Below are 144,179 nucleotides of genomic sequence, written 5' to 3'. Positions count from 1 at the left end.
TCTTCGCCTTAGCTTTTACCTTTCTGTCCTGGGGTGACTGTGATGTTGAATTGTATCCCCATTCGTCTGCCTAGCCCAGAAATAGGTTTTGTAGCCTAAAAACTTCATCTGAGAGTAAAAGTGAGTAGAGAAGAAGCACCAAGTCTGTTATCAGAGACTGTACTTGCTCCCCCCACCCCGCATTCCGGGATGGGGTTTTGACTACAATACAGACAGACAAGGAGGGAGAGATCACCTTTGCTTTCCAGCTAGCCGAAGAAGAGAAGTCTTCGTGGACTGTTTTCTTCCCCTTTTCTTGGAACTGTTCAAATCTACTCTGGACTGGAGACTCAGGGGAGCACTGGGAGTTTGCACCCATGGACTACCAGGGGCCTAGCCTGGGCAATGGCATTTTCCAGTGCCAGAAGGACTCATAACAGAGTGAACACCCACAGGTTAGAGACCCTCTGAATTTGTCATCTCTTCAGAGCTGCGAGAAGTTTTGTAATTTGGTATTGTTCATTCTTGTGCTAGGTAGTGCTTTGCCTGTTAAATAAACAGTTTTTTTCCACTTATTTCAGAGAAATCTCTTCCTGAACTGGTGGGGGGAAAGAGCCACGTGGGCTTGTTTCCTGGAAAAGGCCCCATTAGAAGTTTTCTCCTAAATTTACCCTAAACCATGACAAATACATTAAATTGGCACCCAATGTGAGGCTTGAAAGAGTGGAAAAACCCTGTACTAATTGTATTTAAATAGCAATCACTCTGTATTGAGATAAGATAAAGCAGTCCCTAACCATGCTGTTTGAATTAATAATGTCTTTTAAGGTGCAAGCCTTCATGTGTTTCTAGTCCTTAAGCTTTTTTTAAGTTTTAATACCTTTATAGTCCTTCAGTTTATTTTCTTATCCAAAAATAGCTCCACTATTGTCCCTAACACATAGTTTTTACAGTAGAAGAGCACGGATTAGAATAACTATTGGGCTAGGCCTAGTGACAATGATTTGCAAAAAATTTATAAAAAACATGGTAGTCTGTTCCAAGTATAAAGAGTTCATGGTTGCAGTTATACACCCAGTTTGTTAGAAAAAGAGCAAGGGATGAGGCTTTTCAGCCTTTCCTTTCCTTCTTCTCCTCTGAATATATTACATCACTATTAGAGAATGTTCAATTCCCCCTGAATGTTAATGACACCATCTTTTTGGCATTTAATCTGGCAAGTTTCCTCTATACAGTCTGCAGCTTCTCCAGAATGAGGGCTGAGATTTCTAAACAAACTGGTGAGACCCTTGAACCAAGTGTAGAAAATCCTGAGTGGTGTGGAGAATGAGAATATATAGGCCGAATTCTGAAGGAATTTTCTGACCTTATAGCTTGGGTTTTTCCACGTGAACAAATTCAGAACCCAGCTGAGGTGGGGAAATACCTGAAAGAGAAGTGTCATGATGACTCCAAAGAGAAAAAGATCATTGCAGTAAGCTAGGCCCTAGTGTTGCCATTTGGTTCAATAAACTGTATTATTAAGATAGTAACAAACGTTAATAGTTAGCATTAGTTGACATTAGTAGTAGTTATGCTAAGGCTTGGTAGGCCACATGTGACCTGCAGATGAACTATATAGCAGATATTGCAATGTAAGCAGTGTAACTAGGAGATAATCTAGGAATGTACCTTTTGGCAAAACTTAAATGTCAGAGAGATAATCGTACCAGGTAGTGAAAGAGAAGTAAGAAATTGTGATGATGAAGAAATCGTGTAGAAAACATATAAAAACCCTGTGATTTTTCTGTGAAACGGGGCTCTGTCTTTGGACGCTAGTCCACAGGCTCCCGGGCCCTCAATAAAGCACCGCATAAACGACTTCGGTTGTTTGTGTTTTCTTCGGATCGGGCAACAGTTTTCTGGCGACCGCGGCAGGACTCCGAAGGTGCCTGGGGCGGTTCGCGTTCTGATCCACTCCACGCCGGCACCGAGTGATTCTCGGGGAGTCATCGGTTCGTGCCCGACCCCCGCACCTGACGGACGACTGCAAAAGGTAAGCCCAAAGGTGCTTTATTTTTTTTTCTGGTTTGGGTGCCTGCTCATAAGACGAGGCGGCGATCTTCGCAGGGTTGGGCTAAGACGTCTGGTTGGTCTGGGAAGCCTAGGCACCGGCTGTCAGACGCGGCGAAAGCTGCGCAGGTCCAGCACTTGCCCCTCGCGGCGTCAAGAAGTGGCAAGTCGGTTTGGTCTGGTATTTATCTGGTATTTAGTCCTTTTTGTTTGTTGTATGTAGTTTGCTTAATTCTGGATTGTGGTTTTGTATATTGCTGCTTATTGGATTAATATAATCGTTAGTTGAATTTGTTGCTGCTAAAAATGAAACTACCTCAGAATTGAAGTGATTGTTGTGTAAGTGCGTGGTATGATTGATTTTGTTGGACTGTTAATATTGATTGTGGTTTTTATTGTTTTATATATTGCTGCATATTGGTTGTTGCTATTGGTTACCGAGTTTTTGTACGGCTGTAAGGTTCAAAATGCCATTCAAGACACTTAAGTTTATGGTTCAGTCTAATAAAGGTATCCCAGAAAATACCCCGCTGGGATGTTTACTGAAGAGGTGGAAAAGTGAAAGGTTTTTCCAGGAGATGAGTAAGGATAAAATGATTGACTATTGTAATCATTGGTGGCCCGAATATAAGCGAGAAGGGCCGTCATGGCCAGAGAATGGTACTGTGGATTTTGACACCATAAATTCGTTAATGCGCTATCTGGAGGAAAATGAAAAATGGGATGAAATACAGTATTTAGACTTGTTTCATTTACTGCGCCGTAAAAAGGAATGGCAGACTGAGTGTGGAATAATGGTATTGGAGATGAAAGAATCTAAGTGCGGGGGTTGTAAAGAAGGATCTAAATGTGTTCAGTGCTTAGCCTTAACCTCTTGACCAGAGGAGGATTTGTCTTTTATGGTGTCACCCGGTGCGCTTCCTGCTTCACCCCCCCTCCTGCTGTCTCAACCCCTCCTGCTGTCTCACCTCTTCCCTCTGTCTCACCCCATTCCTCTTTGTATCCACCGTTACCAGAAACCAGCACTGAGGATGAGGATGAGGATGAGGATGAGGATGAGGATGAGGATGAGGATGAGGAGGAAGAGGTGGCAAATTTAACGGTAGTACCGGGGAATGTTAAGAAAGTTGTTATCCGACCTAAAACCCCTTCCCCTGTTTCTCCCCAGAATCGGTGAAATACTCCGCTCGCGGCACGAACTAGACAGGGACGTAAAAATTACGGGGAATCCCAGCTTATTGCCCCTTTAAGGGAAGCTATGGGACCCCAAGGAGAGAAAGTGCTTGTGAAAGTGCCTTTCTCCCCAGGAGATCTGGTGATTTGGAAGCAGTCAGCAGGCTGTTACCGTGAGATTCCGGAGAGGGTGGCCCGGGTGGTCAAAATGATAATTAAAACCCAGAATCCAGATTGGAATGACATGCAGGTTTTGCTAGATACTTTGATGGATTCCACCGAAAAGGAGATGGTGTTACGGGCAATGAAAGAGCGTGCTCGAGAGGTGATTAGGCTGCGTTGTACAGTAGAAACAGTAAATTACTTAGTTCCGAGCGATGATCCGGGGTGGGATCCAAACAGGGTCGGAGGAATGGAATCTATCAAGGTGTACCAGGAGTTGTTAGTAGAAGGAATCAGGACTGGGATGCCTAAGACGCTAAATTGGTCAAAACTGTATTCTGTCAGGCAGGATAAGAATGAATCTCCCTCGGCGTTTTTAGAAAGACTTAAAGAAACTGCTAGACGCTTCACTGATTTGGAGATCGACAGTGAAGCAGGAAAATTGCAGCTTGCTTTAATCTTTTTGGGTCAGACACAGGAAGATATCCGCAAAAAACTGCAGAAATTAGAAGGACAAGATACTCGGGATCTGGATAAAATGCTAGAGGTGGCTTGGAAAGTTTATAATAACAGGGAAAAAGAAACGGCCAAGAAACAGCAGGCGAACATACTAGCTATAATGCAGCAAGCCAGTGAAAGGGGGGGAGGCAGGGTGGTTTTGGGCGCGGTTGTGGTTCTGGACGTGGCAGGGCAGGATTCCAGAATGTTAAATTTGGAGGACGGGGGATGGCCCCTCCTAGTCCCCAGCAAGGAGAGATTGCTCCCAATCAATGCGCGTTTTGTCGTCAGATAGGACACTGGAAGAATGAGTGCCCAGTGAAAGCTGGATTGGGAGGAATGCCAGTGAATGGACCAACAGGTTACCCCGTGAATCCAGTAAGTGGCGCCCAAGCATTTGTATTGGGAAATTATCAGAATCAAAGCTGACTAGAACAGGACTTGAGGGTCAGGATTGATATTGATGGGAAAGAACAAGAGTTTATCGTGGATACAGGGGCAACGCATTCAGTTTTAAACAAAAGGTTAAGACCTATCAGCGATACTACCATACAGGTAGTGGGGGCAACGGGACAATTAGAAGAAAGACCCTTTTTGCAGCCATTAAATTTGAGATTTGGAGGAAAAGAATTAGATCATCAGTTTTTGTACATGCCTAATTGCCCCAAGCCATTGCTTGGCAGAGATTTGTTGTCATCATTAAATGTCAGAATCATATTCGAGAATGAGAGGGTGAAATTAGAGGTTCCGGGAGAAGAAATTGCTAAATTGTTTGTAATAAAAGAAATTGATCCCTCTCCTATTCCTATTGAAGTAGATCAAGCTGTAGTACCTTGGGTATGGGAGACTGGGAATCCAGGAAAATCAAAAGCTGCTCAGCCGGTGGTAGTAGAATTAAAAGAAGGAGCTCAGCCAGTGAGAATAAAACAATACCCAATCAAGTTAGAAGCTAAACAGGGTGTCGCTCCTTTGATAACTCAGTTTTTAGCACAAGGAATTTTGCAGGAATGTGAATCAGACTTTAACACTCCTATTTTTCCAGTTAGAAAACCCAATGGTAAGTATCGGCTAGTGCAGGATTTGAGGGCAATTAATAACATTACTAAAGACATTCACCCAGTGGTTGCCAATCCGTATACTTTATTAACATCTGTGTCAGAAACATTTAAATGGTTCTCTGTTATTGATTTGAAAGATGCTTTCTTCTGCATCCCTCTGGCATTGGAAAGCAGGAAATATTTTGCCTTTGAATGGGAGAGTCCTGATACTGGAAGAAAGAGACAGCTCACCTGGTCTCGACTGCCGCAAGGATTCAAAAACAGCCCTACAATATTTGGAAATCAACTGGCAAAGGAATTGGAAGAATGGAAGACTGCTGAGGTAAGAGAGTTACCTTCCTCTTATGTCATTCTCCAGTATGTGGATGATATCTTTTTAGCGACAGCAGAAAAAGGAAGGTGTCTGAAATTGACTATTGCTCTGTTGAATATGCTGGGCCAAGCTGGCTACCGAGTGTCAAAAGAAAAAGCACAGCTAATAAAAGAAAGTGTAATATATTTGGGATGTGAAATCACCCAAGGCCAGAGACAGTTGGGAGTCAATCGAGTGGAAGCTATTTGTGCTATTCCCCTTCCCAGGAACCATCAAGAACTAAGGTCCTTTCTGAGAATGGTAGGGTGGTGCAGGCTGTGGATTCTGAATTTTGGACTTCTAGCTAAACCATTATATGAAGCTTTGAAAGAACCGCAGTTGAGCTGGAATCGACAGAGGGAAAAGGCCTTTGAAGACTTGAAACAGGCATTGAAAGAAGCTCTGGCATTAGGCCTTCCAGATTTAAACAAGGACTTTCAGTTGTATGTGAATGAGAGACAGAAATTGGCACTGGGAGTGCTAGCTCAGAGACTTGGTTCATGGAAACGCCCGGTAGGGTATTTCTCGAAGCAACTAGATACAGTAAGTGCTGGTTGGCCGTCATGCTTGCGGGCAGTTACGGCCACAGTGATCCTCATCCAGGAAGCCAGGAAATTGACTTTGGGAAGGAAAATAGAGGTATTTGTGCCTCACATGGTACTGGCAGTCTTGGAACAAAAGGGGGGTCACTGGCTTTCATCCAGCAGAATGCTGCAATACCAAGCAATTCTGAGAGAACAGGATGATGTAGATCTAAAAATGACTAATCATGTTAACCCAGCAGAATTTCTCCGCAGTGAGCAGGAAGAAGGAGAATTAGCACATGACTGCATGGAGGTGATTGAACAAGCGTATGCCAGCCGAATGGATTTGAAAGATGTTCCAATGGAAGATACGGATTGGGAACTGTTCACCGACGGGTCCAGCTTTGTAGAAAACGGTACCAGCTATGCGGGATATGCAGTGGTAACAGTTACCACTGTAGTGGAAGCAAAGGCCTTGGCTCCTGGAACGTCAGCCCAGCGAGCTGAGATCATTAGACTCACTAAAGCCCTAATGTTAAGTTCCGGAAAGAAAGTGAATATATGGACTGATTCTAAATATGCTTTTGGGGTTGTGCACATTCATGGCGCCTTGTGGAAAGGACGAGGGTTATTGAACTCTCAAGGAATTACTATCAAATATAGAACTCAAATTCTAGCCTTGCTAGATGCAGTACACCAACCTGAAAAGGTTGCAATAATGCATGTGAGAGGTCACCAGAAGGAGGAAGGAAAAATATATCGAGGAAACAAATTAGCTGATGTCACAGCACGAGAAGCGGCCAGAGAAGTGTGGACCCAAATGGCCCTGATACCCACTAAGGTGAGTCCTGTAACTCCACATTTAATTCAGGAACCGAAGTATTCCCCGGATGATGAAAAACTAGCATCGCTGCTGAAAGCGCAAAAGAATGCAACTGGATGGTATGTAACAATCATGGGACAGGTTGTAGTTCCCACCCGAATTATGAAAGCCATCTTAGAGACGGAACATAATAAATGCCATTGGGGAGCAGAGGCATTGGTAAAATTTCTAAAAAGAGAAGTAATTTCTAACCAGATGTTAACATTGGCAAAACGGGTGAATGCCATGTGTCCAACTTGTTTGAAGAATAACCCAATAGTTAGGAAACAGATTCAGTTAGAGAAATTACAAGTGGGACCAGAACCAGGAGATTACTGGCAAGTAGATTTTTCAGAATTACCGAAAGCACAGAACTTTAAGTATCTTTTAGTGTATGTATGCACTTTTTCAGGATGACCTGAGGCCTTTCCTTGTCGCACCAATCAGGCAAAGGAAGTGGTCAAAACACTGTTGAAGGAAATTATTCCAAGATTTGGGGTACCGTTAGGACTGTCATCAGATAGAGGCCCACACTTTACAGCAGGAATAGTACAAGAGGTGGCCAGGATGTTAGACATATCTTGGGACTTACACACCCCTTGGCGACCTCAATCGAGTGGTCAGGTGGAGCGGATGAATCAAACAATTAAAGGATTTAAAGACATGAATTTGCAATTACAAGCCACATCCCGAATGACTTTACAGAACAGGATGGCACTAGATATGCTATTGTTAAAAGAGCATGGTGTGTGTCAATATCTAAAAACGAAAATTGACCATTGCTGCATCCATATTCCAAATGTGACCATTGAAGTAGAAAAAGATATTTCTCAATTGGAAACGATTTAATCCAAAACAAGAGAAATTGAAAAAGAAGCACAACATAATTGGATCGGAGCTATATTTGAGTCCTTAGGACTTCAGGTTTCTGGATGGGTTTCGTCAATAGTACAGTACATTCTGTTATTTGCAGTTTTTTTATTAATCATTTGGTTAGCCTATAAGTGTGTTCTAGGAGTCATCGAAAAAGAAACAAGATGCACCAGAAGAGTGATAAAAGCCTTGGCAAGAACCAATGAGATACGCCTCAATGAAAGACGCCGACCTCCTCCGAAGTATGAAGATGTCATTGGGCAAGATAATCCAGCATTTGAAAGAACCAACGATAACTAAGAGTTGAGCATTCTTGCAGAAGATTGAAGAATGCTCAAAAGGGGGGAATTGTTGCCATTTGGTTCAATAAACTGTATTATTAAGATAGTAACAAACGTTAATAGTTAGCATTAGTTGACATTAGTAGTAGTTATGCTAAGGCTTGGTAGGCCACATGTGACCTGCAGATGAACTATATAGCAGATATTGCAATGTAAGCAGTGTAACTAGGAGATAATCTAGGAATGTACCTTTTGGCAAAACTTAAATGTCAGAGAGATAATCGTACCAGGTAGTGAAAGAGAAGTAAGAAATTGTGATGATGAAGAAATCGTGTAGAAAACATATAAAAACCCTGTGATTTTTCTGTGAAACGGGGCTCTGTCTTTGGACGCTAGTCCACAGGCTCCCGGGCCCTCAATAAAGCACCGCATAAACGACTTCGGTTGTTTGTGTTTTCTTCGGATCGGGCAACACTAGCATATGCTTATCGTACACTGCTAGATATTGTAAGGCAGCAAACAAGAGAAAGGAGACAAGGAGATAAATCAACAACAACCCCAGTCACTCAGGCTGCAGCCAACACCTCAGTTACGAAGACGGTAGCTAAACCAAACAGCAAGCCTCAACCAATGGCTGTTGCTACTAGCATGAGAAGAGGAAAGTGCACAAGCAAAACTGATCAACCAGTGGATGATGATGACGATGCAAAAAAAAGACCCTCAACACCTCCTAACATAAAATCAAGAATCAAAGCAACTAGCACAAGATCAGAAGCTAATATTGAGTCCTTTTCCCTGAAAGACCTTCATGGCCTAAAAAAGGACTACACTCGATGACCTAATGAATCTATAATTAGTTAGTCTGTCTTTAAGATGCTGCAAACGAGGCCACAATTCTAGATGGCACTAAAGCAAGGCATTTAAGATCCCTGTCACATGATCCAGCTATCAACCAGGGGATGATGAGGGGGGCTAACCCTCACAGTCTCTGGGCATGGGTCCTGGGAAGTATAACACAAAGATATCTGTGTGTAGACAATCTCTACATGCAGCAAATGCAGTAGAAAACCATTGAACAAAAGATCCAACACTTGAGAAAAATAGCAGTGGCAAAGATTGTCTTTTCAAATGACATACCAACTAAGAACCCAGACTTGGTACCATGTACATCCGTGATGTGGCAAAAACTTGTACGACTAGGGCCACAAGAATATGCTTCTGCTTTAGCAATGATGAAGCGAGATGACAGAGATGAGACCGTGCTGGATATGGCAAAGAAGCTCCGAGCATATGCAGATGCCGTGTATGGCCCCACACATGCAAGAATCGCAGCTGTGGAAACACGTCTGCAGAAATTAGAAGAGAAGATAGAGGAGAATCACAGAAAACTCAGGGAGGAGATTAAAGAAGACCTCCTCCAAATCTCAGCAATACACATCAGAAGTTCCGGTACTAAACGCAGACATCCCGCAGATAGAGAGAGAAAGTACACCCCACAAGCTGAGCTGTGGTTGTTTCTGCATGACTGTGGAGGAAACATGAGGAGATGGGATGGAAAATCTACTGCTGCTCTGGCAAAATGGGTGCGTGAATTGAAAGAAGGCAAAAGTCAAAAAAGAAGTTCCACCAAAAAAGAAGCAGCTCCAGTTGCCTGTAGCTGAACTACCAAGTATAATGATAATAATGACTTCAGATCCCCTTAAAAGAACCTCCAAAACATATACCCAAAGAAAGAAAGATAACCAAGCTTAAAGGAGCCCTGCCTCTTGCCAAGTAGAGGCTGGAGAAAACCGTGTCTTTTGGACTCTGTGGATTTGTTAGCCTAGCACTTCTAAACCACAAGAATATAAAGCTTTAGTCAATACTGGTGCGCAGTGCACATTAATCCCATTGAAACATGGGGGCAGAATCTGTTTCTATCGCTAGCGTGACAGGGAGATCACAAGATTTTACCTCAGTGGAAGCAAATGTGAGCCTAACTAGAAGTGAGTAGAAAAAACACCCTATTGTGACTGGTCAAGAAGCTCCATGCATTTTGGACATAGACTTCCTCCAAAGTGGGTATTTCAAAGACCCAAAAAGACTCAAGTGGGCATTTGGGATAGCAGCTGTAGTGACAGAGGGTGCCCAACAACTGAACACCTTGCCTAGACTATCTGAGAATCCATCTACAGTAAAACACTTAAAAAAAGAAAAGCAACAAGTACCAATTGCCACTTCAACAGTGCACCGCCAACAGTATAGAACAACTCGAGATGCTGTGATCCCCATCCATAAAATTATCCGAAACCTAGAGAACCAAAAAGTAGTCAGCAAAACCCACTCACCCTTCAACAGTCCCATTTAGCCTGTACGTAAATCTGAAAGAAAACAAAGATTAACTGTAGACTATCGTGCATTGAATGAAGTGACTCCACCACTGAGCACTGCCGTGCCAGACATATTAGAGCTCCAGTACATGCTAGAGTCCAAGACAGCAAAGTAGTACGCCACTATTGACATTGCCAATGCATTTTTCGCCTTTCCTCTAGCAGCAGAATGCAAGCCTCAGTTTACCTTCACGTGGAGGGGCGTGCAGTACACCTAGAACCGACTGCCCCAGAGGTAGAAGCACAGCCCCACCATCTGCCATAAACTGATCCAAGCTGCACTAGAAAAGAGTGAGGCTCTGGAATATCTACGATATATTGATGACATCATTGTGTGTAGGAACACAGTGGCAGAAGTGTTTGAGAAAAGAGAGAAAATCATCCAAATCCTCCTAAAAGTTAGTTTTCCCATCAAGAAGAGCAAAGTTGAGACCAACTCACGAAATCCAGTTCCTGAGAGTAAAGTAACAAAATAAACAGCATCAGATTCCTACTGATGTCATCAACAAGATCACAGCAATGTCTCCACCAACTAATAAAAAAGAAACACAAGCTTTCTTAAGTGCCATAAGCTTTTGAAAAATGCATATTCCTGAGTACAGTCAGATAGTGAGCCCTCTTTACCTGGTCACCAGGAAAAAGAATAATTTCCTGTGGGTGTGGAGGAGCCCACCGAGCCCGAGATCCTGGCTCTCCCCTGGAGACAAGATACTTCTCTGTAAGAGACACAATGTATCTCTCCCAGGGATCTTTGAGTTAGATATGTTAAACTGTTGTGCCCCATTGGTGTTCCCCCCTGCTGTCCCACCCCGATACATGTATCTCGGGCTCCCCCCCACCCCTCTCCTCCCCTATAAATATCCTGGGTTTTCCCCTGTTCGGGAGATTAGCTGTTGCTGGCTCCCTTCACCAAAGCTCTGCCTGAATAAAGGTTTGTGCTTAGTGGAACGCTGGACCAGCTTTCTCGTCCCTGCTTCCCGTGTCGCCTGCCTGCCGCCGCTGAGCCGAGCTGAAATCACTTGCCTGCCCGAAGTCGCTCACACGCGCTTCGGCCCAGCCCTTTTCAGGGCTGCTTCTCTAGAGAAGTCGCGGCGCTCCGGGCTTTCCGTCGCCGCGGCAACTGGCGCCGATCACGGGGCATTCAAAGGAGCCCTGAAGAAGCGTCCGCCTGCAGTTTTAGCTGCGAGGCGCGCCGCCATTTGAGCCGCCGCCCCTCAAGGAAGCTTGCTTGCATTTTAGCAAGAGGCTATCCAAGAGACTGCATCCAGGACCCTCGCTGACCATCTGGGGCAAGGAGAAAAGCCCCTGAGGACCGGCCGCCCAGGTGACCACCCACCCAGCAGCTTTTTTTTTTGCCTGCCTGCATCTGCCGAAGAGAAATTGTAAGTCGATCCCGTGAAGGGTTTTTTCGGGCTTTTTTCTTTTTCTTTGCTGTTTTACTGCTGGGCGGGGAGTGAAAAAGGATGGGGAACCAGTCCTCCGCATGGAGGCCGACCCCACCTGAGAGGGACTTTTATATCCAAGTTGTAAGCACCCTAAAAGCAGGAAATTTTAAGTTTTCTAAAGGGGATTTAAAGAGATTTATTCATTGGGTTTTTAAACATTTTAAGATTAATTCGGATTCTGCTAAATCGGGAATTTTTTGGGATAATGTGGGAAGAAAGTTATATACAGTTCAAGCTAAGGGAGATTTTTCTGTTGCAAAACTTTTTCCTGTGTTTCAAAATATTATTTTCTCATTGGAAAAAGAGGCAAAAAAAGAAGGAGTTTTGGGTCCCCAGTTGAACCCCCCAACCCCGTCAACCTCTCCAAGTGTCCCTAAAACCTTTTCCCTATCTGAGTGCCAGTCGGCGGGTGGACATTGCCCCCGGGCACAGGGCTGCTGCCGTCTCCCTGACACCCCCCACCGTCTCTCCACCCTTACCAGGGTGGCAATGGCCATTCCGCTCTGGGTCTTTCCTCTAACCTCTCTCCCATGCCCTCACACCCGGTTGTATCCCCCCCAGTTCCTAGCGTTAGCATAGATGGGGCCGGCAGTGTGGCCAGCCCCGCCATTTTGTCCCACTCCCACCCCGGTTTTCCTGCCCTCGATGCCCAAAATGGCCACTTTCCCCCCCTCTACCTCCTTCTCTTCCTGCCGTGCCTTGTTCCTCCTCCCCCCCCACTGCATCGTTGGGTGTAACCGTGTCGGGCCCCGCCCCATCCATCGGGAAACCCCTCCCTGTTGCGGACCCCGTCCTGCCCCTTCGTGCCAGGGCCCCACCCCCGGCGGCATGCCTGCTCCAGGGTCCCAGTGTCCCGGAGGTCGGGACGGCTCCGGCCGGAGCGGGGCCATCTCGGCTTCCCCACTCGGCCACAAAAGGGCCAGCTCTAGGCACCCGAGCCGGCCACGCGCTGCCACCAAGCGCCCCCTATCTCCACTAGGAGATGAGAGCAATGCATCTTCTTATTCAGATTCTGAGTATGAAGACCACTGGGCTGAGGTGCAGAGGGAAGCCACACGAGCGGGGAACTCAGCTCTGTCCCGAAAAATACTTGCCTTTCCTGTAATAATGAGGAGAGACAGGGCAGGGGCACAAGTTGCCGCATGGGAATCCCTCCACTATAGGGAACTGCAGGAACTTTGTAAAGCTGCCGAGGAACATGGCAGGGGTTCATATTTTTTTAAACACTTGCTGGAAGCCTCCTTCTCTGCCTACGTCATGGTCCCGCATGATATCAAAAATATTATGAACTGCCTTCTTTCCCCAGCAGAGTACACGTTATGGGAGAGGCAGTGGAAAAAACATTTAAAGCAATTGGCAGATGTTTATGCTAAAGATGCTAACAGACCTAATTTTACTTTAGAGCAATTAGCAGGAGAAGATTTCCAAAAGCCCTGAGATCAGGCCCGGGATCTGCCTGAAGCAGCCTTACAGGATATAGCTAATGCTGCTAAGATATCTCTTTTCACCACCCCTGATGATAAAGTGCCAACGCAGTGCTTCACCAATATTAAGCAAGGGACAAGTGAGTCTTTTATTAAGTATATTGATAAGTTAAAAGTGGCCATTGAAAAGCAGATAGAGAGCCCTCAGGCGCAAAAGTAATTATTAGTAAAAATAGCAATGGCCAATGCTAATTTGGAGCGCAAAGCAGTTTTGCGAGCCCTCCCACTGGACCCCGAACCAACCATAGATCAGATGGTTGAAGCCTGCACCAAGCACTCCTCTGCCTCAAGTGAGAATACAGTGGCACTTGCAGTGGCTAAAGGAGTGGCAGCGGGGATATCTGGAGCTTATGCTGCAGACCCCAATAGAAATTGTTGTTTTAATTGTGGCGAGCCTGGACATTTTTTCAAAGACTGTCCAGAGAGACATTCTATACAACTGCCAGCCCGCCAACGGTTACCCAGACAAAACTGGCGTTCGGGAAACTTCAGGCAGAGCACAGAACGGCCCCGTGCTTCGACATCAAATCAAATGCCGCACCGCTCCACCCCTCCTGCCAAACTCACCATCCTGCCTCCACGGGGACCATGATATCAAGCCCAGCAGGTGGAGCACTTCGGATGGGAACCCAACATCAATTGGTAACTAGACTCGCTTTACATATGAAGGGTGACTGTATTTACAAAATCCCCACAGGGAAACGTGGACCACCAGGCGGTCCCTCCAACATCTTAATACTTGGGGATCCAACCAACTCTCCAGGACAAATTCATACTGTTCCTGAGGTTCAGACTATATACCCTGGAGATGAAATTTCCATCTCTCTGACCTGCATAGACCCTCCTTATTATTTAAAGGAACAGACTCCCTTGGCACAGGCCTTTTTACTTCCTAGTGACTGCCCAGATCAGGTTCCCCTCAACCCCAGTGCTATGTGGACTCAGGTTGTGGGCTCCTGTAAACCCATCATGGACTGCAGCCTATTTTGTTATGGGGAAAGGATTCAGCGCCCAGGAATGCTAGACACCCGAGCAGATGTTACCATCATCGCCCGCTCCGAGTGGCCAGTCAATTGGGAATTACAACCTGTGACAAGCATGATTTCAGGAATTGGAGGGATGACAGCTTCCATGAGGAGCAACTGGAATATTGTCATCAAAGGACCTGAGGGAAAAATGGCAACCATCAGGCCGTTTGTGGTGAGAGTACGAATCACCCTCTGGGGACGGGATCTCCTGTCCCAATGGGGGGCTTCTCTGCGGATTCCCAGCAGGGATTTTTAGTGGGGGTCACTGAGAAGCGAGCCACGCCTACCATCCCCCAACTCACCTGGAAACAGCACCATCCAGTGTGGGTTGATCAGTGGCCCCTATCTGAGACCAAACTGCGCGCACTGGAAGCCCTCGTGGAAGAGCAGCTTGCCAAGGGCCACATCACTGAGTCCAATAGCCCTTGGAACTCCCCTGTCTTTGTCCTATGCAAACCAGGCAAGGACAGGTGGAGACTCCTTCATGACCTCCGGAAGATCAACGATGTCATTGAAGACATGGGATCCCTTCAGCCTGGCATGCCCTCCCCTTCAATGCTCCCTTGGGATTGGAAGCTGGCCGTCATTGACATAAAGGACTGTTTTTTCAACATACCCCTCCATCCTCGAGACACCCCCAGATTTGCATTCTCGGTTCCCTCTCCAAACAGACAAGCACCTTTAAAAAGATACCATTGGCTAGTCCTTCCCCAAGGGATGAAAAATTCTCCTACCATCTGCCAATGGTACGTGGCCCACATTCTGTCACCTGTGAGGACCCTGTTCCCAGATGCTGTCATCCTCCACTACATGGATGACATCCTGGTTTGTGCTGCTGACGACGACTGTCTGCACCGGACTTTACAAAAAACTATCCAGACAATTGAGGACGCTGGATTTGAGATACGTGAAGACAAGATCCAGCACACCTGCCCTTGGACCTACCTAGGACTCCAGATCCCTGAGCGGACCATCGTGCCCCAGCAGCTGACCATCAGAGACGACCCCAAGACCCTGTGGGACTTACATCAGCTCTGCGGATCCATCAACTGGATACGCCCTCTGCTTGGGGTAACAACGGAAGTCCTTGCGCCCCTCTTCAACCTGCTCCGTGGCAGTGAGGCCCTCGATTCACCATGCTCCCTCACTCCGGAAGCCCGGGGATCCATCACCAAGGTCCAGGAGGCCCTGTCTTCATGGCAAGCCCACCGGTATGAGCCCAGCCTGCCCTTCCAACTGGTTATCCTGGGTAAGGCCCCGCGCTTACACGCGCTCATTTTTCAATGGGACACGGCATTGAAGGATCCACTCCTTATCATCGAGTGGATCTTTACACATAACCAGTCCACTAAGACTATTACCACTCCGCAGGAAATCATGGCTGAACTCATTAAAAGAGCTAGAGTCCGTCTCCGCACTCTTGCAGCCTGTGAGTTCACATGCATCTTCCTCCCATTGGCAACTGGAAGTTTGGAGCCTTTGCTCCAAACCAGTGAGAGCCTTCAGTTCGCTCTCGATAGCTATTCAGGCCAAATTTCTATACACCCACCTGGCCACAGACTTTTCAAAACTACATTTAATTTGGTCCCCAAATCATTACAGAGCAAAACACCGCTCAAGGCTCTGACGGTTTTCACAGATGGCTCGGGGAAATCCCACAAGTCAGTCATGACTTGGAAGGACCCCAGGACACAGAAATGGGAGTCTGATGTCCAAGTGGTCGAGGGATCACCACAGATTGCTGAATTAGCAGCCGTTGTCAGAGCTTTTGAGAAATTCCAAGAACCTTTCAGTCTGGTGACTGATTCGGTTTATGTGGCTGGAATAGCTATGAGAGCAGAACATGCATTTCTAAAAGAGGTCTCTAACCCAAATTTATACAAATTGCTTTCTGAATTAGTATATCTTATCTCTCACAGAAAGCAACCTTACTATGTCATGCATGTGAGGGCGCACACAGACCTCCCAGGTGCCATTGCCGAAGGAAACAGGAGGGCAGACGCCTTAGCCATGCCTGCTGAGGCAGCCAATGTCCCTGACATTTTCGCACAAGCGAAATTGTCCCACCAGTTCTTCCACCAAAATGTGCCTGCACTGATGAGAATGTTCAGACTACCCAGAGACCAGGCTAGAGCAATAGTTGCTACCTGTCCCAATTGTCAATCTTTCCAAATACCAGTCGTTAACTCCAGGGTTAACCCCCGAGGACTTAACAGCTGCCAGATATGGCAAACCGATGTCACTCACGTCCCGTCCTTCGGGAGAGTTAAATATGTACATGTCTCCGTCGACACCTTCTCTGGTGCAGTGTTTGCCTCAGCCCATGCAGGAGAAAATGCCAAGCACACCATCCGACATTTTCTCCTTGCTTTTGCTACCCTGGGAGTCCCAGAACAAATTAAAACAGACAATGGACCTGCTTACACCTCTCACAAATTAAGAGACTTTTTCAATGAGTGGGGGGTGAAACACACCACGGACATTCCTCATTCCCCTACAGGGCAATCAATAGTAGAGAGGACCCACCAAAACCTGAAAAGAGTCCTTGATTGTTACCGCTGAAGATCAATAGATCACGCGGACACAGGTCGAGGTGTGGTAAAGAAAGAGCAAAGTTTATTTTTCCTCCCAGGATTTATAGGCTTCTTACCATGGCCAGGGATTGGATGGTCAGGATAACACTTTCTCACTGCACTGGCCATGAGAAATGCCCATCACAAGACGTGTAACAGAAAGAATGTATACATATCTATGTTTACAGTTACTGTCCTGGGAAAGTCCTTAGAAAACTATGTTAGCAAGCTCAGAAGCTGAGTTTTCAGGGCGACATCTCACCCTTTTTAGTTTAACAAAAAGAAATGAAAAACAAGAAAAATGAACAAAGAAACTAGCAACATTATAAACAATCAAAAAATAAATAGTAGAAAAATACAATACTCCATACAATCAGAAGGCTGTAATTTCAGGGTGATATCTCACCCTTTCGTTATTACAAAAAAAACCCAAAAAAACAAACAAAAAAACCAGAAAAACAACAGAACTGAAAATAAATTACACAGTTGTCCAACATCAACACCTGCTTGTGGATGGGCCATCGGGGTGAGCACGCACGTCATCTACATCCGAGTCCTCATCCGTTGGCCCACCCATCCCATCACTTCCAATTTGGTCACGGCCTCCAGCCCGCTCGCCGGTCGAATGCTGCCTGTGCGGTTGCAGGTCAGGACGAACACACTTTGCAGGTACCCAGCATACCCCAGTATCTGTGGATACACAAGCATACCCTCGCCCCGAAGCAATGAGGTCATAGGGACCCTCCCACTGTTTTGTGACTAGATTCCTCACTCTAACCTTTGCCCGAGGCTGAGGCGTCTCATCCGAAGCCCGCAAAGAAAGGTGATGATTCAACATGACCGGGTTACTGGAGTTCTGCGGCACCGTGAGGTGGTTGAGGGTATATAAAGCTTTCCCCAACCGACTGTGTGGGGTCTCGCCCTGCATTCCCCGTTTCTGCTTCTGCAGAACTCGCTTCAGTGTACTGTGAGCGCGTTCTACGATAGTCTGACCTGTCGGAGAATGAGGGATACCAAACTTGTGTGACACACCCCACAACTGCAGGAACTGCCGCACCTTCTGAGAGGCGTAAGCAGGACCGTTATCAGTGTTCACAGAAGAAGGCACGCCCAAAACAGCAAAGGCATGCTTCCAGTGGGCAATGACATCGCAGGCTTTTTCTCCTGCGTGAGCAGAAGCCCACATGGCAGAGGAGAAAGTGTCCACACTGACGTGCACATACCGAAGCCGGCCGAACTCGGCAACCTGAGTGACATCTGTCTGCCAAAGCTCCAAGGCCCGAAGGCCCCTGGGGTTTACCCCTGCCGGCAAAGGTGCAGCAAGCGCATGACAATCGTCACAAGACTCAACGATGTCATGGGCCTCAGCTGACGTCAGCTGAAACTGTTTCTGCAAAGTATGTGCATTCTGATGGAAGAATCCATGCGACGCTTTGGCCTGGCTGAGCGTATCAGGCTGAGGTGCAACCCACGCTGGGTTAGCCAATTTGTCAGCCCTCGCATTACCTTCTGCAATAAACCCTGGCAAATTGGTGTGACTCCGCACATGCAGAACGTAATATGGATGTACCCGGGCTTGAATGGCACTCCACAGGGCCTTCAGTAAATGAAACAAGGCAGGATTGCTGACCTCCTTCAAGACTGAATGGCCCAACCGCTGGGCTATACCGGCCACATAGGCGGAATCCGTGACCAAATTGAAAGGTTCCTGGGTGTCCTGGGGTGACTTTATGATACTGGTATCCCCAATCGTCTGGTTTATGTTATATATTAAGTTCTGCACCTTTAAGACTGGCTTTGAGAGCAAGAGAGGGAGAAGAAGAAGCGCGCAGTTTGTGTTAAGGAAAAACATCACTCCCACACATCCCGCTCCTGGACTGTGGTGTCTGCAGCACGGACAGACAGCGGGACAGAGCTTCTCTCTGGATTTTAGTTAGTTTTAGCTAGCTGAGGCATAGGAGTTCCCTGGACCTTTGTTTGTTTTTTTCCCAATTTTCTTGGATCTGTGCAAGCCTGCTCTGGACTGAACACCCAGCTAAACCCCGGGAGCTCACGCCTGTGGCCCACCGGGGCCTGGGCCTCGGCACTTTCCAGCGCCGGAGGGACTGATAAGAACCTGAGCGAGCCGAGCTACACCACATGAAAAGGACTTTTCTTCCTAGACTTGCCATCCCATCGAACAGCAAGAGGTTTTATTATTTAATATTACTCAATTTCTGTTAAATAAACAGCTTTTTCCACTTCTCTCTAAGGAATTTTTTTCTTTTCCCAGACCAGTTAGTGGGGAGGGGCATTTCCCTGGGAAAATCCCCATTTGGAGTTTTCCTTCCTAATTTACCCTAAACTAAGACACTGGGAAAACTTCTGAAATGCCATGACGGCAGCCCGTAATTCCACCAATTGGGCTGACCCAGTCTCACGACTCTCCAAGACTTGCCACTCAGATCCTTCCTTCCAGGTAGCAATGGCCTTTCCAGTCCTCCCTGAACCATCAGTAAAGACAGTGCGGCCTTGCACAGGCTCCTGACTATGTCTGGGCCGCAAAGAAAGTTTCATGAAGTTTGCCACTTGCAGCAATTTATGACTGGGCAGATGATAAGTGATCTGCCCAGAAAAATTCTCTAGAGCACTTTGCATGGAAATACTGTTTGCAAAGCTCCAGTCGAAGTCCTCCCGCGGTACCGGGAGTACAGTCTTTGCGGGATCTGCACCCATCAATTGTAAACACCGTTGTCGGCATTTAATTATCAAACGAGCTATCAGCTCAAACATCCCCGTTGCCGTCTTCTGCGGCTGATGGGGCAGGAAAATCCATTCTAGGACATGCAAGGGATCAGACCACTCATCATTCCACTGGCCAATGATACCCGTAGGATGCAAATCTGGAGTAACAATGAACACAGCGACATCAATGGAAGGGTCAATGCGATGAACCTGACGAGCGGAAACCGCTCGCTGAACCTCCTCCAGCACCTGCTGCGCCTCTGGGGTCAGTGTCCGAAGTGACTTTAAATCAGAGTCCCCCTTTAATAGACCAAACAAGGGGGATAATTGCGCCATGGTCAGTCCCAAGTAGGGACGCAACCAAGTAACGACACCCACCAATTTCTGAACATCATTCAGTGTCTTCACTGAATGCACAAATTGCACCTCCTGGTGTTGGACTGTTCGTTCCAAAATTTTCACCCCCAAGTACTTCCAAGGAGGTTGTTGCTGAACCTTTTCCGGAGCCACTTGCAGCCCATGAGAATGCAAAGCAGTCAGCAGCTGAGGCCGTATCCTCAGCAGCTCATCCTGGGTGAGCGCAGCCACCAAGATGTCATCCATATAATGATAAATATGAGCATCAGGAAACTGCTCGCGAACTCCAGACAGGGCTTGAGCCACATACCATTGGCAAATGGCCGGTGAATTTCTCATGCCTTGCAGCAGAACCCTCCATTGATATCTCTGTGCAGGCTCAGCATTATTGATAGCTGGCACCGAGAAAGCAAATTTTGATCTGTCATCGGGATGCAAAGGAATTGTAAAGAAACAATCCTTCAGATCCACAATGAGAACAGGCCAATCAGCAGGAAGCATGGTGGGCGATGGCATTCCAACCTGCAATGCCCCCATGCTTTCCATCACGGCATTAACCTTCCGGAGGTCTTGCAATAACCTCCATTTCCCAGACTTCTTCTTGATGCAGAAAACAGGAGTGTTCCAGGGACTGGTTGAAGGCTCCAGATGACCCTGGTCCAACTGCTCCTGCACCAATTCATGGAGGGCGACTAACTTATCATGAGAGAGGGGCCACTGATTTTCCCAAACGGGTTTGTTCACCAACCAATGTATGGGAGGCGTAGGACAATCTGCACCCTCCAACACAGTGGCCCCCATCAAAAATCCATCCCCATACGCACCCCCCATGCAGCCAGAACATACCTCCCCCAGAGTGTCAACTGGGAGTCTTTCGTGACATATGGCCAAACCATGGCTGTGTCCCCTTCGGGGTTCGTGACGAACACAGGTCTTCGGCTCACATAACATTGCACGGCTCCTGCCAACCCCACAACTGATGTCTGCACCGGGTCCAAGGGCCATCCCGAGGGCCAGTCGGCAGACCCGATGATCGTGACATCTGCGCCCGTGTCAAGAAGCCCACGAAGACTGACTTCTGACGGCGTCTCACCAGGGTTGGACAGGATGCAGAGCCGCTCAGGACGATCCTTGGCCACCAGAACTGCAGTCCAGTGAACCTGAGGTGGCCCCGTGGATCCGAAGCCACCAGTTCCCCGCTGCCGACCTTCCGCTCTGCGAACACAAGACTTAAAGGGCACAAGTTGAGCAAGTCTGGTTCCCGCAGGAATAGTAACGGGGGGGTGAGTGTGGAAACCATGGCGTAAATCCGCCCTGTGAAGTCCGAATCAATGATTCCCAGGTGCACAATGATGCCCTGAGCAGTGGCACTAGATCTCCCCACAAGGAGAGCACTCATGCCTCCACCCACTGGGCCCGAGGCATCCAAAGGAACCTTGTACATCCTACAAGAGTCCAAGACAACCGTGTCTGCCATGCAGACATCAAGGCCTGCAGAGCCGGAGGTGCTGGCTACAAGCTGGCTGAGCAGACCTCCATTGGCTCCGGAGTGTGAAGAGAGACTTGTGTCTGAGCGCGTCTCCCCGTTGCGCTCAGCTTCTCGTTTCCCGAGCCCAACAGAGACTTACCATTGACATGGACCGTCGCCCTGCACACATCCGCCCCATGATTGGCCCTACCACATCGGGCGCAGTAATACAGAGGAGCCGAGGCTCCCTGCGCCTTCTTTTTCTGCTTCTTGCTGGCCTGAGCAGTCCCCCGTTGCTGCTGCCCACCCAGCGGCTTCACCCAAGGTGGCCGCTGCGCAGCAGCCACATTAGGGGCCTCTCCAGCATCGACACCGGCCTCTACACAGGCTCTCGCCATCTGTGGCAGCGAAGGATCACCAGGGATTGCACTAATGACCCTCCGACATGCGGCATTACAATTAGTCTTTGCGAGAGTCTTAACCATCACCTGCCTCACCATACTATCCTGCACCTGCCGCTCTACAGAAGCAGTCAGCCGATTTGCAAAACGCAGAAAAGACTCGCCATCTCGCTGGACAACAGTCGCAAAAGGCTCCTTGGGGGCGGCCAGTTCCAAGGTCCGCACCAACGCCGCCATGCCGGTCTCCTTACACTGCTCAAGCACAAGAGGGTCAAGGTTGACCTGCCTATTAACATCAGCAAAGACATCCTTACCCAACAGAGCATCAGAGCCGATCACCCGCTTGGGATCTCTCTGACCCAAGGCAGCATTCTGCAGTACCACTTGACAAGCTATCTCAGCCCATACCCCCTCAAAAATGCCATACTCCACTGGCTGAAAGACAGCACGGGCTATATTCCGAATGTCATAAGGTACCAGCACACCCCCCACAATGCCTCGAAGAGCCTGCATAACCTCATTCGATCCAAAGCCGTGCTTTTCAGCCGTCTCGCGGAGATCTGTCAAAGCCTTCCAGGATAACGGCTGATGAGTCCTCTGAGCCCCATCCTGAAGCACAGGAAATGCCTGACACCCCCCCGGAGGAGCGGCCTCACTTGCCGCTTCCCGTCTCGGAGAGTGTCCTGAGACAGGACCAGGCACCGGGCTGGAAGACCCCACCACAGCATCCGGCTCCACAGCCGCCGTAGCACCAGTGGAGTCCGAGGATCCATCCTCACCGTCTAGGGGGCCGCCCTCAACCTCATCAACCTTAGCCCTCACAGCGCCCCAAAAGACCTTCGGATGCCTCGGCTGCACGGTCATCTGGCAGGAAGGCAAGGTCCACCGGGAAGCCGAAGAAGCCTTAGCAGCCCGGGATCCCTTCCCCTTGGAGGCCACCGGCTTTGTCCCCGCGGCATCACCACCCGAACCAATGGTAAACAGTGCGGGACCCCGGTCCGCCCGGGCCGCCGGAGGCGACGGGGGGGGGGGCTGCCTCGAGCTGTAGGCTCAGGTGATGGTGGAGAACGAGAGGCGGGGCGAGGTGAAGCTGGCGCAGCGGGCCCTCCTCCCGCGAGGCGGGGGGGGAACGCGGCGCCGGCCTGGGCACAGCCCACGGGGACCCGGCACCGTCCCGCTCCGCCACCAGGGGCCGTCCCGGGCTCGCAGGAGGAGAAACCCCCACCCCGGAGCTGGCAGCTAGCTCGGCGTCTGCACAACGTGCCGCACCCGGCCTTACGTTGCACAAATCCGACACGGGAGGGACAACACTCGGCAGCGCTCCCAGCAACATCCCGTCGGGAGCGCAAAAGCCAGGAGCCGGAACCGGCCAGCTCCCTGTCAGAGCGGTGTGCGCATGCGCGGCCCCAGAGCCCGGGCCTGCCCCATCCCCCACAGGGGGATACGACACAGCCCAGCCACAGCGGGGACAGGGAACCGTCCCTGACATCGCCCCCACGGGCGGCGCCGCCCCCTGCTCAGGCGGCCCCCCATCGGCTTGTGCCGGGAAAGTACAGCAAGGAGGCGACCCCACCCCAGCCTGACGCCGCCGGGGCGCCGGACGCGGCGGAGTTACGTCCCCCCGTTCCGCGGTGCCGCCGACAGCCCGCTGGCCGGAATCCAACCCCGCCCCAGACCGACGCCGCCGGGGCACTGGTCGAGACGGGGCCTCATCCACCTGCCCCGCATCACCGGGGGAGAGGGAGAGCTCTGCCTCGCTCCCACAACTGGAATCAGAGTCACCGCTCTCATCCAGATCAGACAGAGCAGCCACAGAACTCGCAGAAGAGGGCGAGCGACTATGCAAAACGCGGACGCACTGCCGCCAAACCCTCAGCAGCCGGACCAGCCGGGGCTCATAATCGAGCAGCAGAGCCTCGAGCAGGGAATCGCCTAAAGCGTCCCAAGCTGACTACGAAAACATGGCCTCAACCACAGGGAAAAAACCCTCATCTTTGCCATACTCACACAACCGTTGAAACTCAGCATTCGAAACGTCAATCCCTCTCTGATCCAACACCGCATACCATATCTCCATAACTAGGTCCCCTGTAGGAGAGAGCCCAAAAAGAGCCATAGCCACAGGCTAAACAATACCCTGTAACACACGTGCAAGACACGTCGGGGTCACCAGATGTTACCGCTGAAGATCAATAGATCACGTGGACACAGGTTGAGGTGTGGTAAAGAAAGAGCAAAATTTATTTTTCATCCCAGGATTTATAGGCTTCTTACCATGGCCAGGGATTGGATGGTCAGGATAACACTTTCTCACTGCACTGGCCATGAGAAATGCCCATCACAAGACGTGTAACAGAAAGAATGTATACATATCTATGTTTACAGTTACTGTCCTGGGAAAGTCCTTAGAAAACTATGTTAGCAAGCTCAGAAGCTGAGTTTTCAGGGCGACACTTGATCACCAGCGGGGAGGGACAGAGATCATTCCTCCCATTGAGAGGCTCTGTAAGGCTCTATATGTCATGAACTTTCTAAATTGCTCGCCTACAGAGCCTGATCCCCCTGTAATTCGGCACCTCTCTGATTCAACTCATGCCAAACTCACGGAGAAGCCGCCAGTGCTGATCAAGGATCCTGAATCACAACGGACATCAGGACCTTTCCCATTGATTACCTGGGGGAGAGGATATGCGTGTGTGTCCACACCATCAGGACCTAAGTGGCTCCCAGGGAAAAATGTAAAACCTTATTTAGGCCCTACAAACCCTGCACCAGACTCAGAACTTTCAAAGTCTCCTGAGACTCACACAGGTCCTGAAAAACAGCAGCCCACTGCAGCCTGGAAATGGAGACGTCGTCGGAGTCCACTGAACCGACCTGCCACCAGACCAACAACCAGACAGAGGCCAAACCGTCCTGCTACCAGGGCCGCAACGAGACGACTGCCAACGTCACGCCTGACACCGTGACAGTACACAGGTCTTCTTAACTCCCTCCCCCTTCCCCTTCTTGCCCTCGTTGCCTAGCCCAAATTGCCAGTTTACACCAAAATGCACTTCTGTGCTGCTGCTGGTGTCAGGTCATGTGTCCCCAATACACAGAATAACCTTGCTTATAATTGTTTGTTTTTTTTTTTTTTTTTAAAGAGGGGGAAGACGGGAGAGAAAAGGAAAAAAGAAAATAGCCCCCCCCCCCCCTCCAAAAATCAGAGCTAATCTTTTATGTCCTGTTATAGAAAATGGAGAGCAAAACCATCCTTGAGTTCCTGATGTTCCTGATTATCTGGATGCTCCTGAAAACATCAGCTGTGGATGCCTGGCTAGTAGCACAGCCCCAGGAGAACGTGTGGATCACCCTCGCAAAGACGCTCCAACAAGACCACATGTGCTTGTCCATGGGCAGCGCCACCAACCCTCTGTTATCCTGCCTGGTAGGGATTCCTTTAAAGCCCCATGAATATCCTTTCACAGGGAAAGAACCCAACCCGGTAGACATTTGGGATGAGTGGACAAAGATCTTGCCCCATGCACCAGAGGAACCCCAGGAATTGGAGCTTTTGGGATCCTCCAAAGCTACCTATTGCATAAATTTTAATTATCACCCAGTAGCCAATACATGGCCTGCCTCAAAATACCAAAGGGCAATTAAATCAAGGAAAAATGTGATTCCCAACAGTAAAATTTACAATCAGTCCAAATGGTGCAATTACACCAGCAGCACACGATCCGCCTCCTCTCACTATCCCAGAGTGCTGCCCCGGGGAGTGTTCTTAATCTGTGGGGATAGAGTGTGGGCAGGAATCCCTTCCCGACTCCGGAGAGGTCCTTGCACGCTTGGACAGCTTACCATCCTCACTCCAAATTCAACTCTAATACATGATTGGCTGAAAAAGAATGAATTGGCCCTCCAAAAGAAAGATCTCACCCAATTAGATGAAAATTGCGATAGCCAAATTAAAGATCGGTCCTACACGAAGAGGGTGGTGATGTCGGCATTTTTGCCGTGGGCGGCTGCTGCTAAAGTCCTTGGTGAGCCTTCTCACCTGGAGTGTTGGCTTGGTAAGCAGGCCAACCGGACCTCCTCTGTCCTGAGTGACCTCCTGACAGATGAAGAGACTGTTAGGCATGCCACGCTACAAAACCGAGCTGCCATAGACTTCCTACTCCTAGCCCATGGACACGGCTGCGAGGAATCGGACAGTTTGTGCTGCTTTAACCTCTCCAGCCCCAGTGAAAGCATCCACGCCCGCATCCAGAGACTCCAACATGCAGTCCAAGAACTCCAGACTGAAAAAGACCCCCAGTGGCTTGAAGACCTTTTTGTGAGCTGGGGACTCAAGAGATGGGTTGCCTCCCTCTTCAAAAACATTTTTTCGGTTTTCCTAATTGTTATTATCTTCCTAAGTATGTTTTCATGTTTTAAGAAGCTATTAGCTAACTCTCTAGGGGATGCCTTTTTAATAAGTAAAGAAGGGGGAGTTGTGGGTGCAGAGGAGCCTGCCGAGCCTGAGATCCTGGCTCTCCCCTGGAGACAAGATACTTCTCTGTAAGAGAGAGACAATGTATCGCTCTCAGGGATCTTTGAGTTAGATATGTTAAACTGTTGTGCCCCATTGGTGTTCCCCCCTGCTGTCCCACCCCGATACATGTATCTCGGGCTCCCCCCTGCCCCTCTCCTCCCCTATAAATATCCTGGGTTTTCCCCTGTTTGGGAGATTAGCTGTTGCTGGCTCCCTTTGCCAAAGCTCTGCCTGAATAAAGGTTTGTGCTTAGTGGAACGCTGGACCAGCTTTCTCGTCCCTGCTTCCCGTGTCGCCTGCCTGCCGCCGCTGAGCCGAGCTGAAATCACTCGCCTGCCCGAAGTCACTCACACGCGCTTCAGCCCAGCCCTTTTCAGGGCTGCTTCTCTAGAGAAGTCGCGGCGCTCCGGCCTTTCTGTTGCCGCGGCAATTTCCAATAAGGCCCTAAGCAGCAACAAGCCTTTGCCCAGATCAAACAAGAGATCATTCATGTGGTAGCCCTTGGCCCAGTCAGGATAGGACCAAATGTAAAGAACGTGCTCTACTCTGCTGCTAAAAGCCATAGTCTGTCCTGGAGCCTTTGGAAAAAAGTGCCTAGTGAAACTCAAAGCCAACCATTAAGATTTTAGAATCAAAACTACAGAGAGTTTGAAGCCATCTGCACCCCAACAGAAAAAGAAATTTTAGCAGCCTATGAAAAAGTCCAAACCACCTCAGAAGTAGTGTAAAAGCACAACTCTTCCTGGCACTCCAACTACTGGTGCTAAAATAGATGTTCAAAAGAAAAGTTCCCTCCACCCGCCATGCCACCAGTGCCACATGGATCAAGTAGATTGCTCTTATCACACACCGCACCTGTACTGATAAACTGAATCACCCTAAAATTTTAAAAATAATTACAAATTGACCTGAAAGTGAAAATTTTAGTCTCACAGATGAAGAACAAGTGACATGGACTGAAGAAGCTCCACAATATAACCAACTGCCAGCAGAGGAAACACGATACGCTCTTTTCGCTGATAGTTCCTGTTGCATTGTAGGGATGAACTGGAAGTAGAAAGCAGCCGTATAAAGCCACACATGACAAGTCGCAGAGGCCACTGAAAAAGAAAGTGAATCAAGCCAACTTGCAGAACTCAAAGCTGTTCAACTAGCTTTAGATATTTCTAAAAGAGAGAGGTAGCCAATGCTCTGTGGGGATGGCTGGAGAAGTGAAAAGAGGCTAATTGGCAGCGCAGAAGAAAAACAATTTGAGCTGCTAAAGAATGAAAAGATATTGCTACCAAGGTAAAGAGACTCCTGGTGAAAGTCCTCCACGTAAATGCCCATGTCCCCAAGAATAAAGTTAATGAAGAACACCAAAATAATAAGCAAGTACATCAAGCTGCAAAGATAAAAGTATCAAAAATAATTTTAGATTGAGAACATAAAGGAAAGTTGTTCCTATCTTGATAAGCTCATGATGCCTCAAGCCATCAAGGCAGAGATGCCACCTATAAGCGGGCAGGGGACCGAGAAGTAAATCTAACCATAGGCAGGGTTTCTCAAGTTATCCATGACTGTGAGACATGTGCTGCAATCAAACAAGCCAAGATTAAGCCCCTCTAGTACAGTGGGAAATAGTCCAAATATGGGGAGGCCTGGCAGATTGACTACATCACACTGCCTCAAACCCGCCAAGGCAAGCACTACGTGCTCACAGTAGAAGCCACCATGGGATAGTTAGAAACCTACACTCTGTCTCATGCTACAGCCCATAACACCATCCTGGGACTTGAAAAGCAAGTCCTTTAGAAACATAGTACCCCTAAAAAGATTGAGTCTGACAAAAAGACTCATTTCAAGAACAACCTAATAAACACCTGGGCTAGGGAACATGGCACTGAGTAAGTGTACCATATCCCCTACCATGCACCAGCTACAAGTAAAGTAGAGAAGTACAATAGACTGTTAAAAACCACCTTAAAAGCACTGGGTGGGGGATCTTTTAAAAACTAAGAGTAACATCTAGCAAAAGCCACCTAGTTAGTCAACACCAAAAGTTCCACCAACCGAGCAAGTCCTACCCAGTCTAAGTCTTTACATGTAGTAGATAAAAACAAAGTCCCAGTAGTACATGCCAGACATCTGTTAAAGAAAACATTTTGGGTCAGTTCTGCCTCGACTACAAACAAACCCATTAGTGAAGCAGTCTTTGCTCAAGAACCAGGTTGCACATAGTAGATAATGCAGAGAGAGAGAACAACACAATACGGACCTCAAAAAGATCTAATCATTAAGTGAAAAGTTACCATTGTCTGTACATTAAACCACTCAAACATGAAATAAAAAGAAATGTGTGTTTGTTGGGGTCAGAGATGCAAGATATATACCTTTATCTGTGATGCCTAACTCTGACACCCAAGAAAGCACTGAATTTCAAATAACACCATGGAGACAACTGTTAAAGGTAAGTAGAGAAAGTGAAAATGTAAATGTGTAAATTAGAGAGTTTTCTTAAGTCACTGGGTGTCGCCCTGAAAACTCAGCTTCTGAGCTTGCTAACATAGTTTTCTAAGGACTTTCCCAGGACAGTAACTGTAAACATAGATATGTGTACATTCTTTCTGTTACACGTCTTGTGATGGGCATTTCTCATGGCCAGTGCAGTGAGAAAGTGTTATCCTGACCATCCAATCCCTGGCCATGGTAGGAAGCCTATAAATCCTGGGAGGAAAAATAAACTGCTCTTTCTTTCCACCACACCTCGACCTGTGTCCGCGTGATCTATTCATCTTCAGCGGTAACATCTGGTGACCTCGCCGTGTCTTGCACGTGTGTTACAGGGTACTGTCTAGCCTGTGGCTATGGATGGTTTTGGGCTTTCTCTTACGGAGGGCCTGGTTATGGAGATATGGCATGCATTGTCTGATCAAAGAGGGATTGATGTTTCGTATGCTGACTTTCAGCGATTGTGTGAGTATGGCAGAATAGAGGGGTTTTTCCCTGTGGTTGAAGCAATTTTTTCGCAGTCAGCTTGGGACGCTTTAGGCGATTCCCTGATCGAGTCTCTGCTGGTCGGTTATGAGCCCCGGCTGCTCCGGCTGCTCGGGGTCTGGCGAAGGTGCGGTGGTGTTCTGAGGTTGGGTCCCGAGGTCGGCTCCCCTGGGATCGCCGGGGCCCCCGGCGGGTTGATCGTGTTGGAGTCTGGAATACAGAGTGTGTGCCCTTGTTTCTGATACTTAGTTATAAGATCTAGAAAAACACTGAATTTCGTATAACATGAAATTCATGAGCATGTTTTCATGATGATACATGAAATCAAATGTTAAAGTTAGATAGAAAAAGCTAAAAGTGTAAGTGTATAGGTAGAAAGTTTTTTTTAATCACTGGGTGAAAAAGTTAGTTTAGAGAACAGGAGACAAGATGGAGGATTTAGGGTGTTGTCCCTTGTCCCTTCTTCTTTCTTCTTCATGTTCTTTTCCTAGAGGTTTTTGGGTAATAGTAAGTGATTGGATAGAAAATGCTGCAGTGCATCACAGAGGTGATGGGTCATTGGGTCATTAAGAAAAATAATATACGTGTCTACTGTTAATTGGGTAAAAATAGGTATAAAGATAAAAGAACTGCATAGTTCGAGGCCATTTTGTGCATCAAACACGAAGTGAGCCACAAGGCCTTGTTTGTACCATCAGAAGAAAGAAATGTGCTGTGAAAAACGAGGTTCACATAATTTTTATAGAATTTAAAAGTTTAATGAAAAACAATTAGGAGAGAAAAATAAAGTAAAGTATACAGATACGGCCGGGTGTCTCTGCATTCAGCTAAGAGAGCACACCTTACTAACAAAGGATTGTCCCTTAAAAACAGAACCCTACTACATATCCATAAATTCTCATACATATTCATACATTCTTCTTAGGATCTTTGGTGTTCTTCTGTTTAGTTTTCTCTTGCCCCCTTCCCAATAGATCAGTCTTCTTGGCGCCATTGAGATTTACATTCTCTGATACCAGGAACACAATAAATTCCTTCCCCAGAGCTCTGGTCACTGCTGTCTTCATCTGGATAAGATAGTTTACAAATGCAGGAGTTCTCTAGCTATTTTTTTCCTCAGTCTTTGGGTTATACAAACAAAGACAGTTTTTATTTTAATACTATGCCATAACCTAACATATATGTATTATACTACTATTTCTAAATTTCATCAATAACAGAAATAAAGAAAACTATATTAATACAACAAAATTTCTCATTCTTATACACATAACATTCATCTTAATATTTGCGAAAAGCCAATAACATAAAATGTATCTATAACATGTGCCAAATAGCAAAGATTAACCTTGTAACCAGCCTGGAGAGACCTGTTAAGTTTTGTAAGGATCCTTCAATAAACACAAGAAACAAGATTCTAACGAGCTCGGGAGTTTTCTTCGAATCATAAGGACTGAGATAAGTGGAACTCCCCATGAGGGAGGATCCCAGAGGAATTCAGCCCAAAGGAGGCTGAGAGACTAAGGAAAAGTTATATCCACAGAGAATTCAGCCCAAAGGAGGCAAAGAAAAAGATATTACAGATCGGGGCCGCCTCGGCCGGCCCCCTGGCAGTGTAGGCCCGGGGCGGGGTTGGATCCCTGCCAGCAGGCTGTCAGGGGCGCCGCGGACCCAGGGGGTGTAGCCCTGCCTCGGCCGGCGCCCCGGCGGTGGAAGCCCGGGGCGGGGTCGCCTCCCCCGTGTGCCCTCCCGGCACAGACCGGTGGGGGGGTGCTTGAACGGGGGGCGGCGCCGGCCCTGGGGGATACCTCAGGGTCGGTGCCGTGTCCCTGCTGCGGCTGGGCCGTGCCTTGCCCCGCGGTGGGGGACGGGCAGGGCCCGGGCTCCGCGCCGGTGGCCGTGCACGCTTTTCCAGCGGAGGAGCGGCCGGCACCGCTTCTTGGACCTTTCGCTCCTGGAGAAATGCTGTTAGGGGCGGTTCTGAGCGCTGCCCCCCCCCGCGCCGGGAGCGGGCTGTGCTGAACTGCCTCCAACCCCCCCCGCCTCGGGTTCCCAGGCATCGCCCGAGCCTGCGGCTGGAGCCGGCCCTCCCCCGTCGCCTCCTGTGGCTGTGGCAGACCAAGGTCCTGAGCTGTTTACCACTGGCTCCGGTGGTGCTGCCGCGGGGGCGAAGCTGGTGGCCTTGACGGGCCAGAGGTCCCAGGCTGCTGGAGCCTCTTTGGCTGGCCTGTGGACCTTGTCCTCTTGTAAAATGACTGTGCAGCTGAGCGTATCAGGCATTCCATGTGCTTCCAAATGCTTTGGTCCGGTGGGTGAGGCCATGAGGGCTCTTCTTGTGGCGTGGTTGAATATCACTCCTCAGGGCACCATTGTTCACCTAGAGGACGTTGATTTGGAATTCCTGGGGTGCATTTCTGCCATGGGTTCCACACTCCTGCCTCCTGTTCCCATCCCTGCGGGACCTGGATTTGCTCACGTTGTGCCTTTTGAGTTTTATGTTTGCAGAGCTGAGAACCAGCTGCGGGGAGATGGTGGCTTCGGGTTCCCTGGACCTCCCTGGGTTCATGGACTGCTGTTCTGACAGCCAGGGATCATCCTGAACGGGTCTGCACCCGGTCCATCCTTGGTGAGATGCTGTCAGAGACTAGCTTCCGTGGGTTTTGACACTGGCATGGACATCGCAATTGTCAGGTTTGCTGATGCACCCGGTCCATCCTTGGTGACTCAATGCTGACACATTCTTTGCAAAGAAGAACTTGAGACTGACTCTTTGTTTAGCATTTTCTGTTGTCTTCTCTCATGATAGACTAGTCATCCTCCGTGACTTGATGCAAGAACAGTTGGATCACAGTGATCTGGAGTTTCAACCAGTCCCTGGGACATTCCTGTTTTCTGTATCAAGAAGTCTGGGAAATGGGGGTTGCTATAATTTTCTGTATCAAGAAGAAGTCTGGGAAATGTAGGTTACTACAATACCTCCAAAAAGTTACTGCTATGATGGAAAGCATGGGGATGTTGCAGGCTAGCATGCCTTCATCTGCCATGCTTCCTGCTGATTGGCTAGTCCTCATTGTGGATCTGAAGGATTGTTCTTTGCGATTCCTTTGCATCCCAATGACAGACCGAAATTTGCCTTTCTGGTGCCAGCTATCATTAATGCTGAGCCCACACAGAGATATCAATGGAGATTTTGCCATAAGGCTTGTGAAAATTTGCCGGCATTTGCCGATGATATGGGGCTCTAGCCCTCTCTGGAGTTTGCGAGCAGTTTCCTGCTGCTCGTCTCTACAACCTCCCTGAAATTATTTGAGGGTCAAAATGATTTTGGGACAAAAAGTCCTGCATTTGGAGGTGCAATTATTTTATATTTTTTTGCATTCAGTGCAGACACTACATGAATGATGTCCAAATATTAATGGACTTTCACATGGTTGTGTCCCTATATGGGACTGACCACGACAGAACTGTCTCCCTTGTTTGGTCTCTTAAAGGAGGACTCTGATTTTAAAGTCACCTCTGACACTAACCCTAGAGGCACAGTAGATGCTGGAGGAGGTTCTGCGAGCAGTTTCTGCTCCTCAAGTTATTACATTAATCTTTCCATTGATGTCGCTGGTTTTTTTTTAGGTTTTTTTTGGAGAGTCATGAGGCTGGATCAGCCCAATTGATAGAATTACAGACTGCTGTCGTAGCATTTCATAAGTTTTCCCAGGCACCTTTCAATTTGGCCATGGATTCTTCCTCGGTGACCAAATTGAGAGCCATCCATAAGCAGGTGTTGATGTTGGACATTTGTTTAATTTATTTTTTGGGGTTTCTGTTGTTTTTCTGGTTTTTTGTTTGTTCGTTTTTTTTTGTAATAACGAAAGGGTGAGATATCACCCTGAAATTATAGCCTTCTGATTGTATGGAGTATTGTATTTTTCTATTATTTATTTTTTTGATTGTTTATAATGTTGCTAGTTTCTTTGTTCATTTTTCTTTTTTCTTTTCTTTTTGTTAAACCAAAAAGGGTGAGATGTCGCCCTGAAAACTCAGCTTCTGAGCTTGCTAACATAGTTTTCTAAGGACTTTCACAGGACAGTAACTATAAACATAGATATGTATACATTCTTTCTGTTACACGTCTTGTGATGGGCATCTCTCATGGCCAGTGCAGTGAGAAAGTGTTATCCTGACCATCCAATCCCTGGCCATGGTAGGAAGCCTATAAATCCTGGGAGGAAAAATAAACTCTGCTCTTTCTTTCCACCACACCTCGACCTGTGTCCGCGTGATCTATTGATCTTCAGCGGTAACAACTGGGTGAGATAGTTTAAGCTAGTTTAGAAATTAAGAGGCAAGATGGAGGAATTAGGGTGTTGTCTCTTTTCCTTCTTTTTCCTTCTTCATCTTCTTCTAGAGGTTTTTGGGTAGTAATAAGTGATTGGATAGAGAATGCTGCAGTGCAGCACACAGGTCACTAAGGTCATTGGGTCACTAAGAAAAATAATTCACTTGGCATTTGTTAATTGGTTGAATAGACATATAAAATACCTTGAAGAAGTTCTTTGTTAGACATTTTGCACCTTTCAATCTTAGTGCACATAGCTCCTTGTACCCTGTATACATGTAATGTAGATAAAAGAAGAATAAACAACCAAGTCCGAACAGGAGAAAACTGCCTCTCTCTCATCAATCTCAGTCCAAGGGGGAAAAAGAAACCAACCACAACTGTCCCATCAGGACAAGTGTTGAAAGTATGAGCAAGTGAAAGATGAAGTTGTGAGTGAGTAAAATGAGAGAGTGAAGAATCCTGCAGCTCTGCAGCCTGGGGCCTGGATTCAGTGTCTTGGCGTGAGACGTGACAGGGGCATGATAGATATTGCTTACACTTTTTTGGGTGGAACAGGGGGGAAGTTTTTACTTGAATATGTATGTGTGTGCAGAGTTAAAACACGTTAATTTTGGCAGCAAGTTGATGATATGGAGATAAAGGGTGGAATATCCTGGGGTGACTGTGATGATAAATTTTATCCCCATTCATCTGCCTGATAGTAAAAGGTCTTAAAATCTTAGAAAATTCGGGGACTTAGAAAGAAAGTTAGGTTTGCCAAGCCCGGGTAAAAGTAGGCCCTGGGAAATGTTAGGCCCTGTGCTTGCTAAAGATCATATGAAACTGTACCTGTGTAGTCAGTATATGATAAATGATACAGTTGTTAGATATGATTAGATACAATTATTGTTTAAAGAACATGAGGAACAATGTTAGGGGGCTAGGGGGGATCACGAGAAATCCATGCTTGGGTAAAAACAATGCATACAATAGAACAATGTATGTTTAATAATTAATAAGTAAGTTGTATAATAATAGAGTATAAACCATGTTCAGTTCAAAACCAAGATGGGTCAGATTTGGGTATGTGTACCCCTGACACCCAGAGCTCTTCAATAAAGCACCTTCATATAATCATTCTGTGATTATGTGTGTTCCTGAACGCTAACATTTTGGTGACCCCAGATGGGACCTTGTGAGTGCTGCTGAGTGAACTCGCGACCCGATCATGCTCCAGCTGGCACCGAGGGATTCTCGGGGAGCCCATCCGGCTCCGACCGTCTCCGCTGCTCACAACGTCCCCGGGAGAGAAAGGTAAGGTGCTTTAATTGGTTTGGGTGCCTGCCAGTTAGACGTGGCGAAAGCTGCGTGTGGTTGGGCTAAAGGAATTCCTGTCGGTATTGCCTAGGCACCGTCCATCAGACGACTGTGAAAGCATCACAGGTTCGGCATTTGTGGTGTATTGTAGTTGTAACATGGAGAAGGGTTTTGGGCTGCAATGCTCCCATACCGGCTACTTCTCCTTTGGGGTGCTTTATTAGCACATTGGAAACAAGGTAACTTTGGGGAAGAATTACATAAGACTAAGCTAATTTCGGTGAGATCTCCCACAGAAAAAGACCCCAGCGACCCCATCTCTTCTCTTGGTAGCTATAACCTCCTCTTCTCTCTCTTTACTTTGTTTTCTTTATCTCTCCCTCTCTCTCTTCCTCTCCTCTATCGCATAACCCTTGTTGTCACTAAAATAAAGGTACATTATTGTTGTTGTAATTTAAACTGAAATCCCTTGTGTCCTTTTTGCACTCTGAGATCAAACGACTCCCACTCGTGTTAGCAAATCATGACATTTAAATTGGCGTCAGAGACAGGATTTCTGAAGACAGAAGGGGCTGCAGGTTTCTTGTGCAGTCTGTATTAGGGGAAAGACGTCTCACTCCAGCCGCACCTAGCCTGACACTCCCAAAAGAGTGAGCGGTGTCTAGAAAGCAAGGGGGGCGACTCGGATTTCCCACAAACTGCACACGCCGAGGTGAAAAGCACCCCACACTCACTTAAGAGCTCTGTCTGCAGAATTTCACAAAAGATCTCTTAGTGCAAAAGGGCGGGACTGTTTTTGTTGATGTGTGTATGAATTTTGACTGCTTGGTGTAGCAAAGAGGCAACCAGGATTTTAAACTGAAGGAGTGCCTCCCAAGCAGATTTGGTCTTTTTACCCATACAGGGAAGCAAAAAGTTATGTGTGTGTGTGTGTATAATTTAAGTTTATACCTCCCTGTAGTGGTTTTTCCCTTTGTAAAAAAATGACTGAAAACGGCAGTGCAGAAGTTAAAGCTGCATTTTATGCATGTTATGATCTGTTAACAAAACACAATGCCAGACCTTCTCCAGGAGGGGAAAAGTTGGTGCTTAATAATTGGTTTAATTTGGAAAATGTGATTGATAGAGTATGTTCTTTACAACATGAAACAAAATTTAAACTGGGCAAAAATAAAACTGTACTCTGCTCAGTTTTGGGAGCTTGTCTTACAGCAGCTATAGAAACTCACTTTAAGCGAAGAAGTGAGGAAAGAACTATAATAGACTCCCTCCAAAACCTAGTTGAAATTTTGCAAAAACAATTAAATGAAGAAAGGAGTAAGATCAATCTGTTGTGAGCAGCCCTCCATGATAAAAATTTAAAAAATGCTGACTCGCTAAAAGAAACAGAAGAGCGGGAAATCCCTCTCATTAATCAAATTTACCCTCAAAAGGAGCTAACTTGGATAAAAATTGTGGGGAACACTGCTGTCCTAGTTTGAAACCTCTAATTAAAACAGAATATGATTATATCAATGTTAAGGATCCTGATCCACATATAACCACTAAAAAAAAAAAAAAAAAAGAAAAAGGGAGTACAGGCGTCTCCATCACGAGTCAGAGACAGAATACATATTCCGAGTATCTCTCACTGGAGGTGATCAAATTCGATTGAGAGAACAGGAAGCCACTGGGGACATGGAGTCTTCTTAACAGCAGGAGACAGACATAACCCATGGTCCCTAACTCAGCACGCAGCTTATTGGGCAGAGGGGTTTAATCCCTTGGAAAGGGGGTCTCCATTGCTATAGTGAGTACCCCTGACCAGCTACTAGAAAATATTCACAATGCTGTCTGCTTGCAAATGATACACAAAATAAAATTAATTGCTGGTTATGAATCACCAATGTTACCTGTGAAAACTGAAATTATGACCCCTTTAATTCAAGGCCTTCAAGAATCACTTAAACCTACAGCAATTTTCCTCCAAAAAAAAACATAGCAGCTACAACCTCTGTGGGTAAACTAGATAGATTTCTTGAGAACTCGACTGATCGACCTGGTTCCACTGATCCTGGGTTTACTCCCTTCACCACCCCCTCTCAGCCAACAGGTTCACAACTGCGGTCTCCTGCTAGAAACCATAAAATTTAGACATGGAGCAAAGTTGCAAAAGAGCTAATTAATTACAGTAGCAATTATGGACCTGTAAAAATCCCAGAAGAAAAGTCAGAGAAAGCAAAGGGTGTTAGATACATTGGTTCTCTTAACAAAAACCCAGAAAAGGGAAAACAAATCTCTAACCGCCAGTATGGGTGGTCACTAGAGATAAAGAAAGGGGTGCCCAGGAATGTATTGGATGGCTTATCACTTAAAAGTTGAGTAAAGTAGTTTCTCATTGGCACTGTCCCAAGATCATTGTATCGAATGCCCCATTGTATAACCCAGCACACCTCCATAGGCTCTAGGCTGTGAGCCAAAGCAGTCTCCTTCTCAGCTTCTGGGAGTAGAGCCCAAACAACTTTAGAATCAGGGAAACTGGTAACTCTGCCTCTCATGGGTGAGCAGAGAGGCAGAGGTTGGTTGTATTTAAAATGCTCACTAGAAATAACAAAACTGGAGACGTACTGATCACAGCAACAGTGGGTCCCAAACATGCGCCTATTACTTCTGTAGTTAACACTAGAGCCCAAATTTCTGTGTTGACCAATACAGACTAGTACAGGATTTGAGAGCAATAAATGGAATAATTAAAGATATTTACCCAGCGGTAGCTAATCCTCACACATTGTTAACATCCGTAAAAGAGAAATATAAATGGTTTACTGTAACTGATTTAAAAGATGCCTTTTTCTGCATACCCCTTGACAAAGAAAGTAGAAAACCGTTTGCCTTTGAATGGGAAAATCCAGAAAATGGAAGGAAAACTCAGCTCACCTGGACATGACTTCCACAAGGATACAAGAACAGTCCAACCCTATTTGGAAGCCAGCTGGCGAAGGAGCTGAGAATGGGCAAGTACCGAGAGAGCAATACCTGCTGTTACAGTATGTTGATGATATACTGACAACTACAGAAGAGAAAACAACCTGCATAAAGGTAACAACTAAAATTTTAAATCATCTGGGAATGAGTGGATATAAGGTGTCTAAAGAGAAGGCACAAATTGCCTGACAAACTGTGATTTACCTGAGATGTGAAATCTCACAAGGGCAACGAAAGCTGGGTACTAATCGTATTCAAGCTATTTGTGCTATTTCAGAACCCCAGAACCTACATGAACTGCAAGATTTCCTTAGGATGACAGAGTGGTGCCACCTGTAGATCATAGACTATGGACTAAAACCCCTGTATGAAGCCCAGAAGACGCAGCCATTTACCTGGAGCAAACCACAGAAGGAGGCCTTCCTCAAACTAAAGGAGGCATTGGCAATGGCTGTGGCGTTAGGATTACCTGCTTTATCTGAAGATTTTCATCTGTTTGTGCATGAAACACTACACCTAGCACTGGGAGTACTGACCCAACCTTTGTGAAGCTGGAAAAGGCTGGTAGGCTGCTTTTCCAAACAACTTGACAACGTGAGTGCCGGGTGGCCTTCATGCCTGTGGGCAGTTGCAGCCACTGTGATGCTGATACAAGAAGCTAGGAAACTCACGATGAGTAGACACATAAATGTCTACATGCCACATATGGTAACCACTGTTTTAGAACAAAAGGGGGGATATTGGCTATCTCAAAGCAAGATGATAAAATTCCAGGTAATCCTGATTGAGCAGGATGATGTCACACTAAAGACAACTAACCTCTTGAACCTAGCTTTGCTCCTAGGTACCACAATTGAAAAAGGCCCATTAGAGCATGACTGTGTAGAAGTAATAGAGTACAGCTATTCAGGAAGAGAAGGCCTGAAAGACATCCCACTAGAGCAACCAGAGTGAGAGCTATTCACAGATGGAAGCAGCTTCGTGGAGAACGGGACCAGATACACTGGATATGTGGTAACAACAGTCAATACAATAGTGGAGGCAAAAACCTTATCACCGAATACATCTGCCCAGAGGGCAGAACTGGTTGCCTTAACCAGAACACTGGAATTGAGTAAAGGGAAAAGGGCAAACATATGGACTGACTCAAAGTATGCTTTTGGAGTAGTGCATGCACATGGAGCGCTGTAGAAAGAAAGAAGACTACTGTATTCTCAAGGTACACACATTAAACATCAAGATGCAGTCCTGCAATTAATAAAAGCAGTACAAAACCTGAAAAAGTAGCAATTATACACTGTAAAACACACCAATCAAGAAACTCCAAAATTTGCAAGGGAAATCGAAAAGCAGACTGGACAGCCCGACAGATTGCTTGAGAAGTGGAAACAACAATGGCATTGATACCTTTAAAAGTTAATGTATCTCAATTTAATTTGCCTCCAAAACCAAAATATTCAGCAGAAGATGAAAAATTGGGACATTTGCTAAATGCACAAAAGAATTCAGAAGAGTGTATGTAAGTGCACAAAGACAAATAGTGTTAACCCCCTTGATAATGAGAAAAGTTCTACAAATTAAACATAACAAATGTCATTGGGGTGCAGAGTCATTGGTGAAATTGATGAAACAAAAATTAATCTCGGTATGGATGCTAACAGTGGCAAAATCAGTAATGTCAAAATGTGAGATATGCTTAAAAAACAACTCAGTAGCTTGACACAGGCATAGCTAGGAAAGATTAGGATAGGAATAGAATCAGGATGGCACTTGGCAAGAACCCTCTAGTAGAGTGAAATTTGGGTGGGCCCTAGAGTCTTTGCTTGGTCCTATAGCAAACTATCAGAATAGAGAAATGTTGTACAAACTTACAGGTCAGGTAGATAAATTAGGAAGAGTCACCAAGGAAAGATTTAAAGAACTAAACGTACAATTACAATTTGCTACTCCTGAAAGAGCATGGAGTGTGTGGGTTTTTAAAGGGATGTATTAACCATAGCTGTACCCATATCCCAAATGTAACTGCAGATGTAGAATATGACATCAATCAGTTGCAACAAATAGAGCATAGAGCACAGGAAGAGCAAAAGGATTTGACTATAAGCTGGTAAGGCAAAATCTTCAAAGGGTTAGGGTGGAATGTGAGTTCATGGATTAAATCTATCATTGAGAGTGTGATAATCTTACTAATTATATTCCTAGCAATTTGGTTAGTTTACAGCATCTTAAAAGGAGAAATACAGAAGAAAATGTCCTGGAACCAAAAAATAAAGGCACTGATGCGAGATCCACACCCACCATCTTCTGGTTATCCAGTTCATGACAACATCCAGGACATTTACATCAATCAAGGATTCGAAGAACATCAAGTATAAACTCAGAAACAAAGGACTGTATCAACTGAAAACATTTGCACTTATAGTGAAGTGAAAATGCTTTCAAAGGGGGGAATGATAGTAAAAGTTCTTAAAATCATAGAAAATTCAGGCACTTAGGAAGAAAGTTAGGTTTGCCAAGCCCTGGGAAAAGTAGGCCCTGGGAAATGTTAGGCCTTGTGCTTGCTAAGATCATGTGAAACTCCACCTGTGTAGTCAGTATATGATAAATGATACAATTGTTAGATGTGATTATATATAATCATTGTTTAAAGAATCATGAGAAACTATGTTAGGGGGCTAGGGGGGATCACGAGAAATCCATGCTTGGGTAAAATCAATGTATACAATAGAACAATGTAAGTTTAATAATTAATATGTAAGTTGTATAATAATAGAGTATAAAACATGTTCAGTTCAAAACCAAGATGGGTCAGATTTGGGTATGTGTACCCCTGACACCCAGCGCTCTTCAATAAAGCACATTTATATAAGCATTTGTGATTATGTGTGTTCCTGAACGCTAACACGCCTAGCCCAGAAATAAGTTTTGTATTGAAAAACCACTCAGGCTATACACTGAGTCTTCACAGAAGTAAAGTGAATGTCATCTATTTCTATCTTTAGCACACTTTTATAGGGTCAGACAGGGTTCGCGGGGCTTAACAAGCTACTATTGGTTAATACATATTGTTTTACATTCTTTTCCTAATACACAATGCCATTGTTTTTCTTTATTCTCGCTGCTCCAGGAGAGTTTCAAGGACACTGCCTTTAATATTGTCGCCTGGATTAAAAGCTGGCTTGTTCAGACAGGCTTTTACTAAAATATCATGCTCTTGTTCTGCTAAAATGTTTTACTACAATTCCCCCTTTCTCTTTTTGCACAATCCAGGCTTTTGACGTGATTCGTTCTATACTTCTATGGATACAGGATAACATACAGCTTAAAACAACTATCCCTATTAATACCATAAGTAAAATTCATCCCCCTTCCAGCACAAGAGACCTCAACCATCCAGTAATGCCCCAGTTAGCTAACCAACTTCTAATGGGGTCACTATCTTCTTTCTGGGCATGTAACCCATTCTGTAGCTGTTTTACTTGTTTGTGGATTGAAACTGAATGATCAGTAAGGTTCAAACAGCACGTACCTTCAAACTTCTCACAACCATGTCCTTGTGCCAAGACCAAGAAATCAATTGCAGCTCGATTTTGCAATACAGCATGACGTACACTACTTACGTCAGCTCAAAGTCCACTTAACATTGTTGATGACAAATTCAGTTCCTTCCTGGTCCAACAAGCTAGCCTTTTTAGAGTTGACAAGCCTTTAGCAGCAGCTGCTCTGGGGGTAAAAAGGGAGGCCAGCCATATTATACCATGACCCCAAAAGTCTGGGTCTCTAACATCATCACATTGTAATTCATTCAGGCTTCGCTTTGACCATTTGTTGTTTTTTATTTTACTGGCTATACTTAGCAATTGGTGTAAATTTGGATGGAACAAAGTAAGTTTTCCAAGGCAACAGGGTCCTCCATGTGGGCTAGCAGGAATCCCATTCCATGCTCTATCTCCACAGATTAAGAATATTGCATTAGGTAATCACCTTGGTAATCATCCTGTGAGATTGCACCGTGAATAAAAGGCTTTAATTTCATTGTTAATAATGAGATCAACTATAGGGTTAACTGTAGCCCAGTGTTGCATCATTTCATTCAAGTGGCTTTTTTTCAGGAGCTCAAACATTATCCATCCACCTGAGGCATTGATGGAGCCTAACAAGTCCAATTCATCTGGGGGCCCTATGGTAACATTGATAACTTTGGTAATTTTCACTTGCCAGCAGGCTTCAAGTTGTCTTAATGTGAAGCCAACAGTGCGATTGCACTCTTGTAACATTGCCAATTGATTCAGTCGAGTCTCATTACTAACTAAACCTTTAAATGCTTGAGGATCCCATTCAGGGACTCCTACGAGACAGGTGTGAAAAGGATCTCCAGGTGTGGCTAGGCTTAGACACATTGATTTTTGGCCTGTCAAGTGTTGCAGAGAGACCCATATGTTCTGTCATTTTTGGATGTTAGTTAGCAGAGAGTTGGTCAGGACTATACGCAACACAATTACTATGGGCAGTTTGTTCCACACAAATGACACCATACCTTCAGAATCACAGCTAATCAGGCTTTCATAATTTGTTGAATAAATTCCTTTAAGGTTTAAAGTTAAATGAACTTTCAAATATGCTCACCTTAACTCTCGAAGGGGGAATACTTACACCTTATACTAATATTTTCTCTAAAATTGTCAATAACCTACAAATAACAATTATCACACAAGCTAAAAATTTTTATCTTAAACTAATCTCTACTTTTAACACACGTGCCCTGGTATTCATGCAATCTAAGTGTGAAAGCAATTTGCTTAAACGGTAAAAATACAGTTACAATTTTGCTTTTATATGCAGTCAGCTGGAGTCTCTATACTCTTTTAGATCTTCTACAAAATTTTTCTCGCAGACTATGATTTAACGCGATTCAGTCTTGGAACATCCGCTGCTCCTCTGACGTCAGCTGGCAGCCGATCAGTGACTGACTGAGGGCATCGATGTTCGAATTGTTCTTCACATCCCTCTAAATCTTGAAACAGATAATAACTGAAAAAAATTGGTAGAGACAAAACATCATGATAACAACATAAAATTTCTGTTGGCAAACTGTCTGTGTAGTTTTCAGACACAACTGTGTCCTGGCAGCTCCACTTCTGATCTTGTTTGGAGTACTAAGTCTGTATGGTGACTTCTCCGTTTACTGGGTCTCATGTTTTCAGAGGCAGTCAGTCTGGTAAGATGAACAGGTGACCTTTTTGAATCTGTCAACAAAACACAGGCACTTCTCCCCTTGAAGTTAATGAATCTTTTTGACTTAGCTGTGGTACACTTAATGGCAAATTTAGATTATATAATCTTTCTAAATTTTTGATGTAAATATTATTTGGGTCCAAATTTCTAATGCACATATTACACTAATCAAATGCTTTTAGGGCATCAATTTCCCCCGTTTTTAAAAATGAGATGTACTTCAGTCATGCACATCAATATCAACACAAAACCATATACACAATGAATAAAAAACCTATAGCAGTTAATAATCAATCAAATCATGAACATTATTAATAACATATGTGATATAGAATTACTATTAACTACTAAAACACTGCACTAGCATCCCATAGTCTGCAAACAAACAACATCAGTGAAGGATTGGATAACCACCTCCGAAAATGATTCTCCAAGCCCACTTCAAAATTGATCCAGCTGTCATATTAATAGGATCAAATTGCCAAGTCAAAAAGTGACTCAAATACTGATTTGGTACAGAAGACATCTATATCTGTTGGCAAACATTCTGTCCCGGTAAAGTCAAGGCTTGGCCAGGGCCTTAGGCTTTAATCTGGAAAGATTTCTCTTAAGTCATTTTCCAAACAAGGTTCTTAATAATAGCAGCTATGAGATGCTTAAAGCACAGCAAACTGTTGAAATGCATCTGTATAAAGCAAATGATCAGAAGTCCTAGGTAGCAGACCAATTAAACCATTCAGCAGTTGGTTTAATCTAAAGCCTCTCTCGTGGCAGCTGATTTTTAGCAACGATATATTTTCTTGGAATTCTGGAAGCACTAAAAAATAATAAAGCTACACTGGATTAGGCAAAAGCAAGCCTTTTTAAACAAGGACAAGACTGAAAAAAAAGAAAACTCTGTTTAGGACCAGCTATATAACTTGTTTACCAACATGCTTCTGTAGTTAGAAAACAAAAAGATCTCAAATGACACGTGTCTAAAAGATAGTTACACAAAAATATGTTAAAATATATGAAAAGCCGGCTGCAAATACAACAATGACAGTTTAGATAATGCTCATCATAAAATGCATAAATTCACATTATACAATGAATATGTCAGCAGTAAGTGTCTGAAAAAATCAAAATAATATTTTTAGAACATTTATGTCATAATGACCAAAAGTAAAAAAAAAGGTAAAAAACTTCTACATTTCCTAGTAAATAGCAGTAACTCTTCTTTTGTGTTACCTATAGAAAAGAAAAAATGCAGAGATTGCAGCAAACAATAGGACTCCCAATGAAATCAAGGGTGTCACAGACTGCATTCACCTCTATAAGCAGGTGATCATCAGTGTTCTATCACAGCTGTTTCATTCGTAGTCATCTTCATCTCTCTAGAAAAATAATTATACTTTGCAGTTTAAACAAGTGTCTCCAATAAAACATGAAACAATTTAAATTAAACAATATTTAAACCTGGTAAAAATTAATTATAACAAAAGGAAATAACAAAACCTTAAAATCAAAGTTATAAAACTTAACATATAAACATTCAAACTTAAACATAATGAAACTTAACTTTGCTCAATTCTATTAACACTTGATCTATATCAAATAAAAGCATAACTTAATCTTACTCAATTATTATAATAAGGCAACTGAAGGTTTGATATATACCTTTTGGACATAATATAACAGTAACATGGATTCACTATAAAAATTATAAAATGTAACAAATACATCACAATTTTATGTCATTTGGCTTTAAAAATAACTCACAATAATTGCAAATGTTATTAAAATTACTTATTCATAACAGAAATTTGCCTAGTATATGCTTAAATTCATGAGGATTTTAAAGTGCAGTTTTACTAGAGAAAAACCACAACACAGGATTTGGCAAGTTGCCATTCAACTTTTGTAGCACTTTTCAAAAACATCAAGTCTAAGTTTTAATTAAAATCCAAAGTCCAAATTGGTATATTGTCATGGTTTTAAACCAGTAACTAAAAAAATTACTTATTTCTTTTTGTGAGATATGGATTAGAACAAGAGTAAAACAGGCATAAAACTTAAAAGGAATAAAGAAAGTTTATTAACAAACTACAATAATAAGAACACCAGAATAAACTTCCAGAAAACCCCTTTTTATCCTCTACTACTCACTATTCCTTTGTTTACATGACAACAGAGACAAAAACTTTGGAACTTTGATGGTTAAAACAGTCTTAATTCCTGCTACAGTCTTTTCACCAGTCTTTGTAGAGAAACAGAAGTCTCTTTCTGTTAATTTATGGAGTTTTTCACAAGAAAACTATTTTTGTTATAGTTTTCTATTGCCCTGATGTCAGCTGCCCAGAACTGCTGTTATCAGAGCTCACTCCTCCCATTTCACATCACTCTGAGGTGTGTATGGGCCATGAGTCTGGGGATGGAATTTTAAGGATGAGTTATTCAAAGGCAAAAGTCTTTTTCATCTGTCTCTGTGAGCTTCACTAGAAAACAGGTTTTCTCACTGCCCCCCAAGGCTTCAAATTTTCGCTTCATTGTTTCTAACACTTCACTGTATCACAATTACCTTACTTTTTACTCAAAATTTACACTTTGAACACTCTATTCCTCCCTATATACTATCATGAATTAAAGGAGTTTTTTTCAAGACTTTATTGTCCATTTCCATAGCTTCAACAGAAAGGTATTTCAGCTCACAAACGCATCTTCTTATTCTCTACTTTTTCTGAAACTTAATTCTTTTCTTTACTGTCTCTGATAGTTTTATAAAGTCTCTTTACATGTTGATCACTCTCTTTTTCTCTTTCTGGATAAAAAGATTAATCTGCAAGTCTCATCTGGAAAATGAAAAGTTTAAAATCTTGCCCAGGCATTGTAGATGGCTCTGTGACCTCTGCCGGTGCAGAAGCTGGAGCTGTCTTCGATAGAAGATTCCTCATAGCTGTTCTGGAAAGTGTAGTCGCCGCTTTAGCTCACTGCAGGTCCAGAACTTTTTCTCTTTCTTTACTCGGCAGCCCCCGGTGAACTCTGTCACTGCAGCCGAGCCAGGAACTGGCCCGGCCCAGCCAGAGCTCAGGGCAAGCTCCGCAGGCCCCATCTCCCGGCCGGGAGACGCGGCAGGCTCAGCCCAGCCCCCGCCCGGCCGCATAGCCGGGCGGAGAACGGGAGGCCAGCCGGAGGCCTGCTACCTTTCACAACCAGGAAACAAAGAGAACTAAAGTGCCTTGACTTTACATCTTAAGGTAAGGTTCACAAGTTGATCTCCCTTTTCAATGGTTAAAACGGCTGTCAATTCCCAGTAATGACCAATAATTGGTCAGGAGAAAAGACTCCCATCAGTCTCCAGCAACTTCAACTTCCTTAGCTCTCAAAACCACCTTAAAGGTAAAGTCACCCCATGACATGTATATATGCTCTTATACATGTTTTTTATAGCAAAAGAACTCACATTGAAATTACCTTATTAAAATTGTGGAAAAAAAAAGAAAATGGGTAATATATGCTTAACTTTGTCTTGTACAGTAAAGTTCTCCTAGCTAATTATTTTTAAACCATTAATATCTTTTGTAGATAACATTAATTGGAAGGTTGTTTTACTAGCAACTGTAAATCATTCAGTATTTTAACATTAAGTTTTAAAACTAATTATTGCAAGGTAACTTTTACATCTGTTAATATTCATTTTAAACATTTTTTAAAATGGGGTTTTTTGAATTTTTTAAAGAATCACAATAATTTCTCTAGTAAAACTAAAAAACTGCAATTGCATCAACTCATAATTACTTAAAACACAAAATTAACTCTAAAAGGGTATATAAAAACATTTTAAGAAACCAATGAATCATGACTTTTTAACAAACTGGGTACTATTCCATTGCCATTTCTTAGAGAGGGAGCAGGGGGGTGAGCTGCCCCCTCTGATGCTGCTCTGCTGCTGTTATCTCTAGAAGGTTTGAGTGAAGTCTTCATCATCCCCCACATACTCTCGCAGAGGGGAAAAATGGAGAGCAAAAAAAACCTTACAAAGTTAACTTTAACAAATGCAGTTCTTTTTCTCAATATTTCTCTCGTTGTTCGCAGATACAAAAACAGACGATGTTATACGAAAAGCCTCAGGGCCAGCTGGTAGCAGCGGTGACCATTGCAGTTTATCAACCTTTAATTACAGTAATGAATTTCGAACTAGATATCATATAGTTAGGGATTGTTTGGCTATTTTGTCTCCCTTTGAAGCTGTCTGAGCCACCTGTTTCTGCTCAACTGTTTCTGTAATTGCAGATACTTGTCCCATGTGGCCTTGGAGCTTTTTCTGTGGTGCCTGTGCCCTGGGGGTGCCTTTGTTCTCTGCGCACACTTTAGTGCTCCCCCATGCTCCCCTGGTTTGGGTGGAAACCGATCTAAATCTGGTTTCTCTTCTTCCAGGGTAGGAGAGCTGGAACTTGAATACGACTGTGGTGTTGAAAGTGTCTCCAAAGTTGGAACAGATGGTTCAGGACCTCTCATATTCTGCCAGTGCTGAACAGATTCTGTTCGTTGTTTCAGCGTTTGCTGCAGAGCTGCTTTCTCTTGATGACGCTGAGCTCCACTTGTACTTAATGACTGCTCAATATGAGCTTGTATTTGTTGCACAAGTTTCTCTATTTGTTGTTGCCACTCTAGTAGACCTTTTTTAGATGCATCATTACAATTTACTGGTTCTTCTCCTGCCGGTGGTTGCCCATCTTCTGAATGCATCGACACGTCATCATCTGGGGGGAGAGGGACGTTCTGCGGCTTTCCCCAGTGAACAGTAGATGGTGGCTGGCAATCTGAGGCTCTTATTTCTGCTGACATTCGGGGCTCCACCTGGCTGGGGCTGGCGTCATCTCCGTCCGGAGACATTGTCATTTCTACATCCGCATTAGGTGGAGTAACTTCCGGCTTGGGCTCCACTGGCACAGTCCCGCCCACCCCAGCACACTCCTGTGATTGTAAAAGTTACAAGACCGAGCGACATAGCTTCCCAGTGATCCCCTTCTCCGGCCAAACGTGCCCAACTCCAAAGAAAGCACCCAGATGGCTGTTTGGCGTGGCAGGAGGTAACTGCGTCACATCCCTCTTGGGACTGAGAGATAGAGTCTTTGCTTTTCCTCATGATAGCTTTTTCCCACAACTGATCTCCTATATCTTTCCATTCTTCTGCTGCAAAAAGCAGAGGCGGGACCTGGAGGCACCCGTGCCTATTGTCTCTAGCCCATAAAACGAGCTTTTCAAGGTGCTTATCCTTGACTGCCTCTCTTCGTTTAACGATAATGTTTAGAAGCAGAATCCATGCTGCTGCAAATTCATCCATGCTAGCAGCCCTGAGGGCAGGGGGAGGGGAGTGACCCCGCCTCCTGGGTGCCGACGCCCACTGGCCTTCCATCTTCACCCCAGATCCTCTGCCCCGGTTTTCCCCAGGTAGGCTCGCTTCCACGTCCCACTGCATGCAAACCCGCCACCCGGTGCCGGCCTGCTTCCATATCTTCCCACATGCGGATCTGTTGCCTAGCAAGGCAGACACCCTGGTTCAGGAACAGCACGGCAGCCACACTCAGGCCACTCGGTCCATTTGCACACAGGCCTCAATGTGATGGATGGCAGAAAATGGCGTTTATTGCTGAAGAATTTGACATTTTATAACCTAGGTCTACAGTGTTACTCCCATCTGCTTTCATCACAGCTAGGTGCTATTGGCTAATTACAGAAGTCATTACCATACACTAAAGAGGACGGGGGTTACTATCTTTCCGTTACATCCCGATATCTTCCGAGCCACCAGGCCCTAGCTTCTACACGGATCCACTGAATTCCCTCTGCCCGCAAAGGGTCCCTGTTTGGGTGCCAGGTATTGAAAAATCTCTCAGACTATTCACTGAGTCTTCATAGAAATATAGCGAACGTAGTCTATTTCTATCTTTAGCACACTTTTATAGGGCCTGACAGGGTTTGCGGGGCTTAACAAGCTACTATTGGTTAATACATATTGTTTTACATTCTTTTCCTAATACACAATGCCATTGATTTTCTTTATTCTCGCTGTTCCAGGACAGTTTCAAGGACACTGCCTTTAATATTGTCACCTGGATTGAAACCTGGGTTGTGCAGACAGGCTTTTACTAAAATATCATGCCCTTGTTCTGCTAAAATATTCTCTACAGTTTTGTAGCCTTAAAATTTCATCTGAGAATAAAAGTGAGTAGAGAAGAAGCACCAAGTCTGTTATCAGAGACTGTACTTGCTTCCCCCCCCCCCCCCCCCCGCCCCATTCCAGTTTTGACTACAATACAGACAGACAAGGAGGGAGAGATCACCTTTGCTTTCCAGCTAGCCGAAGAAGAGAAGTCTTCGTGGACTGTTTTCTTCCCCTTTTCTTAGAACTATTCAAATCTACTCTGGACTGGAGACTCAGGGGAGCACTGGGAGTTTGCACCCATGGACTACCAGGGGCCTAGCCTGGGCAATGGCATTTTCCAGTGCCAGAAGGATTGATAACAGAGTGAACACCCACAGGTTAGAGACCCTCTGAATTTGTCATCTCTTCAGAGCTGCGAGAAATTTTGTAATTTGGTATTGCTCATTCTTGTGCTAGGTAGTGCTTTGCCTGTTAAATAAACAGTTTTTTTCCACTTATTTCAGAGAAATCTCTTCCTGAACTGGTGGGGGGAAAGAGCCACGTGGGCTTGTTTCCTGGAAAAGGCCCCATTAGAAGTTTTCTCCCAAATTTACCCTAAACTAAGACACTTTTCCTCATCCCTTCTTACATATACTTGCTGTATTTTTCTAACCAATTCCCCCAGAGGCTTATTCTGCTGCTCTTGATATTTTTGTACTCCTTTCCTTATATCAGGCCAAGTCTTAGTAACAAACTGAACCTTCAGCTATGTGTCAAAGGCTTTCCCTTCAGCCCTTCAGGAGCCATCCCCTCATGCTTCCGCAAGGTATCCCTAATCCTCTCTAACCAATGAGAGGGGCTTTCATGTTTCTACTGTTCTAACAACATAGCCTTAGCTATGTTGTTATTTCGGGGAACCACAGATTTGATTGCCCTAATCAAATAAGCACAATAATTGCAGAGGCGAGCCAAACTGGCTGGGCTATTTGGGTCCCACTGGGGTTCAGCCTGGGGGATGGCATCATCTACAGTAGGTGCATTAGGTCCAGCACCCCCCCCCGCCCCCCACTTGTGGATGTTCATCTTCCCACAGCTGCCGAGCTTTCTGCAAAATCATTCATTTCTTTCATGACCCAGACAAAATCCCCAAAAGAAAATTCCAATCCTTCCATGTATAACCTGCATTTCCCAAATATTCCTCTATCATTTCCCCCACCCCTATGGGATCATCCAAATATGGAGGCAATGCTTTTTTCAACCCTCTTATATCCTGGGTAGTAAGTGGTACAATTACAAACCCAAACCCTCCCCCTTGACCTCCCAAAGGAACTTGGTGGAGTGGTATTTGGTGCACCCCTGTGTCTTGGGTCCAGGGGGCTTCTGATGCCCTAAACTGAGTTCCTCTTCTAGTTCTAGAGGGTGATACGATATGCTGCTCCCCTCCCCCTACACCATTATTCTCAGGTGGGGCCATAGGAACAGCATTTTGCTGATCCCTTTGCTCCGGAAGTTGAGGACACCGGGGACCTGCAGCTGACCCTGGGTCAGCTGGCAACACTGGAGGACAAGATGAGGGAAGGTGTTGAAAAACATCACAATCCTCACCATTTTCCTCTTCTCCTTTTTTCTTAACACATAGATTTCTCCTGATGTTTTTTAAACCATATCAATCCACATTCCCTTTCAATCCATCCTTTCCAATTCTCCTCTAAATACCTCCACAAAATTCAACACAAATGAATTCCATCTGTTCCATAAGGTGGCCATATAAGTCCATTTGGCAACTTATACTCTGGCCACACAAAATAACAATATTTTACCATCATCTCCATAGTTACCTCTGGGTGAATACATAATCTGTCCCAAGATCTCAGCATTCTCCCCAAGGGACTGTCAGGGGTACTGTGGGATCGTCATCCCTTTTGCCGGGGCCCCTTCCCAGCTTTACCTTTGCAACCCTCCATGGGTGCCCTGTTTTACCTGTGCTACTTTCCAAGGGTGCCCTCTCAGATTTACCTGTGCTACCCCCCATGGATGCCCTCCCAGGTTTGCTCCCCAGAGATCCCATTTCAATCACCGGTGAGATTTTCAGTGGTTCTTCCCTGCAGAGTCTTCACGGATCCCTCTGCTCTGCCACTCGTCTCTCTCCTGGATAGTCTCGGGAACCAAATCGATTGCTTAGTGCCGGCCGCCGCCAGGGGGAGCTGATCACTGAAAACAACCTTCACTTGCTGCCCACCACCCCAGACAGTGGAAATATCCCGGACAGAGCTCCCAAATTGTCGGGGAAATTAATCCAAAACCACCAGAGTTTTATGTCCAAAAAGGAGACTGACGAGTCCTTTTACTTCATTCAAATAAAGGGAGAGGCCATGGGGCATTCCCCTGGGGTCTCTCGATTTTTGGAGGGCACAACCTCCTTTTTATCCTAATTTCCTGGCTGCATGTCCCTCTCTCTTTCCCCATTGTCTGAGGTACTTGAGAGGTACAGACTTTCCAGAATGCCTGATAACTAAGATTCCCCTCTAATGTATAACCCTCCCTCTTAATTTTTAATTCTTATAGAATTTATGGCTTTTCCCCATTGTCTCTCTCATCTTTCAATATCCAGTTTCATTTACCAGCAAACATACAGTTTGTTTGTAAAGACAAATATCTTTTTCCGTTCATCAATCAGTGAAATCCATCCCATTGTTTCTTTTATCTCTCAGTGATAGTTTCATCTATCAGCAGACGCACAGCTTGTTTCTAAAGACAAATCCGTCATTCCTCTCAGTGTAATTCAGCAACCAATATTATACAACTTAAAATTATAGACTGATCTCACCCAAAAATCAAATACTCTTGAGGTACACGTGTTTCCCCATTCCCTTTCTATCCCCAGCTTCAGAACCCCAGTGGCCATCCTCAAGTCTCCCTGGGTACTTTTTGCCAGAAGCTCCATGAAGGCCCATTCTCCCCAGATGCAATGTAGAGCACATTTTTCACATCTTGTCCTGTCCTGACTGGCCCAAGGGTTATTGCATGATCAATCTCCTGTTTAATTCGTTCAAAAGCTTGCTGTTGGTCAGGACCACACTTGAAATCATTCTTCTTCCATGTAACATAAAGAGGGTTTACACTGACTGTAATCTGGAATATGCATCCTACAAAATCCCACAGCCCCTTAGGAAGTCCTGTGTTTCCTTCTTGCTGGTTGGTGGGGACATATCAGCTCTCTTGTTGACCATGTCCTTTGAAATCTGATGATGTCTATCTTGCCACTTTACACCTAAAAACTAAATTCCCTGGGCAGGTCCTTTCATCTTACTTTCCTTTATGGCAAAACCAGCCTTCAGGAAGGTCTGGATTATCTTCTTCCCTTTCTCAGGATCTTCCTCTGCTGTGTTGCCCCATACAATGATGTCATCAATGTATTGCAAGTGTTCTGGAGCCTCAGCCTTTTTCCAGTTCAGTCTAGATCAGTCCATGGCAAATAGTGGGGCTGTGTTTCCACACCTGGGGCAGTCGGTTCCAGGTGTATTGCACACCCCTTCAGGTGAAAGCAAACTGAGGCCTGCACTCTGCTGCCAGAGGAATGGAGAAAAATGCATTAGCACTGTCAGTGGTGGCACCACTTTGCTGCCTTGGACTCCAGTTCAGACTGAAGTTGCAGCATGTCCAGCACAGCAGCACTCAGTGATGGTGTGACTTTGTTCAGGCCATGATAGTCTACTGTTAGTCTCTGCTCTCCATTAGACTTAATGCACTGGCCATATAGGACTGTTGAAGGGTGAGTGAGTCTTGCTGACCACTTCCTGTCTCTCCAGTTCATGAATCATTTTATGGATGGCGGTCATGGAGTCTGAGTTGGTGCGGTATTGCTGACAATGCACTGGTGTGGTAGCAATCGGTACCTGTTGTTCTTTGACCCTCAGCAGTCCCACAACAAAAGGATCCTCTGAGAGACCAGGCAAGGTATTCAGTAGTTTAAAGTCCTCTGCCTCCACAGCAGCTATCCCAAAAGCCCACCCCTTTTAGAACCTTGAAATACCCTCTTCTGAGGTAATCTATGCCAGGATACATGGCTCCTCTGGGCCAGTCATGATGGAGTGTCTTTGCCATTTGTTCCCAGGCAAACTCACTTGAGCTTCAAGTAAAGTCAGGTGTTGTGATCCCCCTGTAACCCAAGAAATTGAGGTGGATTCTGCCCCTACATAGCTCGATGGTATCAGGGTACATTGTGCGCCGGTGTCAACTAAAGCCTTATACTCTTGTGGGTCTGATGTGCCAGGCCATTGTATCCACACAGTCCAATAGATCAGATTGCCCCTTTCCTCCACCTAGCTGGAGTCAGGGGCCCTCTAGTTCTGGTCATAGTACTCATTGCTCACTTCTTGTAAATATGACCTGGAGGTGCCTTCAAGAAGATAGGAAGTAACATCAGCCCTCCTATTCTGAGGACTTGCCCACTGGAAACTGAAGCAGCATTTATCCTTGAAGAATTTTGTTCAGTGATTGTTCTTCCTCTCAACTCATGTACCTGTGCTGCCAGGGCAGAGGTGGGGTTTCCATTCCACTTCCTCATGTCCTCTCCATGGCCATGCAGGTAAAACCACTGGTTACCTCGTGGTGTGGACCTTCTCTCACAAGCAGGGAGAACTTGCTTCCAATAGCAGAGACTCTGGTCTATATTGGTGGGGGCATGGGACATTTCCTCCTTAACTTGCTCGAATCTTTTGAGTGTCTACAGTCTTGGACACTCTTTCCACAGCCGAGGCACAGGTCAGTAGGGAGGAAAAAGGATGATCTTCATATTGCCTGAGTTGGGGAGTCACCTGAAGCACTATTTTCTTTCTTTCATTGGAGAAGAAATCCAAGACCAAATCAGTTTGCTTTAGTGAGGGATAAAGAAGTAGGGCACTCAGAACAGGAGGAAGAGGCAGGACCAGAGATAGTCATTCAATCCATATCCCTGTGTGAACTGTGAGATATGTGAGAAGATTTCAACCACCAGTCAAGTGAGCTGGGATATTGTGACCCAAAATATGAAACTAGATGGTGGTGAAGCCAAGCAACTCAGATCCCTGTCCCAGGATGTGGACATCGACAAGGGGATTGGTAAGAGGACAGAAACTCTCAGCTTCTGGAGGGGACTCCTGTCAAGCAAAAGGAAAAGGTATTCTTTCAAGGATGTGTGCTTAAGCAGGTAGAATGCCATAGAGAAAGGTATCCAGTACCTGAAAGAATTAGCTATCTTGGAAGCAATCTCTAAACATTCAAATAATGAGCAGTCTCCTGTAGACCCAGATGAAATCTGGCACTCACAATCCATGTGGCAGAAGTTTGTGTGGAGCGCACCATCGTCTTCTTACTTCCAAAAGTAACGTATTTTAACTCTGCACACACATACGTATTCACGTAAAAACTTCCCCCCTGTTCCACCCAAAAAAGTGTAAGCAATATCTATCATGCCCCTGTCACGTCTCACGCCAAGACACTGAATCCAGGCCTCAGGCTGCAGAGCTGCAGGATTCTTCACTCTCTCATTTTACTCACTCACAACTTCATCTTTCACTTGCTCATACTTTCAACACTTGTCCTGATGGGACAGTTGTGGTTGGTTTCTTTTTCCCCCTTGGACTGAGATTGATGAGAGAGGCAGTTTTCTCCTGTTCAGACTTGGTTGTTTATTCTTCTTTTATCTACATTACATGTATGCAGGGTACAAGGAACTATGTGCACTAAGATAGAAAGGTGCAAAATGTCTAACAAAGAACTTCAAGGTATTTTATATGCCTATTCAACCAATTAACAAATGCCAAGTGAATTATTTTTCTTAGTGACCCAATGACCTTAGTGACCTGTGTGCTGCACTGCAGCATTCTCTATCCAATCACTTATTACTACCCAAAAACCTCTAGAAGAAGATGAAGAAGGAAAAAGAAGGAAAAGAGACAACACCCTAATTCCTCCATCTTGCCTCTTAATTTCTAAACTAGCTTAAACTATCTCACCCAGTGACTTAAGAAAACTCTCTAATTTACACATTTACATTTTCACTTTCTTTACTTACCTTTAACAGTTGTCTCCATGCTGTTATTTGAAATTCAGTGCTTTCTTGGGTGTCAGAGTTAGACATCACAGATAAAGGTATATATCTTGCATCTCTGACCCCAACAGTTCACCAATCTGATGTCACCCCATTCACTATAAGCCTTTGTGCCTGACTCATGAGCCAGTTGCTCACCCATCACAAGACGTAGTTATCCAGCTGCATGCTGGATATTTTGTCCAGAAGGATCCTGGGAAAGACAGTATCAAAAGCTTTACTGAAATCCAAAAAGACTACATCAAATGGTTTCCCTTGATCAACTAGGTGGGTTGCTTTGTCATAAGAGATAATTAAGTTTGACAAGCAGAACTTTCCTCTCATGAAGCCATGCTGGCTGTAACCAATGACTGTATTGTTCTTCAGATGTTTTTCAGTAACTCCCAGAATAATATTCTCTATAATTTTACTAGGCAGTGAAGACTGACAGGCATGTATTTACCAGGGTAATCTCTTTTTCCCTCTTTGAAGATTTGAACAACATTTGCCAGCTTCCTTTCAATTGGGATCTCTCCAGATGCCCAAGACCATTGAAAAATCATTGAAAGGGGTCTCATAATAATATCAGCCAGCTCTTTTATGTTCCTTGGATGAATCCCATCAAGTCCCATAGACTTACAGTGATCAGGCTGGGGCAGAAAATCCCGCACAAGTTCAGGTTTGGCTGGGAATTTATCATGGTTCTCCAGCTCAGGGCTTTGGAGGTTTCAGAGCCCATCATTGGTGTTGAAAACAAGCAAAAAAAAACATTACATGTGTCTCATTTGTCTCTGTCCCTGTTTGTGAGGTGACCATTTCAACTCCAATTGATCTTTGGCTGCATGAATTTTATCTCTAGAGTGGTGAGCAGCATCTCTGTAGTCCTGTTCTGTCTGACCTTGCTTTCATTTGGCATACACTTTCTTTTTTTGCCTTAGCTCCAAAAGAAGATCCCTGCTCAGCCAAGCTGGACTTCTGCCTCATCTGCTTGACTTCCAGCATTTGGGAATTGCCTGCCTCTGTGCTCTTAGGAGGTGGCTCCTTAAAAGTGACCAGCACTGATGGACCCCAGCATCTTCAAAAGCTTTTTCTCAAGAAACCTTACTCAAGAGCAGCCTGAAGTTAGCTCTCCTCATGGCCAGGGTAGAAGTTCTGATGGCACTTTTCTGTTTAATGCATTTAGAAAAATTGTATGACCCGAGAATGTACCTCTGAAATGTAGAATGTTAGCTTCTCCTCCTTATCTTTTCCTCCCCAGCTCTCCCTATTGGATGTAAGACCCTAACCCTCCCTCTTCCCCCTGCCTTCAAAAAGAGGCGCTTATCTATACTCTTCCTCTTTCTCCACGGGACCCCAGGAATAAAGCTGAACTTCCATCTCAGCAAGGGAAAGAGCCTCATTTTTAGCCCTCTGGTCCATGCTACATAATATCTTCCCTGCTTCCCAGGCTGCAGCTGGGCGGACAGCGGCAATAGGGAAGCAGGGGACATATATATAAAGTAGAACTTTTCCTCCCATCACCAGAGATTTTAAACTTGATTACTTCATGGTCTCTGTGACTAAGACGGTCACTAATTGACACTTCACCCACAAGACCCTCTCTGTTAACAAGCAACAAACCAAAGATCTCTGCAGTGTGGTGACCAGTCATAGGAGCCAAAGGAATAGGATGAAGCTGTGTCAGGGGAGGTTTAGGTTGGATATCAGGAACAAGTTTTTCACCCAGGGGCTGGTTGGGCACTAGAACAGGGTCACCAGGGAAGTAGTCACAGCACCAAGCCTGTCTGAGTTCAAGAGGTGTTTGGACACTGCTCTCTGGCACAGGGTGTGATTCTTGGGAATGGTCCTGTGTAGGGCCAGGAGTTGGACTCAGTCATCCTGATGGGTCCCTTCTAACTCAGCATATTCTATGATTCTATGAAATGTATATTTATGTCATCTACCTGGACTTGTGCAAAGCATTTGACACTCTCCCACATGACATCCTGGTCTCTAAACTGAAGAGACATGGATTTGATAGGTGGACAACTGTCTCAGTTTTGGAGACAAATTTCAGGAGGAAATGCCCTGGAATGAGTGTTTCCTCTAGAGGGAAAAGGCTTCAATAACTCCCTTTTCTGCCAATGAGAGAAATGGATATCAGGAGATGGAAGCGGAAAAAAAAAGGTAAAACTGTTTATTAACAAAGCAAGATACCCACAAAGCACAGGAAAAGAACAAAAAAAATGAACCTTACACCCCACCCCCACCTCACTGTGTGGCCGAGAAGCAAAGATGGAGGCTGCCCTTCTTTGTCTCCGGGAAGGGAGGAGAGAAGACTTCATGCAGCAGTTGGGAACCTGTTGAATTTCTGGCGTGGGTCTTCTTCTCGCAGCAAGTTGGTGGAGTTTCACGTCCCTTCTTTTACTGGCTTGGTCTTTCTGGGGTTCGGACCAGCCGGAGCTACCTCACAGGCTCCCTGGGCTGGAGAGAAAAAACCAAAAAAAACCTGCCGAAAAGATTTGTCAGTGAAAAGCCTCCAGGCCGGGAGAAGGAAAAAACAAAAAAAAACCCCAGAAGCTTCTTGCCTAAGTTGGCAAAAATTAATCCAACAAAGGCAACGAAATAACAATCTATGTAGCTGTGGACCATGCTGGAGAGAGAGAGCTTGAACAGGGCCGGCGTATGACCCCAAGGTTCCGTGCCCCACCCCCTGAGTCCATCTTAAAGCCATAGCAGCTGTTTTCTGGGAAGAAAGCAGAAAGGCAATAAAGCATCATCATAAAATCACCCCAAAACAACAGTTCAGTGGATAAGGAATTGGCTGGATGGCCACACTCAAAGACTTGTGGTCAATGGCTCAGTGTCCAAGTGGAAACCAATGACAAGTGGCGTTCCTCAGGGGTTGGTATTGAGATTATCACTGTTTAACATCTTTGTAGGTCACATGGACAGTGGGATTGAGTGAACCCTCATCAACTTTGCCAACAACTGTTGATAATATTTTATATATTAGTAAAGGCCTGTCTGCACAAACCAGCCTTTGAAATAAGTTGTGATATTAAAGGCTAAAGTCATTGAAACTTTCCTGCAGAAGAGAAAGTAAAGCAAAACAATATCCTTGTATAGAGGAGAAAAAATGTAAACCTGTGTGTATTAGCCAATAGTAACTTGCTTAGCCCGCAGACCCTATAAAACCCTATATGTGTGCTAAAGATAGAAATAAACGGCGTTCACGTTTACTTCTGTGAAGGGTCATGAATAGCTGGCGGTCTCAATATCTGGCACTTTTCGAACAGGACCCTGTGGGCAGAGGGGCTTCGGCAGGTCCACGCACTGTGGGATGAGGCCTTGGACCAAGGTTGGTGGAGTGGATCTGAGTGCAGATAGATGCTACCTCGGATCAGTACCGGATAGGCGACCCACAGAAAAAGGAGGCAGGTCGCTGGGGGAGTCCAAGGCGGAGGAGTAAGTGAGGGGTCGCGCCCCTCCCCCCGCCGTGGCCGCATGAAAAATAGATGTGGAGTCTGCGGCAACTAAAAAACTGCTTCTTAGCATTATCGTTAAACGAAGTGAAGCAGTCAGGGAAAAGGACCGGGAAAAGCTCATTATATGGGCTAAAAATCATGGGCATTTAGCAGTGCCCCCACTGCTTTTTGCAGTTAAGAAATGGACGGATATAAAGGCTCTGATGTGGGAAACGGCAATCACGGAAAAGAGCAAGGACACTCTGTCTCTCGGTCCAACTTGGCAGATTGCAATTAATACCTTAAAAAACAGAAAAGCGAGATATGCTGAGGCTGTGAGCCCTTTAATTCTACCTGCGTCACAGCAGCAGACGCCTTTACCTCCCACGGTTGGGCGAGCATTTCTATCTATGCTGCCCATGGAAAGAGGGAGGGAGAGTCAGAGAGAAGAAAATAATGAGAAAGAAATTCCACAGCAAACGCTGAAACAACAAACAGAGTCTGTTCAGCTATGGCAGGATGTGATGCATCCTGAACTATTTGCTTCACTTTTGGAGACGCTTTTAACACTACAATCTTATTTAAGTTCCAACTTTACTACCCTGGAAGAAGAAAAGCCAGATTGGTTTCCACCTGAACCAGGGGGACATGGGGGAGCACTGAGGTATGCGCAGAGAACGAAGGCAGCCCCAGGGCTGAGGCAGTGCAGAAAAAGTTCCAAGGCCACTCTGAACAATTACAGAAACAGCTGAGCAGAAACAGGTGGCTCAGACAGCTTCAAAGAGAGACAAAATAGCCAAAAAAATATGGTATCTAGTTCGAAATTCATCACTGTAATTAAAAGTTGATAAGCTGCAATGGTCACCTTTGTTAGCACCTGGCCCTGAGAGACTTTTCGTGTAACATAGCCTGCTTTTGTAAAATCGTGCCCTTTTTCCTCTATCGGCGAACAAGAGAGATTGATAGAAAGAACTGCATTTGTTAAAGTTAACTTTGTGAGGTTTTTTTTCTTTCTCTCCATTTTTCCCCTCTGTGAGAGTATGTGTGGGATGTGAAGAAAGATAACAGCAGCAGAGAGCAGCATCAGAGGGGGCAGTCTACCCCCCTGCTCCCTCTCTAAGAAAAAGCACCGAGATAGTACCCAGTTTGTTAAAAAATCATGATTCTGTGGTTTTTTAAAATGTTTTTATATACCCTTTTAGAGTTGATTTTGTGTTTTAAGTAATTATGAGTTGATGCAGTTGCAGTTTTTAGAGTTTTACTAGAGAAATTATTGTGATTCTTTGAAAGTGTAAAAAGCCCCTTTTCAAAAAAAGGTGTTTAAGGTGAATATTAACAGAAGTTACCTTGCAATAATCAGTTTTAAAACCTAAGGTTAAAACATGGTATAATTTACAGCTACTAAAAAAACAACCTTCCAATTAATGTTATCTACAAAAGAGATTTGTGGTTTAAAAAATAATTAGATAAGAGAACTTTGCTGTACAAGACAAAGTTAAGTTAAAGCATATATTATCTATTTGCTTGTTTTCTCCACAATTTGAATAAGGTAATTTCAATGTGAGTCCTTTTGTTATATAAAACACATTTAACTGCATATATACCAATTTGGATTTTGGATTTTAGTTTAAGAATTAGACTTAATGTTTCTGAAAAGTGCTACAAAAGCTGAATGGAAACTTGCCAAATCCTGTGTTGTTGTGGTTTTTCTCTAGAAAAACTGCACTTTAAAATCCTAACCAATTTAAGCATATACTAGGCAAATTCCTGTTATGAATAAGTATTTTTAGTAACATTTGCAGTTATTGTGAGTTATTCTCAAAGCTACATGACATAGAATTGTGATGTGTTTATTACATTTTTATAATCTTTATAGTGAATCCATATTATTGTTACATTGTGTTTAAAAGGTATATATCAAACTTTTAGTTGCCTTTTTGTAGTAACAGAATAAGATTAAGTTATGTTTTTATTTAATATAGATTGTGTTATTATTCTTAATAGAATTAAGAATAGTCAAGTTTTATTATGTTTAGGCTTGAATGTTTTTAAGTTAAGTTTTATAACTTGGATATTCTTTTAAGGTTAAGTTTTCTTATTTCCTTTTGTCATAAATAATTTTTATTAGGTGTCGTGGTTTTGAACCAGTAACTAAAAAATTACTTATTTCTTGCTGTGAGATATGGACTAGAACAAGAGCAAAACAGGCTCAAAACTTAAAAGGAATAAAGACAGTTTATTAACAAACTACAAGAACAAGAACACCAGAACAAACTTCCAGAAAACCCTTTTGTCTCCCACTACTTGACCATTTCTTTGTACACATGACAACACAGAGACAAAAAACTTTAGAACTTTGGTGGTCAAAAACAGTCTTAAATTCTTGCTACAGTCTTTTCATCAGTCTTGGTAGAGAAACAGAAGTCTCCTTCTGTTAACCTATGGAGTTTCTCACAAGAAAACTATTTCTGTTATAGTTTTCTATTGCTCTGATGTCAGCTGCCCAGAAATCTGTCATCAGATCTTCTCCTCCCATTTCACATCACTTTGAGGTGTGTATGGGCCATGAGTCTAGGGATGTCATTTTAAGGATAAGTCATTCAAAGGCAAAAGTCTTCTTCATCTGTCTGTGTGAGCTTTCCTGGAAAACAGTTTTCTCATTACCCCCAAGGCTTCAAAATCTTCGCTCTACTCAGTTCCAGCAACGCACTGTATCACAAGTACTCTCTCTTTTGCTCAAAATCCACACTTTGAATACTCTATTCCTCCCAATACTCTGTCATAAATTAAAGGAGTCTTTTTAAACTACTATTGTCCATCTCCATAGCTTTAACAGAAAGATATTTCAGCTGTAAAGCATCTCCTTATTCTCTCTTTCCTATTTAAAACTTAACTCTTTTCCTCACTGTTTTTGGTGGTTTATGATGTCTTCTTCATGTTGATTGTCTCTCTTTCTCTGTCTTTCTGGGAAAAGGAGTAATCTGTACGTTTTATCCAGGTAGTAAAAGAATTAAAAGCTTTAGAAAAGCTGCAAGAGTTCATGGTGTCAGGTTTCAATCCAGCAGCAGAAACTGAAAACTAAACTAGGCTGGCCAGCTCTGTTTTCTTTTCCTCCCCCCCCCTTCGTCCTCTGTGGCCTTGTCCGGCCTAGGGGGAAAGGTGGGGGGGGGGGGGGGAAGACCACGACAGAGCCTTGTTACCTTCTCAGAAGCCGGAAACAAAAGAGGACCAGAGAGCTCTGACTGTACTTCTTAAGGGGGTGTTCACAGGTTGAATTCACTTTTTAATGGTCAAAACTACTGTCAGTTTTAGAAATGACTGATAATTGGTCAGGAGAAAAGACTCCCATCAGCCACCAGCAGTTTCAACTTCCTTAGCTCTCAAAACCACCTTAAAGGTAAAGCTACCCCATGACATTAGGTTTAAATATTGTTTAATTTAAATTGTTTTATGTTTTATTGGAGGCACTTGTTTGAACTGCAAAGTATAGTTATTTTCCTAGAGAAATGAAGATAACTACAACTAAAACAGCTGTGATAGAACACTAATGAACACCTGCTTATGGATAGAAGTGAATGCAGTCTGTGACACCCTTGACTTCATCGGGAGTTCTATTGGTTGTTGCAATCTCTGCAGTTTTTGTTTGTTATAGCTTTCTTATTATTCAGTGTTTCCAGAATTTCAACAAAATGTACCATTGCTGAGGGTCAGCTGCCATGGGAGAGGCTTCAGATTAAACCAACTGCTGCATGGTTTAATTGATCTGGTACCTACAGCTTCGGGTCATGTGCTTTGTACAAATGCATTTTAACAGTTTGCTGTGCTGTAAGCATCTCATAGCTGCTACTATTGAGAACCTTGTTTTAGAAATATGTTAAGAGGCATCTTTCCAGTTTAAAGCCTAGGTCCTGGCCAAGCCTTGACTTTACCTGGATGGAATGTTTGCCAACAGATCCAGATGTTTTTTGCACTAAATCAGTATTTGAGTCACTTTTTGACTTAGCAATTTGACCCTATTAGTATGACAGCTGGATCAATTTTGAAGTGGGCTTGGAGAATCATTTCCCGAGGTAGTTATCCAATCCTTCACTGATTTTTTTTTTTTTTGTTTCTTTGCAAACTACGGGATGCTGGTGCAGTGTTTTAGTAGTTAATAGTAGTTTTATATTACATGTGTTATTAATAATGTTTATTATTTGATTGATTTTAACTGCTGTAAGAAGTACATCCCATTTTATTATTTTTTTCTTTAAAAAAAAAAAAAAAAGAAAAAAAAAGAAAAAAGGGGGGAAATTGATGCCTTAAAAACATTGGATTAGTGCAATGTACCACAGCTAAGCCAAAATGATTCATTAACTTCAAGGGGAGAAGTGCCTGTGTTTTGTTGAGAGGTTCAGAAAGGTCACCTGTTCATCTGACCAGACTGTCTGCCTCTGAACACATGAGATCCAGTGAACAGAGGTGTCACCACACAACCTTAGTACTCCAGACATGGATCAGAAGTGGACCTGTCAGGACACAGTTGTGTCTAAAAACTACACAGACAGTTTACCAACAGAAATTTTATGTTGTTATTATGATGTTGTGTCTCTACCAATTTTTTAAGTTATCTTTTGTTTTAAGATTTAGAAGGATGTGAAGAACAACGTGAACATCAAAGCCCTCAGTCACCGATCAGCTGCCAGCTGACATCACGGGGGCAGTGAATGTTCCAAGACTGAATCGTGTTAAATCAGAGTCTGTTTGTGAAGGAAATTCTGTAGAAGATTTAAAAGAGTGTAGAGACTCCATCTAATTGTATATAAAGCAAATTGTAGTTGTGTGTTTACCCTTTCAGCAAATTGCTTTCACACTTAGACTACATATATACCAGAACACGTGTGTTAAAAGTAGTTAGATAATAGTTTAAGATAAAGAGTTCAGCCTGTGTAGTAATTGTTGTATTATTATAAAGTATAAACATTCCCCACTTCAAGAGCTACTGTAAGCATCTTTGAAAGTTCATTTAACATTAGTTTTAGCTGTGAGCTTTCAAGTATGGCATAATTTACATGGAACCAACTGCTTATGGTAATTGTGTTGTGTATAGTCCCGACCAACTGTCTGCTAACTAACATCAAAAGTGACAGAACATATGGGTCACTCTGGCACACTGAACTGGCCAAAGGTCAATGTGTTTGAGCCTAGCCACACCTAGAGATCCTTTTCGCACCTGTCTCATAGGAGTCCCTGAATGGGATCCTCAAGCATTTAAAGGTTTAATTAGTAATGAGACTCAACTGAATCTATTGCCAATGTTGCAAGAGTGCAATCGCACTGTTGGCTTCACATTAAGACAACTTGAAGCCTGCTGACAAGCGAAAATTATCCAAGTTCTCAATGTTACCATAGGGCCCCCAGAAGAATTGGACTTGTTAGGTTCCACCAATACCTCAGGTGGATGGATAATGTTTGGGCCCCCGACAAAAAGCCATTCCAACAAAGTAATGCAGAACTGGGCTGCAGTCAACCCTATAGCTGATCTCGTTACTCACACTGAAAGTAAAGCCTTTTCTTCGCGGTGCAATCTCACAGGACAATTACCAAAGCAATTACCTAGTTCCATATTCCTAATCTGTGGAGATAGAGCATGGAATGGAATTCCTGCTAATCCACATAGAGGACCCTATTATCTTGAGAAACTTACTTTGTTCCATCCAAGCTTACACCAATTGCTGAATGTAGCTGATAAAATAAAAAACATCAAACAGTCAAAGCGAAGCCTGAATGAATTAAAGCTTAGCAACTCTAAAAAGGCTCGCTTGTTAGACTAAGAAAGAATTGAACTTAACATCCACAATGTTAAGTGAACTTTCAGCCGATGTGAGTAGTGTACGTCATGCAGTATTACAAAATTGAGCTGCAATTGACTTTTTGCTCTTAGCGCAAGGAAATGGTTGTGAGGAGTTTGAAGGCATGTGCTGTCTGAATCTTACTGATCATTCAGTTTCCATCCATAAGCAACTACAACAGCTACAGGATGGGTTACATGCCCTGAAAGAAGATAGTGACCCCATTAGAAGTTGGTTCGCCAGCTGGGGCATCACTGGATGGTTGAGGTCTCTTGTGCTAGAAGGGGGATGGACTTTACTTATAGTGTTAATTGGGATGACAGTCTAAGTTGTATGTTATCTTGTCTTCATAAAAGTATAGAATGAGTCACATCCAAAGCCTGCTTTGTGCAAAAAGAGAAAGGAGGAATTGTTGCTCTATTTTATTTATTAGTAAAGGCCTGTCTGCACAAACCAGTCTTTGAAATAAGTCGTGATATTAAAGGCTAAAGTCATTGAAACCTTCCTGCAGAAGAGAAAGTAAAGCAAAACAATATCCTTGTATACAGGAGAAAAAATGTAAACTTGTGTGTATTAGCCAATAGTACCTTGCTTAGCCCGCGGACCCTGGTAGAACCCTATATAAGTGTGCTAAAGATAGAAATAAACGGCGTTCACGTTTACTTCTGTGAAGGGTTGTGAATAGCTGGCAGTCTCACAATAAACAACAGCACCAAGCTGTGTGGTGCAGTTGACGTGCTGGAGGGAAGTGATGCCATCCAGAGGTACCTGGACAAGCTTGAGTGCTGGGTCTGTGTGAACCTCATGAAGTTCAACAAAGCAAAGTGCAAGGTCCTGCATTTGGATTGGAACAATTCCAAGCACAAATACAGGCTGGGAGGAGAATGGATTGAGACCAACCCTGAGGAGTAGGACTTGGGGGTGTTGATAGACGGGAAGCTCAACATGACTCGGCAGTGTGCACTTGCAGTCCAGAAAGCCAGCTGTGTCCTGGGGTGCATGAAAAGCAGTGTGACCAGTAGGTCAAGAGAGGCGATTCTCCCCCTCTACTCTGCTCTCATGAGACCCCATCTGGAGTACTGCATCCAGCCCTGGGGCCCCCAACACAAGGAAGATGTGGACCTATTGGAAAAAGTCCAGAGGAGATCACAAAGATACTCAGAGGGCTGGAACACCTCCACTTGAAGACAGGCTGAGGCAGTTGAGGTTTTTCAGCCTGGAGAATGGAAGGCTCTGGGGAGACCTTATTGCACCCTTCTAGTACCTAATGGGGGCCTATGAGAAGGCTGGAGAGGGACTTTTTACAAGGGAATGCAGTGATAGGACAAGGCAAATGGCCTTAAGCTGAAGGAGGGAAGGTTTAGATTAGATATTAGGAAGAAATTCTTTACTATAAGGGTGGTGAGGCACTAGCAGTCTGCCCAGAGAGCTTGTTGACTCCCCATCCCTGGAGGTGTTCAAGGCCAGGCTACATGGGGCTCTGAGCAACAGGGGCCAGTGGAAGGTGTCCCTGCTGATGGCAGGGGGGTTAGAACTAGATGATCTTTAAGGCCCCTTCCAACCCAAACCATTCAATGATTCTATGAAAATCTATAAAAGCACTTGACTAGTTTTATTTAATTTTTTTAGGCTTCAATTATTTCTGTGCTTGTAAGTAGCAAGAACACATGGTACTATATTTAGTTTAAATTTATGTCATCGATGCAAGAATGACTTAGGGATTCTCCTTGTTCTTTTCCAGGACATACATCCTGAGTTGTATTGTGAAGCTTTACAATGTTTGCAATGGCAACAGTTAGTAAATAAATAATTTGAATTAATTATTCATTGAGTGTATTTTTCTGGGTCTCAGATAAACTGGTCTTTGATGAGATTATAATGGTTAAAAAAAACAAAATTCCTTTTTAAGGTGGTAATTTCATCTACCTGATGTAGGTGATATGACACTTCTACTCCATAATAATGAGTGTTCTAGCTATAGGGATCTTTCTGTTCCATCCTTTTCACTAATTACAAGATTTGGGAAGTTCTGTGGTATGGGTTGCCCCTGCCCAGGGAGGCAGGGATTTGATTTTAGACAAGCAGTGTTAAAGTGAGAGGCGTGGCTTTAAAGATCGGCAAAAGTAAGTTCCACCCCTCTGCCCTGGGGGATGTGTCCTATAAGCCCAGGAAAAATTGTTCTACCCCTAAAATCCCTCGTGGGGTGTCAGCCCGAGGTGTTCTGCCTTTCTTGTGTTGCAATTCGTTGCATTCTGCATTAACCCCTCCTATTGTATCCCTATTGGTTTGTGCCCCTGGGGCTTCTCCGTTGCTGTAACATGAAACCCACCACCCTGCCTGTATTCAGGGTTCTCTGTCTCTGGATTAAGCTGAGTTGGTTCCTGTGTTGGTGACGCCCCAATAAATGGGTTCCTGAGCTTAATCAAGCAGAGACACATCTCATTAATTTCCCATGTCAGTCACCAGTGGCTGTAACCTCCCTGGACAAGACCCTGCTGCTGCAACGGAATGCAACAAATGGTGGAGAATGCGAGCACCAGGAGAACAGCACGACCGACTCCACCAACACCCCATAAGTCACCCGCTGATGGCTTCACAGCCAGCAGGACCCCCATCTTAAAAAGGAGGACTCAAGAGTACCTGGCAGGAGGGCTGGGTTGAGAGTTACCTCAGAGGACATGGGAGTAAAGGGCTTATGGGGATGAAGTCCCCAATAAGGGGGCCAGGCAATGGGACTAACACCTACCATATCCTAATGAGACATATTATGGATGGTTTAAAATTTTTTATATACACAGGAAGGACTTTTATGGACAATATGAATGGTATGGATGATATGGACAGTATTGCTCCTCCTGTGGACTTTTTTTTGGCTTCCATGAAGCCCCCCCCCCTTTTTTTTTTAAATGTATACCTCCCCATATCTTCCCCTATCCTTTGTTTCTAGGGACGGGACAAAGGGTGAAAAATGCCAAGATATCTCAGGGCTGCTGCCGTCTCCCCATCACCCATGTCCTTCTCTGCTATCCTATCCCCCCTTTTCCTGAAGGCAGGACAGGGAACGAAAACTGTCCAGAGTGGCATGGGTCTGCTACTGTCTGCCTGCTGTCTTGTGTTCTTCTTCACCTCCTGTCTTCCCATATTCCCCATTCCCTTTCCGGGAAAGTGAAAATATCATGCCATCCCAGACCCCCCCCCTCCCCCCTTCCCACACAGCACTCCTAACATTCCTATACCTTATACTTCACAATGTTCTACTTGTAATCATAACTAGTTCTTTCATCAGATTAATAAATTATTTTATCAGAATATTTATAACAGCGAGAGACTGAAATGCTTAATAGCTTAAACATAGCTAAAATCATCAGAGGACTTTTGACCACTGTAGCAAACTGCAAAGAAACAGCTGCTCATCTGCCACCACCGAAGCCCAGCCCTCCCCGAATATGCCTATTAACTGGAATTTGGACTGTGACAGGAACTTGGGATAAGATAAAGGGGGTACTATTGTCCAGTCATCCCAGGTCTGGGGAGAACTGCATCCAGAATTGGTACTGGAAGAGTAACTGGAATGCTGATGGCTCAAACAAACGGGGAAAGTTGCTGATGAGCAAAGTAACCACCCAGGTGCAGAGGGGGAGCACACCCCACCACAGGCTACAGCTGGGTGTTGAAGGAGATAAGGAAAGAGGAAAACCCTGGGAGGCCAGGCAGGTACTGTCTCTTTGTCCTTACTCAAGTGAACTCAGCTGTGATAACTCCCCTGCTGGGAAGTACTGGGACATTCACACATAGCCTGAAGGTGTTCATCTCTACTGATGAACTACAATGGGACATAATGGACTCAACTGCACTGGTGTAATAGGCAGCTGTAACAACTTAGAAGGTGTCAAATGCTCCCAAAATTTCCCTAGATCCACAACATTACATCATCTAGTGTGAAACTCCCTGCCCTGGAGGAGATACCTGGGTGTTCCCACCCAACCTGAGTGAATATAAACCCAAGAGGTTGTGTTCTGGGAATTGTCTTTGTCATTTGACAGATTTAATTTGCAATCACTGTGTCAACTAAGACTGTGACCATTGCTTTGACCCACAGATGTTGAAATTGCAACAACCAAGTCTTGTTCTGAGACCTACAGGTAGTGAGATCTTTCTACTCTTATCCTTTCCTTCTCTTTCTTATACATTTTCTTAAGTGATATTTTATGCTTTTATACCATCATGTTACAATAGATAACAACAACCAAAATGCCTATGTATTTGCTTTCTATTGCAACCAAGTGTCTTGATTTGAAAGACAGGTGTCTGCTAAGGAAGGCGGGAACCTCCCTTGGAACAGAAAATATAACCCTTCCTCCCCTCCAAATTATTATAACTTAGAAATTACAGGGCTTTCAGGCAAAGATATGGGAAAAGGAATAACAGTTCTTTACTAGTATGTATAACAAGACAAACAGACAACAACAACAGCAGCAACAATAAACAAAACCAGAAACCCAACAACAGCCTTCTCTCAGCTGCAGGCACTTTCCCCTTTGGTGTAATTATGGTCACAATTGGCAGGGGTGCTGGTGGCTCCCAGCTGGGCAGGGAAGGTGTGATTATTCCCCCGTGGCAGCAGGGGACGCTGTGGCTCAAGCTCAGCTGCCTTTCTGCACATGGGTAATGGAGGGCACAGCCGGCTGAGGAGATGGAAAAATGGGGCTGCAGCAGGAACCTCGGAGTGGCAGCTGGAATGACCAGGGCTGGCTCACCCCAGGAGTGACAAACAAAAGGTAGCAGAAACTCCAGGGCTGTGCTGGAAGCTGCGGGATGTCCGAGTGTCAGGTTACAGTGTAGCAAGACGCCCTGAAGCAGTGGCAGAGACAAGTGGGGATGAGTGGGGAATCACTCCCCGGGGTAGCTCACTGACGATGGCTGGTCCCTGGGTCTGGGTTGTGCAGAGGAGGCAGCCCCTGACAGGGAATGGGGTGTTCCTGGGTCCTGGTTCAGCACATGCTGGCTCCAGGCTCCCAAACAGCAGGGAAACAGAGAAGCAAGCTAGTAAGCTCCCATCACAGTGCTGACAGGAAAGTGAAAAAAAACATAAATGTGCAAAAACCAAACGGCAACTGTATCTCTCCTCAGAGAGATCGCACCGCATGGCTGTAGGCCCCAAATCCTGAAGCCGGGTGGTGGCGGAGCGGGGCTGTGAGTGCAGAGCGTGGCAGGGCCAGCGTGACTCAACCCACTCTCGCTGCCGTGGTGTTGCCAAGCCAGTATGGGGCTGGGAAAAAGCTCCGCTGCCGCACTCACCCGCAGCTCAAGGATGGGCCAGTCACTAGTGCCACGTGGAGTGAATGGTGGTGGGGCAGTGGGGGCACCCAGGGGCCACCTGGAGCAGGAGGCGCTGTACAGCGGCAGCAGGGGCAACTTGGAGTTGGCAGAGGAGAAAAACTGCAGTGAGCAACGCGGCATGAAGTGTGGCCTGGCTGAATGGGTCTAAGACATATATATATATATATATATATATATATATATATATATATATATGTATGTTAACAAATACATATATGGTGAGTTTTAGCGCTGGCTAAAATCACCAGTGCACTTACTCATTTCTCACTGTGAGATATGGATTAGAAGGGCAAAACAGGATTAAAACTTAAAGGTATAAAGAAACTTTATTAACAAGACTACAAGAATAAGAAGCATCGGAATAAAACCTCCAGAAACATTTCCTCCCCCTACCCAACTTTTTCCTTTCCCAACTGACACTGTAGAGACAAAACCTGGGATGTTAAAAACAGTACCAACTATACAATAGTCTTTTGACAGTCCTTGTAGGGAGAGGAGTTTTCTCTTGTCATGCCATGGAGACTTCTCCACAAGAAACAGTTTTCTAGTGGCTTTTCATTTCTATGAATAGCAGTCACCTGGGAAAAATTCTGCCATTGTGCCATCTCCTCCCATTTTCACAGCCCTCCTAGAGGTGTGTCCATGGGCCATGAACTCAAGGGGTATTATTTTAAGGATGAGTTATTCAAAGGCAAAGGTTCTCTCCATCTGTCTCTGTGATCATCTCTGGGAACAGAGGTTTTCTTCTTCTCTCCCTGGGGGCAAAGGATCTTCATCAACTCTCATCTCTCTCTCTCTCTGTTCAAACATCTCATGGGATCACAGTTACTCCACCATCTGTTTGGCTTCATCAATGGATACCTCTGTCAGATCTACAGCTTGAATACTTCATTCCCCCAATACTCTCATGAATTAAAGAAGTTATTTTCAGTATGTTATTGTCCATCTCCACGGCCCTACCAAAAGAATATTTCAGCCCCATTTGGCATCTCCTCATCTCTCTTCCATCTGAGGCTTGACTCCTCCTTTTACTGACCTTCATGTTTCATGTTGTCTCTCTCTGTGTCGATTGGTCCGTCTTTTTCTTTCCCTGGAGAGAGGATCAAAGTCTGCAGGTCTCACTGGTGTAGTGAAAGGATTAAAACTAGCCCAGGCCCCAGCAGGCAGTCACGGTGTTGGATTTCAGGCCTCGATGTTGCCTATCTCAGCCTGACAGCCGCTGGGAAGGGCGGACAGTCCTCAGCCTGGAGCTGTGGGTGTTTCCCACTTCTTTCCCTAAATGCCAAACCACCACAACATATTAGAAAATTCTGAGTATTTTTTCACTCAAGGGATATATTAAAAACCTGCATTACCTTTTCCTTCTAGGGAAGGTTGTAACACCTGTTTCTGAAACAGCCTGTCTATCATGTGTGCTCAGACGTGAGTCCTGCTCATGTTCCTGATGTCAGTGTTGGAAACAATATAACTTTTAAATTTTTATTTTGTCTCTCTAGTTAGGCTTGTCTTGATTGACTTGGGGAAAGGAATTTTCTTTAGTTTGTTTAGGAGATGTAGTATCACTCTAAGGAGATGGGCTTAACATACCAACAGGCTGGGAGTAGCCCAAAGATACCCAGAAAGATAAAAGGCCATCAACGGAACATCAGTGGCCATCTTCCAACATCTACCCTCAGATGCTGCCTCTGGCAGACTTGAAGACATCTGGTCTGGAAAGGACTGATAAGAAAATCAAATAATGAAGAGAATGAAGATCTAATTAACATTGGAGGCGAGGAGATTCAGATCCAATGGGAAACTGAATACTGGGGGTTGCTCAATTCTGGACCAATGAACTTTGAAACAGTGCATCTTTATGGGTTTTGACTGTATAAAGTTTGAGGGAAAATCCTGTAAAACATGTGTCATGGAATTAATCTGTCTGCACACCTGGGCTATGTATGGATGAGATGATTTCTGTGGTACATCCTGGCCAGAACAACATCCTGGCCAGAATAAAGTAATGCTTTGACCCTCTAACATTAGAAATTTTGTTGGAGGGTTTTTGTTTTTCCTGAAGTTTCGGTGACATCAGGAAAATCTGCAAACACCAGAGGTTTATGTCCAAAAATGAGACAGAGGAGTCCTTCAACTTTATTAGAATAAAGGGAAAGTCCATCAGGGCACAGCCCACAGGGTTTTCTCTCTTGGGGTTTAGGAGGGCACAGCCTCCTTTTATCCTAAACTCCCGGCCACATGTTGCCCTCTTCCTTTCCCCATTGGCTGAGGTACTAGGAAGGTACAGCCTTCCCGAACTGCCTTCCACATATTCCCCCATTAAACCTACTTTTTTAAACCAAAGTTCAGAAGTTCAGGCTTGTGCAGACCCTTGTCTGTTTCAGGGGCCAAGCTGTCTCGGCCCAATAAAGAACCTGCTGCCCAAAGTCAGTAGAGACATTAATAACCATTTCAAAGACATTAACACACATATCTTCACCCATCAATTTGTAAAGACATTAGCACACATCTTTCCTCTCAGTGATATCTTTCAGTTCAGTTGATAGGTTTACTCTCGCTTTTGACCACTGCATTTGTTTTGAGAATATTGCTTGTGTATCACATTTGGATCCAGCCTTTAAGAGAGCTTAGGAAGGAGTCAGGAGCAGGCTATTTAGAGGTGGGTGGCAACGACTTGTCACAGAAAGGGACCTGTTTATACAGGTAATTATTTCATCCATCTAGGTTTATAATTAACATATAGGAGTGATGTAAAACTGGGCTGCTTGACTACTGCCAAACTTGTGAACTCTCTTCACACAAAACCTGGAAGAATACACTTTGTGCTGTTGACTGCAGGGGGTATGGTGGGCTTTTTCTAGAGGCTCCAAAGTAATGTTGATTATTGTGCCCAGCCCAGAAAACACTCAGGGAAGATCAGTGAAGAAGTTTAACTAGCCTGCCTCCCAATAAGACCAAGAAAGCTAATCAAACATGTTTGAGAATTTGGCACCAGTGTCAATAATTGCCAGCTGGTTAACCTTTCAGAGTGCATATTCTGGCAATATGCTTAAAAGAAAGTGATTCAACAGAGCACACTGTCTATACCCTTGTGAAAAACAAGGTTCACTTCCTGGTAAAATTTAAAAGTTTTAATAAGAGACAATAGGAGACAAAGATAAAGCAAAGATTAACAGCCGGGTGCTTGATGTTCTGCAAAGAGCACACCTACTATTTCAGAACACTATATATCTTTTTATTGCATCAGCCTATTGCATATTCATAAATAATTATACATATTTAAACTTTTCTTCAAACTAGTTTACATATTCTAAGAGCTATTTTACATGACTCCTCCTTGAGCCCGCCTTTTTAGAACATGCACATTTCTTGGCTGTGGTTTTAGTCCATTCTTATTATCACCCCCAGTTTGGGTTTTGGTCCATATTTTCTTTAGACAGTAGGTGCTAATAGTTGGCATACCGGTAGCAGGGGTCTTCATCATATGTCTGTCGGATGTTATCTCAACCAAGCAGGCAGTTCAAGCATAATTACCAGCTATTCCACTTCTATGCCTTAGTTAATAGAAATAAAAACTATAGCAAAATAACAATATATATATATATGTGGCAGTTTCAGTTTGAAACAGTGGATTTTCATTTCTACGAATAGCAGCTGCTCAAGAAAATCTGCAATCGTGAAGTTCTTCTCATTTTCACAGGCATCTTACAGCTGCATTTATGGGCTGTGTCAAATTATGGGGTATTATTTTAAGGATGAGCTGTTCAAAAGCAAAGGTTCTCTTCATCTATCTCTGTGATCATTTTTATCTCTGGGAATAGAGGTCTTCTTCTTCTCTCCCTGGGGGCAAAAGGTCTTCATCACTCTCTCTCTGTTTAAGCTTCTTATGGGATCACAGTCTCTTCAGCATCTAGTTTCCTTCATGATGGATACCTCTGCTCACATTTACAGTTTGAATACTTCATCCCCCCATACTCTCTCATGAATTAAAGGGGATATTTCAATGTATTATTGTCCTGGGGTGACTTTATGATACTGGTATCCCCAATCGTCTGGTTTATGTTATATACTAAGTTCTGCACCTTTAAGACTGGCTTTGAGAGGAAGAGAGGGGGAAGAAGAATCGCGCAGTTTGTGTTAAAGAAAAACATCACTCCCACACATCTCGCTCCTGGACTGTGGTGTCTGCAGCACGGACAGACAGCGGGACAGAGCTTCTCTCTGGCTTTTAGTTAGTTTTAGCTAGCTGAGGCAGAGGAGTTCCCTGGACCTTTGTTTTTTTTCCTTTTCTTGGATCTGTGCAAACCTGCTCTGGACTGAACACCCAGCCAAACCCCGGGAGCTCACGCCTTTGGCCCACCGGGGCCTGGGCCTCAGCACTTTCCAGCGCCGAAAGGACTGATAAGGAACCTGAGCGAGCCGAGCTACACCACATGAAAAGGACTTTTCTTCCTAGACTTGCCATCCCATCGAACAGCAAGAGGTTTTATTATTTAATATTATTCAATTTCTGTTAAATAAACAGCTTTTTCCACTTCTCTCCAATAATTTTTTTTTTTTTTTTTTTTTCCCGGATCAGTTGGTGGGGAGAGGGCATTTCCCTGGGGAAATCCCCATTTAGAGTTTTCCTCCCTAATTTGCCCTAAACTAGGACAAATAGAGTTTTGGTGCCTGAACAGGGGCAAGAGAAAGTGGAAAAACCTGTACTGATTGTTGGTTGTATTTATTCTGTATTCGGATAAAGTAGTCAGTAGCCATGTTGTTTGGATACATAATATCTCTCGGGGTGGAGGCCTTCATGTGGACCTGGTCCCTAAAAGTTTTTGAGGTTTTAATACCTGTCTTTGCCCTCTTTCACAGTAGAGGGGCACGGATTAGAATGGTTATTGTGCTGGGCTCAGTGATAATGATTTATAGGAAGTTTATAGAACTACTGAAGTTTCTGTCAGGTATGTTTGGCTTATGGTTTCTTCGCCCGACCCTGCCTCCCAGTCCCAGTAGCACATTTTGGGAGTTTATTGGTAATTGCACCCAGTTTGTTAGAGGAAGAGCAGGGGATGAGGCTTTTCAGCCTTTTCTTTCCTTCTTCTCCTTTGAATCTGCTATGTCCCTCTTTGAGAATATCCAGTTTCCCCTGAGTGTTAAGGATACCACTTTCCTGGTCACTTTCCTGGTAGTTCAGCTGTTGAGCTTCCTCTATATGGTCTGCAACTTCTCTAGAGTGAGGGCTGAGATATCCAGAGGAGCCAACGAGACCCCTGCCCCAGAAGTAGACTCAGGTGTGGGAAATCCTGAGTGGTGTAGAGAATGGGAGAGAATTGGCCAAACTCTGAATAAATTTTCTGATCCCCCAGCCTGGGAATTTTCACGTGTGTCCTGGGGTGACTTTATGATACTGGTATCCCCAATCGTCTGGTTTATGTTATATATTAAGTTCTGCACCTTTAAGACTGGCTTTGAGAGCAAGAGAGGGACCGGGACCAGGGGTGAACAAATTCAGAACCCAGATGAAGTAGGGAAATAGCTGGAAGAGAATTGCTATGATAATTCTAAGGAAAAAAATATCATTGCAATAAGCTGGGCCCTAGCGTATGCTTATCGCACGGTGCTAGATACTGTAGGGCAGGCAGATAAATCAGTAGCTACCCCAGTCACTCAGGCTGCAGCCAAGCCAGCAGTCAAACCAGACAGTGAGCCTAAGCCACCAGCCAACCAGACAGTGAGCCTAAGCCAGCAGCCAAACCAGACAGTGAGCCTAAGCCAGCAGCCAAACCAGACAGTGAGCCTAAGCCAATGTCTGTTGATCCTACCACGAGAGGCATGAAATTCAAAACCAAAACCGTTCGGCCAGTAGATGATGATAATGATGATGCAGGGGAAGGACCCTCAAGACCAGCAACTGATCAAAAATCAGAAGGCACTGGTGAACCTTTCTCCCTGAAGGACCTTCGTGGCCTGAGAAAAGATTACACCCGACGACCTGATGAATCTATAATTAGTTGGTTAGTCCGTCTGTGGGATGCTGCAGGTGAGTCTACAGTTCTGGATGGCACTGAAGCGAGGCATCTGGGATCCCTGTCACATGATCCGGTTATCGACCAGGGGATGATGAGGGGGGCTGACCCTTATAGTCTCTGGGAACGGGTCCTAAGAAGTGTGGCACAAAGATATCTGTGTGCAGATGATCTCTATATACAGCAAACTCGTTGGAAAACCATAGAACAGGGGATTCAGCGCTTGAGAGAAATGGCAATAGTAGAGATTGTCTTTGTGGGTGACTAAGGTACTAGAAGTCCAGACTTGGTGCCATGTAGATCTGTGATGTGGCGAAAACTTGTTCGACTTGGGCCACAAGAATACGCTTCTGCTTTAGCAACAATGAAGCGGGATGACCGGGAGGAGACTGTGCTGGATATGGCGAAGAAGCTTCGAGCATATGCAGATACCGTGCATGGCCCCATACAGGCAACAATTGCAGCTGTGGGAACACGTATGCAAAACTTCCAAGACAAAATGGAGGAGAATTTCAAGAAACTCAGGGAGGACCTTCTTCCAGTCTCGACGGTACAGACCAGGAGCCCTGGTACTCAATGCAGAAGTTCTCCGGATAGGGAGAAAAAGCTACGAGCTGAGCTGTGGTTTTTCCTACGTGACTGTGGAGAAAACATGAAAAGATGGGATGGAAAATCTAATGCTGCTCTGGCAAAACGGATGCTTGAATTGGAAGACAGCAAGACTCAGGGGGGATACTCCACCAAAAAGAAAGCCGCTCCAGTAGCCTGTAGTCAAACTGATAAGTATGATGATGACATGTCTGATTCCCTTGAAGGAACCTCCAAGACATATACCCAAGGAAAGAAGGAAACGCAAGCTTTCCTAGGTGCCATAGGTTTTTGGAGGATGCACATTCCTGAGTACAGTCAGATTGTGAGCCCTCTTTACCTGGTCACCTGCAAAAAGAACACTTTCCAGTGGGGCCCTGAACAACAAGCCTTTGCTCAGATCAAGCAGGAGATCGCTCATGCAGTAGCCCTTGGCCCAGTCAGAACAGGACCAGACGGGAAGAACGTGCTCTACTCTGCAGCTGGGAGCCATGGTCTGTCCTGGAGCCTTTGGCAGAAAGTGCCTGGGGTGACTCGAGGCCGACCACTGGGATTCTGGAGCCGAAGCTACAGAGGGTCCGAAGCCAACTACACTCCCACAGAGAAGGAAATCTTAGCTGCCTATGGAGTTCAAGCCGCCTCAGAAGTGATTGGCACAGAAGCACAACTCCTCCTGGCACCACGACTACCAGTGCTGGGGTGGATGGTCAAAGCAAAGGTTCCCTCTACCCACCACACCACCGACGCTACATGGAGCAAGTGGATCGCCCTCATCACGCAGCGCACCCGTATAAGAAACCCAAATCGCCCTGGGATTTTGGAGATAATTACAAACTGGCCGGAAGGTGAAAACTTTGGTCTCACTGATGAAGAGGAGCAGGAACAAGTGACACGAGCTGAAGAAGCTCCACCTTACAACCAACTGCCAGCTATGCTCTGTTCACTGATGGTTCCTGTCGCATTGTAGGGATGAACCGGAAGTGGAAAGCAGCCGTATGGAGCCCCACACGACAGGTCTCAGAGGCCACTGAAGGAGAAGGTGGATCAAGCCAACTTGCTGAACTCAAAGCTGTTCAACTGGCCCTGGATATTGCTGAAAGAGAGAAGTGGCCAAAACTCTACACTGATTCATGGATGGTAGCCAATGCTCTGTGGGGATGGCTGGAAAGGTGGAAAAGGGCCAACTGGCAACGCAGAAGAAAGCCAATCTGGGCTGCTGATGAGTGGAAAGACATCACCACCAGGGTAGAGAAACTGTCTGTGAGGGTCCGTCATGTACATGCCCATGTCCCCAAGAGTAGGGCTAATGAAGAGCACCGAAACAATGAGCAGGTGGATCAGGCTGCAAAGATAGAGGTGTCAAAGACAGACTTAGATTGGCAACACAAGGGAGAGTTGTTCCTAGCTCGATGGGCCCATGATGCCTCAGGCCATCAGGGTAGAGATGCCACCTATAAGTGGGCACGAGACCGAGGGGTGGTTCTAACCATAGACAGTATCTCCCAGGTTATCCATGACTGTGAGACGTGTGCCATGATCAAGCAGGCCAAGCGGTTGAAGCCCCTCTGGTATGGTGGGCGTTGGTCCAAATATAGGTATGGGGAAGCCTGGCAGATTGACTACATCACGCTGCCCCAAACCCGCCAAGGCAAGCGCTACGTGCTCATGATGGTAGAAGCCACCACTGGATGGTTGGAAACCTACCTTGTGCCTCATGCTACAGCCCAGAACACCATCCTGGGACTTGAAAAGCAGGTCCTTTGGAGGCATGGCACCCCTGAGAGGATTGAGTCAGACAATGGGACTCATTTCAAGAATAACCTTATAAACACCTGGGCTAGGGAACATGGCATTGAGTGGGTGTACCATATCCCCTACCATGTACCTGCTGCTGGGAAAGTGGAGAGGTACAATGGACTGTTAAAGACTACCTTGAAAGCGTTGGGTGGGGGATTTTTCAAAAATTGGGAGCAGCATCTAGCAAAGGCCACCTGGATAGTTAATACCCGAGGTTCCACCAACCGAGCAGGCCCAGCCCAATCCAAGCCCCTGCATATAGTAGACGGAGACAAAGTCCCAGCGGTACATCTCAGAGGTTTGTTAGGAAAGACAGTTTGGATCAATTCTACTTCGAGTGCAGACAAACCCATTCGTGGGGTTGTTTTTGCTCAGGGACCGGGTTGCACATGGTGGATAATGCGGAAAGATGGAACAACACAATGTGTACCTCAGGGAGATCTGATGGTTGGGTGAAGATCATGAATGAATGCCCTTGTCTGTATATAATGTATGTGTTGTAGAGTTAAAATATATATATATTAATTTTGATAATAAGTTGACGATATGGGGATAAGGGGTGGAATGTCCTGGGGTGACTTTATGATACTGGTATCCACAATCGTCTGGTTTATGTTATATATTAAGTTCTGCACCTTTAAGACTGTCTTTGAGAGCAAGAGAGGGGGAAGAAGAAGCGCGCAGTTTGTGTTAAAGAAAAACATCACTCCCACACATCTCGCTCCTGGACTGTGGTGTCTGCAGCACAGACAGACAGCGGGACAGAGCTTCTCTCTGGCTTTTAGTTAGTTCTAGCTAGCTGAGGCAGAGGAGTTCCCTGGACCTTTGTTTTTTTTCCTTTTCTTGGATCTGTGCAAACCTGCTCTGGACTGAACACCCAGCCAAACCCCGGGAGCTCACGCCTTTGGCCCACCAGGGCCTGGGCCTCGGCACTTTCCAGCGCCGAAAGGACTGATAAGGAACCTGAGCGAGCCGAGCTACACCACATGGAAAGGACTTTTCTTCCTAGACTTGCCATCCCATCGAACAGCAAGAGGTTTTATTATTTAATATTATTCAATTTCTGTTAAATAAACAGCTTTTTCCACTTCTCTCCAATAATTTTTTTTTTTTTTTTTTTTTCCCGGATCAGTTGGGGGGGAGGGGGCATTTCCCTGAGGAAATCCCCATTTGGAGTTTTCCTCCCTAATTTGCCCTAAACTAGGACAATTATTGTCTATCTCCATGGCCTTACTAAGAGAACTTTCAGCCTCATTAGGGCATCTCCTCATTCTCCTTCTATCTGAGGCTTGACTCTTTCATTACTGACTTTGGTGTCTTCATGTTGTCTTTCTATGTGTCATTACTCCTTTTCTCTCCCTGGAAGAGAGGATTAAGGTCTGCAGGTCTCATCTGTGTAGTGAAAGGGTTAATATCTCACTCAGGCCTGGAGATGGCCGTGGGCAGTGGCTGAAGCAGTTACGGTGCTGAATTCCAGGCCGATCTGGGCCCCTCCCTTGTCGAGATGAAAAACTGGGAATAGGACCACCATGCTTTGAGATGATTTATTGCTCAAGTATCTAGATAAAATCTAAGTCTGAAGGTGTGAGATTTAGAGGAGCAACAAGTCAGCCATAGCTCAAGGTAGTCATGGGTTTCTTCTTCACACAGCAATATATAACCTTTTGGTCCAATAAACAATAGACACAAAACTTATTTTTACTTATTAACCTATCACCTTTGCTTGATTTTGCTGCACTGTGTCTGTCTTTCAGCCAATAAGCTACAGGTCACATACCCATACACAGATCTCTATTATAGCTTCTAGATCCCTAGCTTACTCTGTAAATCACATTATTACAGCTCAAACCTCAAACTATTTTACCTAATATAATTTCTTACTTACTTAAGACATATTCTTATAACTATAGAGACATAAGTTTATAATTTCTCTACCCAATGTCTGTGTACCTTTATCATTACATTAACCCAAGCTCTTTCCAAGGCTGCAGATTGAACCCTTCAGAATCTGTGGAAGTTTCTATTTTTCCATTTCCCACACTCCCTCTGCCCGGAAGGTTCTGGGAAGGGGGGGACTCGGCCTGTGGCCCAGCAAACCCCGACTCGGCGTGGCCTGGAGAGTGGGGGGTGCTTAGTGTTGGTAAGATGTTAAAAGCTGTGGCCTGACCCAACCCAGGAGCCGCTGGGCTCCGGCCAGCCCCTGCCCCACCCCAGGCCACACAGGCTGTGGGGGAGCAGGACCAGCCCCACCAGAGTTCAGTTAGCTTTTGAAGCCAGAAGCAAAAAGAGAGCTTTCTCGGGCTTGTCTGTTTTTAAAATGTGGATCTCACAGAGGCAGATCTAATTTCTAAATGGTTCCAAATGTTGTCGGTTCTCAGAACTAGCCAGCTCTTGTTTTTTTCCAGGCACAGAGGAAGCTCTCAGCAGCTTTTCTCAGAAAAATCATTTCTGTGGGTGGTTTCTTCCTTCTTACTAAATATCATTTAATACAAAACCAGCACATTGCACCCCTCACCTCTGTGAATACACATTTTAAAAATTATTATCAAAATTACATTCAACATACAATTTTTACCTAGAACAATAAAACTATTAAATTAACAGAAGGGAAAAAAATGTATTAACCTCCACCCTTAGATATTTCACCATAATTATTATATAAACTTTCCACTATCATTCTATATTAATTTATGAGTTAATTCATGCTTTGCTTTTTATTTCTCCTAAATAATATTTATCTTACAGCTTTTATTAATTGCCAGCATTCTCCACCAAAAGATGTGGCGGTTTCAGATTGAAACTGGGCAGAAACACTAATTTAGTGGAGTGGTTTTGTTAGCGTTCAGGAACACCTAATCACGGAATGATTATATGAAGGTGCTTTATTAAAGAGCTCTGGGTATCAAGGGTACACATACCCAAATCTGACCTGTCTTGGTTTCAAGCTGAACATATTTTATATTTTATCATTATATAACTTACATATTAATTATTAAACTTACATTGTTTTATTGTATAAATTGATTCCATCCAAGCATGGATTTCTCATGATTCCACTCAAAACCCTGATATAGTTTCTCATGATTCTTTAAACAATAATTATATCTAATCACGTCTAACAATTATATTATTTATCATATACTGACTACACAGGTGCAGTTTCACATGATGTTAGCAAGCACAAGGCCTAACATTTCCCAGGGCCTACCTTTAACATTTTTCCCAGGGCTTGCCAAGCCTAACTTGTTTCTAACTCCCCAAATTTTCTATGATTTTAAAATCTTTTGCTACCATTCCCCCCTTTGAAAGCATTTTCACTTCACTACAAGGGCAGATGTTTTCACTTGATACAGTCCTTTGTTTCTGAGTTTATACTTGATGTTCTTCGAATCCTTGATTGATGTAAACATTGTCCTGGATGCTGTCATGGACTGGATAACCAGAAGATGGTGGGTGTGGATCTCATGTCAGTGCCTTTAGTATTTTCTTGTTCCAGGACATTTTCTTCTGTATTTCTCCCTTTAAGATGCTGTAAACTAACCAAATTTCTAAGAATACAATTAGTAAGATTATCACACTCTCAATGATAGATTTAATCCATGAACTCACATTCCACCCTAACCCTTTGAAGATTTTGCCTAACCAGCTTGTAGTCAAATCTTTTTGTTCTTCCTATGCTTCATGCTCTATTTGTTTCAACTGATTGATGTCATATTCTACATTTGCAGTTACTTTTGGGATGTGGACGCAGCAGTGATCAATCTGTCCCTTTAAAAACCCACACACTCCATGCTCTTTCAGGAGTACCAAATCTAAGGCAAATCGATTTTGTAATGTCATTTTTGTGGTGGCTTGTAATTGTACACTTAGTTCTTTAAATCCTTCCCGGGTGACTCTTGCCAGTCTATCTACCTGACCTGTAAGTTTGTACAACATTTCTCTATTCTGATTATTTGCTATAGGACCGAGCAAAGACTCTAGGGCCCACCCAAATTTCACTCTACTAGAGGGTTCTTGCCAAGTGTCATCATGATTCCATTCCTATCCTAATCCTTCTTAGCTGTGCCTGTGTTTAGCCACTGGGTTGTTTTTCAAGCAGATCTCACATTTTGGCATGTCACAGTCCGCAACTGCAGGATCATGTCCAGGGAAGCTACAGTTACTGAGAATCAGCATGGGACAGGAACGAGACGGGCCCCTGTTCATGAAATCATTTATTCAGCACAGGAACAAACTCATTCAGAGACAGAGAGCCCTGAACAAAGGCAGGGTGATGGGTTTTGAAGGACAGAACTCTCGAGGGTCTCCACCTTTGAAGGTGGAGTTTAGGGTCAGGGACCACTAGAAACACAACAAGGGAGAAACCCCCAGGGACTCAAACCCAATCAGAACTCCTGGGCCACCCTTCACAAGGGGTTTGGGGTGGGACAACTTCATCCAGGGCTCACATGCCCATCCCCCAAAGCAGGAGGTCAAAATTCACACTAGCTTGCTAGCTTGGCTTACAGCCATGCCCCTCACGTTAAGAATGCTTATCTGAAACTAAATCTTTGATTCCCTGAGGCACCTCACAACATTGACATTACTGATTTTGCCATTGTTAGCATCCGTACCGAGATTAATTTTTGCTTTAGCAATTTTACCAATGCCTCTGCATACCAATGACATTTGTTATGTTTAATTTGCAGAACTTCTCTCATCAAGGAGGGTAACACTATTTGTCCTTGTGTAGTTACATGCCACCCTTCTGAATTCTTTTGTGCGTTTAGCAAACGTCCCCATTTCTTGTCTTCTACAGATTATTTCGGTTTTGGAGGCAAATTGAACTGAGATACATTAACTTTTAAAGGTATCAATGCCATTGTTGTTTGCACTTCTCAAGCAACCTGTCAAGCTGTCCAGTCTGCCTTTTGATTCCCCTCACAAATTTTGAAATTTCCTGATTGGTGTGCTTTACAATGTATAACTGCTACTTGGTCAGGTTTTTGTACTGCTTTTATTAATTGCAAGACTGCATCTTGATGTTTAATGTGCATGCCTTGAGAAGACAGTAGTCTTCTTTCTTTCCACAATGTCCCATGTACATGCACCACTCCAAAAGCATATTTTGAATCAGTCCATATATTTACTTTCGTCCCTTCACTCAACTCTAACACTCTGGATAGGGCAACCAGTTCTGCTCGTTGGGCAGATGTGTTTGCTGACAAGGCCTTTGCCTCTACCACTGCACCTATTGTTGTTACCACATATCCAGTGTATCTGGTCCCGTTCTCCACAAAACTACTTCCATCTGTAAACAGCTCCCAGCCTGGCTGTTCCAGTGGGATGTCTTTCAGATCTGCTCTAGCTGAACAGGTGTGTTCTATCACTTTCACACAATCATGCTCCAATAGGCCTTCTTCAACTGTTGTACCTAAAAACAAGGTTGGATTCAAAAGGTTAGTTGTTTTCAATGTTACATCATCCTGCTCCATTAGAACTACCTGTAATTTCATAATTTGACTTGGGGATAGCCGATGGCCCCCCCTTTTTTTCTAAAATAGCGGTTACCATATGTGGCACGTAGACATCTATGTGTCCACCCATCGTGAGTTTTCTAGCTTCTTGTATCAGCATCACAGTGGCTGCAACTGCCCACAGGCATGAAGGTCATCCGGCACTCACGTTGTCAAGTTGTTTGGAAAGATAGACCACTGGCCTTTTCCATCTTCCCAAACATTGGGTCAGTACTCTCAGTGCTAGGCATAGTCTTTCATGCACAAACAGGTGAAAATCCTTGGATAAAGCAGGTAATCCTAATGCCGGAGCAGTTGTCAATGCCTCCTTTAGTTTGAAGAAGGCCTCCTTCTATGGTTTACCCCAGGTAAACAGCTGCGTCTTCTGGGCTTCATACAGGGGTTTTGCAATTAGTCCATAGTCCATGATTCATAGGTGGCACCACCCTGTCATCCCAAGGAAGACTCGCAGCTCATGCAGGTTCTGGGGTTCTGGAATGGCACAAATAGCTTGAATACAATTAGTACCCAACTTTCGTTGCCCTTGTGAGATTTCACATGCCAGGTAAATCACAGTCTGCCAGGCAATTTGTGCTTTTTCTTTAGACATCTTATATCCACTCATTCCCAGACGATTTAAAATTTCAATTGTTACCTTTATGCAGGTTGTTTTCTCTTCTGTAGCTATCAGTATATCATCAACATACTGTAACAGCAGGTATTGTTTTCTCGATACTTGTCCATTCTCAGTCCAAATCTCCAGCTCCTTAGCCAGCTGGCTTCCAAATAGGGTTGGACTGTTCTTGTATCCTTGTGGAAGTCGTGTCCAGGTGAGCTGAGTTTTCCTTCCTATTTCTGGATTTTCCCACTCAAAGGCAAACAGTTTCCTACTTTCTTTGTCAAGGGGTATGCAGAAAAAGGCATCTTTTAAATCAGTTACAGTAAACCATTTATATTTCTCTTTCACGGATGTCAACAACGTGTCAGGATTAGCTACCACTGGGTAAATATCTTTAGTCATTCCATTTATTGCTCTCAAATCCTGTACTAGTCTGTACTCACCATTTGGTTTCTTCACTGGAAATATTGGTGTATCAAATTCTGATTCACATTCTTCTAGAATTTGGTACTTCAAAAATTTATCAATAATCTTTACTATTCCTTGCTGTGCTTCTGGCTTTACAGGATACTGTTTAACCTGTACAGCTTTTGCTCCTTCTTTTAATTCCACATGTACTGGTTGTGCCAACTTAGATTTTCCTGGTATGTCTGTTTCCCATACTGAGGGAATTACTGCATCCTCTACTTCCCGAGGGATAGTAGGGACTGGTTTTTCTTTTATCATTAAAATTTGTCCTGTTTTTGATTCTGGTATTTTCATTAAAAGTTCCCTGTTCTCAAAAGTTATTACTGCACCAAGTTTTGCTAATAAACCTCGTCCTAAAAGTGGAATTGGATGCTCAGGCATATATAAAAATTCATGTGTTAAAACTTTGTTTCCAAAACACAAGTCCAGGGGTTGCCGGAATGGCCGATTCTCCTCCTTCCCTGTGGCTCCAACTATTGTTGCTGGTTTGTCTCCTGTTTGCCCTTTTAGATCATTTAGCACAGAATATGTAGCCCCCGTATCCACCAGAAATTTTACTTCTTTATTTCCAAATTGTATAGTTACTAAAGGTTCTTGTATTGGCTTTTGTTCTGATTCTAGTCAGCTGCTGTACTCCCCCAGCACCATTACTTTTGAAGCGTCTTGATTATGATTGAACTGATTGCCCTGGTTAAACTGATTCGGGCATTCATTTTTCCAGTGCCCCTCTTCTCTACAATAAACACATTGATTTAACCCTAATCTTTGCAAAACCGATCCCCTCATCCTCTGCCAAGTCTGCCCCTCCCCAGCCCACGACCACCTCTGCTGTGTCCTCTGAAACCTGGATTCTCTCTTCCTTGTATCACTGCCAAAAGATTTTGCTGCTGCTTTTTACTAGTTTCCTTTTCCCTGTTATTGTATACATTCCAAGCCACTTCAAGTAATTTATTCAAATTCCTTAATTCCTCTCCTAACTTCTGCCATTTTCTCCTAATATCATCCTGTGACTGCCTAAGAAAAATGAGAGCAAGCTGAACTTTTGCTTGTTCTGTTTCTAATTGAAGATCTGTATACTTTCTTGCTGCCTCTTTAAGCCTTTCCAAAAATGCAGTAGGGGATTCTTTCTTTACCTGTCTTATAAAATTTAGACCAATTCATAGTCTTAAGCATAGCATTCTGAACTCCCATCTGGACCCACTCTTGTTATCTCTTCAACCTCCATATGTGTCCAAAATTGGGACCCCACCCTGGATCCTCGGTCGGAAAGTTCTCATCTAAAGTCCCTGTCACCAACCCAGTTCTGAGATCTTCTCTCACTTTCTCCTTGGCTGCTCTAAGCACCATCTCTTTCTCAGTAGAGTCCATTAAATTATCCAATATTACTTGTATATCATCCCATTATGAGTTTTCATAATAATTTTTACCACCCCTGCTACTTTTCAGGATTTTCTCTATAAGTTCTGGCTGATTGTTTCCAAATTATCAAGTCTGTGGGGGAAAAAGGAACTTTCACAAACACCGGTCCTTCCACTCCTACCCCTTGTCTCAAGGGGGCAATCACAGTCTGCCTTTGTTCACCCAAATCTTTTCCCATTCTACACAGAACCGGAGCAAGCTTTGACTGAGTCCTGTAGCGACATGCCTCAGGGAAGACAAAGAGTTACATTGTCCCACCTCAAACCCCTTGTGATGGGTGGCCCAGGAGTTCTGATTGGGTTTGAGTCCCTGGGGGTTTCTCCCTTGTTGTGTTTCTAGTGGTCCCTGACCCTGAACTCCACCCTCAAGGGTGGAGACCCTCGGGAGTTCTGTCCCTCAAAAACCCCTGCCCTGCCTTTGTTCGGGGCTCTTTGTTCTGGATCTGAGTTTGTTCCCACGCTGAATAAATGGTTTCATGAACCGGGAGCCCATCTCGTTGGTGTTCCATGCTGGTCCCCAGAACCCTGCTGCTTCCCTGGACGAGATCCTGAGGTTGCGAACTGCAACAGAGTCCGATGGGATACCAGTGTTGCTGATTTATTATCATCACCCCCACTATTGCTATCTTCCTCCTGGGAAAAATGAAGTTCACTCCTGTAAAATTTTAAAAAGGTTTAATAAACACAATAAGAGACATAAAATAAAGCAAAGAGTTACGGCTGGGTGCCTTGGTGCGCTGCCAAGAGCACACCTGGTATCTTGGGAATACCCTTTTTATCCCATCCTGCTGTGAGGGTTTAATGCATATTCAAAGCATGTCCCCTCCCTGGTTACGCCTTCTTAGAACATGCTCTGTATGGTTTTTTATTTCTGCTGGTCAGCATTTTTTTTGCTGGTCATCATTATTCTAGCTGGTCAGCATTATTGTGAGTTTGGTTTCCTTTCTTCTGCAAATGGTCAGTGTTGATAACAGTCTGGGCCCCTCATCCTTCCTTCGAGGGTAGCTGGGCTTCATATCTTTCCCTCGCTGCCAACGGCCTGGTCCTGGCTTCTGATAACAGTTTGTTCTCCATTTCCTGCTGCTGATAACAGCCTGGTTTCCACTGTCCTTCTGTTGGAAACAGCTTGGTCCTCCCATTGTCCTGCCTGTTGGAGTTATCTTGCCTTGTCCGGATGAAACATATCCTTACCATTCAGAATTCCTATCTAAGCCTATAACTTGCTAAGAGAGAGAAGAATACAGCAAAAGCATATAGCATATAACATTTATCATAATACTTGCGAAAAGCCAATATTTACAACATGAATTCACAACACTCCCCAGCATTTTTCACATTTCCTTGTATCACAGTTCTATTTTGATCATCTCCCGGAGAAGAAGGGTCAGGTGAAGGCGGTAGAGGAGGATAAAGAGGGAAAAGTGAAGTAGGATTAGGCGAAATAGGGTTAGGTGAAATAGGATTGGGTGAAGTGGGGGCAGATGAAACAGAGTCTGGTTCTTTTGGTTCTGCTAGAGCCACTTGTAAATCAACATTCATATCTTTCCCTCAACGCAAACTTTCTTTTAATGCCAGGTGCTCTAAACAACTTTTTCTTTTTACACAAACCTCACATTTATCACTCACACATGCTTTAACTGCCATCAGTCCACACTCAGTCTGCCATTCTGGTTTGTCTCATAAATAGAAAAACAAATCAACGTACGGAACTTCATCCCACTTTCCCTCTCGCTTACAGAACAACATCCACTGTAAAATGGTGTTATACTGCAAAGATCCATTTCTCAGCCACTTTTCCCCACTGTCCAGGTCATATCCTGGCCACCATGTATTACAATATTCAATCAACTTTATATAAATCTTGCCCAAAGTTACCCTGTTTCCAATGTGCTAATAAGCACCCCAAAGGTGAAGTACGTGGTATAGGGGCATTGCCACCTAAAATCCCTTTAAGTTTCTCTGTGTTACAGTTACTATACACCACACACCACTGATGCCGAACCTGCAACACTTTCGCAGTTGTCTGACAGACGGCGCCTAGGCAATACCAGGAATTCCTCCAGCCCAACCGTGCGAAGCTTTCACTGAGTCTTATTGGCAGGCACCAGACCAGACTGAAAAGCACCTTACCTCTCAGAGGGACATTGTGAGCAGCAGTGATGCTCGGGAGCCCAAGAATCCCTCAGTGCCGGCTGGAGAGTGATCAGGTTGCAAACTCGCTCAGAAGCACTCACAGGGTCTCATCTGGGTTGCCAAAATGTTAGTGTTTGAGAACACACATAATCACAGATTGATTATATGCAGGTGCTTTATTGAAGTGCGTGGGAACTAGGGATATCAGCAACCCAAATCTAGCTCCATCGTCTTTGTCCAAAGTGCACATATTTATACAATTTCAGCTGTAGCAGTAATCACTAGAGCAACCATATCAATATTGCTTCATTAATATTGCTTCATTAACTGTATCAATATTGCTTCATGAGAGTTAGCTCATCCTTGTACGAACATGTACAAATCTTATCTCTGGGTGGGTATCTTGGAGACCCCAAGTACCAGTTCCCGTTACTGTAAACATTTTAGCTTGCTAGACCATCCCTAATACCAGACATTCTTGCAGCCTACTTCTACATGATTTTCAGAAACATTTTCAGAAACATTTAACCCCATAGTAACACTGTCACATGTGCTTTTATAGCAAAAAGATTCACAATGAAATTACCTTATTAAAATTGTGGAAAAAAAAAAAGCAAACGGGTAATATATGGTTAACTTAACTTTGTCTTCTTATACAGTGAAGTTTTCCTAGCTAACTATTTTTTAAACCATTAATATCTTCTGTAGATAACATTAATGAGAAGGTCATTTTATCAGTAGCTGTAAATAATTCACTATTTTAACATTAGGTTTTAAAACTAATTATTGCAAGGTAACTTTTTAATTCTGTTTGTATTTACTCTAAACATTTCTAAAGAGGGTTTTTTTTGCATTTTCCAAGGGGTCACACTAATTTCTCCAGTAAAACTGCAAAACTTTTAGCATTCAGGAACACCTAATCATGGAATGATTATATGAAGGTGCTTTATTAAGAGCTCTGGGTGTCAGGGGTACACATACCCAAATCTGACTCACCTTGGTTTTGAGCAGAACATGTTTTTATACTCTATAATTATATAACTTACATATTAATTATTAAACTTACATTGTTCTATTGTATGCATTGATTTTACCCAAGCATGGATTTCTCGTGATCCCCTCAAACCCCTAACATAGTTTCTCATGATTCTTTAAACAATAATTATATCTAATCACATCTAACAATTATATTATTTATCATATATTGACTACACAGGTGCAGTTTCACATGATGTTAGCAAGTACAAGGTCTAACATTTCCCAGGGCCTACCTTTAATATTTTTCCCAGGGCTTGTCAAGCCTAACTTTCTTTCTAACGCCCCAAATTTTCTATGATTTTAAAATCTTTTACTATCAAAACCACAAGAACTCATAATTACTTAAAAACACAAAATTAACTTTAAAAAGGTATATAAAGACATTCTAAGAAAACAATGAATCATGACTTTTTAACAAACTGGGTACTTTATCAATTTTTATATATGTTTTATCAGCATTTCTGTTAAAGAAGGTAGATCTTGCGATGTTATATTCACATAGGCAACTTTAAATCTCTCCAGTAACTCCTGTTAAAAATCACAGTTGACTAAAACCACAACATTAACTTTAACAAATGTTTTTCAATGCATCTTTTAGACATTCTGATAACGGACGAAGCTGGTCGGCCGCTTTCCGGCAGGTGCCGGGGAGACCGTGCCGCGCTGAGGGGAGCCGAGCCGTGCAGGGCTTGGGAAGAGGCAAGAGAGCTCTGATGAGCTGGGGGAGCCTCCCAGCCCGGGGGACCAATACAGTTCTGTGGCATTTTCATCCAGCAAACACTAACAACATAACTTTTTTAGCTGCGTCGGCATTTTGCTTTCTGTCAGATTGTGGGCAGTGTTTCTCCTCATTCTGTGTTGGAGCATTGGCAAGGCTATAAACTGTTCTTCTGCTGTGAAAATCTCCACCCTTTAAAGCTTTCTGTCCCACTTCACAGCAATGAACTGATTTTAAACTTCTTCCAGAAAATTGTATTGATTTAAAATTTGATTGGTCTCTTCCTGGATCCGGTGACCCTGCATCTTGCAAATCTGTCCCTTCTCCCAGGATAATATGTTTTCCTCGCTGTTCTCCCCCCCTCCTTGCCACAATACAAGCAGCCAGAGGTGGTGCTGTAGCTGGAGGTCTCAAGTCTCGGGGGTTACAAAATGACTTCAGTAGCAATATACGGAAGTGATTGCACATGCATAGTGAAGGACTACAGGCAAAGCAGGTCTCTGCCAGGCGGCAACTGGGCGAGCGCAGTAGAGCTGCAGGGAACCTGCACACTGTTCAAACTGCGCTTGTTTGGGGAGGTTGCATTCCTGCACGGAGGCTTGCTTGTAACAGTGAGAGTGAAACAGAGAAATTAAGAATTAGGAATCATTCATAAAAATTGCCTTGCGTAAAAGAAGGGGCTACAAAATCCGTGTGAAATGCTGACTGCTCCCATCAGAGCAGGAAGAGAATAAAGACTGCAGGATGAGATAAGGAGCTAGAATACGTAAACAGGATGCAAGCATAAATGCGCCATAGGATGAGGGGGTTCCTTGGATTTTTTTGGACCCCTAAGCCAGAAGAAATGGAAAGAGGGGGGTCAGAAGAACTGAAAGGAGCATGTGCAAGAAGACAAGGTAAAAAGTTCGGCTGAAGGAAAATTGCTAACTTCAGCCTCAAAGACCCCCAGAAGACCACCAGTGACCAACAGGGAGCAGTGCGCAGCTGCAAATAAGCGTGGAACTAATTTTAATACGAAGCGGGGACAGGCGGGGTTAGCAAATGAATATGTATTAGGCGTACTGTGTAATCCTACTTTGTAGAAAATGAAAAGGGGAGAAACAAGTCTCCGAGGTGTGCATGCCTTTGGAGGAGATATCCCTCAGGCACCTCAGTGCTGAATAAATTCATACCTACTCTTATAACTACTCTGCGAGTTATAGAGTTTTTCTATCCGCATATCACTGGAACCGTGAGGGAAGTGGGGGAAAGCAGGGGCGGAGTCTCTGGCTGTGTGGGGGCTGCCGATGCAGGGGAATGGGTCTGCCACGGTTTGTGCAAGTGGCGAAGGAGGGAGAGACGGGGTGGGAGCCCACGTGGCAGCGCCACGGAGGGGAGAGGGGGGTGACGCCCCCGCGGCAGTAGCGGGGAGTGGGGTAGTGGAGCCCAGCGTGGGCTTGGCGGGGGGAGCGGGTGTGACCGCCCCTGCAGCAGCTGGGAGGGGGGCAGGGGGCAGGCGCCCATGCGGGGTGTGGGGGGAGAGAGGGAGAGGCTGAGCTCCGTGTGGGGCGCAGGGGGAGAGGCGGAAAAGAGCGCCGCGCGGGACGCGGTGGCCAGGGCACATGCGCACTCGGGAACCACGCGAACAGGCGGGGGAAGAGCGGGGGAACTCGAGGAAGAAGGAAAAAAACCGGCGCAACTATGAACGTGGTCGGCGCCAACTTGGGGGAGGGTAAATCGAACTGAGGAGAAACCGGGTACAGGGGCGTGGGGAGGGGGTCTCGGGAAAGCTCCGGGGCCACGTGGCCATCACGGTCCCGGGGGTGGGAGAAAGTCGGGGGGTGGCAGGAAGACGGAGACACTCCTGTGTCATATAACAGTGTTCACCCTCTGGCTGGCTCTCAGTTGGGGTAAAGGGGTTAGGGGCACAGAGAGGGGAAGAGGAGGCGGGAGGGGGTTTTAACTAGGAACCCAAAACTTTCCCCAACTTATTTTAACAGCTTTTACAATCAGGTAAAACAAAGGGACGAACTTAGAAACTGAAGTATCTCCCTTAGCTAGTGCAAAATAAAGCTTTTTACCAACAGAATCCCAAAAGGAGTTTGAACTGATAGAGTCTAAAGTTGCATTCGGAAAATGCTTAAAAACCCAAGAGAGAAAGGCTCCCAAATCCTTCTTAGAAAACTTAGCACCATCTTGAATAAGGGTATCATAAACTTGGAAAAAAAAGGTCTCTCTGGAGCTTCTCTGTCGGGAATGTTGGTTTCCCATTCTCAGTCTTCCTCCCACCCCAAGCAATAAAAAGGAAAACAAAATTGAAAAGCCCTAAATTAATTTCACTTCCAATGTATCTTCAGGTGCTCGTTCTTTTGCTGGGTGAAAAGAAACTGCTTGGGTGAGTTGATTGCTCTCCAGCCAGTCCTCGGGGGTTTTCCTCACTCCCCAGGTGGTCCGCAGGGGTTCCTGGCTGGCCCCTAAGAGATTCTCTGCTAGAACACAGGGATATCTCGTTGGGGAACTGGCTTTCTCAAACACGGATTCCCTGCTGCTGCTGCTGCTGCCAGGAGACACCGTTCCAAGGGTCCTCCACCAGAGATCCCTGTTCGGGCACCAGTTATCACAGCTGGGGGGTCGGTGAATAGCACAGACCCCCCCCACCTCTCCCTAGCTGCAATTGTGAATTCGGCTCTAGCCTTTAACAAGGCTGTTTAAGTGAAAATCAGCTCGTCGTAACAAGGCAGGAAAAAGAGAGAGAGGGCTTTGTGTCTGATTTCTTGGAGGCTCTAAATCCAGCTCTTTGCCCCAAGAAATCTGCGAACTAATGCCAAGAGGCTTACAGAGAAGCTGACTTTTTATGCCCTTGTTATAAATTTGTATTGTGATATTGGCTTTCGCAGATGAATATTATATGTTAAATACTTTTTAGCTATGTATGTACTTTTTTCTTGCTAACAAGTCTTAAGCTTAAAAGAATTTCCTAGGTACAAGGCAAGGAAACCCCAGAGGGCAAGGACAGTGGGGCCCAAGCTCTTATCAAGAGAACAATAGAGGCCAAACTGTTATCAGCGGAAGATATGAAACCCAGCTGTCCTCAGGGGAAGGATGATGGCCCCGGACTGTTATCTGCCCTGACCATTTGCAAAAAGAAAGGAAACCAAACTCCAGAAAAATGCTGACCAGCAAGAATAATGATGACCAGCAAAAAATATATGCTGACCAGCAGAAAATAAAACTGTGAAGAGCATGATCCAAGAAGGCAAAACCAGGGAGGGGACATGCTTGAATATGCATTAACCCCTCAAAGCAAGGAGGGGATAAAAAGGGGATCCCTGGGATACCAGGTGTGCTCTTGGCAGCGCGCCAAGGCACCCGGCCGTTTTAACCCTTTGCTTTATTTCTTATGTCTCCTAATTGTCTTTTATTTATATTAAATTATTTTTATAATTTATTAAGTGAATCTCGTTTTTAAGACCCTGTAGGTCAGGGAAGTTCCAAGGACATAAGCAATGATAAACATAAAATTAACATGAAACGGGAAACCTGATGGAGACAGGTGGCTCCTAAAGGCTCTCTTCCCTCCAGGGAGGGATGGGTGTAATGTGGGCTGGCTCACTGTCCCCCACAGGTCATGGTCAGTGAAGTAGAATCCAGCTGGAGTCCTGAGTAAGTGGAATGCCCCAGGGATCAATACTGGATCCAGCCTTATTCAACTTGTTTATCAGTGACCTGGTTGAAGGTACAGAATGTACCCTGAGCAAGTTTGCTGATATGAAACTGGGGAGGGTGGCCAATGCACCTGAAGGCTCTGCTTCCATTCTGTGGGATCTTGATAGGCTGGAGAGTTGGGCAGAGAGAAACGTAATGAGGTTCAACAAGAGCAAGTGCAGGGTCCTGCACCTGGGGAGGAAAAACCACAAGTACCAGTACAGGTTGCGAGTTGACAGAGAGCAGCTCTGCGAAGAAGGACCTGGAAGTCTTGGTGGGTGACAAATTTACCATGAGCTGGCAGAGTGCCCTTGTGGTTAGGAAGGCCAATGGTATCCTGGGGATCTCTAGGAAGAGTGTGGCCAGCAGGTCGAGGGAGTTGATGCTGCTCTTATGCTAGGCCCTAGTGAAATCATATCTGCAGTACTGTGTCCAGTTCTGGGCTCCTCAGTACAGCAGAGACATGGAACTCTACTCTTATGAGGAAAGACTGAAGGAGCTGGGCTCGTTCAGCCTTCTTAAATATGTTATCCCAGAGGCACTACCACCTGTAGAATCTTGGAAGATAAGGGGGCTAATGTGCATGTCTCAAACATCAATAGCCAGGACTGGTGATCCTTCCTTCCTTCCTGTGCTGGTTTCACAGTATTTGATATTTAGTAAGAAGGAAGAAACCACACGCAGAAATTATTTTTCTGAGAAAAGCTGCTGAGAGCTTCCTCTGTGCCTGGAAAAAAACAATAGCTGGCTAGTTCTGAGATAGACAACTGACTGAACCATTTAGAAGTTAGATCCGCCTCTGTGAGATCCACATTTTAAAAACAGGCAAGCCCAGGAAAGCTCTCTCTTTACTTCCAGCCTCAAAAGATAACTGAGCTCTGGTGGGGCCTGCCCCACTCCCCCACTGCCTGCGCATCCTGGGAGGGGGCCAGGCCGGACCCCAGCGCCTCCAGGGCAGGGGACAGGAGGCTGGGGAGCCACATCCCCAGGTTGGGCCGGGCCACAGCTGCTAACATCTTGCTGACACTAAGCCCCGCCCCCCAGGGCGCGCTGAGCTGGGGTCTGTTGGGCCCCAGGCCAAGCAAGGCCCCCTGCTCCTCTCCACTCAGTGGCTGGCAGGCAGAGGGAGGAGCCCAGTGCATCCTGGAATCCATCACTGTGACTGCTGTAGCTATGCCCACAACCATCTCCAGGTCTGGGTGAGATATTAACCCTTTCACTACACAGATGAGATGAGACCTGCAGACCTTAATCCTCTCTCAAGGGAGAGAAAAAGAGTGACAACATGTAGAAAAAGAACATGAAAACACCAAGGTCAGTAAACAAGGAGTCAAGCCTCAGATAGAAGGACAATGAGGAGATGCCCTAATGGGGCTGAAAGCTCTTTTGGTAGGCCATGGAGATGGACTATGATACACTAAAATATCCCCTTTAATTCATGAGAAAGTATGGGGGGTGGAGTGTTCAAACTGTAGATGTGAGCAGAGGTATCCATGATGAAGCAAAATAGATACTGAAGAGACTATGATCCCATGAGAAGCTTGAACAGAGAGAAAAAGAGAGTGATGAAGACCCTTTGCCCCCAGGGAGAAAAGAAGAAGACATCTGTTCCCAGAGTTAAAGATGATCGCAGAGATAGATGAAGAGAACCTTTGTTTTTGAACAGCTCATCCTTAAAATAATACCCCATAATTTGACATGGCCCATAAATACAGCTGTAGGATGCCTGTGAAAATGAGAACTTCACGATTGCAGATTTTTTCCCAGGTAGCTGCTATTCATGGAAATGAAAGGCCACGAGAGAACTGTTTCTTGAGAAGTCTACATGGCAAGGCAAGAGAAAGCTCCTCTCCCTACAAGAACTGATGAAAGACTATTGTAAAGTTGGTAACTGAATTAAAACCCTGGGTTTTGTCTCTACATTGTGAGTTGGGAAAGAAATCAGGCAAGGGGAGGAAAAAGGTTCTGAAGGTTTTATTGTGATGCTTCTTATTTTTTTAGTCCTGATAATAATGTTTTCTTCATACCTTTTAAGTTTTAAGCCTGTTTTACCCTTCTCCTAATCCATATCTCACAGCAAGAAATGAGTAAGTGCACTGGTGATTTTAGCCAGTGCTAAACCCACCACATTATTTGGTGCGTTGGCTGGGAAATTCAAATTGGCGCATCTAAACCAACCTTCCTTCCTTCCTTCCTTCCTTCCTCCCTCCCTCCCTCCCTCCCTCCCTCCCTCCCTCATCTTTCTTCTCTACCTCTTTATCCAAAACCTACTGCTATGTGTTTACATAGTAGGTCAGGAACTAACATACCAATTCCCATGCTAAGTGTTTAATTTACTAATAAAACCATCCAAGCTTTTGAAGACCCTCTGGCTTTCATCATTCCTTTTGTCACTGTTGGACACAAAATGATTCACACAAACACAGCTCAAATGAAGTGTGATGAAAGAAGAAGAAGGTTTATTCTGTCCTTTCAGTATTTATAGATTTTCAACAATGACCAGGGATTGGTTAGTCAGGTGTTGAGGGTTAGGTGTTTTTTTTTTTGTTTGTTTGTTTGTTTTTGTTTGTTTTGTCGTTCTGGCCTGCCCGGGGAATTTTTACCCATTATGTGCTGGGACAACCTAACTACCGGTACTTAGGGGTGATTGACAACGGACAAAGAGTAGCCGGGCCCGGGGGGGGGGGGGGGGGGGGGGAAGGGGGCAGAAAAGGAGGGTGGGGACAGTTTTTTAGCTGGCTTTTCTCCGGCTTCGGGGAAGGACGTTGGTGTGCTGGGTGGCGGAGCTCCTGCGGTGGAGAGAAGGGATTTTCGCCATCACCCAGACGGAGCAGTTGCTTCTTCTCCTTCTCCCCTCTTGGTTGGTGGCCTCGCACCCCCTGCCCTGCCGGGACGTGTGGCAGCCACCGCCGCGGAGCTGCTGATACACCTCAGCCACCGGCCCAGGATCTCAGCTCGTCCCTGCTGTTCCAGCCGACTGTTCCTCGGAGCCCTGCAGGAGCACCGGGACTGACTGCCCGAGGGGTTTGTGAAAAACTAAACCTCTCCTCCATCCCATCTCAGCTGAGAGAGCTGTCCCGGGGTCCCTGGTTCTGTGTTCTTGTTATTGCTGTAGTTATTGTTTGTTTGTTTGCCTGGTTATACTAGTAAAGAACTGTTATTCCTATCCCCAGATCTCTGCCTGAAAGCCCCTTGATTTCAAATTTATAATAATTCGGAGGGAGGGGGTCTACATTCTTTCATCCCAAGGGAGGCTCCTGCTCTCCCTAGCAGACACCTGTCTTCTAGAACCAAGACAGATTTTGGCGCCCAACGTGGGGCTCGAGAGGAAAAGGGCAAAAAAGGAATAACAGTTCTTAAATAACCTAACTTTTGTGTGCTGGATTTAGAAACCTTGTTAGGTAGAACCATGTTGTTGAGCTTACCCAGGTTCGCGGGGCATGTGGTCACAGCTATATTTCTCCCATTTGCTGTACCTTACTTAAATATGGGTCCTATAACTAAGGCTACTGTGGCTATTATCCAGCTTGTTTTGTGGGTTGATAAGGTGAGGAATTCATGGATGTTTAACGTCCTCTGGACGGCGGGCTCATGGATTCAGAGCTGTCACACACTAACTGGATGGTTTTTGGGTTACTTTAATAATGGTACCTACTGGGAGAAAAAGACAGCTGGGGAAATTTTCTCCCAACCTTTCACCCAGTTCCTTGGGCCTACCCCGCCAGTTTTCGAAGGGTTAAAATCTTCTCTGAATGCTAATGACATCTTACAGTGGCTGGCGGTACTGATAGGCCTGTTCTACTTAGCCTTCAGAGACAAAGGGAAAGAGACAGGGGGTGCTGCCCCAGAGCCTGGCACAGCCCCGGAGACAGGGAGTGCTGCTCTAGAGCCTGGCACAGCCCCAGAGACAGGGGGTGCTGCCCCAGAGCCTGGCACAGCCCCAGAGACAGGGGGTGCTGCTCTAGAGCCTGGCACAGCCCCAGAGACAGGGGGTGCTGCTCTAGAGCCTGGCACAGCCCCGGAGACAGGGGGTGCTGCTCTAGAGCCTGCCCCTGCCCCACAGCCCACCTCAGAAATGAACCACCCAGAGTGGGTGGGGGTTCTGGTGAAGGAGATACGTGAGATGAGCCAGAAGATAGAGTGCATTTCCTCAGCTGCTGAGAAACCCTCCCCCTGCCTCGAAGAGGGAGAGTCTGATGGTGCAGCAGTGGAACCCACAGACGTTACAACCGTCCAGGTTCCAGCTGAACCACAAGGGCAGTCACAGCCAGCAGCTGTTGCCCCTGTGGAAACCAGGAAGTCTAAGATGAAATCACAGCACCCTGTTGATAAGGATAAGAAAGGAGGGCCCTCACAACCCACAGGGGAGCCAGAAGTTGAAATCATTACTGAGTCTCTGACATATGACAGTCTCCGTAAGTTACAAAAAGACATTGTGAGGCGGGGGCGTGAGCCTTATACAACCTGGTTACTTCGGGTCTGGGACCTTATGGGTACAGGCGTGCAGCTGGATGGTGGTGAGGCAAGGAATGTGGGACCCTTGACCCAGGACTCAGGTGTGAATCAGGTATTCGTCAGGGAGCAAGGGCCCCTTTCCCTCTGGAAGCGGCTTTTGATGAGTGTAAGAGAGAGGTTTGTCCACAGAGAGAGAATGGAAGAGCACTATCATAGAAGGGAATGGAAAACCATTGAGGAAGGGATCCAACAACTGAGAGAAGTGGCGATATTAGAGGTCCTTTTTGGGAGGGGTGGACAGCATGATAACGACCCCGACAAAGTCAGGTGCACTGGGCAGATGTTGTGGAGTCTGGCAAATCTAGGGCCACGTGACTACACCACCTATATTGCACTGATTAACGCTGATAACAGCCGAGAGACGGTGGGTTCTGTTGCCACCAGGCTTAGAAATTACGACAGTATGGTCCATGGCCCGCAGCAAGCTAAGATTTCCACTGTGATTAAGGAACTCAAAGAGGAGATGAGGGAAATGAGGGAAGAGATGAGGAAGAGCAGTTCCCATATGGCACCAGTGCGGGTCACAAGCCCAAAACTCCAAGCCCAGCGTCCCCCAGCTAGAGAGAGAGGGTACACCTCACGAACTGAGCTGTGGTTCTTTCTACGTGACCATGGAGAAGATATGGGAAAGTGGGATGGGAAACCCACTTCTGCCCTGGCAGCACGAGTGCGTCAACTCAGGCAGGGAACCAGTAACCAGAAAGGTTCCACTAAAGTGAAGGTAGCCTCAACCTCCCGTGACCAAACTGCCAGATATTACAGAAAAGAGGATGATCCCCTTGAAGGAACCTCTAGCATGTATGCCCAGGGAGGAGAGGATGACCAGTGCTAGAGGGGCCCTGCCTCTAGCCAGGAAGAGGCACGGGAAAACCGGGTCTTTTGGACGGTGTGGATCCGATGGCCTGGCACATCAGAGCCACAAAAATACGAAGCTTTAGTTGATACTGGTGCACAGTGTACCCTAATGCCATCAGGACATGTGGGGGCAGAACCTGTTTCCATTGCTGGGGTGACAGGGGGATCGCAGCAGTTGACTCTGTTGGAAGCCGAGGTGAGCCTGACTGGGAAGGAGTGGCAGAAACATCCCATTGTGACTGGCCCAGAGGCCCCGTGTATTCTGGGCATGGACTTCCTTCGAAATGGCTATTACAAAGACCCAAAGGGACTCAGGTGGGCTTTTGGAATAGCTGCTGTGGAGGCAGAGGACATTAAGCAATTGAACACCTTGCCTGGACTATCAGAGAACCCATCTGCAGTAGGACTCCTGAAAGTGGAAGAACAGCGAGTACCAATTGCCACCTCGACAGTGCACCGCCGGCAGTATAGGACAAATCGAGATGCTGTGATCCCCATCCATAAGATGATCCGAGAGCTGGAGAGCCAAGGGGTGGTCAGCAAAACCCACTCACCCTTCAACAGCCCCATCTGGCCTGTGCGCAAGTCTGACAGAGAATGGAGATTGACTGTGGACTATCGTGCATTGAATGAAGTGACTCCACCTCTGAGCGCTGCCGTGCCGGACATGCTGGAGCTCCAGTACGAGCTGGAGTCCAAGGCAGCGAAGTGGTATGCCACTATTGACATTGCTAATGCATTTTTCTCCATTCCCCTGGCAGCAGAATGCAGGCCTCAGTTTGCCTTCACCTGGAGGGGAGTGCAGTACACCTGGAACCGACTGCCCCAGGGGTGGAAGCACAGCCCCACCATCTGCCATGGACTGATCCAGGCTGCCCTGGAAAAGGGTGAGGCTCCAGAACATCTGCAGTACATTGATGACGTCATTGTGTGGGGGAACACAGCAGTGGAAGTATTTGAGAAAGGGGAAAAGATCATCCAGATTCTGCTAGAAGCCGGCTTTGCCATCAAGAAGAACAAAGTCAAAGGACCTGCTCGAGAGATCCAGTTCCTGGGAGTAAAATGGCAAGATGGACGGCGTCAGATTCCCGCTGAGGTCATCAATAAGATCACTGCAATGTCTCCACCCACCAGCAAGAAGGAAACGCAAGCTTTCCTAGGTGCCATAGGTTTTTGGAGGATGCACATTCCTGAGTACAGCCAGATCGTGAGCCCTCTCTACCTGGTTACCCGAAAAAAGAATGATTTCCACTGGGGCCCTGAACAACAACAAGCCTTTGCTCAGATCAAACAGGAGATCGCTCATGCAGTAGCTCTTGGCCCAGTCAGAACAGGACCAGACGTGAAGAACGTGCTCTACTCTGCAGCTGGGAACAATGGCTTGTCCTGGAGCCTTTGGCAGAAAGTGCCTGGGGAGACTCGAGGCCGACCACTGGGATTCTGGAGCCGAAGCTACAGAGGGTCCGAAGCCAACTACACTCCCACAGAGAAGGAAATCTTAGCTGCCTATGAAGGAGTTCAAGCCGCCTCAGAAGTGATTGGCACAGAAGCACAACTCCTCCTGGCACCCCGACTGCCAGTGCTGGGGTGGATGTTTAAAGGAAAGGTTCCTGCTACCCACCACGCCACCGATGCTACGTGGAGCAAGTGGATTGCCCTCATCACGCAGCGCGCCCGTATTGGAAACCCAAATCGCCCTGGGATTTTGGAGATAATTACAAACTGGCCAGAAGGTGAAAACTTTGGTCTCACTGATGAAGAGGAGCAGGAACAAGTGACATGGGCTGAAGAAGCTCCACCGTACAACCAACTGCCAGCAGGAGAAACATGCTACGCTCTGTTCACTGATGGTTCCTGTCGCATTGTAGGGATGAACCGGAAGTGGAAAGCAGCCGTATGGAGCCCCACACGACAGGTCTCAGAGGCCACTGAAGGAGAAGGTGGATCAAGCCAACTTGCTGAACTCAAAGCTGTTCAACTGGCCCTGGACATTGCTGAAAGAGAGAAGTGGCCAAAGCTCTACCTCTACACTGATTCATGGATGGTGGCCAATGCTCTGTGGGGATGGCTGGAAAGGTGGAAAAGGGCCAACTGGCAACGCAGAGGAAAGCCAATCTGGGCTGCTGATGAGTGGAAAGACATCGCTACCAGGGTAGAGAAACTGTCTGTGAGGGTCCGTCATGTAGATGCCCATGTCCCCAAGAGTAGGGCCAATGAAGAGCACCGAAACAATGAGCAGGTGGATCAGGCTGCAAAGATAGAGGTGTCAAAGACAGACTTAGATTGGCAACACAAGGGAGAGTTGTTCCTAGCTCGATGGGCTCATGATGCCTCAGGCCATCAGGGTAGAGATGCCACCTATAAGTGGGCACGAGACCGAGGGGTGGATTTAACCATGGACAGTATTTCCCAGGTTATCCATGACTGTGAGACGTGTGCCACGATCAAGCAGGCCAAGCGGTTGAAGCCGCTATGGTACGGTGGGCGGTGGTCCAAATATAGGTATGGGGAAGCCTGGCAGATTGACTACATCACACTGCCCCAAACCCGCCAAGGCAAGCACTACGTGCTCACAATGGTAGAAGCCACCACTGGATGGTTGGAAACCTACCCTGTGCCTCATGCCACTGCCCGGAACACCATCCTGGGACTTGAAAAGCAGGTCCTTTGGAGGCATGGTACCCCTGAGAGGATCGAGTCAGACAGTGGGACTCATTTCAAGAATAACCTTATAAACAGCTGGGCGAGGGAACATGGCACTGAGTGGGTGTACCATATCCCCTACCATGCACCTGCTGCAGGGAAAGTTGAACGGTGCAATGGCTTGCTTAAAACCAGCTTGAAGGCACTGGGTGGGGGAACTTTCAAGAACTGGGAGATTAATTTAGCAAAAGCCACATGGTTGGTGAACACCCGAGGTTCCACTAACCGAGCAGGCCCTGCCCAATCTGAGCCCTTTAGAACGACAGATGGAGATAAGGTTCCAGTGGTACATATGAGAGGTATGCTGGGAAAAACTGTTTGGGTTAATTCTGCCTCCAGCAAAGACAGTCCAATCCGTGGGGTTGTCTTTGCTCAGGGACCGGGTTGCACTTGGTGGGTGATGCAAAAAGATGGAGAGACCCGGTGCATACCCCAAGGGGACCTGGTTTTAGGGTGAACTACCCATGACACTGTGCTTGTATCTGTATCTGCATGTACATATGTATATAGTTAAAGTAGTGTGTGTTTGTGTATAATTTAAAGGTTTAATATTTAATGTAACATTTTGGTATGGGAAAAAATTCGGGGTGGATAGTGTTGAGGGTTAGGTGTTTTTTTTTTGTTTGTTTGTTTGTTTTTGTTTGTTTTGTCGTTCTGGCCTGCCCGGGGAATTTTTACCCATTATGTGCTGGGACAACCTAACTACCGGTACTTAGGGGTGATTGACAACGGACAAAGAGTAGCCAGGCCCGGGGGGGGGGGGGGGGGGGGAAGGGGGCAGAAAAGGAGGGTGGGGACAGTTTTTTAGCTGGCTTTTCTCCGGCTTCGGGGAAGGACGTTCGTGTGCTGGGTCGCGGAGCTGCTGCGGTGGAGAGAAGGGATTTTCGCCATCACCCAGACGGAGCAGTTGCTTCTTCTCCTTCTCCCCTCTTGGTTGGTGGCCTCGCACCCCCTGCCCTGCCGGGACGTGTGGCAGCCACCGCCGCGGAGCTGCTGATACACCTCAGCCACCGGCCCAGGATATCAGCTCATCCCTGCTGTTCCAGCCGACTGTTCCTCGGAGCCCTGCAGGAGCACCGGGACTGACTGCCCGAGGGGTTTGTGAAAAACTAAACCTCTCCTCCATCCCATCTCAGCTGAGAGAGCTGTCCCGGGGTCCCTGGTTCTGTGTTCTTGTTATTGCTGTAGTTATTGTTTGTTTGTTTGCCTGGTTATACTAGTAAAGAACTGTTATTCCTATCCCCAGATCTCTGCCTGAAAGCCCCTTGATTTCAAATTTATAATAATTCGGAGGGAGGGGGTCTACATTCTTTCATCCTAAGGGAGGCTCCTGCTCTCCCTAGCAGACACCTGTCTTCTAGAACCAAGACATCAGGTTACCACCTTCCCAACCACACTGGCTGTGAGAGACGTCTATCAAAAGGCATATCTCTAATGGAATGTATAAATATCTATGTTTATAGTTACTTTCCTGGGAAAGTGGTTAGAAATTATGAAAACAATATCAAAAGGCCTGATTTTCAGGGCGACACCTTTCAACCATGAGCATCTATGAATCTTGGGTGTTCCCTTCCCCTTAAGGGTGGGGCATCAAATCACCATTACTGATTGGCTTGGCCTTGGCCAGTGGTGGGTCTGTTGAAGCCAGCTGGCACTGGCTCTATCTGACTTCTGGCAGCTTCTCAGAGAAGGCACCCCTGTACCTCCCTGATACCAAAACCTTGTAATGGAAAGCCAATGCACCAACCATCTTTTGAAATGCACAGAGGAAAAAACATCATGCCTGAGTAAACTCCACCTCTGTGTATTATATTGTAGCATTTCAAAATCATCTTTCCATTTTATATATCAACTCCTAACAGAATACTGATATATCAGAGAAGTCTCATTCCTCAAAAATACTCAGTGATTTAAGCTTTTCATCATAAGAAAGGATTACTCATTGTTCTAGGATGAAGACTGTTGGGGTTTAGGATTTTTTCCTTTTCTCAGGGAATTTTCTCCCATTTTGTTGCTAAGGAACAATAACAACAGTGTACTTAAGTGAGACAAAAGAAGTTGCCACAGATCAGAGGAGGGTTGCAGCTGGCTGCTCTCTACCTGGGGGTTTCTCTGGGAAGAGCAGAGATATCAAGACATTAGGGGCTGGGGGAAGGGATTGGGTACAGCTCTGAGCTTTCTCTTGCTCTCTCGCTTTTGGAGGATAGTGGAGTTGTTGCTAATTGGGAGGAGAATTTGCTGCCACTGCTGGAGCCCAGCCCAGTCCTGCATCTTCTGCCATGGGTGAGCCTTTGCTCGTGAGTACAGCCACTGAACTGGGAGCTTATTAACACCCTACCTCACTAAAAATGGCACTTTCACCATCTGCTCGGGTGCCTCAGGGGTGTCAGGAAAATTAATCCACAAACATCAGAGGCTTATGTCCAAAAAGGAGACAGAGGAGACCTGTAACTCTATTCGAATAAAAGGAGAGGCCATGGGGTATTCCCTGGGGTCTCTCAAAATTTTGGAGGACTCAGCCTCCTTTTTATCCTAATTTCTCGGCCACATGTCCCTCTCTCTTTCCCCATTGGCTGAGGTACTTGAGAGGTACAGACTTCTTGAAACGCCTAACACCTACAACTCCCTTCTAATGTGGACGGACCACCCCCGCCCTTTGTCTTTTTCTCGTGTCACTCAGTGGAATTCCTTCTGGAATTTCTGGTTTTTCCCATTTTTTCTTTTCTCAAAATCCAGTTTTATTTATCAGCAGACCTACAGTTTGTAAAGACAAGTCTCTCTCATGCCATTTATCAATCAGCGGAATCCTTCCCATTGTTTCTTTTATCTCTCAGTGCTAGTTTTATCTACCAGCAGACCCACAGTTTGTAAAGATAAGTCCTTCATTCCTTTTCTTAAAAACGAGATTCACTTAATAAATTATAAAAATAATTTAATATAAATAAAAGACAATTAGGAGACATAAGAAATAAAGCAAAGGGTTAAAACGGCCGGGTGCCTTGGCGCGCTGCCAAGAGCACACCTGGTATCCTAGGGATCTCCTTTTTATCCCCTCCTTGCTGTGAGGGGTTAATGCATATTCAAGCATGTCCCCTCCCTGGTTTTGCCTTCTTGGATCATGCTTTTCACGGTTTTATTTTCTGCTGGTCAGCATATATTTTTTGCTGGTCATCATTATTCTTGCTGGTCAGCATTTTTCTGGAGTTTGGTTTCCTTTCTTTTTGCAAATGGTCAGGGCAGATAACAGTCCGGGGCCATCATCCTTCCCCTGAGGACAGCTGGGTTTCATATCTTCCGCTGATAACAGTTTGAGCTCTATTGTTCTCTTGATAAGAGTTTGGGCCCCACTGTCCTTGCCCTCTGGGGTTTCCTTGCCTTGTACCTAGGAAATTCTTTTAAGCTTAAGACGTGTTAGCAAGAAAAAAGTACATACATAGCTAAAAAGTATTTAACATATAATATTCATCTGCGAAAGCCAATATCACAACACAAATTTATAACACTTTCAGGAGAAACCCCAAATACCTGAGCCCTTTCCCCCTCCTAGGGAGCCTCTCCCTGCTGTGTTTGGGAACCAGGTTACTGCTGCATCGTTCTCACTTCCTCTGCCACTGCTCTGGGTTTGGGTTTTTTTGCTACACTGTAGCCCCCGCACCCCCTGCCTGCCAGGACACCCTGTGGTTCTAGCTACAGCTGCCGAGTTTCTGATACATCTCGTATACCACTCCGAGGTTTTGCTCATCCCTACCGTTCCAGCTTGCTGTTTCCGAGGTTCCTGCTACATCTCCTTTCGTTATCCAGAGGGGGCACCGGGATAAATTGCCCCTGGCGGTTTGTAAAGGAAGCCCATTTTCCATCCCATCCACCTGCATGCCTGCCATTACCACGTGAGAGAGACTACCAAACTAGTGCCACAGCACCCCCTGCAGTTGCAGGGGAGTCATCGCACCTGCCCTGCCCAGCTGGGAGCCATCAGCACCCCTGCCAGCTGTGACCATAACTACACCAAAGGGGAAAGTGTTTGACAGCTGAGAGAAGTCTGTTACTGGTTTTCTGGTTCTGTTTGTTGTTGCTGCCATTGTTGTTGTTTGTTTGCCTTGTTATACATACACACACTAGTAAAGAACTGTTATTCCTTTTCCCATATCTTTGCCTGAAGCCACATTAATTTCAAAGTTATAATAATTTGGAGGGAAGGCGGGGGGGGGTCATATCTTCCATTCCAAAGGAGGCTTCTGCTTTCCTTAGCAGACACCTGTCTTTCAAACCAAGACAAAGACACATAAAGTTGGTTAAAGACAGTATTGCTATTCCTTATGTTGGAGTGTTCTGTGATAAGGACAAAGGTCTCTTGTATGACAACTCCTACAAAAACTAGATAACCATCAAGTCTTATCATCTGCTTCAAACATAAAATACAGACCATGTACCCAAGTAATAGCTACTGAACAAAAATGCATTATGCATTGTAGGCCAGGGCAATGCTAAAAAAGCCCCCTTTAGCTCTATGGCTAAGGTAACAGTAGCTTTCAAAGCATAATTGCTAAGGAGCTGCTGTGAGAGACTGGAAGGATTTCTGGCTCAAAACATTTTGGGCATGTGTGGGAGGGGGGGGAATGGGCAGGTCAGGCCTTGCCCTGGGGAGGCAATGCCCTGCCTCACATACCCCACCCCCGCAGTGGCTGCCAATCACTGGCACACTGGAGGCAATGCTCTATATCCCACCTCTGGAGCCCCTAACCCAGCTCCTGAATGGCCAGATGACTGGAATTCCCACCTGGGGGAAGGGCCCAGGAAAGCCAAAGTGTACTTAACCCAGAATACGAGGCAAGAGCATCTTGACCCTACCTTTCCTTGGATTTTATATCAGCTGAGACACCACTGGAAACCAGGAGTGCTAGGTATATTTGTTCTTTTTTACATCTTTTCTCTCTTTCTCCTTCTTATTTCCTCTCCTCCGAGTTTTGAGTAACTTAAAATTGGATGGACTTGGAGTTTGCTAAGTTGAATGGGTTAAGTTAATGCTTTGTGAAATGTTTTGTGTTGATTGAATGCTGCTCTAAACTTTTGCCAAAGTTCTCTGATTTTCTGAAGTTGCCAGTAAAGGTTTTTTTTTTTGTTTTGACCTCTTGAGACTATCTTGTTATTTCTCCTGCATGTCTGACTCAGGGTACATAAAAAAAAAAACAAGCCTTTTTAAGTCTCATTGAGCGAATTTTGGGGTCTTACAGCTGCCTGCTAGACTAATGAGCAAGACTGCCCATAGTCTTCAGTAAGGACTCCAGTAGCCTTTCACAGACACCTGTGTTGTGAATTCATTTTGTAAATATTGGCTTTTCACAATTATTCTGATAAATATATATTTTATGCTTTCACTATATTCTTTTCTCTCTTAGCAAGTTATAGGCTTAGATAGGAATTCTGAATGGTAAGGATAAGTTTCATCCGGACAAGGCAAGATAACTCCAACAGGCAGGACAATGGGAGGATCAAGCTGTGGAAAACAGGCTATTATCAGCAGCAGGAAATGGAGAGCAAACTGTTATCAAAAAGCCGGTACCAGGATTTTGGCAGGGGGGAAAGATATGAAGCCCATCTGCTCTCTGAGGAAGGATGAGGGGCCCGGACTCTTATCAACAAGTGACCATTTGCAGAAAAAAGGAAACCAAACTTCAAATAATGCTGACCAGCTAGAATAATGATGACCAGCAAAAAAAATATGCTAACCAGCAGAAAATAAAACTGTGAAGAGCATGATCCAAGAAGGCGGAACCAGGGAGGGGACATGCTTGAATATGCATTAACCCCTCACAGCAAGGATGGGATAAAAAGGGTAGTCCCGAGATACCAGGTGTGCTCTTGGCAGCGCGCCAAGGCGCCCGGCTGTAACTCTTTGCTTTACTTTATGTCTCTTATTGTCTTTATTAAACCTTTTTAAAATTTTACAGGAGTGAACTTCATTTTTCACACCTGTGTAATATATGTTGGTATAATTTGCGTTTTATTGTACATATATAAGATCAAGTATAAAGCATGTTTTATGTATAAAACACAAACAACTTGAGATTGCAAAAGCAGCTGCTGGAAACCCAGGAATTTGCAAGAGAACGACCCAGCAATTAAGATAGCATGGAGAAAAGATGGGTCCACCCAAGCAAGATGAGCTTACTAATGATCCAGCAATTAACAGCTGATACTGATCTAGTCAAAATCCTCAGGACCATACATCTGAATGTGCAATTCTGGAAAAACTACTCAAACTCTTCCCTTCTCAGAAAACTCATCAACAGACCAGCAGCAGAAACATGAATATGTAACAACACAAGAAGGAGAAAAAAACTGAAACTACATAGCCTCAGGCCGAAAAAACTGTATAAAACTTGGCTCTCCGAAAAACAGTTTGTCAACTTGGGGGTGCCAGTGCGACACAAGCTGGTTCTGAGTTCACCCAGCGCTGACCCCGGGCTCGACACTGACTTTGATTGTGGCTGTCCAAAATTCGATTTTTGGAAATTCTTCAATAAAATCTTTATTGATAAAATTTGGCTGATATCATTTATAACACCTATAATAGTATTCAAAGGTGGATTGGTGGGCTAGAAAATATTTGAACACTGTATTCAAAGATACCTATCCTTGAAGGACACTTTGTCCAAATAGCCTGCAGTGCTGCTAATAACTGGAACGCACATATATGCTTAAGAATAAAGGAACCCATGAGAAATCTCATTAGAGATACATGATGAAAGATGCTAGCCAACAGTATATATGATAGATGAGATTAATATAAGGAGCTAATTACCTACAAGATTATTTGGATTCACATTTCTGCTTAAGTTCCACTAAATGCTAGCTAGCAACCTATACACTGTTAGAATTGCTGTCCATGATACACATGCCTAGGTAAGAGCCTGTTGTCATAGTTTAAGCCCAGCTGGCAACCAATTATCGCACAGCCACTCACTGAACCTCAGCCCCCCCAACACCCCTCTGGATGGGGAGGAGAATCAGACAAAAACCTAAACCTCATGGGCAGAGATAAGAACAGTTTAATAGTTGAAATAAAATATTATAATAATTATAACACTATTAACAGAGAGGAAGAGGGAAATAAAACCCAAGGAAAACTGATAGTAAAAGGTTCTAAAATCTTAGAAAATTCAGAGACTTAGAAAGAAAATTAGGTTTGGAAAGCCTTGGGAAAAGTAGGCCCTGAGAAATGTTAGGCCTTGTGCTTGCTAAAGATCAGGTCAAACTGCACCTGTGTAGTCAGTATATGATAAATGATACAATTGTTAGATGTGATTAGATACAATTATTGTTTAAAGAACATGAGGAACAATGTTAGGGGGCTAGGGGGGGATCACGAGAAATCCATGCTTGGGTAAAAACAATGCATACAATAGAACAATGTAAATTTAATAATTAATATGTAAATTGTGTAACGATAGAGTATAAAATATGTTCAACTCAAAACCAAATTGGGTCAGATTTGGGTATGTGTACCCCTGACACCCAGAGCTCTTTAAATAAAGCACCTTCATATAACCATTCGTCGTTATGTGTGTTCCTGAACGCTAACATTTTGGCGACCCAGATGGGACCTCGTGAGTGCTGCTGAGCGAACTCGCGACCCGATCATGCTCCAGCCGGCACCGAGGGATTCTCGGGGAGCCCATCCGGCTGTGACCGTCTCCGCTGCTCACAACGTCCCCGGGAGAGAAAGGTAAGGTGCTTTACTTGGTTTGGGTGCCTGCCAGTTAGACGTGGCGAAAGCTGCGTGTGGTTGGGCTAAAGGAATTCCTCTTGGTAATGCCTAGGCGCCGTCCATAAGACGACTGCGAAAGCGTCGTAGGTTCAGCATTTGGTGTTTTGTAGTTGCAACATGGAGAAGGGTTTTGGGCTGCTATGCTCCCATACCGGCTACTTCTCCTTTGGGGTGCTTATTAGCACATTGGAAACAAGGTAACTTGGGGGAAGAATTACATAAGACTAAGATAATTTCAGCCAGATCTCCCACAGAAAAGACCCCAGCAACCCCGTCTTGTCTGTTGGTAGGTATAACCACCTCTTCTCTCTTTCTTTACTTTGTTTTCCTTATATCTCTCTCTCTCTTCTATCGTATAACCCTTGTTGTTGGCACTAAAATAAAGGTACATTATTGTTGTTATGATTTAAACTGAAATCCCTTTGTGTCCTTTTACACTCTGAGATCAAACGAACCTCTCACGAGTCCCACTCGTGTTAGCAAATCATGACATCTAAATTGGAATCATGGACAGGATTTCTGACAGACAGAAGGGGCTGCAGGTTTGTTGTGCAGTCTGTATTGGGGGAAGGACGTCTCGCTCCAGCCGCACCTAGCCCGACACTCCCAAAAGAGTGAGCGGTGTCTAGAAAGCAAGGGGGACGACTCGGATTTCCCGCAAACTGCACACGCCAGGGTGAAAAGCACCCCACACTCACTTGAGGGCTCTGTCTGCAGAATTTCACAAAAGATCTCTTAGTGCAAAAGGGCTGGATTGTTTTTGTTGTTGTGTGTATGGATTTTGACTGTTTGGTGTAGCAAAGAGACAAACAGAATTTTAAACTGAAGGAGTACCTCCAAAGCAGATTTGGTCTTTTTACCCATACAGGGAAGCAAAAAGTTGTGTGTGTGTGTGTAGAGTTTAAGTTTATACCTCCCTGTAGTGGTTTTTCCCTTTGTAAAAAAATGACTGAAAACGGCAGTGCAGAAGTTAAAGCTGCATTTTATGCATGTTATGCTCTGTTAGCAAAACACAATGCCAGACCTTCTCCAGGAGGGAAAAGTTGGTGCTTAATAATTGGTTTAATTTGGTGTTGTGGTTTAAAACCAGTAACTAAAAAATTACTATTTCTTTCTGTGAGATATGGATTTGAACAAGAGCAAAACAGGCTTAAAACTTAAAAGGAATAGAAACAGTTTATTAACAAACTACAAGAATAAGAACACTAGAATAAACTTCCAGAAAACTCTTTTATCTCTCACCACTTAACTATTCTTTTGTACACATGATAACATAGAGACAAAAAAAAACTTTAGAACTTTGGTGGTCAAAAACGGTCTCAATTTTTTCTAGAGTCTTTCTTTCATTCTGTGTAGAGAAACAGAAGTCTCTTTTTGCCGATCTATGGAGTTTTTAGAGTTCACTCCTCCCATTCCACATCATTCCGAGGTGTGCATGGGTCAAATGAGTCTAGGGATACTATTTTAAGGATGAGTTATTCAAAGGCAGAAGTCTTCTTCATCTGTCTCTGTGAGCTTTCCTGGAAAACAGCTTTTGCTTTGCTCTTCAAGGCTTCAAAAAAAAATCTTCACTCTACCTATCTCCAGCAACTCACAGTATCACAATTACTCTCTCATTTTTAAAAAGTCCACACTTTGAATACTTTATTCTTCTCATACTCTAGTCATGAATTAAAGGAGTCTTTTAAACTACTATTACCCATCTCCATAGCTTTTACAAAAAGATATTTCAGCTGTACGCATCTCCTTATTCTCTCTTTCTTATTTAAACTTAACTCTTTCTCTCACTGTTTTTAGTAGTTCTATGATGTTTTTTGCATGTTGATTGTCTCTCTCGTTCTCTGTCTTTTCTGAGAAAAAGGAGTAATCTGTTCATTTATCGAAGTAGTAAAAGAATTAAAAGCTTTAGAAAGCTGCAAGAGTTCATAGTGTCAGGTTTCAGTCCCACAGCAGAAACTGAAAACTAGGCTCAGCTGACCGACTCTGCTTCTCTCCCCCCCCCCTCCCTGCGGCCTTGTCGGCCTGGAGGGGGGGAAGGAGGCCAAGACAGACCTTGTTACCTTGTCAAAAGCCGGAAACCAAAGAGAGCAAGAGAACTCTGTCTGTACTTCTTAAGGGGGTGTTTACAAGTTGAATTCACTTTTTTAATGGTCAGATCTGTTGTCAGTTCTTGGAAATGACTGATAATTGGTCAAGAGGAAAAACTCCCATCAGCCACTAGCAGCTCTAACTTCCTCTCTTTCTAAGCTGTCTTAAAGGTAAAGCTACACTATGACATTTGGAAAATGTGATTGACAGAGTATGTTCTTTACAACATGAAACAAAATTTAAACTGGGCAAAAATAAAACTGTACTCTGCTCAGTTTTGGGAGCTTGTCTTACAGCAGCTATAGAAACTCGCTGTAAGTAAAGAAGTGAAGAAAAAACTACAATAAACTCCCTCCAAAACCTAGTTAAAATTTTGCAAAAACAATTGGATGAAGAAAGGAGTAAAATCAATCTGTTGCGAGAAGCCCTCCATAATAAAATTCAAAAAATGCCGACTTGCTAAAAGAAACAAGAGAGGGAAACCCCTCTCATTAATCAAATTTACCCTCAAAAAGAGCTAACTTGGATAAAATTGTGGGGAACACTGCTGTCCTAGTTTGAAACCTTTAATTAAAACAGAATATAACTATATCAATGATAAGGATCTTGATCCGCACATAACCACTAAAAATAGAAAAAGGGGAAAAAAAAAAAAAGAAAAAGAAAAAAAAAGAGGAAAAAAAAGAGAGAAAAGAAAAAAAGGAGTACAGGTGTCTCCCTCACAAGTCAGAGACAGAATATGTATTCTGAGTGTCTCACTGGAGGTGATCAAATTTGATTGAGAGAACGGGAATCCGGTGGGTACTGGGGACATGGAGTCTTCTTAACAACAGGAGACAGACATAGCCCATGTTCCCTAACTCAGCACGCAGCTTATTGGGCAGAGGGGCTTAACCCTTGGAAAGGGGGGACTTTATTGCTATAGTTTGTACCCCCAAACAACTACTGAAAAATATTTAGAAAGCTGCCTGCTTATAAATGATACACAAAAGAAAATTAATTGTTGGTTATGAATCACCAATGTTGCTACCTGTGAAAACGGAAATTATGGACCTTTAAAAAGTCCCAGAAGAAAAAAATCAGAGAAAGCAAAGGGTGTTAGATACGTTGGTTCTCTTAATGAAAGCCCCAAAAAAAAGGAGAAAAGAAATCTCTAATCGCCAGTATTGGTGGTCACTAGAGATAAAGAAAGGGGTCCCCAGAAACATAAGGGATGGCTTATCACTTAAAAGTTGAGTAAAGTAGTCTCTAATTGGCACTGTCCCAAGTTCATTGTATCGAATGCCCCATTGTATAACCCAGCACACCTCCATAGGCTCTAGGCTGTGAGCCAAAGCAGTCTCCTTCTCAGCTTTTGGGAGTGGAGCCCAAACAGCTTTAGGATCAGGGAAACTGGTACCTCTGCTTCTCATGGGTGAGCAGAGAGGTGGAAGTTAGTTGTATTTAAAATGCTCACTAGAAATAACAAAACTGGAGACATACTGATTACAGCAATAGTAAGTCCTAAATGTATACCTATTACTTCTGTAGTTAACACTAGAGACCAAATTTCTGTGTTGACCAATACAGACTAGTACAGGATTTGAGAGCAATAATGGAATAACTAAAGATATTTACCCAGTGGTAGCTAATCCTTGCACATTGTTAACATCCGAAAAAGAGAAATATAAATGTCTTAAAGTAATTGATTTAAAAGATGCCTTTTTCTGCATACCCCTTGACAAAGAAAGTAGGAAACTGTTTGCCTTTGAGTGGGAAAATCCAGAAAACAGAAGGAAAACTCAGCTCACCTGAACATGACTCCCACAAGGATACAAGAACAGTCCAACCCTATTTGGAAGCCCGCTGGTGAAGGAGCTGGAGATTTGGACCGAGAATGGGCAAGTACCGAGAGAACAATACCTGCTGTTACAGTATGTTGGTGATACACTGACAACTACAGAAGAGAAAACAACCTGCATAAAGGTAACAACTGAAATTTTAAATCAACTGGGAATGGGAGGATATAAGGTGTCTAAAGAAAAGGTACAAATTGCCCGACAAACTGTGATTTACCTGGGATATGAAATCTCACAAGGGCAATGTAAGCTGGGTACTAATCGTATTCAAGCTATTTGTGCCATTCCAGAACCCCAGAACCTACATGAGCTACAAGTTTTCCTTGGGATGACAGAGTGGTGCCATGGATCATGGACTATGGACTAATTGCAAAACCCCTGTATGAAGCCCAGAAGACACAGCCATTTACCTGGGGCAGACCACAGAAGGAGGCCTTCCCCAAACTAAAGGAGGCATTGGCAACTGCTCTGGCATTAAGACTACTTGATTCATCCAAGGATTTTCACCTGTTTGTGCATGAAAGACTGCACCTAGCACTGGGAGTGCTGACCCAATGTTTGGGAAGCTGGAAAAGGCTGGTAGGCTGCTTTTCCAATCAACTTGACAACGTGAGTGCCGGATGGCCTTCATACCTGCAGGCAGTTGCAGCCACTGTGATACTGATACAAGAAGCTAGAAAACTCACGATGTGTAGACACATAAATGTCTACATGCCACATATAGTAACCACTGTTTTAGAACAAAAGGGGGGCCATTGGCTATCTACAAGCAGGAGGATGAAATTCCAGGTACTCCTGACTGGGCAGGATGATGTCACACTAAAGACAACTAACCTCTTGAATCTAGCTTTGTTCCTAGGTACCACAACTGAAGAAGGCCCATTAGAGCACGACTGTGTAGAAGTAATAGAGTACAGCTATTCGGCAAGAGAAGACCTGAAAGACATCCCACTGGAGCAACCAGAGTGAGAGCTATTCACAGATGGAAGCAGCTTGGTGGAGAACAGGACCAGATACGCTGGATATGCAGTGACAACAGTCAGTACAACAGTGGAGGCAAAAGCATTATCACCAAATACATCTGCCCAGAGGGCAGAACTGGTTGCCTTAACCAGAACACTAGAATTGACTAAAGGGAAATCAAAAAGCAGACTGGACAGCCCGACAGATTGCTCGAGAAGTGCAAACAACAATGGCATTGATACCTTTAAAGATTAATGTATCTCAATTTAATTTGCCTCCAAAACCAAAATATTCCATAGAAGATGAGAAATTGGGACATTTGCTAAATGCACAAAAGATTTCAGAAGAGTGGTATGTAACTGCACAAAGACAAATAGTGTTAATCCCCCTTGATAATGAGAAAAGTTCTACAAATTAAACATAACTAATGTCATTGGGGTGCAGAGGCATTGGTAAAATTGCTAAAGCAAAAATTAATCTTGGTTCGGATGCTAACAATGGCAAAATCAACTCAGTGGCTAGACACAGGCATAGCTAGGCAAGATTAAGATAGGAATAGAATCAAGATAACACTTGGCAAGAACCTTCTAGTAGAGTGAAATTTGGGTGGGCCCTAGAGCAGATAGCAAACTATTAGAATAGAGAAACAGGTCAGGTAGATAGACTAGCAAGAGTCAGCCGGGAAAGATTTAAAGAACTAAACGTACAATTACAATTTATTACTCCTGAGAGAACATGGAGTGTGTGAGTTTTTTTAGGGGAAGGATTGATCATTGCATCCACATCCCAAATGTGACTGCAGATGTAGACTATGACATCAATCAGTTGCAACAAATAGAGCATGGAGCACAGGAAGAGCAAAAGGATTTGACTATAAATTGGTTAGGCAAAATCTTCAAAAGGTTAGGGTAGAATGTGAGTTCGTGGATTAAATCTATCATTGAGAGTGTGATAATCTTACTAATTGTATTCTTAGAAATTTGGTTAGTTTACAGCATCTTAAAAGGAGAAATACAGAAGAAAACGTCCTGGAACCAGAAAATAATAAAGGCACTGACGCGAGATCCACACCCACCATCTTCTGGTTCTCCAGTTCCTGACAGCATCCAGGACAACGTTTACATCAATCAAGGATTCGAAGAACACCAAGTATCAACTCAGAAACAAAGGACTGTATCAAGTGAAAGCATTTGCACTTATAGTGAAGTGAAAATGCTTTCAAAGGAGGGAATGATAGTAAAAGGTTCTAAAATCTTAGAAAATTCAGAGACTTAGAAAGAAAGTTAGGTTTGGAAAGCCTTGGGAAAAGTAGGCCCTGAGAAATGTTAGGCCTTGTGCTTGCTAAAGATCAGGTCAAACTGCACCTGTGTAGTCAGTATATGATAAATGATACAATTGTTAGATGTGATTAGATACAATTATTGTTTAAAGAACATGAGGAACAATGTTAGGGGGCTAGGGGGGGATCACGAGAAATCCATGCTTGGGTAAAAACAATGCTTACAATAGAACAATGTAAATTTAATAATTAATATGTAAATTGTGTAATGATAGAGTATAAAATATGTTCAACTCAAAACCAAATCGGGTCAGATTTGGGTATGTGTACCCCTGACACCCAGAGCTCTTTAAATAAAGCATCTTCATATAACCATTCATGGTTATGTGTGTTCCTGAACGCTAACAAAACAAGCGATGCAAAACACAGTTGCTCAATGCCCAGCCTGTCCCTGAGTAACGATTTGTGGCTTCTGGCTAATTCCACCCAGTATATATACTGAGCATGATATTCTAAGGAATAGAATATCCATTTGGCCAGTTCAGGTCAGCTGTCCTGGTCATGTTCCCTCACAGCTTCTTGTGCACTGGCAGAGCATGAGACACTGAAAAGTTTAGGGTAAGCACTACTTAGCAACAATCAAAACATCAGTATGTTAACATTAATCTCATACTAAATCCAAACCACAAGGCTCTACCAGTGTTGGAGGTTAGGAGTTTTTTTCCTTTTTCTTTACTTCAGGGAATTTTCTCACATTTGTTGCTTAAGAGATTATAGCAATGATACTTAAGACAGACAAAAGATGTGGCTGAGAGGAGAAGGAGGGGGAAGGGTGCAGTTGGCTGCAGGCTTAGCTTGGAAGCTTTCTCTTGGAAAGTGCAGAGATACTGAGAAATTTTGGCTAGGGGGTGAGAGGCTGGTCTCAGCTCCTCAATCTCCTCAATTTCTCTCTTGCTCTTGGGTCGGGGGGGGGGGGGGGGGGGGGGAGGGGGGGGGGAGGGGGGGGGGGGGGGGGGGGGGGGGGGGAGGGAGACAGCCAGGCTGCGGTTGCTGTGGGAAGAATTCACCGCCACCACAGAGTTCTGTCTTTTACTGCTTCTCCTACCATGAGTGAGGCTTTCCTTGTAAGACTGGCCATTGCACTGGGACCTTATCAACACCTGATCTCACTGGGAAGGACCCTTACCATCTACTCAGGGGAAAACCCAGGTCCCCGACCCCCGACCTCCTCTGAGTGAATATTTCCCGGCTGTTTGCAGGAGGCCGGCTGCCACTGCCCAGCCCATTTTTCTGTTGCTGCTTTGGGTTCCTCACTACACTTTACCCCAACACCCCCTGTCCGCCCAACTCCCTTGGCTCCTGCTACAGCTGTGGAGTTTCTGCTACGTTTTTCTTGCCACGTGCACTTGAGCCTGCCTCTGCCGTTCCAGCCTGCTGCTCTGAGGTTCCTTCTACAGCCCATTCTGCCATCTGGAGGGGCATCAGGATCAATTGCCCCTGTGAATTTGTAAAGGAAGACCCTTTTCTATCTCATCTGCTGACTGAGCCTCCATTACCCATGTGCAGAGAAGCAGCTGAGTTTGTGCCACAGCGCCCTCTGCAGCCACTGGGGAATCATCATACCTGCCCTGCTCAGCCAGGAGCCACCAGTGCCCCTGCTGGCTGTGACCATAACCTTACCAAAGGGGAAAGTGTTTGACAGCCAAAAGAAGGTTGCTACTTGTTGGGTTTTCAAGCAAGGCAGGCGCCCTGGCCAGCTCCAGCACGGCGGCTATCTTCAGCCGGTGGTCCACAACCCACAGCATCAATGTGATGGATGGCGTTAATGGCGTTTATTACAGGGGAATTTTACATTTTATAGCCTAGATTCACTATGTTACTCTCATTTACATACGTCACACCTAGGTACTATTGGCTAATTGCAAGGGGCCTTGCTATCCTAACAGAGAGGGATGGGTTACTAGCTTTCTGTTACATCCCGGAATCTTCAGATCGCCGGGCCTTAAACTACAACATATTCCACTCTCTTTATGAATAATTAATTTGCTAAAATATAAGGTGTATTAGTCTTAAAAATTCTAATGTTATTTTCTATATACATATTTCTAAACAGTCTGTCTAACTTATCTCTATTAAAAAGTTTTAAAAATGAATAATATAAAATTGAGTAAAATATAGGATACATTATACTTAACTAAAAAGCTAAAAGCTTATAAAATAGATACTACAATTTTCATTGGTAAATGTAAAGCACATGCAATAACTAAGTATATTTTAAAGCATCTGTTGCCTTTCTATAAACAAAATGTTAACTTTTTCTAATCGGTTCTTAACAAAGGACACAAGCTTATTTAAAATACATGGTCCAAAGATTAGCACAAGTAAAATCATCACAACTGGTCCAATCAGGGTAGACACCAGGGTGGTTAGCCATGGAGCTTGATCGAACCAGGATTGGAACCAGCTTTGCTGAGCTTCTCTCTCTGCCTTCCGTTGAGACAGCCTGTCTCGTAGCTCTGCCGTGGTGTCTCTCACTACTCCGGTGTGGTCTGCGTAGAAGCAGCACTCTTCTTTCAGGGCGATGCAGAGGCCTCCTTGCTGCACGAATAGAAGGTCGAGACCTCGCCTGTTCTGCAAAACAACTTCAGAGAGTGAGGAGACTGATTTTTCTAGAAAGGATATGGATTTTTCAATTCTCTGTAGATCTTCATCTACTGTCATTTGTAGCTGAGAGAGACTTCTGACTCTGGGTTACCGGAGCGGAGACACCCGTGGCTGCTCCGGTTGCTCCCAAGCCGAGCAGCATTGCTATTGACAGTCCTGTCAGCAGCTCTCTTTTCTGAAGGCAGCCTGCTTGCTCAAGGTACTGGCTCACTTCTTCTTTGGAGTGGTATAGGACCCTGGGAATGATAACAGCTAATACACAAAAGTCAACAGAGGAGTTAAAGCTTTGGGTATAAATGCAAGGGCTTAGCCCATTGTGGTTGCAAACCCACATGCCAGACAGGGGGGCAATTGCCCATCTCTTGGACCTGTCCACCTGCACGGTGGTCGCACAAACTTTTTTGTCAACAACAGTGGCTTTGCCCACGCAAAACCCTTGCCCTGTCATCTGGCTGATGGTGATTCTGCGAGAAGGTGACTCACTGCGGCACTGGACTGGGGCTTCTGCATTAACCCACAACGGCCGGTTGTTAAGGGCCACAGCCTCATAGTAAGGGGGCTGTGTGTCATAACACAGCCAGCAGGATTCTGTGGCATTAGGGTTGGATTGATTTAGAGGTAAAAAGGTGGCATCTAACATTCGATAGAGTGAATCGAAAGCAGCGGCTTCAGATCTTTGGGGAGAAGCTTCTTGCTTATGCGGCGGGTATAGACTATTAGATCGTGGGTTCTCAGCCTGTACTACAAGGTTGGGGCCAACTGCTTCAGGCATTATAACTGGGAGCCAGATAATTTGTACTACTTCACCGGGATTTTTACCAGGTTTGTGCAAGAATACCGACCACATTCTTCCGGTGGTCCAGCCCACATCTGCTGGCTGCAGAACCTGCATGATCATTTGATGACAGACTTTAGATTGGTCATCATAAAAGCCATAAAACACTTGCCCTATAGAGTTGAAACTGGGACGCATACAGCCTGACGGACCCCAGGTTACCTGCAGAAACTCGTCTGCTTTTGGTGGTGCCCACCGGTTACTCAGGACTATTGTTTAGCACCCCCAATAGCCACAAAACCAATACCCTGGTTGGTGGCAGTAGTCTTTGCCTGGGTTGGTGGCTGGGCACCAGTATGACTGGTACAGCTCAAAGCGAGGGTGGATGTTATGAGTTACTATACCAGGGAAAATGTCTCGGATGAGCACAAAGAACTTTGGGGTGCCTGCTGTGACTACCTCTTTGATCACTTTGTTCGAGGCACGGCGTAAGATCCACCTGAATGGTTGATGGGGGTTATATTCTGCACCAACCTGCTTGCTGCTAACAAGTGCTAAAAACAAGATTACACACAAAAGTTGTTGTCGCTTGGGTTTCACAGGCTTAGGAGTTTTGGGCGTCTTTGGGTTGTCTGGTGGTTCATCGCCTCCTTCTGGCAGTGGAGCATATGCATCACGCGGGCGCCCAATGATCAGGTCCTGCAAACAAAACTTCAGAGTTCTTGTCAGTTTCATTTTTAAGGTCTGGTTTTATTGACTTAAGTGGACACCACTTTACCATCTCTTTTCACTGCAGCGTACCCTCGCCCTGAGAGTACTAATCTCCAACCTTGCTCCCACTCCCCTAACTCATTTCTGATTATGACCTGCGGGCCCTCTTCTAGAGCTCGAGTGGCCCAGTGTTTTTGGGAGGGACTGTTTATTTCATCTCCCCTAGGGAATTGGTTCAATGCTGTTCAATGCTAACAGTGCAGTTGCTAGCAAGCGCGCCTGGTCTGCCTGGGGAATGGAATTGTTAAAGCTTTCTGACTTTGCTAACACTTCTAGCTTGGCTTTCAAGGTTTGGTTTGCTCGCTCAACGATGGCTTGTCCTGTGCTATTGTACGGGATGCCTTGCACTAGAGTGATACCCCATTTGGAGGCAAATTCCTGGCTCGGCTTTGAGATAAAATTTGCACCATTGTCCGTTTTGATTTGCTTGGGGATGCCGAGCCAAGCCATGGCTGTTAGCCAATGCTGGATAGTTGCTTTGGAGTTGGTTTTCAGGTGCTGCATGGCTACAATCATTCCGCTGTACGTATCCACTGTTACTGCAAGCCATGCTCGGGGTTTTAACAGCTGGCACAATGTAAAGTCTGTTTGCCATATCTCTGAGGCTTTTAGGCCTCTGGGGTTGATTCCACAGGACCACAGTGGTGCTTTTTGGCAGTGAGGGCAGGAAGCTACTACATGTTTTGCATCAGCAACTGAGATTTCATATCTCTTTGCTAGTGCTTTGGCTCCGATGTGCAGGGTTTCGTGTAGCTGACGAGCTTCTTGTAGGGTCCACAATCCTTTTGCGGCAGCATCTGCTTTGTCGTTGCCGACTTGGAAGAACCCTTTGACCGGATTGTGGCTGTTAACATGGATGACTGATATGGTGCCTTTTCGAGAGGAGAGCGCTTCTTCTAGCATCAGAGCTGCTGTAGATGTTGATATGCCGGGTCCTGACATAGCCAGGCAAAGCTTGGCTACCAACATTGAATCAGTTACAATGTTAAGATGCTCTGTTTGGAACAGTCCGCATGCCAGTACTACAGCTGCTACTTCCAGTTGCTGGACTGAGAGTGTACGATCAGTCGCTTTGACACAGTGTGTCCTGGGGTGACTTTATGATACTGGTATCCCCAATCGTCTGGTTTATGTTATATATTAAGTTCTGCACCTTTAAGACTGGCTTTAAGAGCAAGAGAGGGAGAAGAAGAAGCGCGCAGTTTGTGTTTAAAAAAAAAAAAAACATCACTCCCCCACATCCCGCTCCTGGACTGTGGTGTCTGCAGCACAGACAGACAGCGGGACAGAGCTTCTCTCTGGCTTTTAGTTAGTTTTAGCTAGCTGAGGCAGAGGAGTTCCCTGGACCTTTGTTTGCTTTTTTTCCCAATTTTCTTGGATCTGTGCAAGCCTGCTCTGGACTGAACACCCAGCCAAACCCCAGGAGCTCACGCCTGTGGCCCACCGGGGCCTGGGCCTCGGCACTTTCCAGCGCCGGAGGGACTGATAAGAACCTGAGCGAGCCGAGCTACATGACATGAAAATGACTTTTTTTCTTCCTAGATTTGCCATCCCATCGAACAGCAAGAGGTTTTATTATTTAATATTACTCAATTTCTGTTAAATAAACAGCTTTTTCCACTTCTCTCCAAGGAATTTTTTTTTTTTTTTCTTTTCCCGGACCAGTTGGTGGGGAGGGGCATTTCCCTGGGGAAATCCCCATTTGGAGTTTTCCTTCCTAATTTGCCCTAAACTAAGACACAGTGCCACTCATCCTCTGATTGCCACACTGCAGTCGCAGTGGAGGTTGTTGAGGATGCATCTGTGAAAACTGTTGGTCCTGGCTGGGGCCGGTCCATGACCTTTTGTGGTAGGTCTATGTCGACAACAGCTAGCATCTGAGTCCAAGGGGGCTTTGCAGAATACTGAATCTCTCCGCCAAACCCAACCAGAGCTGTCGCCAGGTATTCTGACATCACTGTTGACTGTGTAGAGAGTTGCTTGCGGAAAGGCAAGAATATTCTGGCTGGTTCAATGCCAAGATGTTTCAGAGCAAGTTTTCTGCCTTTCATAATGAGGCTGCTGAGGTATTCCGCTCCTGGGGAAAATGCACGTGTCTGTTTTCCCAGGACTATCCACTGTATTGGGTGAGCTTTTCCTGGGGGGCCTTGAGCCAGTGCTCCTACCCCCCCTCCCTTTGTGAAGTGCAGGTACAGAGCGAGTGGTACCTGGGGCTTCCATCTGGAGAGAGAGCTTAAAGATACCTGCTGTTCGATGAAGTCAAGAGAGTTCATTGCTTCTGCTGTCAGGGCTTTGTGTTCCCATGGATTTTTCCCTCTCAGGAGATCATACGGGGGGTCATCTTCTCAGGTGGGATTAGGTCGATGTTGCAGAGCCATTGCAGGGATCCCACCAGCTGCTGCACGTCATGGAGCGTTTTGATGTCCCGACGGATCTTTATCTGGGGAGGGGATATGTAAGAGTCTGTGATCCCCACCCCCAAAAAGGTTACATATGGCCCCTTTTTTATTTTTGCACTCGCGATTTCAAAGCCATTTGCTTTTAGAGTCTCTGTGATTGTTGACACTAACTGGTCTACCTGACCTCCCGAGGGTGCAGCAATCAGGATGTCATCCATGTACTGGATGATGGTCGCAGTCGAGTTGCTATGACGGATCGGTGCCAGCGCTCAATCGACTGTGATTTGACAGATTGTAGGTGAGTTGACCATCCCCTGAGGCAGCACTTTCCACTGAAAGCGTAGGTTGGGGCGCTGGCTGTTTGGAAACACCACTGAGAAAGCAAACCGCTCCCTGTCTTCTTCATGTAGGGGTATAGAAAAGAAACAGTCTTTGATATCAAGAACAGCACAGGGTTGGCCCTCTGGCACCATAGAGTTCATAGGTAACAGTGTTTGAACAGGTCCCATGGGTTGAATTTTCTTATTCACTTCACGTAAATCGTGGAGGAGGCGAAACCCTTCTCTGGATCGCTTAGGGATTACGAAAACAGGGGTATTCTACAGGCTAGTAGATGGCTCTATGTGACCTTGTTGTAATTCACGGTTAACTAACTCAAGAAGGGCATCTAATCAAGGCTTGGACAGGGGCCACTGCTCGACCCACACTGGGTCAGATGATTTCCAAGAAAGTTTGATTGGTGGCAGTGGGTGCACAGCAGTGGCCCTTAGGGTAAATTTGTCACCCTGGCTTTTAGCAAGGCTAGGGCGTCTCTCCCTAGCAATGCTGGGATTCCTGTCATGACATACGGGAAGAGGGCAATAGTTTTTTCTGGCCCTTTTTCTGTGTGGAGTGTAATGGCTATTAGCTGTGCGCTTCTCCGAGCTCGTGACAGCCCTCCAACCCCGCCCACCATGGGGGCATCCTCTAGTTTCCAGAGAGGAGGCCAATTTGTCTCCGGAATGACTGTGACATCTGCCCCAGTATCAATTAGAAAAGGAACACTGATGGACCCAGAGGGGATACTTTGATCACCTGAGGTGTCATAAAGAGTGCAGATCCCCCATACAACCGGTGGGTTGTCACACCTTACTGCCAGGGCCACCCTGGGGTCCGGTCCCCCGAGTGTGATCCCTGCTGCCCCTGAGGCAGATAAGGCAGGGTTGGCTGAGCAACTGGCTGAGTTATGAAAGTGGTTGCCTCTCGGGGGGGTAATGGGTTTGGGAGCAGCTCGGTTCTTGCAGGATTGGCATAGCTGGGCCACCTCGCATCCCAAGTGGGAGAGAACTGGGTGCGGCCCTGCTGTCCTCTCCCCCTCCCGTTTCCCTGAGCCTTGGATCTGCATTCTCTGGCAAGGTGCCCCTTTTTCCCACAAGCCCAGCATGGTCCTTTAAACTGGTTCTGCTGTGAGGTGGGCTCTGCCAGGGCCCCTCCCTTTTTGCAATTTGCAGCAACATGACCTGCCTGACCGCATTTGAAACACGCCATCACGTTAGCAACTGCTGTGCAGATTGCAGTTTGAATCGGAACTGCCTGTTCCTCCCTCGCGACATGTTTGATCATCTCTGCAATATTTGCCCCTGCCGGTAGTGACTGGAGAATTTCCTTGGTTGTCGAATTGCACTGCTGTCGTAAGCAGTCTGCCATGACTGGGCCTTTTGCCTCTGGGGGCAGGGAAGAGGAGTCAACAGCTGCCTGGAGGTGGTCTACAAATTGTGTAAAGCTCTCACTTTCTTTTTGTTTTATGGTAGTCCACGGTGATGGCTTAGCAACTACTCTAGGTGCTGAGCGAATAGCTTCTCTGGCCGCACGAGTGGTTGTCATAACTTCATGGGCTCGCATACCCTGGGCTTGTGCCTGAGGTGTAGCCATGGCTGGGTCTGTGCCCATTAATCGCGGTAAACTGGAACCGTGTAATGGGTGGTCTGCTCCATTTACTTGGGCTAGGTATCTGGCACAGTTGTCTTCCCATTCTTGTTTAAAAACAATCATCCCTGCTCCATCAAAAAACATTCTGCAAATGTGTTTTATATCAAAAGGGAGCAGGTCATCACCTCCAAAAAGACCATCGATAAGGGAGGTGACCATGGCTGAATTAAGCCCTTTTTCTGAAACTGCTTTAACAAGCGTTTTAACTTCTTTAGGATTTATTGGTGAATAAACCCTTTGCCCCCCCTCAGACACCCTGACTGGGAATACTAACGCGTCTGGAGGAACCCAGGTGGCATATTCTGCTCTTATCTGTCCCCAGTCTGTGAGAGGGGTGTCCTGTCTCAGTTCTTTTTTAATGTGGGGGGGGATGTTCTTGTTTATCTTTATTGTTTCCTCTTCTGAGGACTCTGGCTCTGACCCTTCATCGCTCGTATCTCGATCAGAGTCAGAACTCGACTGGCTGGCTACTTCCTGTTTGCCGTGCCTTTTTGTTGGGCTCCGGCCCCGCCTACCACCCCTGTGGGCGGGCTGTTCCCTCCCTCCTGGTTCTTCACGCCTTTTGTTCCACCCTCCACTCCGCCTTTCCCTCCGCCCCTCACTACAGGCTCTGTCCCGCCCCTTGTCCCACCCACTTTCCACCGCCTTCGCATTCCAATCATTCTGTACCCATCCCCCGCTGTCCTTTACACATTTCTTATCTTTCCCAACCCCCCAGCCATGCTCATCCTCCAAGGCCAGCTTTTGTTCTTTGTTAAAGACATATTTTTCCCGCTCTACAACTTTTTTCTCTGCGCCATCTTTAAGCCTTTCAGGGGATGTTTTTCCCCTTACTATCTTTGCTACATTTCTAGCTTCTTCTGTTAAATTTTTCCAAAAATCTCTTGCTTTCTGTTGTCCCTCTGAGGGCGGCTCAGGGTTTGGGGTTTTAGGGGGCATATCGTTCTCCTGTGTCCCCTTCTGCTCAGCTGAGCTGCTCTCATCTGGAGGCTCTAAAGTTTGTGTTGTAGCACTGACTCCTAGTTTTGGGGTGACCAAGAGACAGTCTTTTGCTGCCATCCAGGTTTCTTGCTTTTGTCTAGCTTTTTTCAAGGCCTTAACGACCTTACCCCATGACTTAAAATGCTTCATATTACCAGAATCTACAGTTTCATTAGCCAGAGCTCTGGTACATTTCTCCCACACCTCAGGGTGAAGAATGTCCACTGGCTGCTCTATAACACCCATTTGTAAAAGCTGTGTAACAGCAAGCATAAAATCCTTAGATTTACAATCTATCCCCCACTGCTTATATAATTCAGATACGACCTTTATCAGTGATTCCATCTTCCTTCTGGGCCCAGGATTTCCTTCGCCAAGACTAGTCCAGCTATCTTGGCCGCTGCTCGCTGGTCCAGGGTATCCTTGCTTTTTAAATTTCTTCTCACGTTTCTTTCCACTTTTCCTCCGGGGTTTCTGGCACCAGATGTTGGGTTTTCAAGCAAGGCAGGCACCCTGGCCAGCTCCAGCACGGCGGCTATCTTCAGCCGGTGGTCCACAACCCACAGCATCAATGTGATGGATGGCGTTAATGGCGTTTATTACAGGGGAATTTTCCATTTTATAGCCTAGGTTCACTATGTTACTCCCATTTACATACGTCACACCTAGGTGCTATTGGCTAATTGCAAGGGGCCTTGCTATCCTAACAGAGAGGGGTGGGTTACTAGCTTTCCGTTACATCCCGGAATCTTCAGATCGCCAGGCCTTAAACTACAACAGCTACTGGGTCTCTGGGGGTTTTTTTCCCATTTGTTCTTGCTACTGCTGTTGTTTGTGTGCCTTGTTATACATATATATATACATATAAATAAATAACTGTTATTCCTTTTCCCATATCTTTGCTTGAAAGCCCTGTAATTTCAAAGTGATAATAATTTGGAATGGAAGGGGGTTCAGTCATAACTTAGCTTAATAGATTCTTGCAACCATGTCAGTCAGTGAAATTAAGATGTTTCTAAAAATTTAATGTAGAAAAAATTTCATGAGAATGTTATTGATACAGTAGATTTAAAAATACTCTTTTTTTGTTTCCTGCTGTTACTTTTAACATGCACCCTTATCATATGTTATGCTAAGTATACAGCCTATTTGTGTATTTCAATGTGTTGTTTCAGACAACAAGTTCACTGATGATACAAAACTAGGAGGAGTGGTCAATACCCCAGAGTACTGAGCAGCCCTTCAGAAGGACTTTGACAGTTTGGAGAGATGGGCAGAAAAGCACTGTCTGAAATTCAACAAAGGCAAGTGTAGAGTCCTGCACCTGGGGTGGTAGGGGAGCTCTCAGGATCTCTGATCAATAAATCAATATGATTTTGCAGAAGCCCTTTATTGTTTACATTATACACTTATTTATACATTCTAAAACTACTGTTCACATGAACACACATCTTTTCATTGGTGCCCCTATCCTGTCCATGTGCTCTGCACACACTCCTCAGGGCACATGATTGGTTACAGTCCAGGTGTTCAACTGCCCTCTGTTAGCTGGCTCTTGTGGTCTTGTTTTCTTGCTTATCAGCCTCTTCTTTCTTATTTTTAGAATAGCTTATGTCTCAGCAACCTTGAGAAATTCCAGAAGATCTGATAATAAACTCTACAGACAGTTTGGCTGGAGCACACTATGGCCCAAGCTGTTCAGATGCATTACTACAATTCCCCCCTTTTTCTTCTTGCACCAGCCAAACTCTCTTTATTGTGTTTTCTACCAAGTGGGTCACCAGTTTTATGATGTATGGAATAACACAAAGCAGTATAATAATGACTAATAGTAATAGCAAAGCTCCCTAGAGAGGTTCATACAACACATTCCACCAAAATCCTCGTACCCATGTGCTAACAGCAAAAAAACTATAGCAGCTCTATTTTACAGTGTGTTGTGTCTAATACTATCTACCTCAGTGAGTATTGGATTTAAGACAGCTGAAGTTACATTTACTTGCCTGACCGTCTGTGGGTGCGGAGGAGCCTGCCGAGCCCGAGATCCTGGCTCTCTCCTGGAGGCAAGACACCTTTCACTCAGAGAGAGACAATGTATCGCTCCCAGGGCTCTTTGAGTTAGTTATGTTAAACTGTTGTGCCCCACTGGTGTTCCCCCCTGCTGTCCCACCCCGATACATGTAACTCGGGCTCCCCCCTGCCCCTCTCCTCTCCTATAAATACCCCGGGTTTTCCCCTGTTTGGCAGATTAGCTGTTGCTGGCTCCCATTGCCAAAGCTCTGCCTGAATAAAGGTTTGTGCTTAGTGGAACGCTGGACCAGCTTTCTCGTCCCTGCTTCCCGTGTCGCCTGCCCGCCGCCGCTGAGCTGAGCTGGAATCACTCGACTGCCTGAAGCTGCTCACAAGCGCTTCGACCCAGCCCTTTTCAGGGCTGCCTCTCTAGAGAAGTCGCGGTGCTCCGGGCTTTCTGTCACCACGGCAACTGGCGTCTCAACGTGAGGCCTTCGAAGAAGCCCTGAAGAAGCGTCCGCCTGCAGTTTTAGCTGTGAGGCATGCCGCCATTTGAGCCGCTGCCCCTCGAAGAAGTTTGCTTGCGTTTTAGCAAGAGGCTATCCAAGAGGCTGCGACCGCGACCCTCGTCTGACCATCTGGGGCAAGGAAGAGCCCCTGAGGACCGGCCGCCCAGGTGACCACCTACCCAGCAGCTTTTTTTTCGCCCGCCTGCATCTGCCAAAGAGAAATTGTAAGTCGATCACGTGAAGGGTTTTTTTCGGGCTTTTTTCTTTTTCTTTGCTGTTTTACTGCTGGACGGGGAGTGAAAAAGGATGGGAAACCAGTCGTCCGCATGGAGGCTGACCCCACCTGAGAGGGACTTTTATATCCAAGTTGTAAGTACCCTAAAAGCAGGAAATTTTAAGTTTTCTAAAGGGTATTTAAAGAGATTTATTCATTGGGTTTTTAAACATTTTAAGATTAATTCAGATTCTACTAAATCAGGAATTTTTTGGGATAATGTGGGAAGAAAGTTATATACAGTTCAAGCTAAGGGAGATTTTTCTGTTGCAAAACTTTTTCCTGTGTTTCAAAATATTATTTTCTCATTGGAAAAAGAGGGAAAAAAAGAAGAGGGAGTTTTGGGTCCCCAGTTGAACCCCCCAACCCCGTCAACCTCTCCAAGTGTCCCCAAACCCTCTTCCCTATCTGAGAGCCAGTTGGTGGGTGGGCATTGCCCCCGGGCACAGGGCTGCTGCCGTCTCCCTGACACCCTCCCACCGTCTCTCTACCCCTACCAGGGCGGCAGTGGCCATGCCGCTCTGTGTCTTTCCTCTAACCTCTCTCCCATGCCCTCACACCCGGTTGTGTACCCCCCAGTTCCTAGTGTTAGCACAGATGGTGCCGGCAGTGTGGCCAGCCCCGCCATTTTGTCCCACTCTCACCCCGGTTTTCCCGCCCTCGATGCCCAAAATGGCCTCTTTCCCGCCTTCACCCCTTCTCTTCCTGCTGCGTCCTGTTCCTCCACCCCCCCCCACTGCGTCGTTGGGTGTAACCGCGTCGGGCCCTGCCCCATCCATCGGGAAACCCCTCCCCGTCGCAGACCCCGGTCCCGCCCCTTCGTGCCAGGGCCCCACCCCCAGCAGCCCTCCTGCTCCAGGGTCCCAGTGCCCCAGAGGTCAGGACGGCTCCGGCCGGAGCGGGGCCATCTCGGCTTCCCCACCCGGCCACAAAAGGGCCAGCTCTAGGCACCCGAGCCGGCCCGGCGCTGCCAGCAAGGGCGTCCTATCTCCACTAGGAGATGAGAGCAGTGAATCTTCTTATTCAGATTCTGAGTATGAAGACCACTGGGCTGAGGTGCAGAAGGAAGCCACACGAGCGGGGAACTCAGCCCTGTCCCGGAAAATACTTGCCTTTCCTGTAATAATGAGGAAAGACAGGGCAGGGGCACAAGTTGCTGCATGGGAGTCCCTTCACAATAGGGAACTGCAGGAACTTTGTAAAGCTGCCGAGGAACATGGCAGGGTTTCACATTTTTTTAAACACTTGCTGGAAGCCTCCTTCTCTGCCCACGTCATGGTCCCGCATGACATCAAGAATATTATGAACTGCCTTCTTTCCCCAGCAGAGTACATGTTGTGGGAGAGGCAGTGGAAGAAACATTTAAAGTAATTGGCAGATGTTTATGCTAAAGATGCTAACAGACCTAATTTCAGAGCAATTAGCAGGAGAAGGAGATTTCCAAAAGCCCCGAGATCAGGCCCAGGATCTGCCTGAAGCAGCCTTACAGGATATAGCTAATGCTGCTAAGATATCTCTTTTCACCACCCCTGATGATAAAGTGCCAACGCAGTGCTTCACCAATATTAAGCAAGGGGCAACTGAATCTTTTATTAAGTATATTGATAAGTTAAAAGTGGCCATTGAAAAGCAGATAGAGAGCCCTCAGGCGCAAAAGGAATAATTAGTAAAAATAGCAATGGCCAATGCTAATTTGGAGTGCAAAGCAGTTTTGCGAGCCCTCCCTCTGGACCCCGAACCAACCATAGATCAGATGGTTGAAGCCTGCACCAAGCACTCCTCTGCCTCAAGTGAGAATACAGTGGCACTTGCAGTGGCTAAAGGAGTGGCAGAGGGGATATCTGGAGCTTATGCTGCAGACCCCAATACAAGTTGTTGTTTTAATTGTGGCGAGCCTGGACATTTTTTCAAAGACTGTCCAGAGAGACATTCTATACAACTGCCAGCCCACCAAGGGTTATCCAGACAAACCTGGTGTTCGGGAAACTTCAGGCAGAGTGCGGAACGGCCCCGCGCTTCGACATCAAATCAAATGCCGCACCACTCCACCCCTCCTGCCAAACCCACCATCCTGCCTCCACGGGGACCCCGATATGAAGCCTAGCAGGTGGAGCGCTTCAGATGGGAACCCGGCATCAACTGGTAACTAGACTCTCTTTACATATGAAAGGTGACTGTATTTACAAAATCCCCACAGGGAAATGTGGATCACCAGGCGGTCCCTCCAACATCTTAATACTTGGGGATCCAACCAACTCTCCAGGACAAATTCATACTGTTCCTGAGGTTCAGACTATATACCCTGGAGATGAAATTTCCATCTCTCTGACCTGCATAGACCCTCCTTATTATTTAAAGGAACAGACTCCCATGGCACAAGCTTTTTTACTTCCTAGTGACTGCCCAGATCAGGTTCCCCTCAACCCCAGCGCTATGTGGACTCAGGTTGTGGGCTCCAGCAAACCCAATGTGGACTGCAGCCTGTTCTGTTATGGAGAAAGGATTCAGCGCCCAGGAATGCTAGACACCCGAGCAGATGTTACCATCATCGCTCGCTCCGAGTGGCCAGTCAATTGGGAATTACAACCTGTGACAAGCATGATTTCAGGAATTGGAGGAATGACAGCTTCCATGAGGAGCAAACAGAATATTGTCATCGAAGGACCTGGGGAAAAATGGCAACCATCAGGCCATTTGTGGTGAGAGCACCAATCACCCTCTGGGGACGGGATCTCCTCTCCCAATGGGGGGCATCTCTGCGGATTCCCAGCAGGGATTTTTAGTGGGGGTCACTGAGAAGCGAGCCACGCCTACCATCCCCCAACTCACCTGGAAACAGCACCATCCAGTGTGGGTTGATCGGTGGCCCCTATCTGAGACCAAACTGCGCGCACTGGAAGCCCTCGTGGAAGAGCAGCTTGCCAAGGGCCACATCACTGAGTCCAATAGCCCTTGGAACTCCCCTGTCTTTGTCCTACGCAAACCAGGCAAGGACAGGTGGAGACTCCTTCATGACCTCCGGAAGATCAACGATGTCATCGAGGATATGGGACCCCTCCAGCCTGGCATACCCTCCCCTTCAATGCTCCCTCAGGATTGGAAGCTGGCCATCATTGACATCAAGGACTGTTTTTTCCACATACCCTTCCATCCTCGAGACACCCCCATATTTGCATTCTCGGTTGCCTCGCCAAACAGAAAAGCACCTTTAAAGGGGTACCATTAGCTGGTTGTCCCGCAAGGGATGAAAAATTGGCCCACCATCTGCCAATGGTACGTGGCCCACATTCTGTCACCTGTGAGGACCCTGTTCCCAGATGCTGTCATCCTCCACTACATGGATGACATCCTGGTTTGTGCTGCTGACGACGACTGTCTGCACCGGACTTTACAAAAAACTATCCAGACAATTGAGGACGCTGGATTTGAGATCCGTGAAGACAAGATCCAGCACACCTGCCCTTGGACCTACCTGGGACTCCGGATCCGTGAACGGACCATCGTGCCCCAGCAGCTGACCATCAAAGATGATCCCAAGACCCTGCGGGACCTACATCAGCTCTGTGGGTCCATCAACTGGATACGCCCTCTGCTTGGGGTAACAACGGAAGTTCTTGCGCCCCTCTTCAACCTGCTCCGCGGCAGCGAAGCCCTCGATTCACCACGCTCCCTCACTCCAGAGGCCCGGGAATCCATCACCAAGGTCCAGGAGGCCCTGTCTTCACGGCAAGCCCACCAGTATGAGCCCAGCCTGCCCTTCCAACTGGTTATCCTGGGTAAGGCCCCACGCTTACACGCGCTCATTTTTCAATGGGACACGGCATTGAAGGATCCACTCCTTATCATCGAGTGGATCTTTACACATAACCAGTCCACTAAGACTATTACCACTCCGCAGGAAATCATGGCTGAACTCATTAAAAGAGCTAGAGTCCGTCTCCGCACTCTTGCAGCCTGTGAGTTCACATGCATCTTCCTCCCATTGGCAACTGGAAGTTTGGAGCCTTTGCTCCAAACCAATGAGAGCCTTCAGTTCGCTCTCGATAGCTATTCAGGCCAAATTTCTATACACCCACCTGGCCACAGACTTTTCAAAACTACATTTAATTTGGTCCCCAAATCATTACAGAGTAAAACACCGCTCAAGGCTCTGACGGTTTTCACAGATGGCTCGGGGAAATCCCACAAGTCAGTCATGACTTGGAAGGACCCCAGGACACAGAAATGGGAGTCTGATGTCCAAGTGGTTGAGGGATCACCACAGATTGCTGAATTAGCAGCCGTTGTCAGAGCTTTTGAGAAATTCCAAGAACCTTTCAATTTGGTGACTGATTCGGCTTATGTGGCTGGAATAGCTATGAGAGCAGAACATGCATTTCTAAAAGAGGTCTCTAACCCAAATTTATACAAATTGCTTTCTGAATTAGTATATCTTATCTCCCACAGAAAGCAACCTTACTATGTCATGCATGTGAGGGCGCACACCGACCTCCCAGGTGCCATTGCCAAAGGAAACAGGAGGGCAGATGCCTTAGTCATGCCTGCTGGAGCAGCCAATGTCCCTGACATTTTCGCACAAGCGAAATTGTCCCACCAGTTCTTCCACCAAAACGTGCCTGCACTGATGAGAATGTTCAGACTACCCAGAGACCAGTCTAGAGCAATAGTTGCTACCTGTCCCAATTGTCAATCTTTCCAAATACCAGTCGTTAACTCTAGGGTTAACCCCCGAGGACTTAACAGCTGACAGATATGGCAAACCGATGTCACTCACGTCCCGTCCTTCGGGAGAGTTAAATATGTACATGTCTCCGTAGACACCTTCTTTGGTGCAGTGTTTGCCTCAGCCCATGCAGGAGAAAATGCCAAGCACACCATCCGACATTTTCTCCTTGCTTTTGCTACCCTGGGAGTCCCAGAACAAATTAAAACAGACAATGGACCTGCTTACACCTCTCACAAATTAAGAGACTTTTTCAATGAGTGGGGGGTGAAACACACCACGGGCATTCCTCATTCCCCTACAGGGCAATCAATAGTAGAGAGGACCCACCAAAACCTGAAAAGAGTCCTTGATCACCAGCGGGGAGGGACAGAGATCATTCCTCCCATTGAGAGGCTCTGTAAGGCTCTATATGTCATGAACTTTCTAAATTGCTCGCCTACAGTGCCCGACCCCCCTGTAATTTGGCACCTCTCTGATTCAACTCATGCCAAACTCACGGAGAAGCCACCGGTGCTGATCAAGGATCCTGAATCGCAACGGACATCAGGACCTTTCCCATTGATTATCTGGGGGAGAGGGTATGCGTGTGTGTCCACACCATCAGGACCTAAGTGGCTCCCAGGGAAAATTGTAAAACCTTATTTAGGCCCTACAAACCCTGCACCAGACTCAGAACTTTCAAAGTCTCCTGAGACCCACACAGGTCCTGAAAAACAGCAGTCCACTGCAGCCTGGAAATGGAGACGTCGTCGGAGTCCACTGAACCGACCTGCCACTAGACCAACAACCAGACAGAGGCCAAACCGTCCTGCTACCAGGGCTGCAACGAGACGACTGCCAACGTCACGCCTGACACCGTGACAGTACACAAGTCTTCTTAACTCCCTCCCCCTTCCCCTTCTCACCCTCGTTGCCTAGCCCAAATTGCCAGTTTACACCAAAATGCACCTCTGTGCTGCTGCTGGTGTCGGGTCATGTGTCCCCAATACACAGAATAACCTTGCTTATAATTTTTTTTTTTTTAAAGAGGGGGGAGACGGGAGAGAAAGGGAAAAAAGAAATTAGCCCCCCCCTCCAAAAATTAGAACTAATCTTTTATGTCCTGTTATAGAAAATGGAGAGCAAAACCATCCTTGAGTTCCTGATGTTCCTGATTATCTAGATGCTCCTGAAAACATCAGCTGTAGAGGCTTGGCTAGTAGCACAGCCCCAGGAGAACATGTGGATCACCCTCGCAAAGATGCTCAAACAAGACCACATGTGCTTGTCCATGGGCAGCGCCACCAACCCTCTAGACCTTTTGCTCCTGGCCCATGGACACGGCTGCGAGGAATTTAAAGGACTGTGATGCTTTGACCTCTCCAGCCCCAGTGAAGGCATCCACACCCGCATCCAGAGACCCCAACACCCGGTCCAGGAACTCCAGACTGAAAAGGAGCCCCAGTGGCTTGAGGACCTTTTTGGGAGCTAGGGACTCAAAGGATAGGTTGCCTCCCTCCTCAAAAACATTTTTTTCGGTTTTCCTAATTGTTATTATCTTCCTAAGTATGTTTTCATGTTTTAAGAAGCTATTAGCTAACTCTCTAGGAGATGCCTTTTTAATAAGTAAAGAAGGGGGAATTGTGGGTGTGGAGGAGCCTGCCGAGCCCGAGATCCTGGCTCTCTCCTGGAGGCAAGACACCTTTCACTCAGAGAGAGACAATGTATCGCTCCCAGGGCTCTTTGAGTTAGATATGTTAAACTGTTGTGCCCCACTGGTGTTCCCCCCTGCTGTCCCACCCCGATACATGTAACTCAGGGTCCCCCCACCCCTCTCCTCTCCTATAAATACCCCGGGTTTTCCCCTGTTTGGCAGATTAGCTGTTGCTGGCACCCTTCGCCAAAGCTCTGTCTGAATAAAGGTTTGTGCTTAGCGGAACGCTGGACCAGCTTTCTCGTCCCTGCTTCCCGTGTCGCCTGCCTGCCGCTGCTGAGCTGAGCTGGAATCACTCGACTGCCCGAAGCTGCTCACACGCGCTTCAGCCCAGTCCTTTTCAGGGCTGACTCTCTAGAGAAGTCGCGGTGCTCCGGGCTTTCTGTCGCCACGGCAACTGTCCAGCATCCCAACCCATCATGAGAGGAAATTAATTTAAGCTCTACACTAAACCAGCTTGTCTCTACACCTAAATCAGTACTAGCCTGATCTAGAGAAGCACTCAGTATTCCAACTTGCAAAACTGACCAGCGTGAAAAGACCAGCTCCAGCAAGAAGGCAAACCCACAAGTTCCCTCGTCATTTGGCCTAATCCCCAACATTTTGCACATGTTTACTTTTGTACCATCTCTGGTTATATTACATCAATGGTTAAACTGCTTTCAGCACTCTATCCTGTGGGCTCAGCCCATCCTCTCCTGTTTTTATTTATCAAGCAGTCCTTTGAGAACCTAATGTGTCCTTTAAATAATAGCTTGTTGTAATGCAGTTCGGAAAAATGGTATGACCCAAAAAATGTACCCCCAAAGATGTAGAATTGTAAGTTTCTTTCCCTTATCTTTTTCTCCCCAGTTCCCCTTATTGGTTGTGTAAATTCCTCCACCCCTTTCCCCCCTGTCTTCAAAAAGGGGTGCTTATCGAGACCTCTTCCTCTTTCCCTCCTGCTACTTTACTCTGAAGGATCCCAAGAAATAAAGCTGTAACTGCCATCTCAGCAAATGGAAAGAGCCTCGTTTTTAGGTTCTTCTTTGACAAGCTAATCTATCTCCCCTGTCTCCCTGGCTGCTGCGTGGCGGACACTGGTGGCAGAGAGGCAGGGGACATTAGAAATTATAGCAGGTGGCATCCCTGGGGGGGCTAGACCCCCTAAAACCAACGAAACGTGTGTTTCACAAGCCTGGGCATGTCATCTACCTTGAAAAGCTAAACAAGTATAGTTTACAAGGAATGAATTGATAGCTTTCTCACACCCAGAGAAAGTTCACAAAGAAGAGGTTTCTACTGCTCGGCAGTGTAAGAGTGGTGAGTCAGACTGGTCGGCGCGGCAGGGAACGTGAAAGTGGGGCGGAGCAGTCCTAGGCACGGGCTGCGCAGTGTGCATGAGCCGAGCCAGGATTAGCTGAGCACATGCCCGAGCTGGCAGAGGTGATGGAGGCAGGCAGCGCGGCAGAGCGGTGGCGGTGGGCGCATGGGCAGCCGGTGGTGGCGACCCCGGACCGTGTGATCAGTGGCCACGGCGTGGGAGCCCCCCCCGGGCGGCGTGGGGACCAAACCACGGGTTCCGCGCGGAACCGGCCATAACACGTTACACGTGACAGCCCTGTGGCATGGGTAGCGACAGCCGCAGGACAGCTTATCTCAACCCAGTGTGTGTGGGGGGGGTGGCAAGCTGAGAGAAAAAAAAACGCTTGCCTCTGCACTGCTTTGTTGCTTTTAGAGTAAAACAAGATAAAAACGAGTTGTGAAAACACAATTTTAATTACAGGAATGGGATCTACAATATCTACACCCCAACCAAATTTAGAATCCAAACTGCAAGAATTTTTAAGTACTTTTAATGTTAAGGTCTCTAGAAAAAAGTTAAAATGTTTCACAGAGTGGTTATCTCATAACATTCCACAGCTTGATTTGTCAGAAGTAAATTCTATCTCTGCATGGGATCAAATTGGCAACATTCTCACTCTAAAAATAGAGGAAGGAGACAAAAATGCTTCAAAATATCTCCCAATTTTTCTTATAATTCAAAAAGAATTGATTAACAGAGAAAAAGACATAAAAAGCCAGCCATTGCAACCTTCATCAGTATCCCATACCTTTTTCCCCATACCTTCTGCTCCTGTGCTGAAAAAGATACATGGAACAAATCCAGAAACTCAAAAAATGCACTGTAATAGTGCCACTTCTGGAGCCATGTGTCTCATTCAGCCCCCCAGCTCTGATAGTGTTGCGCAAACTACCAGAGACTCTTCACTATACCCCAATATTCTGACCATTAAATCCCCGTACCTCCACGTGGCTGGAGTCCAAAATGGAGTTGGCCATGTGCTAGATACCCACGTGGACGAACCCCCTTCCTATCTCCCTCCCCCTTCCTATGACTCTTTCTATCCACCTCACTCTGTCGATTTCCTTTACTCTTCCTGTAACCCCTCCCCTCCCTCCCACATCTCTGTCCCTCCCCCTACACCCTGCTCAAGCATGACATCATCTTGCAAACCCACCTCCAAATGTTGTAATCTTGCTCTCCACGTCCCTGCCTTTTGTCCCCACGAGGAGGGGGCGAGTAAAAAGGGTGGCCCTGCCCCCTGCACCTGTGGGAAGGGCGGAGGAAGGGGTGTCCTGGCCCTGCCCCCCAGGGAGGGGAGATGTGTCCCTGCCCAGCCCCTGTGCGGCTGTGGATGCGACCCTCCACCCATCTGGGGGTGAGGCAGGGCCCCCTGGGCCCACTGGGGGTGCAGAAAAGTCCCTTCACTGACCCCAAGGGTGAGACAGAGCCCCCATTGCCCGGTGCGGGCAGGGCTGATCAGGGAAACCTCAGAGATACAGGCTCTAGGGAAAATAAAGATATACCTACAGCGGCACCTGCTATATTTACTGGTAAAAAAAGAACTAATAGACAATATCAGCCTTTCTCTTACCATGATATCAGAGAGATATGTAAAATACAAAGTGCATTTGGCAAAAATAGTGAAATATTAAAAAGAATGATTAAAGCTACTTTAAAATCTCAGGAGTTAGTTCCTGCTGACATCAAAGATTTCTTCAGGTGCCTCCTCACACCCACTAAATTTGATTTTTGGGAAAGTTCATGGAAAGGTCATTAAAAGACCTCCTAGATGAACTCAAGCAAAGCATACAGGATGCAAAAGATGCAGAAAATAATGAGATTACTTTTGAACACCTCTGTGGGTAAGGGAGGTGGGTTAAGCCTGAAGATCAGGCTCAAGTGCTAACAAAACCTATTTTAGATAAAATCTGTGAAGTAGCAGAAAAAGCTTACGATAAAATCTCTGAAGTAGCAGAAAAAGCTTACAATAAAATACCTACAGCTTGAAGCCCAAGTCAGTTATGTTAATATTAATCAACTCCCATCTGAGAGTTTCTTGCAGTTTGTAAACCGCCTCAGACTGCAGATACAACAGCAAGTGCAAGAACCAGCAGCACAAGCAGAACTGATTAAAGAAATGGAACAAAGGAATGCCAACGAGGCCTGCCGTAAAGTGATTTTAAATCTGCCCATCTATCCTCCACCTACCATAGCAGATATGATCCAAGCGTGTGCCAAGAAAGCAGAGCTGTACAGTGCACATGACAAGAAACCAGGACCATTCAACCCAAGGAATGTAGCAGCTGTAACACCAGGGATGAACAAGCCACAGATGTCACCAGAACAGCTGCAGAACATCGTCTGCTTCCAGTGCAAGAAGCCAGGACATTTTGCAAGGAACTGTCCTCAAAACCAGCAACAAGGGAAGCACCAGAATGAAGCTATAAGAAATCAACAAAAAAACCAAATTTAAAACACCGTGCTGCCAGGCATGAAGACATAAATATGACAGACCTGAAACAGGAAAAAGACTCTATTTTAATACAAAAAGGGGAGGAAAGGGAGTGGGGTGAAAAACTGCAGAAACATAATTGTGGGGAACGTTTGCCTATTAAGATCTGGCAACCGCAAAAGCGATTCAGACTTATAACTGCGAAAGCTTTTTGTTTCAGATCTGATCGTTGGACGGTCATTGGAGTGGACTTGCAGAACAATTCACAAGACCTGGCTGGACTGGATAATAGGTATTTTGTTATTGGAGACACAGCACACACACCAATAGAGATTGAGGTGGCTCCCATGACAATTAAGGGAGACCTGACACACCTCATTCTCTTGGCAAGATGTCCTCAACCACCCTTCTATGTAGCCAAAGGGCAGATAATAGCCCAAGTGATCCGTGTTCCAACAGAAGTCCCAGTAGATGACAAACCACCAGGAGTCTACAGGGGAGAAGTGGTGGGTGAAGACAAACCCATTATGGGGTGTAACCTGACACAAATCAGAACATCTCCATGTAGAAGGGTTAATTGATACTGGGGCAGATGTGACTATCATACCTGAAAAGGTGTGGCCTTCACATTGGGAACTGCAACCCGTGGCAGGAAAAATACAGGGTGTTGGAGGGGTGAAACTGGCAAAAATCGCTAAAGCTATTGTCCAGATTGAAGGCCCGGATGGTAGGTTAACTAATGTCCGACCTTTTGCCATGGATTACAAGTGCCCCCTGTGAGGAAGAGACACCATGTCCCAGTGGGGAGTGAAATTAACAATTCCTGAGACACCCCAGGATTTTTAGTAGAGGCCACTGTTGAGCGTCCTATCCAAAAGCTATCTTGGCTACATAATAATAATCCAATTTGGGTGAACCAGTGGCCTCTTAGCAGACAGAAACTCGGGGCGCTAGAAAAATTGGTGAAAGAAAAATTGGCCAAGGGACACAGAGAAACAACCAGCCCTTGGAACTCCACAGTATTTGTAATAAAAAAGCCAGGGAAAGATAAATGGCGCCTCCTTCAAGATTTAAGAGAAATAAACAAAAAAATACAGGGCATGGGATCTCTCCAACTAGGTATGCCATCCCCGACTGTTACCACAAAATTGGCTATTAGCAGTGCTAGATATTAAAGACTGTTTTTTCCAAATTGCCCTGCACCCAGAGGATGCACCACGGTTTGCCTTTTCCATTCCCAGAATTAACAGGGAAGCCCCAATGAAACGGTACCACTACACAGTACAACCTCAGGGGATGAAAGAGAGCCCTTTCATCTGCCAGTGGTATGTGGGGTCATTGCTGTCCCCAGTGTGTGCTGAAAAAAGAGATGCCATCATTTTGCACTACATGGATGATGTGTTAGTGTGCTTTCCCAATAACAACATGCTACAAGACACATTTGACCTAGTGGTTAAAGTTTAAACCTCTGCTGGATTCCAATTGCAGGAAGACAAAGTTCAAAGTATGCCACCTTGGAAATACTTGTGCCTGGAGATCACTAAACGGACGGTTGTTCCACAAAAATTGGAAATTATTGGTAATCCTAAAACTCTAGCAGATCTCCATTCCCTATGCGGGTCACTAAACTGGGTCAGACCCTGGCTAGGTCTCACTAATGAAGACCTGATCCCCTTGTTCAATTTATTGAAAGGGGAGAGAGAGTTGCTGTCTCCCAAGGAACTGACTTAAGAAGCAAAAAATGCAATTGAAAAGGCACAAAGGGCCTTGACAGAAAGACAGGCACATCGCTTCAAGCCTGAGCTGCCTTTCAAATTTATTGTCCTGGGGAAATTGCCACATCTACATGGGTTGATGCTCCAGTGGGCCGAGGGGCAGAGAGATGCACTCTTAATAATAGAATGGGTCTTCCTCTCCCATCAGCGAACCAAAACTATCACCAAGCCACAGGAGCTGATGGCTAAGCTGATCCAAAAGGCCAGGGTGAGGCTGTGGGAACTGGCAGGTTGTGACCTTATGTGTATTCACCTCCCAGTCAGGCTCTCTGGAGAAGGCAAACACTCCCCTGAGAAACTGACCAAAGAAATGATTGAACACCTACTGCAGAGCAATGCTAACCTCCAGTTTGCTCTGGACAGCTATAGTGGGCAAATTTTGGTCCATGCACCATCATACAAATTGTTTCATGAGGAATTCCACCTCATTCCTTGTGAGAAAAGGAGCCTTAGGCCACTCAAAGTTCTTAGAGTGTTCACTGATGCATCTGGAACCTCTCACAAGTCGGTGATGACTTGGAGAAATCCACAGACTCAGCTTTGGGAAGCTGATGTTGAGTTTGTAGAGGGGTCACCCCAGATAGCTGAACTAGCTGCAGTCGTGAGAGCCTTTGAGAAGTTTTCAGAACCGATTAATTTGGTTACTGATTCAGCCTACATAGCAGGAGTGGTGTCCAGAGCAGAGCAGGCAGTTCTCAAGGACATTGAGAACGAACATCTCTTTAGATTGCTCTCAAAACTGATTCATTTGATTTCAAATAGAGAACAACCTTTCTATGTGATGCATATAAGATCCCATTCCGATTTGCCAGGTGAAATCGCTGAGGGGAACCGGAAAGCTGATTCCCTTGCTGCCCCAGCTGAAAAAGCACATCTCCCAGATGTGTTTCAACAGGCAAAGATAAGTCATCAGCAATACCATCAAAATGTGCCAGGACTGATTCGTCAGTTCCAGGTGACACGGGGTCAGGCTAAAGCCATCGTGGCTACCTGTCCCAATTGTCAGCTCCAGGCAGTGCCATTATTAGGCATCAGGGTTAATCCCCGAGGCCTTGGAAGCTGTGAGGTGTGGCAAACAGATATCACTCACATTCCTAGTTTTGGTCGCCTTAAGTATGTACATATGAGTATTGATACATACTCAGGAGCAGTGTATGCTTCTGCTCATGCAGGAGAAAAATCTGTACATGCCAAACAACACTTAGTACAGGCCTTTTCAGTGCTGGGGAACCTTATGGAAATTGAAACGGATAATGGCCCAGCGTATAAATCCAAGGAGTTCCTGGAATTTGTCCAGCAGTGGGGAGTGGAACACAAATCTGGCATCCCCCACAGGTCAAGCTGTGATTGAGTGTACACACCAGACACTCAAAAAAGTCCTAGCCAGGCAAAGTAGTGGAACAGTGTGGATGTCTCCACAACAAAAGCTTTGTAAAGCCATGTTTACCATCAATTTCCTGAACTGTTCATTTGAAAACATGAATCCGCCAGTGACTCAGCATTTTAACCGTGGTGATCAGTTTAAATTGTCACAGGGTCCACTGGTTTTAATCAGGGACCCTGAAATTTGGCAAACCAAAGGCCCCTATGAACTTGTCACCTGGGGGCGTGGTTATGCGTGTGTATCCACACCTACAGGCCCCCGATGGATACCTCAGAAATAGGTAAAAACTTGTGTTCCCAGAAACCCAGCCCCAGCAGAAGAAGAAGAGAGACAAGTGGCAGTCGCTTCCAAAAGAAGACGCCGCCAGGAAAAACAAGAAGAAACCTTCCTAACCTCTGGCTATTCTCTGACCTGCTTACATTGACTGTGAATATGTTTTAAAAATGTTTGTTTCTTTTCTTTTAGAAAAAAACTACCTCACACTCAAACCCATGATGAGCCTTACCTCAGCTATCCTCCTGCTCGCTCTGGGCAGCCTGACAACTGCCTGGATCATCCCTCAGCCACAACAGAACATCTGGGTGACCCTGGCACACACACTTCAACAACATAATATCTGCCTGTCCACTGCAGCAGCAAAAGACCCTATGTCCACCTGTATGGTAGGAATTCCCCTGAAGGCTGAAGATTTTTCAGCCAGCTTTAGTGATCCCAAGTTTAATACAATGCCTAAAACACACAGTGACCAACCACATGAAAATCGTAAACGGCGAGCTGTGGCAGTGAAAAATCCTATAGAAAAGTGGCTACCAGTACTTCCCAGAGCTAATAAAGAGCCCCAAGAATTAGAGCTATAAGGTTCTTCCCCTGCACCCTTTTGTGTTCACTTAATTTACAACTCACTGCCAGACACAAAACTATACAATCACATAATCCAGTATCGAAAATAATACAAAGCGAAACAATGGTGTGGTGTGCTGTCAGGTCTTAGTGGACAATCCTCACCGTTCACATCCAAGAATCCTCCCTAAAGGTATATTTCTAATATGTGGAGATAAAGCATGGGCAGGAGTCCCATCTCACCTTAGTTTTAAAAGCTCTCAAAAAATTAGTCTCTACTACCTCAGAGATCAACCACATAGAGCTAGCAGACCGGAAGCAACTTAACTGGCTCATCAATCACGGGTAGTGGACAAACTTGTGACTGGTATCAAAATGATTTCATAACCCTTCAAAAAATTTTATATAATAAGAAAGGGCGAGATGTTGTAATGCAGTTAGGAAAAATGGTATGACCCAAAAAATGTACCCCCAAAGATGTAGAATTGTAAGTTTCTTTCCCTTATCTTTTTCTCCCCAGTTCCCCTTATTGGTTGTGTAAATTCCTCCACCCTTTTCCCCCCTGTCTTCAAAAAGGGGTGCTTATCGAGACCTCTTCCTCTTTCCCTCCTGCTACTTTACTCTGAAGGATCCCAAGAAATAAAGCTGTAACTGCCATCTCAGCAAAGGGAAAGAGCCTAATTTTTAGGATCTTCTTTGACAAGCTAATCTATCTCCCCTGTCTCCCTGGCTGCTGCGGGGTGGACAGTGGTAACAGAGAGACAGGGGACATTAGAAATTATAGCAGCTTGTCCTGTGGAGTAACCTGGAATACCTGTGCTATGCTTCAGGAAGATAGGGAGTCTACCATTCCCATATATTTATTGGAGTCTAAAATTTCTACACATTTGTTCCAACAAAAGTACCTTGTATCATCCTATCAATTTCTTCCAGTATTGGCCAAATTTCTACTGGTACACTGACTAAACAAGTTGAAAATGGATTTTCTGGAGTGGTCGTGCAGAAGCATATGGTATCTAAACCTGCAGCATTAGCTAGCCACCCAAATATTGGTTCTAGGCCGGCTAACTGGCAAAACTGCACTGCTAAAAGCAAACAAGAGAAACAAAGAAAAATTCAAACTTAACATTTGTTTGAACTCCATATTTGTCTAAGGTTATCCTTTTGCAAAACGTTCTTTTCTCAAATTTTAATTTTCAAGCAAATTTTCAGGTTTTTTTTTTAAATCTTTTTTAAACATTACTCAGTGATGAGGCACAAAGATACTTTGTGCACACTCAATTTTTAAAATTTGAACATCTTCTGATTCTTCTACAAATTCCTTCTTTTTAAAATGAATTGCAGCATGCTTTTGCCAAAAGTGCTCTACAATATTCCTGGTTTTTACACTCTTTACGCTGATATGAAGTCCAAGGTTCACAGCATTGCAAATGGAACAAAAATAATGTCCAGTATCCTCCAGGGAAATGAAAACATGACTATTGTTTTGAGGTCCAAATAGTTGAGACTCCAGGTGTGTTGCTTAAGCAAGCAAAAGTCCATCAGCTGAAAATGTTGATCCCCAACACTATTAAATGCTTTTTTCAGATCCTGCAACAGGGAATAACTGGAGAAAATTAGTAGAGACATGATATTATGATGACAACATAAAACTTCTGTTGGTAAACTGTCTGTCTAGTTTTCAGACAAAATTGTGTATTGGCAGTTCTACTTCTGGTCTTGTTTTGAGTACTAAAGCTATACGGTGACTATTTACTAGGTCTCGTTTTCAGAGGCAGTCAGTGTCAGGTCACATGAATAGGTGACTATTTTGAACCTGTCAACAAAACATAGGCGTCTCTCCCTTTTAT

At 45.3% G+C, this 144,179-nt stretch overlaps 1 protein-coding gene across 1 annotated transcript; it reads left to right on the top strand.

The window, feature by feature from the left end:
- The first annotated feature begins 24,949 nt into the window (after window positions 1-24,949).
- Window positions 24,950-120,855, top strand: LOC148183472 (uncharacterized). Its single transcript, XM_088061493.1, has 3 exons — window positions 24,950-25,984; window positions 29,194-29,285; window positions 120,786-120,855. The coding sequence occupies exons 1-3, from the start codon at window positions 24,950-24,952 to the stop codon at window positions 120,853-120,855; spliced, it is 1,197 nt and encodes a 398-aa protein (XP_087917619.1).
- The last annotated feature ends 23,324 nt before the right edge of the window (window positions 120,856-144,179 follow it).

The sequence above is a fragment of the Pseudopodoces humilis genome, chromosome 12, assembly GCF_049639895.1.
Source record: "Pseudopodoces humilis isolate 2021_Gansu_Grassland_sample_001 chromosome 12, ASM4963989v1, whole genome shotgun sequence".
Taxonomy (NCBI): domain Eukaryota; kingdom Metazoa; phylum Chordata; class Aves; order Passeriformes; family Paridae; genus Pseudopodoces; species Pseudopodoces humilis.
This window is presented reverse-complemented; position numbering and strand designations above follow the sequence as displayed.

Coding starts and splice junctions, on each gene's coding strand:
- LOC148183472 (XM_088061493.1), top strand. CDS start 24,950: ATGCTCCTGAAAACATCAGCTGTGGATGCCTGGCTAGTAGCACAGCCC. Junction 25,985..29,193: donor AGTGGCTTGAAGACCTTTTT/GTGAGCTGGGGA, acceptor ATTTTTTCGCAG/TCAGCTTGGGACGCTTTAGG. Junction 29,286..120,785: donor CTGCTCGGGGTCTGGCGAAG/GTGCGGTGGTGT, acceptor CTTTTGCGGCAG/CATCTGCTTTGTCGTTGCCG.